This window comes from Chanodichthys erythropterus, chromosome 21, assembly GCF_024489055.1.
Source record: "Chanodichthys erythropterus isolate Z2021 chromosome 21, ASM2448905v1, whole genome shotgun sequence".
NCBI lineage: Eukaryota > Metazoa > Chordata > Actinopteri > Cypriniformes > Xenocyprididae > Chanodichthys > Chanodichthys erythropterus.
The window spans coordinates 6,612,879-6,757,057 of NC_090241.1; the positions used below are offsets into that span (position 1 = coordinate 6,612,879).

The window sequence follows — 144,179 nt, forward strand, 5'->3', positions numbered from 1 at the left end:
ACATATTTGTTTTTTCTTTAGTAACTTTAATTCACTGCATTATAATAATTTCCTGTTTTAGTGTCAATGTGTACACACACCTTGTAGTAAGATTTTGTCTAGTAAGGGTGTTGACATTTTTTTTACTAATGCAGGCAAATCTTAATGCTCCAGTTACGCGTCACTCCAAATGAGTTTTTGGATGAGTCTCAGGAGACGAACAGCCTGTGCTTCACTCCACTTTAATCTAGCACATTTTTCCCATTCCCTCCTCCTCTTCAGGACTAATTCCTGATATAGTGTTCCACTAAGGGTACAGTTTATTATCTTGACATAGTAGGAATTCAGAAGAGGCTTTGAAGCCAAACCAGGTATAAGTCTGCATATTGTTATTTCTTTCCTACATTTTATTGGTTTTCACATTGAAAATAAGGAATTGTTCAGGCAAAAATAAAAATTTGGTCATCATTTACGTACCCTCATGAGCAGTGTTTGCATTAGGCTACAAGTAACTTGAGTTACTTAATTAGACTACTTTTTCAAGTAACTAGTAAAGTAACGCATTATGTTTTCAATTTACAACAAAATATTTGTTAGTCTTCACATTTATTGAATGACAGCTCTCCTGTCTTCATGTTGAGAGAAATGAAGTGCAAAGGTATTGTCTGTGCTGTGTAAATATGATCGTTATTTTAGTTCTAGACTAAATGTGAACATGCATTTACTAATTTTTGCACAAAACATTCAGTATTCCTCAAAATAAAAAAAAAGTGAAATGCAAACTCAGAATGTTACACAAACCTTTAATAATAAACTATATTAAATTACACAAAAATACGTTATTTAATCTCACTTTATTAACCAATGTCTTTGCTGCTGACCTTCAATGATCTAATTCAACCAAACTAATATGCAAACATTACATTAGATTATATTTAGAAATAAGAGTGGTGAACTTCCTTCTGTAATCTAGAATGGCAGAACAGCTGAAAGGTTTGTTTAAATATGCATTTCCTTTCGATTTAGGCTTATTAATTTCACTTTTGGTGTGCAAGGCCCTTAACATTTGCCAAAAAAAAACTTTTTTTTGTTGTTAGTAAAAAACAAACAAGCAAACCCAACCCAGGTGAGAAAAAGTAACTCAAAAGTAATGTAACACATTACTTTGCATAAAAAAGTAACACAATTAGTAAACCCTTCTGTCATAGTGCACTGTATTTCATGCCTTCTAAAGGCAATATACAATACTATACAATATCTTCTATCTATCTGGTCACCAGTTACTTTCACTCTATGGAAAAGAGCAGCTTGGACATATCTCAAAATATCTAATTTTGTTGTCTGTGTAAGGAATAAATGACCTGAAGGGAATATATCTATATTTAGTTAAAAATGAATGTTTTATGCATCATATGCATCATGAACTGTGTTCACTATTTAGTGTCTCTGACTATACAAACTAACTGCGTGATTCTCCACAGTACAAAGTAAAAAACTATTAAACATATTTATGTTCCTGTTTTTACAGTGCGATACAACATGAGCAGGTGCAATACCTTGCATTCCTTAATTGGCGTTATTCTTTGCCGGAATGAGAGTCTGCAGCTACTCCGAAGTTTATTGTTGGTGAGTAAACAGTCAAAAGATATCCCAATGAATGCCTATTTGTCTTAACAATGATACTGCTGTTGCACCATATTTAGTCACTCAATCCAAGTCTTTCAGTGTTCCCTTCTAAACACAGAATACAGCCGAGATTCCAGGCAGACCCCATTGTCCTTATATGGCACAACAGAGACCTAGTATAGTCGTGCATCTCCCTCTCTACCCCTGCCTCTCACTTTCACTCTCACTATACCCCCCCATCCTCCCATCTGTCTCCAAGACACTCTCTCTACCTCCCTTCCTTCCTTTCACACATCCAGGGTAGCTTGATGCTGACCAGTGACAGAGGTGCTTCTTTCCCTACCATCTCTGCAGCAAGGCCTCAGAGCATACCAGCCATGGTCCTGTTCCCTGAAACATCACAGACATGATTTACTGGATGCAATTGGAGGTTGTCCTTATATAGGAAGTTCCATTAGATTGCAAGGAGCTCGTTGTGGGAATGGAGGGGACGGAATGTGATGTGCGTAACGATAAGGGTCCCAAAAAGGATCTCAGGGGATTCGCCTCGTCCAGATGTAGCATTAGCATGAAGTCTAGGCTAGGGAATCTCCCGTTTCTTGTTTCACTCCTTCTTTTTCTTTCCTCTGTTCTGTATTTTAGGTGTTCCTTGACAGCCGCTGGTCCCTATTTAATTTTCACTATATGGAAGAGAGCAGCGAGAACATACTGCAAAACATCTCACGTAGTTTTGGAATTATGCAAAATTAATGACATAATTTTTGGGTAAACCATCATTTTTAAATCTGTAATTTTTCAATACTCCTGATTCTGACACAAATGTTTGTGTACTGCAACTAAAGCAGCACGAAAATCCATCATAAAATATGAATCACTACATTTTAAAAACAAAGAGTGAGATAATTATAAACCATTTCAATTTTTATTGTGTGAAAATCATTTAAATACATTTTTCAACTGTCCCTCCATTGTTGCGTAATTTCAACCAAAACAAACAACTTTGTTCGTTATAAATTTTTCCCTCCAAGGAGACAACTGTATCAGTGAAATATTTAACCCTCTGGTCCTCTTCATTTAGGGGTCACACTTGGCTTCCTCAGGGTCAAAAATGGCTGAAGCCTTAAAGGTGCCCTAGAATTTTTTTTAAAGATGTAATATAAGTCTTAGGTGTCCCCTGGATGTGTCTGTGAAGATTCAGCTCAAAACACCCCATAGATTTTTTTTGATTAATTTGTTTTTTTAACTGCCTATTTTGGGGCATAATTAGAAATGAGCCGATTCAGGGTGTGTGGCCCTTTAAATCTCGTGCTCCACGCTCCAAGAGCTCGCGATTGCCTTAAACAACATAAAAAAAGTTCAAACAGCTAATATAACCCTCAAAATGGATCTTTACAAAGTGTTCGTCATGCAGCATGTCTAATCGCTTAAGTTTATTTGGATGTTTACATTGATTCTGAATGAATTTGAGGCTGTGCTCTGTGGCTAACGGCTAATGCTACACTGTTGGAGAGATTTATAAAGAATGAAGTTGTATTTATGAATTATACAGACTGCAAGTGTTTAAAAATGAAAATAGCAACGGCTCTTGTCTCCGTGAATACAGTAAGAAACGATGGTAACTTTAACCACATTTAACAGTACATTAGCAACATGCTAACGAAACATTTAGAAAGACAATTTACAAATATCACTAAAAATATCATGTTATCATGGATCATGTCAGTTATTATTGCTCCATCTGCCATTTTTTGCTATTGTCCTTGCTTGCTTACCTAGTCTGTTGATTCTGCACATCCAGATGTTCTGCCCTTGTCTAATGCCTTTCATAATGTTGGGAACATGGGCTGGCATATGCAAATATTGGGGGCGTACACCCCGACTGTTACGTAACAGTCGGTGTTATGTTGAGATTCACCTGTTCTTCGGAGGTCTTTTAAACAAATGAGATTTATACAAGAAGGAGGAAACAATGATGTTTGAGACTCACTGTATGTCATTTCCATGTACTGAACTCTTGTTATTTAACTATGTCGAGGTAAATTCAATTTTTGAATCTAGGGCACCTTTAAAATGTAACTTTTTTTTCCCCCCAGGAAAACCAATATATTTTTGTTTAATAATATTTTTTGATTATTATTTTGAGTTTTGAGGGTATTTTATGATACTATGCAATATTTATACAGTTTTTATTAGCTATTTTCCCCATTGAAAATAATACACATTTTTTTCTATTTTTTTTTATTATTATCATTATTTTAATTAAAGCAGTATTATTATGTAATAATAGAGACAAGACATTTAAAATCCAATTTTAAGGTAGATTAGTGCCATCTGGTGGGAGTAAAAGTAGAAAAACGTTTGTAATGCCATGTTGTAACCACTAAATTCCTATATAAAAAGTGGCTTATAAATTATCTAGTGGTTTTAGACATAAATACCTATTTTGGAATTATTTGGACCTATTTGGATTTATACTTAGACATTCCCAAAGACAACTTTTTGTCAAGGTTTAGAATTTTATTTTTATTTTTGTTTGAAATGTTAATTTGAAGGGTCAGTTTTTGCATTATTTTTACTACAGTCAAACACAGAGGTGGACATTTTGTTACACATTACAGCAAAATTCAATAAAAATGTAACAAAAATGAACAGATAGGCTTTATCACAGCTTAATAAATCTGGGTCTGACCTGATTTCAACCTCTTATTTGAGTCTTTTGGCTCAATTTTACCATATTGTTACAGCCACACCAGTTAATTTGTGTGTGTGTGTGTGTGTGTGTGTGTGTGTGTCTGCATGTGTGTAAGTGAGTGTGTCTGTTTTGTACTAATGATGTTTTAGAGTGTAAACTCTTCCTTGCTGTTCGTTTTTTTTTTATTTATTTTTTTTTTATGCTTTGTGGCTGGATTACTGTTTTTATTTCACACTTTTGCAAAAACTTGCTATGTGTTATAGTCTGGCTAGTTCATATACAGTATATGTGTGTGGGAAGGAGGGGGTTAGTGTATCTATTTTGCACTTTAGAGTGTCCCCTCTTCATTGCTGTGCACTTTTTTACTGCACAATTGTTGATTTGTTTCTCTGAGTTTTACTATTTTTTTGTATTTCCCATTCATTACCTATGCTATGGCTGTCAGTTTTGACTGCAAAGGAACCAAGTGTGACTATTTTTTTTTATTACCCTTTAACATATTCGAATTATGTCCATGATTTTTTTTTTTTTTTTTTTTTTTGTGTATTCAAAAAAACAAAAGTCAACAAGTTTCATCCCATTAGGATGAAGCAAAACATCAAACACAAGACTGAATTTTATGTGTTAATACATCTTAATAAATTATGTGTATTAAGTAAAAATAAAATCCAAGCTATGAAATTAGCCTTAGCAAGTCAAATGTGCGTCATTTTATTTAAAAAATAACATTAATTACCCTCACAGAATAATATTAAGTAGCCTAATTAAGTCATTTGAGATGTGGTGGAAATGATTTACAGCAAATTAATACAAGGCGTTTCTGCTTAAGCAAAACCTATTATGAAATGTAAATATGAGAGGAGCATTAGACCGTGCACTAATAAATTCCTGTTAACTTTCATTTCCCTCTTTCATTATAACTGCTTTCTGAAAACGTAGCACTTATTTTACCGGGACTCTTGTAACCTTTAAGTGTTCCACATTGTGTTGAAACGGGACATTTACATGGATGCGCCTGAAAAGACTGTCGTTCACCTGTCAAAACGCACTGACCAATAAGAGCGCGGGTCGATTATGCGGCTCCGCCCACTCCATCCGCATCTTCGTTTAAATGATGTCCTCAAGACTTTCTGTCTAATTTGGACTGTTCGTCTTTGGAGTACCTCACTGTTGCAGGACTCTCCAAACCCTAACTTTCCAAATCGCGCCATTCTTCATCAGCCTTGTGAGTATGCAGCGATATTACTTATACTTTATGAAATATGTCATTCTACTGTTTTAGTTTTGTATGCATCGCTTGGCTTTCAGATATGTAAATCATCTGGATGTATGGCAGTAGAATAAGTTGATTTACAGTGTCAAGTGTGCTAAAAAAATTACTTGAGCGCTGAGCTGTGTGAGAAAAACGGTAATCTTTCACTTAATCTCGAAACTGTCAACATTTAATTACTTTGAAAGGTGTGTTTGACAGTTGTTAATTCAGTTATGGTATGTTGCTATTAAACTGATATTTCAACCTCATTTACTCACCCTCATGTTATTCCAAACTTGACTGTATGACTAATTTTCTTCAGTGAAAAATAAAACGACATGAATGTCAGGATGTTAGTTCCTGACAGCCTCAGTCACCATTCACTTTCATTGCATCTGTTTTCCATACAATGAAAGTGAATGGTGACTGTCATTCTGTCTAACAAGTTCTTTCTCAAGCAAAGCACAGAAGTTCTATGGGGTCTGAAACAGCATAAGGATGAGTAAATGATGACAAAATTAAATATTTTTTGAATTAATTATCCTTTTGCTATGTTGCACACTGTGTTTCAACAACTCGTGCCTCTCTGACCTCTTCAAAACATCATCATAAAGTATCTCATGAGCTTTTAAGTGAGAAAACATGACTATCCGTACATTCTTTAATGCATAAGTTTGACTTCAGCAAAGTCTGTCATAGGAAATGGTTGTGGAAAGTGCGTAGAATGAGAGAAGCTGTGAGCTTGACAAACCAAAGAGTTTCCTGTTCTCCAAATATGGTTGTCAAATGCAGCTTTCTGCTGAACGTTGTGGTGAACAGCAGACAGTGTCAACTGACTGTCCTCTCGTTTCCCATTGAAGTGATGACATGCATAGACAGCTAACCATAGACAATAGTGTGATGAGGTCTAGACGAAGAAGAATCATGATCTTGTAACAAAGTGCTGGGGAAGTAGTCAGTGAATGCAGTGTTTACTGTTTCATCATTTATCCATTAATGTCTTGATCTGTAATTTAAACATTCTTAAGAGGGATTCTGAAAGAGTAATGAGTGTAATTATGAAAATTTAAAGAGATTACCATATTGAATAAAAGATAAATATAATCATTATTTACTCACCCCCATGTCTTTCCAAATGTGGATGTTTTCCATTTAAAGAGTAATTTGGCATCTTTTCTTAACAAAATTGTTTAATTTGCTTCAAACGGGATGCAAAAGCACCTTATATGTATCATAAATGTGCCCCCTAGATCTACATGCAGATGAATTTTAATTTATGGGTGAATTATTCCTAATGTGTGCCTGTATAAATCTAAACTATTGTAATACAATAGAAAAATGTCTGACAGCTTTTTTTAGAATATCTTTTATAATGCAGTTAAAAGGTGTGTGCATGTAGCAGAAGTTAGTTTTAATCCGGCTTGGTAGAACAAGGAAGTTTATCAGTTATATTGGTTAGATCGTTAGACCTAGCAAGATTTTACCAGTTTACTTGCAGCTCTCCTTCTATAGTAAATCAGTTTAACTGTGTTTTTGACTTTAGCACATTTGTGGTCTATCTTTAGGCTTCTTACCTGATTGTTACTCTAATGATTTAACACAATTCTGCATCACGTGACAGACTCTTGTTTATTTCTTAAAACCAGTAGCTGGACTACCGTCTAACAGTTTAATCCACTCATCAAAGAATTGATGTGTGTTTTGAAGAAAGAAGGTCTTTATGGTCATTAATGGCAACATGTTGTTTGATCTAGGAAGCATTATATTCAGTATATATTGTCATCGCAACAGCTTTAATGCTGGTGCTGTTGACCTTGTAGAAACATCCATCTCAATAGAAATGTTAATAAAAGACTGAAATTACACAGCTGCTCATGAGAAAACCATATGGGTGGAATGAAGAAAAAGAAAAAGATGAGGAGGAGTAGAGGAGAGGAGGAAACCTTTCACAGGACCAGAGGTCACAAAAATCCATCCGCACAACACATGGTCACATGATCTTCTGGGCATTAGGCCCATTTGAACACAGGCCAAGGACCCTGATTTGTGCTACCTTTAACTTCTGCCTTGCAAAAAAAAATATATATATATATATATTTTAAATAAAATAGCGTTAACTTATTTAAGTAGGATTTGTAGTATGTTTGCAGTGAAATGGCAAATCCATAAAATCAATAAGTCAATAAGTCTCGAGTACAGAATTGAAGGAGCTTCCCCCCCAAAAAAGGGCTGTGAATCTATGCACAGGACACAGGAAATTCCCTATTTTAATTAAATCTGCTTATCACAGAAAAACTTTGTTTGTTTGTCTCGATTACAGGGCATTTAAATGACCCTTTTCCCTCCGTTGTGTTTTCGTTGGGCGATTTTTGTTGTCATTTGTACAAAAGAATGTGAATTGAAAAACTGCTGGTAGAAAACTGAGCATTAGCATTTTTGAAACTCTCAATATTGCATATCTTTATATTTTCTCAGCATGTTAATGTCATCTTTTTTCTACATCACAGACTCTGAAGATTTCTTGCAAATTTGGTGCTGGTTGGTAGTAAGCAGCTCTTTCTGTTAGACACAATATTATAATTTAATACTTAATTCTGCAGTTTATTTTTCAAAAAGTTAATTTTTGTTAGAAAGTCAGTAAGTGGAAATTTTTTTTCCCTGTTTTTGTTGGGCTATTACACCATACAATGTAAATGTACAAACAATGGATGGTTATAAATGGAGGAGGAAACTGGTTCATATCTAAGGCGTAGCTTTGAAATTGTTTCCCAAAAACTGCTTTTAAAGCTCTGTGGTTGCATAAACTCCAAAGCTGCACCTGCTGTTTGCCAACTGTACTGTACTTGAAAATAATTGTGTAAACTTCCCTATATCAGCCACCCAAAGGAAAAGAAGGGTGGGGGAAAGTGGCAGGAAAATTAGACCCCCACCAGCCTCTGACTGTCCCTGCCTAATGTTATCATTTTGGAGTAAACTGCGAGTCCGGCTGGAGGCATACTATTCCCTATAAGGGCTTTGTTTGGGAGTTCACTTGCTTCTGCTGTTTAGGTCGACAGAGCGTCCACTGACTCAAAGGCAGCCTTATATGGTCATCACAGCACGGGACCACAGCTGAGCACCAAAAGAAACAAGAAAAACAGCATTTGCTGTGGAGATCATCACATGATTATATATGTTTGCTCAGTAGGATGTGTTTTGTACAGTTTTTGGTCAGACTGAGTGATGTTTGATCAATACTGATAACATTTTTTACATTTCCCAGGCATTTTTCTCATCCTTTTATCTAAATAGTGGTGTCCCCTGTGACCTGTGTAATGTTTGTTTAGGGTTGGTCTGATTGGTGAACTTAGGAAAAGCTACACTGTGGCAATAGTGAAATGCAACCACATCCAAAAAATCATCCATAAAGTGTATGTTTGTTGTTGCATATTCCATTGATAATTGGCCATTACACTCTCTAATCACATTCTATTATGAGTTATTACATAAATGACAGCCTATATTTTCAATTTAAAAATGGTGAAATTTAACAAAAAGTTGATTAATTTGTTGTTTAGGTACATCTTACCTAGCACTCTTTCACCAAAGCTTCATTCTGGAATTTGTGGATGGTTACTGTGAACAGCGAAGCCTGCCTGTTAGAATTTTTGTCAAATATTGTCATATATCAAATATTGGGGGTGACAATTTGCCCATCAAAAATGTAAAGCAAAAAATGTAACTTTTAGAAATTCAACTAAAACTGTGAAATATGGGGAAGGGGATGGGCAATTTGGTCATTTCTGATTGTTAGGGGGACCTCAATGTCTGTGGTGGTTACAGCCCTGTCTTTAGCATCTTGTATTTAATAAAAGTGCAATATTGTGTTTAAAAATGATTATTAATATTGCTGTTGGGTCATACAGGTCAGAGACTTTAATTTAGGGAAAAAGCAATGTGTTTAAAAATCTGTTTTCCTCTTCTTGTAGTTGTCTTAACCCAGCACCAAGATGACGAAAAAGGGCTTGAGTGAGGACGAGAAATACCTTTTCACGGACAAAGACTTCATTAACAGCCCCGTCGCACAGGCAGATTGGACAGCCAAAAAGCTGGTATGGGTCCCCTCTGAGAAACATGGCTTTGAGTCAGCCAGCATCAAAGAGGAACATGGCGAAGAGGTCCTGGTGGAGCTGGTGGACAACGGAAAGAAAATCACAGTCAACAAGGATGACATCCAGAAGATGAATCCACCCAAATTCAGCAAGGTAGAGGATATGGCGGAGCTCACCTGCCTGAATGAAGCCTCCGTTCTCCACAACATAAGGGAGAGATACTACTCCGGACTGATCTATGTGAGTATGCCATAGTGCTTTTAAATGATAAAAAAAAAAAAATTGCTTAGTAAATTATAATAAGCATGCACTCTATTTTATTAAGTTGAATTAAGGCCAATGACATGTGATACATTTTTAGTTGGCATCTGCTAATTTCTTCAAAATTACATTGAAATGCAATTCATACATACAGTGACTTCAGTTCACCTCTTATATGATGAGCATATTTTTAATTTCTGAGCTAAAAATATCGTGATACAACTGACAAGATATCATAAAAGCCTGAATAAACAGATGAAATACTTGAAAAGAAACCACAAAGTAAATAAATAATGAAGCAGTTTTAATAAAATACATTAATATATATATATTAATGTATTTGATCAAAACTGCTTCATTATTTATTATAAAAAAACAAGCAATCAAAAATAAAATTGTGTTGAGGTACTTTGTGGTTTCTTTTCAAGTATTTCATCTGTTCATTTTTTTTTCTTTACTTATTCTTATTCATTATCTTGGACTCTTTTATTTGCCATTGACCACCCGCTGACATTAATATTACAAAACATTGCATAACATTTTACTATCAGCCACTGTATAACTGGCTGATAGTAAAAGTTATTTATAAATAACTTTATTGTGGCCGAAACGATGCAAAATAATTTTTGCACTGACAACTATCTAGCTTAAAATGGCAGCGATGATTTGCAGTATCTAATGCACTAAAGAGGAACTATACGTTCCCCAAGAGTGAGGGGTCATATAACTTCCACAGGCCTCCAAACCATGTTTGCACTGAGTTTTGGAAACAAACCATTAGTTAACGACATTTTGCTCTGAGGATATCTTGGGGAAAGGAGTCTTCCATATGGAATATGCATCACCTAAGCTTTCAAATATTATGAGTAAAAATATACAGACTTAATCCTAACTTCCTTAGATTTATATTTTAAGACATTGTATGGCTCAGCACTGTGCCACCATGTCTCCTTGTTGTTCTTTACCTGATGGATTCATAACACTTCATATAGAGTGGAAAACTGAGACGTTATCTTTCTTCAGACATACTCTGGGCTGTTTTGCGTGGTGGTGAACCCCTATAAAATGCTGCCAATCTACTCTGAGAAGATCATTGAAATGTACAAAGGCAAAAAGCGCCACGAGGTCCCTCCCCATATCTACTCTATCACGGACAACGCCTACAGAAACATGATGCAAGGTAAGGTCTGCACTGCTGGACGTTCGCATATTAACCCATAGCCTCCTTTATAAGATCTGAATGTTTGGATTTCACAATAGCCATTGTCTTCAGAATTTCCAACACAAGTGAATCCCAAAGGCATTTTTATTTCACTAATTGGCAACAGGACAGAGTAGAATCTCTTTTTGAGATATCATTTGTGTTTGTTGAGATGGAGTGTGACAGCTCATGTTAGCTGGTCAGTCAGTGGTGAGAGGTGTTCACTCACACATGCACCAGCAGGTCACACATCTAACACCATTTTAAACACTATCAAACTCATTTAAACAGCTGCTGTTACCCACATTAGGTTGAAGCTCTATTACTGAGTGAAGTTAGGTGCTAAATGAAAAGAAGAAGAACCACAATATATTTTACACCCCAATCATGCAACTTTTAGCATGGTCAAAAGTGTTGCTAATGAAGTTGTTGATACATCAACTCAACATCATGTTAATGAACTGGAGTCAAATCGAGAAAAGATAAGTGCTTAAGATAAAACAAAACTTTTCTGCAAAGTTGGCAGTGGAACATCTCAGAAACTGTTATCTCACGAGAAACAGTGAAACTTGCAAAACAAATTGCTTTCAAAAGCAGAAGTAGAAAGGTGTGTTGTCACGCTGTTCCTCAAGAGTATTTCTGCTCAGTTCACTCATGTTTACATTAGACATGGGCTGAATCATGCTTAAACCCTGTAAATGTCCTTATTCATGCAGTTCATTGCTCATTTCCTGCTATGTGAAGACAGATGATCATTTATTGGTCACATAGCATAAAATTTGTCCACCTAAACACCACATGACAAAACTTCTTTAACATATTTTAAGGGCTTCCTGCAGTATATCTTGAACTGTTACATGACATGAGTAAAAATCCAGCATGATTAAGCATGAGTGCCAGTGTTCACATTCCTGCTCAGGGGCTTATACTGATCTTCCTTTGATGTCCAGCAGGGTTTCCATGCTCAACCGTGTGTGACATGGTGTAGACTTGTCGTAAATCAAAACTTTAGGAGCCCATATTGGATAAAATGGGAAGGAATATAAATGATTTAAAGTATAGTGTATGTATGGCAATGAATCTATTGGATTTGAATGTACAACTTTCTACTAGCTTGGATAAATCAATACCAGTGCATCTTGCTTTTTGTCAAACATTTTGGCTGAGGTGCAGTTTCCCCATCCGCGTGTTTAGATTTGGGTTTCTGCGTCCCGAATGCCTCGATTTGTGCCTTAATTAGGAAGAAACAAGGGAACAGACTTCATGTTGTATGTGGAAACCTGCCCAGCTTAAGTCATATCCAAAATCAGCTATAGTCATTCGTTGTGTTTACAACAGAAGAAGGTTCTATAGTACATGAGCAGAACAGGCGAGCTCACATTCAACTGATTAGCTGGTTGGGCGTCCGTCCAGCCTCCAGGATCATAGATAAGAACCAAACTCTGTTTGAATTTTAACTACAAATTCATTGGCACAGAATTGCTTAGAGAGGATCATATTTTGTTTGACTTGATCGAATACTTATTTGATAAATGATCTAATTATAGATGGCTTTTTATTTCTATTCGACCTTTCGAGGAATCAGTGGTGTACGGATAGGATTTAAAAACCTTAAATGGAGCCAAGATCATTTGAGAAGGTTTTCAGGTTCTAATTTTAGCAGCATGAAACAATGATTGTCCCATTGCTGAACTCAGTAAGAATTGTGTTGCATCTCACAAAAAAATAGTGGAGTCAGTTTTTCTTTCTCATCAAATCAATTTGCTGCACTGAAAATCAAAGATTATTAGATTATTCGCATTATTTGATGTTGTAATAACAGTGGTATTTGTACATACGTCATTTTGCATGGCAAGAACTTGATATGTCACTCACATGAGATCACGGCAATAGTCAACCACACCAATCCAATCAATTCCTGATGAACAAAAATCAAGTCCTGGCCTACATTTTTCCGCTTGTTCGAGAAGCCATTTTACCCATATATATATATATATATATGTCACAATAGGGCAGAAATGATTGTAACTTACATTTCATGCAAGTGTGGGTATCTGCAAGTAGTGGGTGTTCCACAGGCCTTCCGCCATGCCCATTATGACCTTCAGCTATCCCTGTCTCGTTTCATGCCAACTTTAAGAAAAATAATTTTGGTAACACTTTAGCATGGGGAATACATAGTCACTTTTTGCCTCAATAGGCTCCTTGTTTACTGCTTATTAATAATTAGTAAGGTAGTGGTATTGTATTTTTTAAGTTTTGGTATTGGGTAGCATTAAGGGGTGTAGCATATGGTCACGCAGAATAAAGCATTAATATGTGCTTTATAAGTACTAATAAACAGCCAATATGCAATCTAACAAATAACTAGTTTCCCATACTAATGTGTTACCAGAATTCATTTCTAGGCTTAAAAGCAGACTGTATGTATTTCATGATGTATAAAAATGACATGGTATACTCTCTTGCAGTTTCCATGAGCACCAACCTGACAGTTACCTTGGGCCGCTGTAATGTCTGTCTTTTCTTTCTACAGATCGAGAGGACCAGTCTATTCTTTGCACGTGAGTTCCTTCATTGTTTTATCACTTTTTCTTTCATTGTTTTATCACTTTTTAGTCTAACTGGCTCTGAAGCAGTACTTCTCAACCAGGACTTCCATGGTGGGCCGCAGGATGACTTAAACGTGTTTAAACTGATAAATCTAAATTAAAATTCTACAAAATGCAAATCAAGATGTAAACCACAATCATAATTCTCTCTCTCTCCTAAGCTCAATAATTTATAATGTTATTCTAATTGAAGAACATGCAGTTATTGAAATTTGGAATCACAAAATGAATAATTTTTAATTAATTCAATAGATAACACTTAATTTCAATAGTCCACTTTAGACATTCTAAGTAACTTATTAACTGCATATCAACTAGCAGTCATTAGAGTATTTGTAGACTGCTTAATATCTACTAACACTTTATTTTGATACTAACTTCACAAGTACGTGTCAACTTATTTTACTAACCCTAACTCTAACCTAACAGTCTACTGATACTCTAATGAGAGTAAGTTGACATGTAGTTTACTTATCATTGTAGAATGTCTAAACTGGACAATCAAAATAGTGTAAACCCATTTAATATATCCGTACTCCCATTTTCTGTTAATAAAAAAAGTACAAAAACAAGCAGCTTTGTCAAAATTACAGCAGCAATATCTTATACGAGGAAATACATCCTTACAAATAGAATTAGATATGGTAAAGTTGAACGTGATTGACTGAAGTTGTAAAGAGAAGGCCTGTTCTGAAGTGCGCTGAGAACCCAATGTTTGAATAACATCAGTGTCTTGTAAGATGCCTTCATTTCGAAGGTGCCTGTATCCTATGCTGCATTTGATATCCTACAATCCTGTGCAGGCACTTAAAGGCACAATATGTGAGATTTTTGGATTCAAATATCCAAAAACCTCTAGAACTGTGTTATATATTTTATTGACTTGTGTACTTACATTATCCCAAATGTTTCCAAAAATGTTTAAATCCAGAGAAATAAGCAATTTTAACCAGGACATGACATACCCGCGTTACCATTGGTTTCCGTTTTTATTTTGTAGAAACCATGGAAACTTTAATATATTATGTTTTATTAGACAGGTGAGCAAATGTTTGGATACATTCATTGACAGAAAAATAATTATTATATAGCTCATCACAGTAAGTGTTATTGTTTAAATCTTGTTTTCTTGATTTACAGCAAGTACCATGTTTTACCATGCCTAATATCGATCTAGCTTACTGTAGTGTGCAACAAGTGTCTCACAGCAGCCACTGAGTGAATGCACAGAGTAACATTATAACAACTTTCAACACACAAATGTTATCTAATATGATAAAACAGTGCTGCGTTATCCCACATACACTTGACCGGAAGACGCAGAAGCGCTTGTCTGCGGCATAAGCTGCCTTGTTCCGCTCCAACGGCTTTCAGCCGTACCCTGCTTCATACTACAGTAATGTTAATAAATCTTATTTGTTATATGTTTATTTTGTCAGCTATTTTTAAATTTAGTCTTAGTCTTTGTCTGTTTCAAATGTAACTTTTAGTTTTTATCATTTTTAATCAACCTTGTCCTTTTTTTGTTTAGTCAAGTTTTATTCAACTAAATGTCTGAGCATTTTAGTCTAGTTTTAGTCAATGGAAGCTTTCACATTTTCAGTGTGATAATAATAATTTTTTTTCCGAATGATTAAAAAAAAATTAGGGCTGTCAATCGATTAAAAATTTTAATCTAATTAATTACATACTCTGTGATTAATTAATCTAAATTAATCGCATACATAATTTTTGCTGTGAAAGTATTAAATATTTCAATTCAAATGAATCAATGTATAATCAGCATTAGTGACATTAATGTTCAAAAACTCTTTTATTATTATTTTCACTTTTCAAATAATGGCCATAACAATCAACAATATGACCTAATATGCTAAGGACATAAATTCAAATTCGATTTGATGATGTGTGCCGTAACTCCAAGGTAATTGTGATTGCTAACTGTCGTCCAGTGATTTACATGTTAAGTCAATGCAAAGACGCGAATAGACATTGAAGAATTGAGCGTTTCGGGCGTTTGACGCGTGAAACACATAAAGGAGTGGGAGAGCCCCTCTCATGACGCAAATTCGCATCTGTTGTGAAGTGAATTTCACGAGCGAATGAAGCGAGTAAACTCAAAATGTCCAAGCGTCCAACTACGCGTGAATAGCGCGTTTTATTCGCGCAAGTCGCGTCTGGTGTGAACAGTCGAATGGTGGCTAGAACGGCTCCAGGTTTAAAGGTCAATACGGAATGGATAAATCTGCGTTATTTTTTTTAACACGTTATTTTTTCTCATATATATATATATATATATATATATATATATATATATATATATATATATATATATATATATTGCTCAATTTTAATTACATTTCGGAAATTTATTTTTATATTTCATCAGAAGTTGCTCTTTTACCAATAAGCATAAATCAACAGAATATTCATATGCATGGTTTATTTTACCTCATCTACTGTACAGATTTATTAAAGGCTATCAATTATAAGATTAATAAACACAAAAGTCTTTACATATACATTGCCTTGTCTACATTATGAAAACTGGTAAAAACAAAAACTTACTCTCAAATATTATAACTGAGAAATTCCTAATAGTAATTCCAATAATTCCAAGTTGCATTAATGTTTCTCTATTAAAACAATGGCAAAAACAAAAAAAAGACTGTACATATTGGCACACAGAGGTTGCGTAACGTAAGTACAATCAGAAACCACAATCGCAAACAATACAGTCAAGATCCATGACAGAAAACTGACTGACTGAATGACACTTCCATTTAAGCAGAATACCTCAAATGGAGATCGCTGAACTTGTACAGTACCGTGGGTTTTTTCAGATCATGGTGCCTCTGAAGAGAGCGTGTGCCAGGCACATATCCGTTTAACAGAAAAGCTCTGATAGGGGGATTTGTGCTCTTGATATCTGGCAACCGCAAACATGAACGCTCGCCTAACAGAGTCTTGTACAGCAAAAAAAGTTTTTGTTCTTTTAACTACATTAACAATATTAACAATATTGCATGTTAATATAGTCACAGTTATCGTTTAATGGCCTTATCATCGTCTCATCTTAGTCAGGGGAAAAAACTTTGTTGACGAACATTATCATAGATTTCGTTAACGAAATTAACACTATTTAATACATTAGCTCATCCATGAATATAATTTCTGCCCGAGTCTCGTCTAGATTCTTTTCCACCGGCTGTAGACGTGAAGACAACACATCCCATGATTCCACGAAATCAAGCCATCGTCAAGCTACGACTTTGTTTTGAATAAGCAACCTCTAGCAGTGAAAATTACATAGTGTGCCTTTAATAAAAAGAATAAAAATGGTGTTTGAAATGGATTTTTTAACTTATAGCACTTTTTGTTAAGTCACTGACCGACTGAACAGGAAGGCAGATCTTTTAGCTTTCAGACACAGCTAAAAAATGTAATCTGACCGCAGTTAAAACTGTTTACATCCCTGAATAAAATCAACAGTTTTGCCAAATTAAGACTAATGTTAAATCTGGAACTCTTTTAAGCTTATAATATACAACAATTAAAAAAAGGAAACGACAGCTATCAAATATGAACATTATGATTAATAAGACTAAGAGTCTTTCTACTAGGATGTTTTTTTTTTTTTTAATGTCCTCAGTACTGGGAACAAGGCTGATGAACCCAAGGGTCATGTCTCTTCAGAGTCGACCTACTCACAGGAAATGCGCCCCCTGTCCTGATTCTAAATCCAGATCATCTTGCATGTTGACTACTTGTGTTTGTTTTGTTTTTTTGAGTCATTATTGGGCATTTGGTCTGTGTCTGTAGAGGCCCCACAACAAAACCAGGCCTGTCCTGAGAAAAAAAACATGCAAAAATAGCTGTTATTGTATTGAATAGACATAAGATGATGTTTACAGGCAATATCATTGTTTCACATCTTTGTGATAATAAAACAGCTGTGAAATACGAGGATGTTAAAATAAAATGTGTTGATGCAATGTGTCAGTGTGGGAGGTACCCTCAGATACTGTCTGCAAACTTCCTCTGAGTGTGGAATAGGAAATGGAAGCCATTTAAACTGCTCTTGGGCGCCTGTTGCTAGGGCACAGAATTCTCTAATTACATCAGGATGTTTCCGCATTACCAACTCTCCCATGGAGACACTTTTTTTTAAGCTGTCTCAAAGCAAAGTTTTTTTTATTTAATGAATCATTTGAAATGGGGATAACCACCCAAAGTTAAAACACATGGACTGTCAAACTGTTAAAAAAACATATGGATTGTTAAAAACCACTGATCTGAAGCCACTATAAAAAATCCACACGTGTTTGTTCTCCCATACCTTTTATCTCATGTGGTGTATGGGAATAGTCCAATACTTCACTCACCATTTGGTTACATTGTTGGCAACAATGACTGTGATCATCATGAATTTTATTATACTGTATCATAAATGGTCAAAAACTGAGGAACTACAAACATTACTGTATAAAGTGCTCCATAAAATGGCTTTACTGATCTGAGGGCATCCTGCTCCTGCCAGAGAACCAGCCCTTCGGCTGCACAGGGCCTGTGGATCCCAGACTCAGTTTTCCTAATAAGGAAATGTTAGCGTGTCAGCATGAAGGTTCAGTAATATCTCTCTTGTATCACAGAAGGCGATAGTGCACTGTAAGCTTTTGTAACAAAGTAGATTATAGATGATAAAAAATAAAAAATATATTTTGATATAAAATTATTATGTATTCTTAAACACTATTCATTTTGTTTACATACCATTGAAAAGTTTTGGGTCAGTAAGATTTTTTTTTTTTTTTTTTTTTAAAGAAAACGATACATTAAATTGATCAAAAGTGACAGTAAAGACTTTTAATTTGTTATATAAAAGCTGAGAGTCCTACAAAAAACAAAAAGAGTCCTACATGTTTCAATAAAAAAAAAAAAAAAATAAGCTGCACAAATGTTGTCAACCTTGATTGTAATGAGAAATGTTTCTTGAGCAGCAAATCAGCATGTTAGAATGATTTCTGAAGGATCATGTGACACTGAAGACTGGAGTAATGATGCTGAAAATTCAGCTTTGCATCACAGAAATAAATTACTTTTTAAAATATAGAAAATGTTCATTTAAATTGTAATATTATTTCACAATATTATTGTTTTTACAATAAATGCAAATAAATGCAGCCTTTGGTGAGGATGTAAAAGACTTCTTTCAAAAGCATTTTTAAAAATCTTACCGACCCCCAACTTTTGAATTTCAGTGAAATTGTCAATCGTTATTTTAAACTATTTTCTCCTGAAAAACAAAAATCTGCAAGGTCTATCCAAATACTATCCAAATCCAACGATGCGGCAAAACTACCAAAGTCACGTGAACTATTGAAATTTCGAAACATTTATGATGTAACGAAGCCTCGTTTACTAAAATCACATGACTTTGGCGTGCCGAACCACTGATTCGAAACAAAAGATTCTTAAAGCTTCGAAGCTTCATGAAGCAGTGTTTTGAAATCGGCCATCACTAGATATTGTAGAAAAGTTATTCTATTTTTCTGGCGCACAAAATGTATTCTCGTCGCTTCATAACATTAAGGTTGAACCACTGTAGTCACATGAACTATGTTTTTAGTAGCTTTCTGAAAGTGTTAATTATCTTGCTGGCAATGGAGGCCTCACTGAGCCATCGGATTTCATCAAAAACATCTTAATTTGGTCTTACGGGTGTGGAACGACATAAGGTTGAGTAATAAATGACAGAATTTTTTGGGTGAACTAACCCTTTAACACAGAACTAAATCCTCAAACCTATGCTTACCTGCCACACCTATTGTTTTGATGATCATTAGTATTACTCAATGAAAGAAAACACAGTTTTGTCATTCAGTGTTGTTTTTTTCCTAGTGGTGAATCAGGTGCTGGGAAGACAGAAAACACCAAGAAAGTCATCCAGTATTTGGCTGTAGTGGCCTCGTCCCACAAAGGCAAGAAAGACACAAGCACTGTAAGTATGGACGGTCTGAAAAACTCTTTTTCTCTTTGATAACCTCTGTCTTCTTCTCAAGCCAGTTCATATGGGTTCAGTTGTCATTTTTATGCTTGCCCTTGCTTTGACATTGTTCCTACAGATCAGAGTCTGACATTTTGAATCCTTTCATAATGACTTTAGTAATGATGTGCAAAGGACATATTGTGAACAAATAAGAACACTTTTTTTTTATATCATATCCCATTCATCACAAGATTATACTGGCTCTGATTTTGCCTGATACCAAAATATTATTTGCTGTTGAGCCATTTGTATCTCAAGGAAATCAAGACTTCTACAGATGCGAACCAGTGAATGCAACAGAGTTCACACTTATCTAATGACAATGTCCTTAATGAATTTCCTCAAATAGCAACATTCAGGACAACAGTTTGCCTATGTGAGTAAAAAGGATTGTGAAAAATTCTTTCTTGTGTGGGTTTGAGAGTTTGCATGCTTGAGTTTCTCACTGAGAATGATATTAGACAAGTCTTACATGGAGGGACCATCTAAATAAAACACCCGTACGGCTACTGTTCAAATGCAAAAGAGCCTGAGTGTTCGCATGATGTTTCAAAAAATGATCATAAAAAAGAAAATAAAGATTATGTCGTTAGATCACGTGTGTCCCATTCCCCCATCTGAGATGTGGTTAACTTTTTCTTTGTCAGAGCGAATGCCTGGCATTGAAATAGTCTGTCTGAGCACAGTGTGTGTGCATGCCAATTTATAGCCTTTTGAATTGACGATCTCATATCCTTTCTAGTTTCTCCTTGATCACCTATTAATCTACCACAGGTTCATGTGCATCATCTGTCAAGCTCATATGCGTGTGCATTAGGAATATAAAAATTGTAGAGGTCTGCATTTAATGTGTACGACACAGGAAACAAAAATATTATAGCTGTTTTTATGAAATTTTATGCGTAACAGCCATGCATATGAGCTTAAAAGAGATGCCCATAATAGTTATGTTCTTGGTTTTTAAAAAAAGTAGTTTCGTTACTCTTGAATGCACTACTTTGAAAATTACTAAACATTTCTTCTATATACTAGTTCTCTGAAAAGTTCAAGGTTGAAATTAATAGTTTTTTTCTTCTTTCAGTTAAACTTAAATAAGGTTAATTGCATGTGAGCAAGAGAAAACACCAGAGTATGTGAGTGGATGGATCGACAGCTATTTCCGATCAAATTCCACTCTGGGTTTTCCATTTTCTGCTTGTCGTTTACTCTCCACTCGATGGTGAGAGAAACCCCGCTCAGAGTTTATATGATTGTTCTATTACATGTATATATTTTCAGTATGTTTTTTCTTTTTTTACATCATGAACGTTGAAGATGATCCATTAGCATGATGATATAAGTATTCGAACTACTCATCTGGAAGAAGAATAGATTTTTAGTTTAATGTAAAAGGAACACTTAGTCCACAACTTTAAATTTCCCCACACTTTGTCATTAATTTTTACTAAACATTTTTGATTTTTGTCTTTCTGATAATATTTCACAATATGTTGACTACTTGTTAATATGTAATTGCATTATGAGTTATTAAAGTGTTATGTTAACGATGTATGCAAGGTCAGAATGATCTTGGCCCAGGAGAAAACACTGATGCACTGACTTTAACGCAGCTCCACTCCGCACCACTCACATACTCTGAACGGCACTCCATGGACCAATGAAACTGTCATCTGTTAGTTAACATGCCTCTCTCTGCCCTGAGACCAATGACAGAAACTGTCGAACTTAGCCAAATGCCTTATTAATGTTTATACAGTCTTCACTCTGTCCTCTTTCTTCCCAACAATCTCTCTGTCAACAGTCTCTCTGTCTCCATCATTCTCCTTCTCTAGTCTCTGACTTTTCTTTGTCAGTGTCTGAAGCTATCAGCGATCTTCTTTCCTTCTCAGCGGCAAGCTGCCTCTGGTAGATATCTTCTTTTTCTAAATGTTTTCTTTCTTTTTTTTCCTTGATGCTTAGTAAGAAAGTAATTGAGAGTCTATGTTGCGGCTGAAACTTTTTCTGCTTCATTTAAGTCTAAAAATGAAAATCTAAGGCCCTGTTTACACCTGGTATTAAAGGGACAGTTCACCCAAAAATAAAAATTCTGTCATCATTTACTCATCCTCAAGTTGTTCCAAACCTGTATAAATTTCTTTGTTCTGCTGAAAACAAAGGAAGATATTTGGAATAATGTTAAAAAATACTGTGGTAGTCAATGGGGGGGGGGGGGGGGGGGGGCGATATCTGCTTGATTCTTCCAAATATTTTCCTTTGTGTACAGCAGAAAAAAGAAATTACAGGTTTAGAACAACTTGAGGCGAAGTAAATGATAACAGAATTTTAATTTTTGGGTGAACTATCCCTTTAAGGTGTGTTTTTGTTTACACCGGTTTATAAAGGCACGCTACCGACTTAACACTAGAGGCTGCAGTCTTTGGTGACCTTGTTAGAGCACCTGCCTTTCATGCCGTCCCGCTGGTTGAAATCCGGCTCAGAGCGGGTCAAGTACAACCAGTTACGCAAGCCACGAAAGACCGCCTACTCTCTGCCTACTGACCTAATGTGTAAACATTATGGGAAGCACGCTAGCCACACGTGATTTAAACTTTGTTGGCTGAAGACCCAAGTTTGGTTTAAAGAGGAAAAATGTATCAAGCACAATGTTCTCTCACCATTCCTGATTTCTAACATGCATTCACAGTATTCGCTGTGTTTTGCGGTTGTCAGAGCAAAAACAAAAGCTGCTGCTCTCTGTATGTTTTTCCATCATCTCCAGTCACGCAAGCTTATTTCATCCATTAGATTGAAATATCTAAAAAAAAAGCCCATTCATTTACCGACCCATATACCCTCCCCTCGAAAAAGTCAGGACAGAAGTGGTCGAAAGTGGACAAAAGAGACGGATTAAAACACCATTTCTAAACAGGATTGTGTGATCCGATCAACCAAATGCATCTTAATAGGTGTAAACAGGGCCTTATTATGAGGTTAAATGACACCATTATCTTTGTGAAGCACAGGAGCATTATCCTCTCTAAGAACTTGGTGTTTTATCCCACAGATTAACTTTTATCTTAAGTGAACGCTTAAATATCTATAATTGAGATCCATTTCATGAACCCCATTAATATTTCCTCTCTCCCCATGCTTAATATTCCAGCCTGACCTCAACTGCTCCTCTTGATATCCTTGTATGAGGTGAACATGCTTGGCAGGCTTGAGATTTGGAAGCTAATATCACTCTTTTGATCTAAGGGGATTATGCCCATCTAAATTGACATGACCTAATTTTTTTTTTTGCACTGTTGAAGGTACTTGCATCTTAAGTATTGCTTCAGGCCTTTGAAGAAATCATTTGCACCTAAATGTATTAAACTTCACATTTTTTGCCTGCCAAACATTTATAGTTAAATGCTGCATTGTGTACTCTAAAGGAGAGCCTTTTCTTGAGTTCTTTTTTTTTTTTTTTATTCCAATCTTCTGGCATGTCCCCTTCTCCTTTTTTCCTCCTTGACTTGTTTTCTATGGAATGGTTCTCATTACATTCTAATCCTGGCACTGTAGGGTGAGCTGGAAAAGCAACTACTGCAGGCCAATCCAATTCTAGAGGCCTTCGGTAATGCCAAGACCATCAAGAATGACAACTCTTCTCGATTCGTAAGTTTGCAAATGATTTATGATAGCAGATGTAACTAGAATGACCAAGACTGTAACTAAAGTATGGTTTCAAAATCTTTTCTTCATAGGGCAAATTCATCCGCATTAACTTTGATGTGACAGGTTTCATAGTTGGAGCCAACATAGAGACCTGTATCCTTTAAGACATAATATATAGGCCATATACAGATTGCAGATCAATCGAACATCCTGAATTATTAAACAATTAAATTATTTCTCAATGTAAACAATTTAATCCTGGAGAGTTTCACCTTAATTTCCAAACTACTTCAGATCTTTTGGAGAAATCTCGTTGTATCAGACAAGCAAAAACAGAAAGAGCCTTCCACATCTTCTACTACATGGTAGCTGGAGCAAAGGACAAATTACGCGGTAGGTGGAGACATGTCAATATGTGAAAACATTGGATCTTTACCTAATGACTGACAGACTAAGATTTCTAAATGCAGAACTGTTGTGAAATGTTCTTACATCAATGGCATTCTTTCTGGGATATGACATGTGATTTTTATTCTCTATTGACAGAGGAGCTTTTGCTCGAAAACTTCAACAAGTACCGTTTCCTCTCAGCTGGCCACGTCCAGATTCCAGGCAACCAGGATGATGAGATGTATGAAGAAACAATGGAGGCCATGGACATCATGGGCTTCACTGTTGAAGAAAGAACAGGTATCAAATGCAATGAAATATACACATGGTGTCTTTTCTGCTTATTTTCACCAACATACTGTAAGAGCTCAAAATTAAGAGTTTTGGGGTCTTTGAAAAGATAATCAGTTCTGAGCAATGTTATTTCTTTTTGTCAGATGTTCTCAAAGTAGTCTCAACTGTGCTGCAGTTGGGTAACATTGAGTTCAAGAAAGAGAGGAACCAGGAACAGGCTACCATGCCGGACAACACAGGTCATTGGGAAAATGCCAAATGAAAGACATCTCAGGCTAATACAAAATCAGTATTACAGACTGAAATGACCATTGAAATGTGTCTCATTTTCAGCTGCCCAGAAAGTTTGCCATCTCCAAAGCATTAATGTGACGGACTTCACAAGAGCCATTCTGACACCACGTATTAAAGTGGGTCGTGAGGTTGTGCAAAAGGCCCAAACCAAAGAACAGGTGAAGAGAGAGTTTATAGTTGTTCTGCCATGTTGTGGAATTTTGCTCAGATCTGTAATGAAACTGAAAAATTGCACAATTGTCATTATGGAAGGAGAATACAGTATTACCAATAAGATGTTTTTTCCTTTACAGGCCGATTTTGCCATTGAAGCCTTAGCTAAAGCTATGTATGAACGTTTGTTCCGTTGGATCCTTCTAAGAGTTAACAAGGCACTGGACAAGACAAAACGTCAGGGTGCCTCTTTCCTGGGGATCTTGGACATTGCTGGCTTTGAGATCTTTGAGGTTTGGAAAAATTAAAAGGAAAGAATTAAATTTGGTAAACAACATCTGTGATGTGTTAGAGCAAATGGCATATACTGTATTTCTCCATAGGACAATTCCTTTGAGCAGCTCTGCATCAACTACACCAACGAGAAGCTTCAGCAGCTGTTCAACCACACCATGTTCATCCTGGAGCAGGAGGAGTACCAGCGTGAAGGCATCGAATGGAACTTCATCGACTTTGGGCTGGATTTGCAACCTTGCATTGAGCTTATTGAAAGGCCGGTAAGTTTGTGTGTGTTGATTTGCAGGAACTGAATGATTCTTATTTTCTGCAGTTTTAAATTGAACCAACTGCTTTCAGCAGAAATATTTAAGGTGACCAATGTCTTTTCATTTAATCCATTTGGCGTAATTGTTGTGATCACCATTCTTTTGGTGGAAGTCTTGCATCATATTCTTTAGGCTGAAGTGATGATGTCTTATTTTTACAGTATATACTGTCAGTCACTCACTTTTACTGAAACTCCTCCACAGAACAATCCTCCAGGCATCCTGGCTCTGTTGGATGAAGAGTGTTGGTTTCCAAAGGCAACAGATGTCTCCTTCGTGGAAAAACTTTGCAACACTCATGTTAATCATACTAAGTTTGCTAAACCTAAGCAACTGAAGGACAAGACAGAATTCTCTGTGCTTCACTATGCTGGACGGGTGAGTTCTGAAAGATATATTTATTGATTTACATGTGGACAATACTGTCATCCAGATAATAATAACCCAAATAATGTCCAGCTCAAATTTTGTGGACATTTTTACCTTAATTCTTGGTGAATTCTTCCCTCTGTATTGAATATCATGACCCAAACCTACTTTTTTACTAAATTAGGTGGACTACAATGCCATAGCATGGTTGACCAAGAACATGGATCCTTTAAATGACAATGTTACAGCACTGCTGAATAATTCCTCCAATCCGTTTGTGCAAGATCTGTGGAAGGATGGTCAGTACGAGTAAAACATGCTTCTTATATCTCATAAACTGTCTAAAAACTACACATACAGTTGATCAAAATTCTCACCTTTTTTGTTTTGGTTAATCAAAGCAGAATATCGCCAAGTATAGCTGAGATAAGAATAATGGCTGATATCTTCTATATTTTCTGTTTCTCAGCTGACCGTGTGGTTGGATTGGAAACCATTGCCAAGATGTCAGACAGCTTTGCACCTAGCGCCTCTAAGACCAAGAAGGGCATGTTCCGTACTGTGGGTCAGCTTTACAAAGAGTCTCTGGCTAAGCTAATGACCACACTGCACAACACACAGCCAAACTTTGTCCGTTGCATTATCCCCAACCATGAGAAACGGGTAAGTCACTGTTGCATACCATGATAAAATTGGTAGTACCAATGATGTTTGGGCATAGGGTACATTATCAGACTAGCTGTGTTAAAGTCCAAGTTAAAGGTATAGTTTTCACCTTCAGGCAGGAAAGCTGGATGCGCACCTGGTGCTTGAACAGTTGAGATGTAATGGTGTGCTAGAAGGTATTCGTATCTGCCGCCAAGGATTCCCCAACAGAATTGTCTTCCAAGAGTTCCGGCAGCGGTGGGTAGCTTCATTATTTTGCTTACCAGACTTATTGATTTTATATAACTGTGCAAGTGTAAAAACAGTATATAATACTCTAGAACAGTGCTTCTCAAACCTGTCTTGGGGAACCCCCACCACCTCTCCCTTTTCCAACACCCCTGACTCCACTTACCAGCTCATTAGCAGAGATTGCTTGTGACTTGTGCTGCATCCGAAATGGAATAGTTTACCTACTGTATAGTATGCGGAAACACAGTACACTAAAAGAGTAGTATGTCTGAATATAAACAGTAGTTGAAAAATCCGTGGATGACGCACTACTTCCTTACTACTTACGACTACTTGACTACTTACTATCCCGTGAGGCCACGGGATTTATGAATGGAAGAGAAGAGATGAAACTGACACTGGTAAGTCATGACAGTAACAACATGGCGGATATAGTATGTCCAAATTTCATTCATACTACCCAATTTTCATACTATATGAAGCATACTTTTTTAACGGTCATGAATTAAATTCAAATTACAATGTAGTACCTACTCAGACAGTATGCAATTTTGGACACATTGAATCGCCGTTAAATTGGGTGTGTCCGATGAAGGAGACATGCAAAATGTGTTTGAGACTCACTGCTCTAGAATCACATTGCAAGATTCACAAAATTCAAAAAGTGAAAAATACATCCTTACCTTGATTTGGATTCAAGTATTCAGATTTGCAGTCCAATACAAGTATGATTGTTGTTTATGTTGTGCAAAATATAGGGCATGGTACAGGTAATCGTATGTTATTTAATTCTCTATATTTACCTTGATGTACAGATACGAGATCTTGGCAGCGAATGCTATTCCAAAGGGTTTCATGGATGGCAAGCAGGCCTGCTGTCTGATGGTAAGATATTATACAATGAAATCTTGTTAAAGAGCATCATACAACAATAATAATGTAAAAGCTTTTTTTCTTATACCTGACCCTTTCTGTAGATCAAGCACCTGGACCTGGACCCAAACCTTTACCGTATTGGTCAAAGCAAAATCTTCTTCCGAACAGGAGTCCTGGCTCAGCTCGAAGAGGAGCGTGACCTAAAGATCACAGTCATAATCATTGCCTTCCAGGCACAGGCCAGGGGATTCCTAGCTAGAAAGTGAGTAGAGTTTACAAATATAGTATTTGTTGCTTTTAACCGTAATATGCAATTTGAGTTATTCTTATTTAAAACCATGTGTAGGGCCTTTGCTAAGAGACAGCAACAGCTGACAGCTATGAGGGTGATCCAGAGGAACTGTGCTGCTTATCTGAAACTCAGGAACTGGCAGTGGTGGAGACTCTTCACCAAGGTGAGACATTTCTTATCATCTGAATGTCTTGTCTATTGAATAATGTGACCACAAACATAGTTTATATTTCCTGTCACACAACTGGTTGAACATGGTGCTAACATGCTAACAATTTGGTTCTAGCAATTCCTTGTTGTCTCTGCTACATCTAAACTCATTTCTATCAATGCCCACAGGTAAAGCCTCTCCTGCAGGTGACACGCCAAGAGGAGGAGATGAGTCTGAAGGAGGAAGAGCTTAAAACGGCCAAAGAATCTGCACAAAAATTTGAAACGGAGCTAAAAGACATCTCACTGAAACACACGCAAGTATGCAGACATCATGACAATGTCCTCCTGCATTTAATGCCAATTCATTAAACACGGATTACAAACAATACAATCCTTCCATCTGCAGCTTATGGAAGAAAGGAACCAGCTCCAGGAGAAGTTGCAGGCTGAGACGGAGCTCTATGCAGAGGCAGAGGAAATGAGAGTACGGTTAGCTAGCAAGAAACAAGAACTTGAGGAGATATTGCATGAGATGGAGGCCAGGTTGGAGGAAGAGGAGGATCGTGGTGCAGCCCTACAACTGGAAAAGAAGAAAATGCACGACCAGATCAGAGTATGTAATCAATTATTGGTTTTCATTCATTTACAGGCAACCAGTACTTGTTCAAATTCTGTCCTTGGATATCTTTAAACTCTACCATTTAGTCCATGACTCTCTCTCTCTTATCTCTCAATGAATGTTCTAAGGATCTTGAGGAACATCTTGAAGAGGAAGAGGATGCTCGTCAGAAGCTGCAACTGGAGAAGGTTACATGTGATGCCAAGATCAAGAAGTTAGAGGATGATATCCTGGTGATGGAGGACCATAACAACAAATTGCAGAAGGTTTGATTTCAACAAACTTTTTTTATTCTTCTTACTTAAAGATGGCATATTTTGGTGGTGGTGGTGGTGGTGGTGCTAATTTAGGTGTACTCAATTTTAAGTACTCTGTTTGCAGGAGAGGAAGCTTCTAGAAGAAAGAATAGCAGATTTTAGCTCAAACCTAGCTGAAGAAGAAGAAAAATCCAAAAACCTGACAAAGCTGAAGAATAAGCATGAGTCAATGATCTCAGAACTGGAGGGTTTGTCCCATTATTCACTTTTGATACATAATGATAATGTTTGTCTGAAAATCAATTACATTAATGTCTGTTTACTAAATGACTCTCATAAGCGATAATGTTTGTTTTTGTAATCTGTAGTGCGCTTGAAAAAAGAGGAGAAGACTCGACAGGAGCTGGAAAAAGCCAAGAGGAAGTTAGAGGGTGAATCAAATGACCTTCAGGAGCAGATTGCTGAACTTCAAGCTCAGATTGCTGATCTGAAAGCCCAGCTTGCTAAGAAAGAGGAGGAGCTTCAGGCTGCATTGGCACGGTATACAGATATTAAGCAATTTAAAATGTCTATTAAGCTAATTTAGAGGTACTTTCATGTCATTATTTCACAAACCTATAGTAATTTTTGTATTCTCTCTGCATTTACATCAGACTGGAGGACGAGACAGCTCAGAAAAACAATGCACTGAAGAAGATCAGGGAGCTGGAGGGACACATCTCAGATCTTCAGGAGGACCTAGAGTCAGAGCGGGCCGCCCGGAATAAGGCTGAAAAGACCAAGAGAGACTTAGGAGAAGAGCTTGAAGCTCTCAAATCAGAGCTGGAGGACACATTAGACACCACAGCTACTCAGCAAGAGCTCAGGTGCCTGGATACGATGAATTGATGCACTGATTTCAATCTGAAGTGCAATGGATTGATTTAATATATTATGCATCAAGAGAAGGAGACACCATTGACCTGATCGTCAAGATGCATATTTTTTCAGGGCCAAACGTGAGCAGGAGGTGACTCTTTTGAAGAAAGCCATGGAGGAAGAGAGTCGTGTCCACGAGGCTCAGGTGCAAGAGATGAGACAGAAACATACCCAAGCTCTGGAGGAGCTTACAGAGCAGCTGGAGCAGTCCAAGAGGGTAGGCCACTATACAGTATCTTCTGTTGACATGTTTAACTTTCTGAAGAACTCCAAAGTGCTTATGTAAAATATATACAAAATGCTTTTTAGGTGAAGGTAAACCTGGAGAAAGCCAAACAAGCTCTGGAGAAGGAGACATCAGAACTCCACGTGGAGATCCGTTCTCTTGCTCAGGGCAAACAGGATGTTGAACACAAGAGGAAGAAGGTGGAAGGACAGCTTGCTGACCTGCAGTCTCGTTTCAATGACAGCGAGAGGCAGAAAGCTGAGCTTGGAGATCGGGTCTCTAAAATCACTGTGAGTGATGGTGAAGGATGTATAGATATGTTGCTGTTGGGAGAACCTACAACATTTTTGATAGATTAAAAGGTTTTGATCTTAGAGCAAACACAGTGTGTTTAACATGTGGTTCTTGCCCTGACAGGTGGAACTGGAGAGCGTTACCATCCTTCTTAATGAAGCTGAGGGGAAGAACATAAAGCTTAGCAAGGATGTGGCAAGCTTGAGTTCTCAAGTCCAAGATACACAGGTATGTGCTATGTTATGGAGTGTTTTTTATAGCTTCAAACCAAAGCTAACCATAATCAATGTGAAAAGGGTTTGAGTTGTTGGCTTACATGTATTTTGGATTGACATTTTTAGGAGTTGCTGGCTGAAGAGACAAGACAAAAACTCCAGTTCTCTACCAAACTACGACAAATGGAGGATGACCGTAATGCCCTACAGGAGCAGCTTGACGAGGAAGCAGAAGCTAAGAGGAACGTGGAGAGACAGGTTTCAACATTGAACATTCAGGTAAGGTTAGCGATAAGATAAATAATATGTGGTCTTGCTCCATTCACACCTCAATATTTACCTTTTGAATATCCTTTGTGTCCACAGCTCTCTGACTTCAAGAAGAAGCTGGAAGAGGTGTCAGGAAACGTAGAACTTTTAGAGGAGGGTAAGAAGCGGCTGCAGAGAGACCTGGAGGCATCCAATACTCAGTTTGAGGAGAAGGCAGCAGCCTATGACAAGCTTGAGAAGACTAAGAACAGACTGCAACAAGAGCTTGAGGACACACTGATGGATTTGGACAACCAGAGACAGCTGGTGTCCAATCTTGAGAAGAAACAGAAGAAGTTTGATCAGGTTTCTGATTATTTCTTAAAATATTACACAATATGTCGACTTAATCACTTAGTTCATGTTTTGCCATTGGGTGTGGGCATATCTTCACTTCTACCGTTTCCTTTTAGATGCTTGCTGAAGAGAAGAGCATCTCTAATAAGTATGCAGATGAGCGGGATCGCGCAGAGGCTGAGGCCAGAGAGAAGGAGACCAAGGCTCTGTCTTTAGCTAGAGCTCTCGAAGAAGCTCAAGAAGGCCGTGAGGAGCTCGAGAGAGCCAATAAAACCCTTCGTGCTGAAATGGAGGACCTGGTCAGCTCCAAAGATGATGTGGGCAAAAGCGTAAGTTCAAAGTGTAAACTAATAAACAAATCAATCATAAACAAACCTTAAGGTTAGAGAAGTTTCAATCAAACTCATTTTCATATTTTAGGTGCATGAGCTTGAGAAGTCAAAACGTGGTCTGGAGGCTCAGGTGGAAGAGATGAAGACTCAGTTGGAAGAGCTGGAGGATGAATTACAGGCTGCAGAGGATGCAAAACTGCGTCTAGAGGTCAACATGCAGGCTCTAAAGGCCCAGTTTGAGCGAGATCTTCAGGGCAGAGATGAGCAAGGGGAGGAGAAGAAGAGGCAGTTGATCAAACAGGTGCAGAACCTCTTCTTCGCTCAGACTGTGACAACCACATTCATGTGTATAAGGGTTTAAACAAACATCTTTAACAACAGGTGCGCGAGCTGGAAACTGAACTTGAAGATGAGCGCAAGCAAAGGACTGCAATAGCTGCTTCCAAGAAGAAACTGGAGGGAGACATAAAAGACCTTGAGGGCCAGATTGAGACATCTAACAAAGGTCGAGACGAGGCGATCAAGCAGCTCCGCAAACTCCAGGTAAAAACAAAATTTACTGAACTATAATTATAAATATAAGGCTTTTTAGTAATTATTTAGGTGTGCTTTACCTTTTACTTTGGTGTGTATAACTTAGGCTCAAATGAAGGACTTCCAAAGAGAGCTTGATGATGCTCGAGCTGCCAGGGAGGAAGTTTTATCCAGTGCTAAGGAGAACGAGAGGAAGGCCAAGACTTTGGAGGCTGAACTTCTACAGATGCAAGAGGTGAGGCTTCTGTGAATAACATACTGAACCAATTTGTCCAAAAAGTGGTGTGTATGGAGCTTTTTTATTCAAGCAAATGTATTACTTCCAAACTAGACAATTCTGGGTTATTTGAATAGGCTAACTTTTACAACCAAGGGCTCACGAAACCCCTATGGGCTCATGATGGAACTGCAGGGGGTTTGATTGTGATAGAAATGCAAATACAGAATTATTATATTTTGAAAATATACTAAAATAAAATTATATAGATATTGTAATTTGTATTTTAAAAAATAAGAGAATAAGAAAAATAACAATAGAAATATTAAATGGGAATATTTTGTGAAATTTAATTTATTGAAATGCTTGCATTACTTAAAAGGTAATTTAAAGTACATAATTAAGTTGCAGGGGTTCAGCTGAAGAGATTTGCATGATCGTCTCACCTTGATTATTGAAGAATTCTGTTAAATTCTATAAATGTAGGACTTGGCTGCAGCTGAAAGGGCTAAAAAGCAAGCTGAAGCTGAGAGAGATGAACTGGCTGATGAGTTGGCCAGCAACGCATCTGGAAAGTGAGTATGACAACATAAAATATAATAGCGATATTCTAATCCTGTGGAATTCATTATGATCCACTGATATATTGACTTCCGTTGGAGCATGTGGTTCACTGTTACAATTAATGGTGGACATACTTCAGTGTGACTGTTTGTATGGGAACAGAGTGTAGTTCTAGGTTTCAATTATGTGAAATATCTCACTTTTTAGACATACCAGCAATTTTATACTGAAACATTATGGCAAAAATGTGCTCTAAGCACATTCTGATTTAAACTAATATGTGGCTTGACTGAATCTCAAAGGTCTGCGCTGGCTGATGAGAAGAGACGGCTAGAAGCGAAGATCCAACAGCTGGAGGAAGAGCTGGAGGAGGAGCAGGGCAATATGGAGTTGCTTAATGACAGGCTGAGGAAGAGTGCCCAGCAGGTACATGTGTTATATTATGGAGAGAAAATTTTTATATTTTTTGACAAACTTTGAGAAACATATAAATCACATATTAAAGCAGAACTAAGTAACTTTTTTACCTTCATAAATAGTTTTCTAAGTCCTTACGATGGTTAATTGACTTGTAGTGGTGTGTTTGAGGCGAGCACTAACCGCCTCTGGCACGTCTACGCCAGAAAACAGCACTTTTCTTCACAATCTCGCCTCATGTTCACGTTCATGCAAAATGCTTTACGGTAATTCAAAAACAATGTATATATTATGACTTTGTAAGACAATTTCGAAAATTACCCACCTCGATTGAGATTTCTTGTACTGTATTTGCAAAACTACTGCGCCGGTGAGTGTTGTAGCCGCTGTAGTCCAGAGCTGCGCTTGGAGTATTTACAACAGTGTGATTCACTGAAGGAACCTGTAGGGGGAGCTTCGCAAATCTTACTGAGTTCCGCTTTAAATTCATATTTTAAAGTAATAGTGTAATGTTATAGCCATAAACACACTCATCAATGGAAATGCCATTATAGAGACAGAACTTTGTAATTTGTATGAAATCGATGTCATTTCCTCAGCTGTTTTCTACATCCTTCAGGTTGACCAGCTTACCAACGAGCTCCAGGCCGAACGCACCACATCCCAAAAGAACGAGAGCGCCAGACAGTTGATGGAGAGACAAAATAAAGAGCTGAAAGCTAAACTCCAGGAGATGGAGAACCAAGTTAAATCCAAATTTAAGTCCTCCATTTCTGCTCTTGAGGCCAAAGTGGCACAATTGGAGGAACAGCTTGAGCAGGAGAGCAGGCAAGTAGTTTATTCTAAAGCTATCCAAGGGGCGGCAAGGGTGAGAAAAGTTTTTCCACAAAAATATAAAGCAGCAAAACTGTTTTCAACATTAATAATGATAAGAAATGATTCTTGAGCAGCAAATCAGTATATTAGAATGATTTCTGAAGGATCATGTGACACTGAAGACTGGAGTAATGATTCTGAAAATTCAGCTTTGCATCACAGGAATAAATTACATTTTAAAATATTTTACAATAAAAAAACTTTTGAACGGTAGATCTGAGGAAAGGAAAATAACTTTAAAAGCTCATGATTATATATAACAGACGTCATCATCAGAGATAATATTATTTCATCTTGTTTGGTGCAGTTTGGTTGAAAACTGAATTTTTCTTTCTAATGCAGAGAAAAGCAGAACACCGCAAAGGCAGTTCGCCAGAAGGATAAAAAACTGAAGGATTTGATAACCCAAGTGGAGGATGAACGAAAACAAGCAGAACAATACAAAGATCAGGTTAGCTGCTATACTGCTCTTTTCCTTTACTTTTCCCATAAAATTTTGAAATCGTACCTACAGTCCGAGGGGAAATTATCTTATAACTGACAGTTATGCAATGTAGTGTGCGCTTGGCCTGAAAAGTATTTCTGTTTCACAGGCGGATAAGGCGAATGCTCGCGTCAAACAGCTGAAGAGGCAGTTGGAAGAGAGCGAGGAGGAGTCCCAGCGAATCACTGCGGCCCGCAGGAAGCTTCAGAGAGAGCTGGATGAGGCCACTGAGACCAATGATGCCATGAGCCGCGAGGTCACTACCCTCAAGAGCAAACTAAGGTACACAGAGTACTCCAAAGACATGGCGTCTACTGTCAAAGTGGTTAAAGGATTAGTTCACTTTCAAATTAAAATTTTACTGATAATTTTCTCACCCCCGTGTTATTCAAGATGTCCTTGTCCTTCTTTCTTCAGTCAAAAAGAAATGAAGGTTTTTGATGAAAACATTCCAGGACATTCCACTATATGGACATTTTTCTCCATATAGTGGACTTCAATGGCCTCCAGACGGTTGAAGGTCAAAATTACAGTTTTATTGCAGCTTCAAAGCGTTCTACATGATCCCAGACGAGAAATAAGGGTCTTATCTAGAGAAACCATTGGCCATTTTCTAAAAAAAATTTAAAATTATATACGTTTTAACCATAAATGCTCATCTTGAACTAGCTCTCTTCTTCACTATTTGAATTCCGGCAGTGTAGACGCTGCTAAGTGTATTACTGCCCTCCATAGGTCAAAGTTTGAACTATTTGTTATATACTTGCACTAGCATGTTGTATATGACTATTTAATTCAAATTTGACCTATGGAAGGCAGTTATACACTTAGCAGCGTCTACACTGCCGGCCCCTGTACTGTTCACACTGTATACTAATGAATGTACATGTAGTACTGCTAACAATTACATGATTACGTTTTCTGATGATACAGCTATTCTGGGTCTCATGTTGGATACATCAGACCTAGTTGCATATAAACAGGAGGTCCAGAATTTTGTCCAGTGGTGCGATAAGCATTCTCTCACCATTAACACTAAGAAAACTGTGGAGATGGTGTTTGATCCCAAATCCATTGGAGACCACTTACCAGTGGCCATTAATGACCAGCATATAGTTCAGGTTGACTCCTATAGATATCTGGGCATATATATTGATAACAAATTGACATGGAGTGCTCAGGTAGAAAACATCTGTTGTAGGGTTCAACAACGACTATATTTTTTTCGTAGATTAAGGGCCTTTGGCGTTAATCAGAAAGTGTTGCTTCTTTTCTATCATGCTGTAATTGAGAGCCTTTTGCGGTATGGCATTTCAGCCAGGTTTGGTAACCTTAGTGTAGAGCTGAAAGCCCAGATCACACGGCTAATACAGACAGCCATGAAAATTATGGGAGTTAGATCCTACATCCTACACTTCAGGCTGTCTATAATGAAATTATTATTAGACAAGCCCAAAAAATAATCTTAGATCCAAGTCATGTCCTCCACCCAGAGTACCAGCTTCTTCCCTCCGGAAGACGTTTTAGAGTCCCTCAGTGCAGGCTTAACCGTTTTAAGAACTCCTTTGTCCCCCTGTCTATTAAAGCTTTAAATGACAAGTCAGTGAGAGGTCTTCCCCTATAGTGCCCCTTTGTCAAGATGTTCATGTATATTTTATGAATTGTATTGATTAGAGGTGTGTCGTAAGATGAGCAGTGTGCAATTGGTTGGTTGATGATAGTTGTGAGTAAATCACAGATATTGTGTGCATATGTATGTATTGTAATGTTTGTATGTATGTATTAAGTTATTTATTTAAGCAGTCACTGGTTTGGCATGTGTCCAAGACAAATTTCCTTCGGGATAATAAAGTTTATCTAATCTAATTCAAATAGAGAAGAAGAAGAAGAGAGCTAGGTCAAGATGAGCATTTATGGTTAGAACGTATAAAATTTGTAATTTCTTTTAGAAAATGGCCGATGGTTTCTCTATAAAAGACCCTTATTTCTCATCTGGGATCGTGTAGATTGCTTTGAAGCTGCAATAAAACTATAATTTTGAACTTCAACCATTTGGGGTCCATTGAAGTCCACTATAAGGAGAATAATCCTGGAATGTTTTCACCAAAAACCTTAATTTCTTTTCGACTGAAGAAAGAAAGACATGAACATCTTGGATGACATGGGGGTGGGTAAATTATTAGGAAATTTTAATTTGAAAGTGAACTAATCCTTTAAGCACAGCAGAAAGTAGTGAAATCTTTGGGTAATGAATACACTTTTAGACAAAGCTTTGAGCAAATTCTCAGCGCTTGTTAGCACAGCCCAAATCCTTTCTTTTTATAAGCTGCAAACCGAAGATTGTCTATCTCTGTTGCAGAGGCAATCCTGAACCCACACAGTGACTATGCAGGTACCTCTGTGCTCAAAAGTTGACACAGAAGATGTAGCTACTCTTAACAAATCTTTCCTTTTACTTGTCACAAATATATTTCTTGCCTGCAAGAGCGAAATATGGTTTATTACATATCTTTTAACATTTTGCAGAGTGCACACATAAGACTGTAATATGGTATAAGTATTAAGGTTAGCTCACTGAAAAAATTCAATTCTGTTATCATTCAAATTATTCCAAACCCATAACTTCTTTTTTTTTTTTTTTAATATTGCAGTATTTATTATAAATTATTTATCCATGCACATCATTATTTTTTTAAAAACGAATGTGCCCATATAATCTTTAATCAAAATAACTTCCCCTCCCTCTTGGAATGACATCCTCTGATGATGTGTTTACTGGCACGATGGTGGGGCAAACTGTCACTCACGTGAGATCGACCAATGGCAAACCGCAACCATCCAATCAATTCCTGATGGATTAAAATTGAATTCCGCCCTCCTTTTTTTCTTGTTCGCGAATCTATTTCACTCAGATATATGTCACAATAGGGAAGAAAAGACTATCGCGACTTCTGTTTCATTCCAACAATAAACATACTTGTGTGACATGCTAAAACAAAACTTTTGTTTGGTTTTCACAAGTCAAGCAAGCACATTTGAGCGTTTATATTTGAATAAATAATATCTGTTCATTATATAAAGTGATCATCTCTGGATTAAACCGCTCAATTCATATAGATTACTTGACAGAATGATTAAATGACAGAAACACTTTATATGACCAGAACTATCCATTTTGTAATTATAAACCTATTATAAATTCGGTATAAATTATTTATCAATGCTTCCATTATTAATGGTCTGTCCTCTAAATCCTAATTTAATGCACTTAACAAATATCGCATCATTTCAAAGTAGCACATTTGACCATATTTCCCTCTTCCCTCTAAAAGCATAGTTCAGTTTTCAGAACTAACCTCATTTAGCCTGTTTACAGGTTTACTAATGAGGTTTTAACGCTGCCTTTAACCTCTAACAAACCTTAACTGATGTTTCATACCACTTTCCACGGTAAAGGATGCTTGTGGCTGTATTCTGGCGACTTGCCTGTACATTAGGACTCTGGTGTAGAAGTGTGTATTTCGCTGTGTATTTCAGATGCATATTTGTACAAGTGCAGCTGCGAGTATTCTATACCAATCATCAATGAAACAAAGTCAGACACTTAACTGTAGTAAAGGTAGACATGTTACTGTATTTTTTTCATATATGAACTGTTACTGAAGTTCTTAACATCTTTTAAATCAAGGCCTCTGTGATTGATATATTTTGTGTATTATTCTTTTAATGCTGTATTCCAGGATTTTCAAATAGTGAGAATATATAGGGTGGCTCAGCGGGTTGCACTAGGGTTGCATGATTAATCGCAATAAAATATGTATATATATATATTCGTCATTCATAAGGGAAACCTAAACTAGGACTGCAGATATACAAACCGTAAACAAAGCAGCACTTGCTTACCATTTTGAATACCAATCATGTTGATCACTTGCTTCATTCCAGTCGGCTAATGTTATTATGAAAATATTTGTGCATTCGAATGCTCAGGTAAGATGACGTACAATTATATCAGCCGTCTGTCTGTGCCATCTTGACTTCTTTGCTCGCTTTTATTTTCGTGCACCGACTCACCCATGGCACACGGCCCAAATAACCCTGACCCAGTGTTGCCAAGTCTGCGGTTTTCCCGTGAAACTGGGCTACTTTAAAGCCTGGGACACTATTCCGACAATCGGCCGTCAGGCAACATCGGACCATTTTTAAGTGTCGGCTGACTTCTTGGCCGATTCAACATGTAGAATCGGCGTCGGGTAAGAGAGAGAACTCTGATTGGCTGTTAGGTTTAGTGAATGAATCAAAGTGCATAATAATAGCAAAACAGTGAGCAAACAAGTCAAGGCAGTACAGACAGAAGGCTGTACAAATTTTACGTCATGTGTCTGAGTGTTCCTGACGGCATCCGACTAGCCACTGAAAAACTAAGCCAACCGACACTCAAAAACGGCCCGACATTGCCCGGGGGCCAACCTTCGGCTTGGTGCTTTAGTGCTATTATCAAATTCAGAACGGCTGGGTTTGCAGTAAATGCTGCTCCACATTATTTGATTTTTTTCCCAAAATCGTGCAGCCCTAGGTAACAGTCATCTCATAGAGAGAAGGTCCCTGGTTTGAGTCCCAGCTGAGTCCAGAAGCCTTTCCATGTGGAGTTAGCATGTACTCCTTATGTTGGCATGGGTGCACTTTAGGGTGCTCAAGTTTGGATAATTGGGTGGATTTAAATATATATAAAAATTATATTTTTAGCTGTAAGACAGTTGGGGTCACACTTCAGGATAGTTCACTGGAAGCTCTGCCAAAAAAAAAAAAGTTTCATCACATTGACTTCTTGTGGGCTTTGTAAACAGTTTGGGATTATGAAATGGGTCTCTTGATTCAAAATGGTTTGAGACTTAAAGAATTAGTTCACTTTCAAAAAAAATTTCCTGATAATTTACTCAAAACCATGTCACCCAAGATGTTCATGTCTTTCTTTCTTCAGTCGAAAAGAAATTAAGGTTTTTGATGAAAACATTCCAGGATTATTCTCCTTATAATGGACACTAAACGGTTGAAGGTCAAAATTACAGTTTCAGTGCAGCTACTAAGAGCTTTAAACAACACCAGACAAGGAATAAGGGTCTTATCTAGCGAAACGATCGGTCATTTTCGAAAAAAATACAACTGTATATGCTTTATATAAACAAATGATCGCCTTCCAAGTGCTTCCGCCAAAACCGCACTTTCGTATTCCTCAAAAAGCTTACGCTGTATGTCCTACACCTTCCCTATTCTACTTAAAGAATGAACGCAGCGCCAGTTCCATTTTTTCCGTAAGTTGAATAGGGAAGGCGTAGGACATACAGCGTAAGTTTTTTGAAGAATACGAAAGTGCGGTTTTGGTGGAAGCACTTGGAAGGCGATCATTTGTGTTTATAAAGCATATACTACATTTGCATTTTTTTTTTGAAAATGAGCGATGGTTTCGCTAGATGAGAACCTTAAGCTGCACTGAAACTGTAATTTTGACTTTCAACCGTTTGGAGGCCATTGAAGTCCATTATAAGGAGAATAATCCTGGAATGTTTTCATCAAAAACCTAGACATCTTGGATGACATGGGGGTGAGTAAATTATCAGGAACATTTTATTTGAAAGTGAACTAATCCTTTAACGTGCTAACGCAAATGTAGCAGGTACCAAGAAACCTACAGTGAAAATTATGCATTTTTATGCTAAGATTTGTTGTAACATTTCAGGCGAGGCAATGAACCATCATCCTTCAGCAGCACACCGAGGCGCTCAGGAGGTGGTGGCAGACGGGGAATGATTGACAGCTCTGATGCTGCCGAGGATGATGCGGACATGCAGAGTGACTACAACGGAACCAAATCTACTGAATAAATGCCTCTTACCATGCTGTCTAAACATGGTATTCTTATCCTCTTATCAAAGAACCACAATTTTCTTTTACAAAGGTCATTATTTAGATCATAATCATGTTTCGTTTGACTGCAACAAAGCACTGCTGTTTGACCAGGCATTTGGCCAGTCATGATTTAATAGTTTTTTTATTGTTATTATATTGTTATATCATTTACCACAACTCCCAGTTTTTAAATTGACCTCTGTGGCTGCAAATATGCTCATATTCCAGTATAGCACCATGAAGTTCTCTATTATTTTTTCAGGTTCTTTAATTATTCTTAAATGTCTGAATAAAACCTGGTGGTCAAGATCTAGTATTTACCCTCACTCAAATCTTGGGGTAAAAGACCATCTGTGTTTTTATGTCTCAAATTTGTATGTCTCAACTGCGGGTAAATGGCTGTTCACTTTTTTGTACTGCATAATTGTCCCTGAATATACAGCATTTTCTCACTTATTTGGTATATATATATCCCTGCAATACATACAGCTCAGACAAGTTAGCAACAAAATTAACTTTGACAGATTTTTTTTCCCAACTTTAAAATGGTACACTTTACACATCCTGGATTTAAACAATATGAAGGTGCGTGTTGTTCCAGAAGCGTAATTCTAAAATTTAACGTTTTGCAAAACGTTACCTCTTTAACATTTATCATATAGTCAAGGTACCTCAGAAAACTTTTGTAATTTTTTTATAGCATTTTATGTTCCCTCTGAATGTTTGCTTAAAGTATTACATGTAAAACAGAACTTTTTATCAGACAAATATTGTGGTTTTCATTCTCCTACAGATATTTCAATGTTTGAAATGACAAGGAAAGCAATCAAAATCCATCCTGTCATATAGATGTCTATTGACATACAATGCCTGTAAAAGAACTTTAAAAATTATATAAATATATATATAAAGTTTTATTTTTCCAATAATTTCACTTGGCACAATCTACAGTACATTGGGAATGACAAGTCAATGGATTTATTCACTTTTATCTACGTTTATCTATTAATTTGTGAAACCACATGCACATGAAATAAATTCTGAAAAAAGAAAATCTCTTTGTTTGTTTTTTTACATGCCAAAATGCAATAATTACCTAAAAAGGACACCATCAGGATTAAAGTACAATGTTCAAATGCCAAGCATGCCATTTATGACAAAATAAAACTGGATTAAAATCATTATTTGTAGTTCAAACAGGTGTTTCTCAAAACAATGGCAGCTATTATTAGAAAAACCTCAAAAGTAAAAAGGATCCAAATGGTCCACATTATTGGTAGAAAACTTTGGATAGCATTCTAACAGTACTCTGCAGTAAATAGTATGTATGCATATAGTATGTATGCATAGAACATACTACTATATGAAGCATTTATGACATAATGCCCAGAATTTCACTTGCTATTTAAAAAACAAATAGTAGGCAGTATACAATGTTCATACGTAGTAAGCTAGTATTCCAAAACAGCCTTGGTCTTTTTGTTTAAAAATTTGCTGCCGCCTCTTTAATTTCAATGCTTCTCTTGGCCGCAAGAGGGGAGAATTTCTTAACTCAGTTTCTTTGGTGTTCTTGTAAATCAACAAATTCATGATGCATGTTGCTCATTCTTCAGGTAAATGAATGCAGATGTTCAACAACTTACTTTTTTGTCATTACATTATAAAACACAACATCTAGAAGAAACAATTTCATTATTAACTACATATTTAGTTAACACAAACTAAGAATTTACAATACTTCTACAGCATTTATTAATCTTAGTTTATGTTAATTTCAACATTTACTAATAGATTATTAAAATCAAGAGATGTATTTGTTAACATTAGTTAATGCGCTGTGAACAAACATGAACAAAAAATGAACAGCTGGATTTGTATTAACTAACATTAACAAAGATTAATAAATACTGTAACAAATGTATTGCTCATTGTTAGTTCATGTTAGTTAATACATTAACTACTGTTAACAAATGAACCTTATTGTAAAGTGTTACCCATCTAGCTATGACCTTTACCTCTCTCATTTCCAGTAACCAGGCGCTCCTCCTTACGCAACAAACAGAACAGCAGATGTGTTAGTCTCTGCCGTCCAAAAATCAATATTAGTAGCTAAATTCAAATTATGGGGAAGACCTTTACTCACATCAGAGTACACATGTACTCTGACACACCACAAAAACATGTTTGTCATGGTGGAATACACCACCTAAATGACGTGAAAATGCAGAATGTGGAGTGTCCTGCCTTCTGTGTTTCAGTTTCATACGCTGCATTCAAATCAAGCACTTAGTACCAAGTAGTAATATTTAGTCTTAATAATGAGACCTGGAGCACTATGGATTATTACCATGTCTGGGATATTCACAGTCATTCAGAGCTCAGGTATGTAAACTATAAATATTCAATTTATTTACATTCAAATTTCCATGTTATACATTTGATAACACATTTCTTTACAAGCACTTTAACATTTTGATTTCAGTCAGACTAAAGCAATATTTTATCATTTTTTTCCTGTCCAGTCTGACTCGATAATGTAGTTCTGCTTTGCTCAGCATGTATCCACCTTATTTTTTAACATACTGTAAGAGCAGGCACGGCCATTTTAACTTGAATGTGCTTCTTAAAGAGTTAGTTCACCCAAAAATGAAAATTCTGTCATTTATTACTCCTCATGCCGTTCCACACCCGTAAGAACTTCGTTAATCTTTGGAACACAAATTAAGATATTTTTGTTGAAATCCGATGGCTCAGTGAGGCCTCCATAAGGAGCAATGACATTTCCTCTCTCAAGATCCATAAAGGTACTAAAAACATATTTAAGTCAGTTCATGTGAGTACAGTGGTTCAATATTAATATTATTGTAACGTTTGATCAGGCTCCAGTCCACCAGAGGGAGCCTTCTCCTGAATATTGAACTTTGTCACTTCCTGTTCCTGCCACATCAGTTCCTGTCTTGTCATTTCCTGTCACTCTATATTTAAGCTACCTGTTTGCACTGCCATTTTGCGAAGTATTGCCAGTTCACTGCCTTACTAAGCGTTCTTCCATGACTCGGTTATTGATTATTGTTATGACCCTTGCTTTTGCTCTTCTGACTCACGTTTTTGGATTACTGTTTTGGATTTGTCTGCCATTGGATTGTTTTGCCTGTGTTTCGACCAAAGCCTGTGACCTGATTACGAGTTGTGACTATTGTTTGGATTTTATGCTCAGATCCTCTAATAAAGACCCGCTTATGGAATCCACTCGGCCTAAATCCTCCTTACAGAATACTTCGCCCTGCGCGGATCCAGCGGAAGTCTCTCAACTCCTTTCAACCATTGAGTATCAAAAGGATCTGCTGAATGGTTTTCAACACCAGTTGTTGACGCTGCAAGCCACCAACGAGCATTTGACACAGTACATTCAGTCTCTCCCTGCCCCACGACCTGACCCGGTAAGATTCGCTTTACCTGATAAGTTTGATGGCTCTCCTGACAACTGCACTGGTTTCCTACGACAGTGTTCTATCTATTTTTCAAACCAACCTGAAACTTATCGCCAAGACCATACAAAGTGTTCTTTTATCATGACTTTGCTTACTGGGAAGGCATTAGAGTGGGCTACAGCTGTTTGGGATCACGACACACATATCCAGCAGTCATACAGTTACTTCACTCAATTGATTCGTGATGTCTTTCAATATCCTGCTGGAGGCATGGATGCAGCAACTCAGTTAACTCAGTTACGTCAAGGCAACAGATCAGCTTCTGACTATGCTATCCAATTTCGCACTCTAGCAGCACAAAGTGGGTTTAATGATGTTGCTTTGAAGCACATTTTTCGTTCAAGTCTGTCTGCTAAGCTACAAGCAGAATTACTATGCAAAGATGACTCCCTCGACTTCACCCAGTTTGTTACCCTTGCTATCAAGATTGACAATCTCTTACAAACACAACCAAGTCCCAAGTCTAACTTCACTTATCATGTGCCTACTACTACTGCTCTAATACCATGTCAGTCTAGTCCTACTGAAGCCATGCAAATAGGACGAACTCACTTACCGCCTGATGAACGGAGAAGAAGATTACTCAATCAGCTCTGCTTCTACTGTGGTGAATCAGGTCATCGCTGTTCCAACTGTCCTGTTAAACCTGCTGCCAATCCCTCTTCAAGTTATCGAGTGAGTCACATGTTCAATACTTTGCAAATCAGTCTATGCTTGTCACTTCCCATCATTTTGTCAATTGCTAATCAAGACCACCATTTCTCAGCGTTAATAGATTCTGGAGCAGCTGCAAATGTGATTCATCAAGATTTAGTGAAGCAGTTGAACATTCCCACAACCAGATGTGAGCCACCTATTGCTGTTATTGCCGTTGATGATGGTCCCATCGGTAAAGGTCATATCACTCATCAAACACTTCCCATAAAGCTCAGAGTTGGCCTGCTTCACACTGAAGAAATCACTCTCTATGTCATATCATCACCACGAAACCAAGTTATCCTAGGATATCCTTGGTTGTCTACGCACAACCCACAGTTTTCATGGAAGGAAAAGGAATTGATCAGTTGGTCACCTCATTGTCACACCCACTGTCTGGAACTGCCCACGAAACTTACAGTCTGCACTACCCATCTAGCCAAGAATCCCTTTTCTTTACCAAATAACGTCCCCAAAGAATATGCTGAATTAGCTGAGGTATTTAGTAAAGACAAGGCCACCAAGTTGCCACCTCATCGCACCTGGGACTGTGCCATCGACCTCCTTCCTAACACCTCTCCACCTAAGAGCCGTGTTTACCCACTGTCTATTCCTGAAACCAAGGCCATGGAAGAATACATTGAAGAGGCCTTATCTTATGGATTTATTAGACCATCCACCTCTCATGCAGCATCTGGGTTCTTTATTGTTGACAAGAAAGTTTGCGGTCTACGACCTTGTATAGACTATCGAGCACTCAACGCAATCACTGTTAAGAATCGCCATCCCTTGCCTCTTATTCCTTCTTCTCTGGAGCAATTACGAGAGGCCCGCTATTTCAGTAAATTGGACCTCAGATCTGCCTACAATCTCATCAGAATCCGTGAGGGTGATGAATGGAAGACGGCTTTTCTCACCAGCAGGGGGCACTACGAGTATTTGGTTATGCCATATGGGTTGGTCAATGCACCTTCAGTTTTCCAGTCCTTCGTTAATGAAGTTTTCAAAGATCTCTTGAATCAGTATGTGATTGTCTACATAGACGATATTCTGATCTATTCATGCTCCATGGAAGAACATATCTCTCATGTAAGAACTGTCTTGTCACGATTGCTCCAGAATGATCTTTTTGTGAAGGCTGAAAAGTGTGAGTTTCATGTTACATCAACCAAATTCCTGGGATACAATATTAGCCATTCAGGAGTTGAGATGGATGACACCAAAGTAAAAGCTGTCACGGATTGGCCCATACCCAGCACTGTCAAGGAGTTACAACGATTTTTAGGCTTTGCTAACTTCTACCGTAGATTCATCCGTGACTTCAGTACCATTGCTGCACCTGTCACCTCACTACTTAAAGGAAAACCCAAGAAGTTAGTATGGACGAAGGCAGCTACATCAGCATTCAACAGGCTCAAGTCCAGTTTCACCACAGCTCCAATTCTTAAGCATCCAGATCCTAAACTTCCCTTCATCGTAGAGGTTGATGCCTCCAACTGTGGAATTGGTGCTGTCCTCTCTCAGCGTCATGGAACACCAGGCAAGTTACACCCTTGTGCATTCTTCTCACGAAAGTTAACTCCGGCAGAAAGCAATTATGATATTGGTAACAAGGAATTATTATCTATCAAGGCCGCTCTTGAAGAATGGAGACACTGGCTTGAAGGTGCCCTTCATCCCTTTCAAGTCATTACAGACCACAAAAACTTAGAGTATATCAAGGATGCCAAGCGTTTTGAATCCTCGCCAGGCAAGATGGGCACTCTTTTTCACTCGTTTCAATTTCGCAGTCACATACCGTCCAGGGAGCAAAAATAGTAAGGCAGATGCATTGTCACGTATCCATGACTCTGATGATTCACAGGGGAGACCAGAAACTATCTTACCACCCTCCATCATCATCGCACCCATCCAGTGGGATATTATGGAAGAAATTCAACATGTCCAACACGAAGAGCCATCCCCTCCAGAGTGCCCAGCTGGAAAAATCTATGTTCCATCCAGTCTTCGCAACAGAATCATTCAATGGGTCCACACATCCCCTGCTTCTGGACATCCTGGAATTAATCGCACCACTGCTTTGGTCAGAAATTCGTTTTGGTGGCACACATTATCTGCAGATGTCAGTAATTATGTAAATGCTTGTCAGATCTGTGCTCAGTCACGAACACCTCGACAATTGCCTGCAGGACTTTTAGAACCACTACCCATTCCCCAACGACCCTGGTCACACCTGTCCATTGACTTTGTCACTGATCTGCCTAACTCTCAAGGATTCACCACCATCATGGTCTCCATCGACCGCTTTTCTAAGTCTTGTCGTCTCATTCCATTGAAAGGTATACCCACTGCCATGGAAACTGCCCAAGTTTTGTTCAATCAGGTATTTAGGATTTATGGACTACCCGATGATATTGTTACTGATCGAGGGCCACAGTTCAAATCACGTGTTTGGAGAGCTTTTTGTACACATTTAAACATCAATGTCAGTCTCACATCTGGCTATCATCCTCAAGCTAATGGACAAGTGGAGCGTCTTAATCAGGAGATTGGTAGATACCTGAGATCATACTGTAGCCAGGAACAGGAAAAATGGAGCATATTCCTCCCATGGGCAGAGTATGCCCAAAATTCCCTCACACATTCTTCAACTGGCCTTACCCCCTTCCAATGTGTCCTAGGATATCAGCCTCCTCTATTCCCCTGGTCTGGGGAGCCATCTGAAGTGCCTGCCGTGGATGATTGGATTAGAAGAAGTGAACAGGTTTGGGACAATGCTCATGTCCATCTCCAGCGGGCTATTCGATCTCAAAAGATCCAAGCTGATCGACACAGACGTCCTCATCCTCAGTACCAGCCAGGTCAAATGGTATGGCTTTCCACTCGTGACCTACGCCTGAAACTCCCTTCCAAGAAATTAAGTCCAAGGTATGTTGGCCCTTTTAAGATTATACGTCAAGTTAATCCTGTCACGTACCGTTTAGAGTTGCCTGCTAATTACCGCATCTCTCCTTCCTTTCATGTGTCCCTCCTGAAACCGGCCCACGGCCGATCGAGCCCCGAAGCGACTGACGAAGAACCTCCTCCACCGCTCGAGATCGAGGGAGCTCCTGCCTACCTAGTCCGGGAGATCCTAGATTCTCGCAGGAGGAGGGGTCAGATGCAATACCTCGTAGATTGGGAGGGATACGGCCCGGAGGAGAGATCGTGGGTAGCAACTAAGGACATCTTGGATTCATCACTTATCAGAGACTTTCATCAAGCTCACCCAGATCGTCCAGCACCCAGACCAAGGGGTCGTCCTAGAAGAAGAACACCTGGAGGTGTTCTTAGGGGGAGGGAATCTGTAACGTTTGATCAGGCTCCAGTCCACCAGAGGGAGCCTTCTCCTGAATATTGAACTTTGTCACTTCCTGTTCCTGCCACATCAGTTCCTGTCTTGTCATTTCCTGTCACTCTATATTTAAGCTACCTGTTTGCACTGCCATTTTGCGAAGTATTGCCAGTTCACTGCCTTACTAAGCGTTCTTCCATGACTCGGTTATTGATTATTGTTATGACCCTTGCTTTTGCTCTTCTGACTCACGTTTTTGGATTACTGTTTTGGATTTGTCTGCCATTGGATTGTTTTGCCTGTGTTTCGACCAAAGCCTGTGACCTGATTACGAGTTGTGACTATTGTTTGGATTTTATGCTCAGATCCTCTAATAAAGACCCGCTTATGGAATCCACTCGGCCTAAATCCTCCTTACAATTATAAAGTGATGAGAATATTTTTGGAGCGCCAAAAAAAAAACTTATTTAGTGATGGACGATTTCAAAACAATGCTTCATGAAGCATCGGAGCATAAATGAATCAGTGTATCGAATCTGCTGTTCGGAGCGCCAAAGTCACATGATTTCAGCCGTTGGCTGTTTGACACGCGATCTGAATCGTGATTTGATACACTGATTCATTTGTGCTCCAAATCTTCCTGAAGCAGTGTTTTGAAATTGGCCATCACTAAATTAAAGTCGTTATTTTGGGGGGGTTTTGGCGCACCAAAAATATTCTCGTCGCTTTATAATATTAATATTGAACCACTGTACTCACATGAACTGATTTAAATATGTTTTTAGTACCTTTATGGATCTTGAGAGAGGAAATGTCATTGCTGGCTATGGAGGCCTCACCGAGCCATCGGATTTCAACTAAAATAACTTAATTTGTGTTCAGAAGATTAATGATGGGTGTGGAACAATGGGTGTGGAACGGCATGAGCGTGAGTAATTAATGACAGAATTTTCATTTTTGGGTGAACTAACCCTTTAAAAATATATTATAATTTTAGTTACTGCAGTTTATCTGAGGAACATGGAGGACTTCATCAGTGCTGTTACACACTCAGAAGATTTAAACCCAAGACTAAGTCTACTGGCTTTAGTGACGAGTCTATGCAAGATTGCAGACCAAAGTGACAATATCACACATGACTTTCTGGGATCATCTGACAATAGAGATGAAATTCACTACAAAAACAACAGCATTACAGAGCAGCTCAATATAAACCACAGTCTCTCCAATTTCTTGAACCAAGCCATTCATCATTTCATAACAGATGCTCATGAAGAGAGGGGAGTTGTTCTTACTCCTGATGGCACGACGATTGCCCTTGCTCCCCTCCTTTTAGGTCTTGAATCCGGGTTAAGAGCTAATGAAGACAGTAACCAGCCTCATGGTTTCTACCTACTCCCACTGGCCAAGAACTTAGGCCTCTCATTTCTGCAGTTTTGGAACGCAACTCCACCTGAGCGTCTTGGGCCGGATGGTTGTTGGGACAATGTATCTGCTCCCATGATTTTTACTCTTTCAGGCGTGCCATCCTTGGCCACTGATGCTGAGGTCCAGGGTGGAATGGATGGAGCCATACTTGGGAAGCACCTTTCTGTTGTTAACTGCTCTGATATAAAACTAAGCACACTGCTGAGGAGCTACTACTCAGGGACTATGGAAGAGTTGGATCATGTCTCGGATACTCATCTGAGAGGTCGCTATCGCAGACATAATTTTAAAAAGATCACAAATTCATTTCTTCTTCAAGAGAAGGTAGCAGATGCACTACATAGTCATCCACAACAAGGGGACATCGGGGTAGAAAGTCTTATAGAAAAGGGAATTAAAGAGTTTGTGCTACGTTACATGGGTAAGTAAAGCTACATCCAGTAGACCAAATAAAGCCTGTTTAAACACTGGTGTTAAACCAACAATTGCCATGCTGACAAAAGTGTTACCCTCCTTCAGAGTGTCCTGCCATCATTCCTAGATGTATATGGGGAGCAGCGCCGCCCCAGGTTCCTCTCACCCCTCTGTCTCCACCCTTGCCATATCTGTATATTCACCACACAGAGATTCCCAGCAAACCCTGTCTAAACCTTCAGATGTGTTCTAAAAATATGAGGGCAATGCAACATTTCCACCAGAAGGGACGGGGTTGGTACGACTTAGGCTACAGGTACCATCTGCTTCAGTGTGATTTTGTCACAAATATATGCTCTATTCTGAAACCTAGTGCATTGCCTACAAAGGTGGCTCAAAATGGTTCTTAGTGAGAAAGCAATCCCAGAATGCATTGCAATGAAGAAAAAAACATTGAGAAATTATATTTTATACATAATAGGCCTAATATATTTTTAAAAAAATCAGAATATGCAAAGTAATCAATAATATATTTTAAATATTTTATCAATTGGTGGTTGTTACAGTGGCATAACACTCAATTTCACACTATATTTAAAACAGTAGGCAGGATACAGGATATATACTGTGTAATATGCAGTTAATACATTAATATTGAGTGTGTCTCACTCTGGCTGCATATGAAATTGCGTACTTTCCGAGTAAGTACTTCTTTTGAATAAGTAATTATTTTGCAACAATTAAAAAAAGTATGCTATGCTCTATATGAATGTGTGAGGTATGATAATCCAGACATACTACATTTGCTTGTTGTCCTTAAAATTTTTTATGAATACCATAAATCCAGACATACTACTCTTTTACATATCATTTTATGCCTACTGAATATTTGGATGCAATAATAAATCCAAAATGTCGGACAAGACGAATCCCATAATTCATTCTATACTGGAAAGTGTTAATCAGATATAGTTTAGTATACGGAAGAGGATTAGGGCCAAGCAATAAAAAAAAAAAAAAAAAAAACATCTCGAGATTAAAGTTGTTAAATTTTGAGAAAAAAGTCGAGATAAAATGTTGAGAATAAAATCATTAAATTATGAGAAAAAAGTCGTTAAATTTCAAGAAAAAAGTCGAGATAAAATGTTGAGAATAAAATCATTAAATTATGAGAAAAAAGTCGTTAAATTTCAAGAAAAAAGTCGAGATAAAATGTTGAGAATAAACTCATTAAATTATGAGAACAAATTCGTAATTTAACGAATTTGTTCTTGTAATTTAACTACTTTTTTCTCGTAATTTAATGAGTTTATTCTCAACATTTTATCTCAACCTTTTTATTGAAATTTAACGTCATTTTTCTCATAATTGAACAAATTTGTTCTCGTAATTTAACTTATTTTTTCTCGTAATTTAACGACTTTTTTCTTAACATTTTATCTCGACTTTTTTCTTGAAATTTAATGGCATTTTTCTCATAATTTAACGAAATTGTTCTCGTAATTTAACTTTTTTCTCGTAATTTAATGACTTTATTCTCAACATTTTATCTCGACTTTTTTCTTGAAATTTAACTATTTTTTTCTCGTAATTTAATGATTTTATTCTCAACATTTTATCTCAACCTTTTTCTCGAAATTTAACAGGTTTTTTCTCGAAATGTAACAATTTAATCTCGAGATGGTTTTATTTTTTTATTATTGCTTGGCCCTAATCCTCTTCCGTATTAGCACAATTGAATATATCAAATGGATAATTGTTTTTATTTTTATACAATAATCGTGTATTATGTAATGTTTTCATTTTATTCTGTGTGTGTCGGTAATAATAAACAATCAACATGCTAATGCCAAACTCTATAGGAATCAATTGTAAGTCAATGCTTTAATTGAGGAGTGCTTTTAGGATGTTGACAGAGTTACTGGCTATGCAGAGCATTTCAAAACAGTCCCTTATGAGGTTACATTTAAGTTCGGATGCTGCCTTAGAACCGCCCGTGCTAAGCGGTACTCGAACCCGGGTTCGCCGGCATGGGTATCGGGCACTCTAACAAGGAGGCTACAGACTACAGTCTCTAGTGTCGGCGCCTCTTGAGATCAGGGGAATGAGGTTTACATGCACAGCTCTTACCGGCCTACGTCCGTTACACCAGCACGTGGTTTTGGAACAGATATAATGCTTAAAAGTGGCACTTTGTTTGTGGTTTTTGTAAAAAACTATCAGAGCATATATATACAGAACCATATTCGTGCCTATTTTTTCTTTGAGTAGAATGAATGTATAAGATCACATTTTGAGTCATTTGTAAGTATTATGTGTATGTGTCTCTCCAAGCTTTGTGGTTGGGTCTGATGGCTACATCTATGAAGGTCGAGGTTGGACGTGGGTAGGAGCTCATACTAAAGGACGTAATCCTGTTGGGTATGGTGTTGCTTTTATTGGAAACTACAGCACTCATTTACCCTCCCATTATGACATGGAGCTTGTGCGCCATCATCTGGTCAATTGTGGAGTGAGTAACGGATTTCTGCAGGAGAATTACACCATTCTGGGACATAGACAAGTAGTAGCCACGTCCTGCCCTGGGGATTCCCTGTATTCTGAGATAACCACCTGGGAACACTACAAAGTATGTAGGATTCTGTACTATAGTAAATATAATTAATTTCAACATATAGTTTAATGTTGGAAATACTTGTCATGCTAACACAACAACCTTATTTTTCACAGGACACGGATCCTTTGTGGACATCTGCCGTCACTGACATGACTTAAAGTGCAAGCACAATAATGAAGCCCACTAATTAGTATGAAAAATACATATAATTTAAAATATAATGTATAAGTTACTGAAATGTTAATAAAACATTAGCATTATTTTGTACATTGGTTGGGAGTCTGTTACTCAAATCCTTGAAATGCTACTGTAATGTAAGTGTGAATTACGTGTGTGAATAAAGAGTATGAGCTCTAATGTTACAGGTTGATTTTTGTATGTCGCAGTTTAAACTGAAGGAAAGGCTGAAAAAAATTACTTAGTCTTTACCACGACAGGAAGTGGTTTTCATAGCAGGGCCCAGAGTGAGACAGGAAGTGCTGCTTGTTATGACAGGAAATTTAACCGTCACTGAACAAAACAAACAGGTATTTAGGTTAAACTGCCAATCCTGTTCATATTTAATAAAAAAAATCTAATCTTGATTATGTTACACTAGGATAATCATAAGAGTTTTTACCAGTTACCACCTTACCATTTCACAATTAAACACTATGTATACAATAAGAACAAAACCAGATCAATTTACAGATTATGCTTTCTTAGATTTTTATAAATAAGAAGGACATAGAATAGAACATTTCAGAAATGTTCCATTTGTTGGGTCAATCTGGGAAACATTATAATCTGTCTTTAACCTGTGAACCAAACCTGATTTCCCCACCCACAAACTGACTGGTTTCCTGAATGCTGGACGACAAGTATGCACTGAAAAAAAAGGGCTTATACCTACAAAAGCTGGGGACCACAAGGACTGCATCATTTAAAACTACGCACACCAATTTAACGAAGCCAAAAATTAATATATGTACCACATACTAGACAACTGTGAGTTTAAGAGTTAGCACTTAAACAAGACCTTAGTGAAATGACAGACTTTTGAAATTGATGATGCGCAAAACAATCTGAGGAAGTGGCCAATAGGTGAAGTGAGTGGATGATGAGATCCGGAGCACTCGAAATTGAGGAAGATACAACACATTTAAAAATCTCTAAAACTGGAAAGTGCTGAGGAAACTCACTTTGAGGTACTACACAAAAATACTTCGCATTCCATACAAAACATAAGAGTTCACAAAATTGGATAACAGAGAAGAAATCTAGATGGGTACGAACAAAGAAGCGAGTGCTGAGCAGTCAGAACCACAGATTGAAGAGGACATGGAACTGTCTCCTGAACAAAACAGTCCGGTTGATCAAGACCCACAACAACAAGAGGATGGCAAGCTACTCAACACCTACAAGTGGCACACGGGGGCCAAGACAGAGACGGCTGCACAGGGGGCTATCGAGAAGCTGGAGAAAGGGGCTTCAAATAAATGGAATAAAATGCAGAGTTGGCGCAAAGCTCTGAGTGAAGACGCGGGGGAAAAGTGTTCGACTGCACCTCGAGGGGCCGAAAGCCCCTCCAAAGCAGACAAGCCGGCAACTTCAAGGAAAAACCCTTTCCGCAGAGCTCTTTCAGAGCCACCAGGGTCCCTTCTATCTTCGGTCCTAAACTCCTCTTCGGCATCTGGGTCCTCCAGCGCACAGGCATCAGGGACCACGGTCCAGGACACAACGCAGAGGGGTAAAATAAGAAAGTACTTGCAAACGGTCTCACAGAAGTTCAAGAGACAGCGTCTACAGAGTACTCTCGTTGCAGAGCATGGTAAGAGCTTTATATTAAATGCTAAATGTTCTAAAAACAAGCTTAAATAAAGTTGAAACCATTATATGAAGGATTTTGTAGAGTTCTCAGAAAGACATCTATGTGTAAACGCACTTTCTAACCTTGTAAAGGATTGTACATGCAGATGCCACTAAATGGCGCTAAAGAATGAGAGTGCGATAACAGGATGTGCAAGATGGAGATAGAATGAAAGACTAAAATATAGGCTACAAGTTAACAAGCACAGAAGTTCTTGACAAGAAATTGTTTTTCACCTTTGTACCCAAAGTATAATAACCTAAACATGTAATTGGACTTACTTATGACTGCTATCGTTATTTGAACCAATTAAGCCCTTGCGATGTTGGAACTGATTTCATTGTGGCATGTTTTGTCTTTGAAGCTTCTAGGCCATTTAAATTGAAATGCTTCATGTTAACTCTTATATTTTATGAAAAGACAAAGAAAAGTGTGAGCCTGAGAATGTGGCCCAAGAACCTGTTCGGCTCTCCTGGGCCCCCCCACAAGATGTTCCTGTTTGGGATATTAGCAACTGTTTTCTTCAAGATGGACAGATCCTTATTCCACGTGAGGAGGAGGTAATGGACAACAGACATATTCGACAATGCCAACAGATGAGATATTATACTATACTAGCAAATGTACTGTATGCCCTTAAACTGACTTTGATGTGTCAGTCCAGTCTGTTTGGAAATGCTTTTCATTTTAGGTGAACTTGGTGCCAATCATTATCTTTTGATTTTATTCAGCCAATGATGAGGGTACGGAACCGGGCCAGCAGTTGTCTCTCCAGCGTCAGTCTCCAGAACATCAGTGGAAGTCACACGGGTCAGTTACACTCAAGTCAAACTTAAAAATGTCTTAATTTCATCGCATTAGATACAACATATCTTACCAAGTAGCATCAGCAAAAAGTGACATTCAACCTTTTCTCAGAACCTCACTTTTCTGATCAAATTTTAATTTTAACCAACTGGTCTCAAGGTCATTTTAGAGGATGTATAAAGTCCCCTCAAGTTCTTACAGGTGTCCTACACCTTGACATCTTATTTTAGAACAATATTTACTTTTTTTGTATCTATTGGTGTAATTTCAATCACTAAATCTTTCATATAACATGCATACCTTTCATATAACAAACTGAATTTTGTGACTTTTTTTGCCCAAAAAAAAAAAAAAACTTTAGAAAAAGTGTGCAGTGTGTTTTATATAAAAAAAAATATTTAAAAATAAATTCCAGTTGGTTTGATATTATGTCATCTAATACAATGACATCCGTACACACAAATGTGCACAAAAGTTGTATTACTGTATCTTGTGAAGATCATTGGGGGGGAAGTAACAGCCTAAAGTTCTCTGTGTCCTGACAATTTAAAAGCTGAAGATAACTTCAAGAGATGAGAGGTATCATCTGTCTCTATCTTGGCTGCCTGTCAGTGACTAAAGTGAAGCTAGATAAGTCACAGAGGAAATGGTTGACGTGGTTCAGCATGCGTATGCTTGTAAAATTGCTTCCTTTGAGTTTCTGAAGATAATATCACAACTGGGTGTACCATACCAGATGATGACTGAGACTGATGGGGTTTGCTGTCTAGCGCTCAACATAAGCATGCAAGACCCTCATATTAAATGTAAAAAAAAAGCCATAAAAGGGCATTTATGAGTCTTATGTTCTGAAAGGAAAACTGATTCTAAGCTACTCCAAAGCATGGGTTTTAGGCGTTGGATTGTATGTGGAGGGGCACTAGGTAAGAAAAAATATTTTAACTTGAATGAATCAAATTATTGCTGGAGAGTATAATGCATGTGAAATGCAATCAGCATTAAAAGAAATGTAAGGAGACTGCAGAATACAATTGAGTTTAAATTGATCTTCATTTTCAGTTAATTCAGCACATATTATGAGTACTGCTTTCAAATACAATAGTTTATTAAGCTTAAAGGGATATTTCACCTAAAAATGAAAATTCTATCATCATTTACTCAGTGTTCCAATGTTGTTCCAAATCTGTATAAATTTCTTTGTTGTGTTGAACACAAAGGAAGATATTTTGAAGAAAGTTTGTAACCAGATCACTTTGGGGCACCATTGACTTCAATAGTAGAAAAAGAAAAAACTACTATGGAAATCAACGGTGCCCCAAAACTGGTCAGTTCAACACATTCTTCAAAATATTTTCTTTTGTGTTCAACAGAACAAAGAAAATTATACAGATTTGGAACAACTTGAGGGTGAGTAAATGATGATAGAATTTTCATTCGGGATCGGGTGAACTATCCCTTTAACATCGTAAGCTGTTACTCTGAGCATGAAAAGAGTAGACAACATTACCTATTAAGCAGCAGGGTCTGACCTTCAGCACAGACCTTCAAGGATTTATATATATGTATACAAAATCTTGATCTGTATTTAGTGCGAAGAAGAAAAGCCTCCAGTGTTGTTTCTGTGCTTCCATAAATATCTGACGGCATTTAGATCTGGTAATTTAGAGGATCATCTACCTATCCATCTGTGATGGAACATTTAGCAGCTTAAGTCAAACCTGGTTCTGTTAAAGTCTTATATCCAATGGCTTCAGAGACCTCATATGACCTAAAGGCTCCTAAAAAGGACCATGCCATGATTGACATTGTGTGATAAAGGCATCCTTCCGCTTTTCGTAATTTATCACCAACTGTATGTGGGAAATACGCCGAGAGGTTTTGTGCTTTTAATACCAGGTTCTGTATCACAATTGGTCTTGGCAGACTTGCCATAAATAGGCTCTAGTTTAATTTCTGTTGGGAGTGGCTGCTAATTCTATACAATTTGTTGCAGTTTTTAAGGTTGCCCTTTTTCATTCAGTTAGTTACTTCATGTTGCTTTGAAAATTCATGTCAAAGTGCAAACTGTCAGACTTCTTTTACAGCAAACACAAAATGTTAATAGGCTGATTTGTTTTCACAGCTGCAGCTTTTGTAATTGTGATTTAAGCACCCCTAAGTCCGACCCCCATAATTGTGTAAGTCCAAAATTGGGACCACATCCGCTGCATGATACTGCTTGTCTGGTCTCCAGCTTTCATAAAGGCATGGATGATCAAGTAAAAGCTCATTTTTGACATAAAAAATTAAATACGCCCTAGATTTCGGTTCTGTTCCGTCTTAACAGAATTCAACTAACACAGTTACATTTTCTGTTAAACTGGAAATTATTGATCTTGTGCTCATAAGAAGGAAGGAAATGATATGCTTCCTGTCATGGTTTCAGAATCTGCGATTGCATTGAGATTATCTGTTTTTCTGCAGTATTTTATCCCACCAGACTGAAATAAACAGAAAACATACAGTACATGCACACACACATGTTAATTTTAGCTTCAATTATTAAGAATTGTATTAAAAAAGAACTGACCTCCAACTTCAGTGCTCATACTACAGACACAAGTGGAATATTAAAGTGATGATCTAATATTGAATGTTTTTTCTTTCTCTCATTAGAGCTAAATCCAGATCCTGTGGTTCCCCAAAGTGGTACCAAAATAAAAGGGCAAGATGGTGGTGTCAAAGTGAGTATACATGAGTCATACATTAGACATCTGTACAATCTGAAACTGTTGCTGAAGTAAATGCATGCATAAATATATTTATTTTTTCAATGACACTTCTTTTTTTATTCTCATGCTAGAACTTAATCAAGCGCCGCTTACAGGGCGACGATAAACGGAAAAGCAGCACACAGCTCAATACTGCAGGACTTAGTGTTGCTGCAAGGTGGAGAATCATTTACATAATACAGAAAAAGACTGATTTTACCAAAATTCTCTCTGTAGTAATGTCTAATATCAATGGGAACAAACATCATCTGATGGTTTGATATGCTATGCGGTTTACCAGTCTTTCACAATTTCTTTCTACCAAGGTACGGTTCCAGAGAATCTTTATCCATTCCAGTCAGCGCTGCAAAAAGTCTGGATCTGAGTGCAGATCAAACCACCATCATCAGGCCAGTCCACAGCTCTATTCTAGGGGAGAAGTACTGTTTTCAGGTAGGCCTGTTGCATATTTAAAGTGAACATTAAAGTCCAATCTTTATGTCAATACACAATCCAAACCAATTACTTATTTTCTGTGTATTTCCTTGTCCAACTCACAAAAGGTCATAAACTCAGAGAATAACCACTGCTTTGGGTGCAGTTCAGCTGCAGAAAGAGACCGCTGGATTGAAGACTTGCGTCGTGCTGCTCATCCAAATAAGGTATATTCTTCAACTTAAATGTCCTTCAAAACTGGTCATTATTATTAATTAATGCTAATGGTTTATACAGTCTTATAATGTCTTGTTCCTTTAGGACAACTGTGAGCGTACTGAGAACTCCCTGAGCCTTTGGGTTAATGAAGCAAAAGACCTTCCCCCAAAGAAGCGATATTATTGTGAGGTCCACCTTGATGGCACACTGTTTGCTCGTACTAGTACCCGGGCCGTGGGGAAGTCCGCCCCACGCTCCAGTCAAGCAGTTGAAGGAGGATCTGGCGCAGCTGGTGCGGGCCATGGTGGTGGTGCTGCAGGAGGTTGCCAGCTATTCTGGGGCGAATTTTTTGAACTTGAAAACTTGCCCCCTGTCACCCAGATCACCCTGCACCTCTTTAGAGATGAAGACTCCAAGAAGAAGCGCCATTCCAAGGATGACTCTATTCTGCATCCTATTGGAAGTGTGGCTCTTGCTTTAGCAGATATAAAAGGACGGGCCTATCAAGAGAAATGGTATCCCATCGTTCCCTACAAACCCCCAGGAACAAGTGCTGCAAAGGACCAAGTTGGACCGCAGGCTTCGATTCGAATCAAGGCCAGATTTAAGAACCTGAAAATTCTACCTATTGAGAGGTACAAGGAATTTGCAGAGTATGTCACATTGGATTATGTGGGTATGTGCAGCAGCCTGGAACCTCTTCTCAATGTACGGGAGAAAGAAGAACTGGCAGGAGCACTTGTTCATGTGCTCCAGAGCATTGGGAAAGCTAAGGTGAGTTGCAACAGCAGTAATTGTAGGATAAGGCAGATAAGCAAAATTCTGAATGGTTTTTGTTTGTGTAGGAGTTCTTGATTGATCTTGGTAGTGCAGAAGTTCAGCGCTTGGGAGAAAATGAAGCTTTGATTTTCAGAGAGAACACACTGGCTACAAAGGCTATTGATGAATATATGAAATTGGTGGGCCAGAAGTATCTCATAGACACACTTGGTAAGGAATAATCTACTGCATTCCTTGTAATAAAACTCTATGTGTCTTTTTATTTACCTCTATAATCTCCTGTGTACCAATCTTCACCCATAGGCGACTTTATATCCAGACTGTATAATGGAGGAGACAGCTGTGAGGTAGACTCTCTAAAATGCTCTGCCTCTGATCTACCAATCAACCAGAGACATCTAAAGGAGACATGTGGGGATGTTGTAAAGAGAATCACTGACATGCATGAGTAAGATAAACCTAAACGAACACACTCTAGAAAATATATTTGAAAGTGTGAACACAAAGATAACAAGTACAAAGTATTTTCTGTAGAGAACACATCTAAGATGACTGAACAACTGTAATATCCAATGCGTAACAGTAACTAGATTTACCATGTGACACTTAAATGGGTGTCAGAAGTCTTCCAAATGATAGTTATTTTTAAATAATCAATTCTTTCCTTTCTATGAACAGCTCATTCCCTGCAGAGCTGAATGAAATTTTTTCCAGTTGGGTATCAAATTGTGAGGAGCGAGGTCTAACGGACATCGGACACCGTCTCATATCAGCATCTCTGTTTCTTCGATTCTTATGCCCAGCGATCCTCAGTCCATCACTTTTTGGCCTCACCCAAGCCTATCCAGAGACAAACACCCTTCGCACTCTCACTTTGACAGCCAAGGTCATTCAAAACCTTGCAAACTTCACCTTGTAAGTCCCATCTCTAAAGCAAATGTATCACCACCTTCCAGTTAACTTATATCAGGTCTAGGATTTTTGTATATTGATTATATATCCAAAAGGAAATTAAGATTTTGTAAGCTTTGCTTCTTATATGATCAGCAAGAACCATTTTATCTCAATATCCACCAGGTTTGGTGAAAAGGAAGAGTACATGTTTTTTATGAATGAGTTCCTAGAACAACACTGGGAGCCAATGCGAGGATTCTTACAGAAAGTATCTGATCCAGACAGTGAATTGGCCATGGCTCGATTTGATGGCTATGTAGACCTGCCCCTTCGTCTAGCGGTCCTTCACAATCTCCTGGTCAATATTATCTCTGTAATGAAACAGGTAACAAAACATCAGGTCTCATCTAAGCCTTTGCTGCAAACTTTGATCAGAACACTTCTGACTTTAAGTTTTACATATCTTTAAACAATGTGCTCATGCTCAAAAACATATATATTTGTAGGACCAAATAGACAACCTACAACCCTTGCCTTCAATCCTGAACCAGATCACAGAATTCCTTGACCATGATGCTCAAATGATCCCTGTTAGCAGGTACGGTTATATTACAATAGGTGTGTCTCAATCAGCTCCCTAGTTCAGTAGTCAGGGCACTGATCAGGGAGATGGCAATTTTAAGACCTGTCTCAATCGCAGAATCCTTCCACTGTGTGCAATGAAAAGTCCCACAATGCACCACAAATCACTATGTTCCGTTAAAGGGTTAGTTCACCCAAAAATGAAAATTCTGCCATTTATTACTCACCCTCATGCCGTTCCACACCTGTAAGACCTTTGTTTATCTTTGGAACACAAATTAAGATATCTTTGTTGAAATCTGATGGCTCCGTGAGGCCTCTCTCAAGATCCATAAAGGTACTAAAAATATATTGAAATCAGTTCATGTGAATACAGTGGTTCAATATTAATATTATAAAGCGATGAGAATATTTTTGGTGCACCAGAAAAACAAAATAACGACTTATTTAGTGATGGCTGATTTCAAAACACTGCTTCAGTAAGCTTCGGAGCGCTATGAATCAGCGTATTGAATCATGATTCGGATCACGTGTCAAACTGCCAAACTGCTTGAATCACGTGACTTTGGCGCTCTACACAGCTGCTGATTCGATACACCGATTCATAATGCTCCAAAGCTTCCTGAAGCAGTGTTTTGAAATCGTAAAGGTCCTTACTGTCCCTACCAGTGTTCGAATTTGTGACCTTGATATACTGATTCACGACCGAGGGAGCTGATTGAGACTCACCCATAATAAACAAAATTCCCATAGGTCAGGGGTGTCCAAATCTGCTCCTGCAGAGTTTAATTACCTTAAGCACACCCTGAACCTGGCTAATCATGGTCTTCAGACTCACCAGAATCTTCCAGGCAAGTGTGTTGGAGATGGATGGAGTTAAACTTTGCAGGACGTTGGCCCTTCAGAAGCAGGATTGGACACCCCTGCCCAAAGGCCTAATATAGTTGTATCAAGCTTTAAAATCAATGTTTGTTCAAAGTATTTTTACTTACACACCTCTCACCTGTGTCTCCATTCTTGCTGAAACAGCAGTCATGGAACACCAAAGCCTGTATATTTACCTCCAAGGGATCTCCCCAAGTACAGTCCATTACAAAACTCCATGCAGCAGCTTCCCATAGACTCAAAACCCAACCAAGGCAAAGATCGTCAGCGGAAGCAGGTGCAGCGGGCTTTCAGTGTCCCCAACAGACCATCCCGGCAACAGAGGCAACTAATAAAGCGGCAGGCAAGCAATGAAGAGCTACCCACACAGTGCCCGGACCAATCTCCCAATTTGGAAATTACATCACCCAGCAATGTAATTAAGATTGGTTAAAATTTACCAGAAATTTTACATTTTGCCAATGATTTGATTTATTTGATGTGTATTTTCTGTTTGTGTGTAGTCCACGAATTCCAAAAGCAAAGCAGCAAAAGTACTCTGGATCAAAGACAAAGATGGCAATGAGCCCCATCAAATAACAGGACAAGAGCAAGAGGACACAAGCACATTAGATAGGGTCAGTCTACTCTGCATACTGTAGATAGAAGCAACAGGTTTGGACCATCAAGTGTATCTGAATGCATGATAGTATTCATTGTCATGGAAATCTTTGTGTAACCAGACTGGTCTAACAAAAAATGTTTAACCTCTATTTTGATGTAATTACTTAAGAGGAAATGTTGTAATAAAAAGCCACAGTATGTTAACTAAGTTTTGGTGTGTCATAGCATGCGCAAGAGTTGGCTGAGCTGCGATTGGGCGTGGAGCAGGTGACAGAGCGTGAGCTGGAGATGGCCAAGCGGTTAGAAGACTTCATAGTTATGACCCAAGACCAGAATACACAGCTACAGACAGAGGTTCAGGAACTTCGTAATCTTTTAGCCATCCGTGAGGAACAATTGGCCAGTGCAACATTCAGGTAATTCTTTTCTTTTTTTCTTTTTTTTTTTCTTTCAATTTTGGATTAAAAGAAGTCAAAATGTGTTCATTTGTAAATGCTGATAAGACAATTGAGATCATGTACTTGTTTGTGTAGACTGGGTGTCATAGAAGAGGAGAGGGAGGAAGACGAAAGAAAGCTAAATGTCGCTGTGGCTGCAGTTGAACGCATGAATGTTTTGGTAAGTAATCTGACATGTTGCATGTTTACAAATGCACAACATTAATTCAGGCTGCATTATAACCAAGTTAACACTTGTATTTGTGTGTCTGATAACAGGAGGAGCAGTTTGCTGGGCTGTTGAAAGATGTGCACCAACTCTATGCAGTTAATGCTGATGGCATAAGACAGACTTACATCAATACCTGATGCATCATAGAAAGTACTGGTGTGGTGCGCTAAATGATACCATTTTGCATTGCTAGTTGCTTTAGTCAGATTTCTTTTATTCATTGGTAACACTGCGCTTACATAGCTACCTACCTATAACAATTCAACCAAATCTAATTATCACTGCAATAATGAATTATAGTTAGCAAAACAATTAGCAAACTAAAATGGGACACCAATTAATGGATTTATTCATTTGTCCTGTTTTAGTTTAACATAAAGTATAGAACTGCATAAGACTTTTTTACCAACTGTTTTTACAAATAAAATTTTATGTGCATTAACCAAACCAAGCTGAATCATCATTGTTATTCTTTTAACTGTAAATGTAATGTAAAGGTTGTACTATTTAAACACATTTCAAGGGTTCCGCCAGTAGTGGGCACTTGTGCAATGTAAGCAATGACGTACATCCAAGTGAATGAGACGGAGGAAAGTCAGCAAGGGAAGGGATTAAAAATTGGACTTAAACGCAGCCCTGGGCTCCACAGCAGCTTTTATTGGCCAAGGACTGCCCAAGAGGACGTCTGATCGATGTAAAGCAACCAATCACAGTTCGTTTTCAGCGTCATGTTTAGGGGCGTGAAAATGTAAAGTCAGTGTCCCCACAGTAACAGACTGGCATGCAATTCATTCAAGAACATATGCAAGTTCACTGCAACAATGGTACTGTGAACTTAACATATTTTTGAAAATCCAGATAAGTTGTAAACACGACGGCTTTCTTCTTCCATTAGGGGGTTTGGCATCAAAACGGCATTGTCTCCCGGTGAAGTGTTGAAGAATGTGACGTACGCCTACTGGAAATCCTGGAAAATTCAACCAATCAGATGAAGACTTTGAAACTCCCAAAGTGTTTCCCATTTAGTGTGCCATATGCATCAGACATTCAGCCAATGGGCGACATCTGAGGATAGACTACATGCGCGCATTGGCTGGTCTAGCCTGTGTTGCTGATTTGAAATATGTTATTTAAATATAAGTTTGGCAATCAGTTTTTTAAGACCGCCTGGATCTCATTTTTTCCAAAAATATAATATCTTTATAAATCAACCACAGATTTAAAGTTAAAAAATGTGAAACAAAAATAGTAGTAAGATGTGGGTTTTCTCCTCTGGCATTGCCGCTCACTGGTTGATGTGAAATCAATTCTAGGATATTCGGCTGTCTCAACTACACACAAGTCACCACGATGCATCCTCGATAAAAAGGGGTGGAGAAAGAACACATCCAGGGATTTCAACTGTACTGGGCAAAACATCAACTTTTTGGAATTGGAATTGGAACAGACAGTGACGGATGACGTTTCACAAGTCCACAAGAACAAATGTAGACAACAACAAAAGGATGGTAGGGACTACAGCAGGTTGGTGACATCACAAACCCCAAAATTTACATAAACCCTGACCCAGGGAACACGCAATAAATGGGGTGAGGCCATGTTGGGCTGCTTTAGAGAAGAAGAAGAGTTGTTGTAGTAAAGTATTGTTGCCATGCTGTCATTTAACACCTGACTGCTTCACAAACGAGGGTTATTCAATGCTGGATTTGCACAAAAGATTAACATGACGGCACATGCTAGTCAATGAGTTGAATCAACTAAACAGCAACTATCCACTAATCATTCAGAAACATACACTTGCATTCAAGTTGTAACTTCTTCCTGAGTCTCTCCATCAGTGTCCGACTCCAGTTTGAACAATGTAAGTCTGAAAACCGTTACTGACAATCGTCATTTTGGCTGCGTGAGATTCTCCAGCTTTGTTGTTGTTGAGCAACTGAAGTGAGAGCTGTTAAAGCTCCGCCCTCTTCTGGAAAGGGGGCCGGGAGCAGCAGCTCATTTGCATTTAAAGGGACACACAAAAACGGCGTGTTTTTGCTCACAACCAAATACGGGCAAATTTAACAAGCTATAATAAATGATCTGTGGGGTATTTTGAGCTGAAACTTTACAGACACATTCTGGGGACACCAGAGACCTTTATTACATCCTGTGAAAAGGGGCATAATAGGTCCCCTTTAAATATAGTTTTAAAAAAATTGTATATAGGCCAACCAAATTGAATTTATTTATTTTTCCCAGTTACAACCTTCTTGTAGACTAAATACCACTTTATAAATTTTATCACTTCTATAGGCTATTTTTATTTACATACTTCTAATTATTTTATTAAGGCTAATATTTCAGGGGCTACCAATCAATGACAATGTTTAATCAAATTAATTTCATTATATGATATTCAGACTAAATCAATCACAAGTTAACCCAAAAATGAAGATTCTTTCATCATTTACTGAACAAGTTGTTCCAAACCTGTATGAATTTCTTTCTTCTGCTGAACAAAAAGACAACTTAAAGGGTTAGTTCACCCAAAAATGAAAATACTGTCATTTATTACTCACCCTCATGCCGTTCCACACCCGTAAGACATTTATTAATCTTCGGAATGCAAATTAAGATATTTTAGTTGAAATCCGATGGCTCCATGAGGCCTTCATAGGGAGTAATGTCACTTCCTCTGTCAAGATCCATAAAGGTACTAAAAACACATCTAAATCAGTTCATGTGAGTACAGTTGTTCAATATTAATATTATAAACCGACGAGAATATTTTTGGTGCGCCAAAAAAACAAAATAACGACTTATTTAGTGATAACCGATTTCTAAACACTGCTTCAGGAAGCATCGAAGCGTTATGAATCAATGTATCGAATCATGAATCGGATCACGGTTCAAACCCGCCAAACGGCTGAAATCACGTGACTTCGGCGTTCCGAACTGCAGATTCGATACACAGATTCACTGTGCTCCAATGCTTCCTGAAGCAGTGTTTTGAAACCGGCCATCACTAAATAAGTCTTTATTTTGTTTTTTTTGGCGCACCAAAAATATTCTCGTCGCTTTATAATATTAATATTAAACGACTGTACACACATGAACTGATTTAGATGTGTTTTTAGTACCTTTATGGATCTTGACAGAGGAAGTGACATTACTCCCTATGAAGGCCTCACGGAGCCATCGGATTTGAACTAAAATATCTAAATTTGTGTTCCGAAGATTAATGAAGGTCTTACGGGTATGGAACGGCATGAGGGTGAGTAATAAATGACAGAATTTTCATTTTTGGGTGAACTATCCCTTTAATGGGGAAAAAATACTATGGAATTCAATTAGGCCCATCAACTGTTTGGTTACTAACATTCTTTAAAATATCTTCTGTTGTTTTCAGCAGAAGAAAGAAATTCATACAGGTTTGGAACAACTTGAGGGAGAGTAAATAATGACAGAATTTTCATTTTTGAGTGAGCTATGCCTTTAATTTAATTTAAATGAAACAATATTTGCTAAGAAATCAAAGCCCCTTTAAGTAGCCTATATAAAGTAGCCTATTTGGAAAAATTAAACACTATAATTTGTTTTCCACCCAAAATAGCAATAATCCTTGTCACAAAATGTTCTGAGATTATTCTAAAAGACACGATTCGCTTGTTCTGAGATCACCTGCATCTTACCTGTACCTCCACAGACACGGTTTTTTAATGTGACATTCTTAATCTTCACATTTAACACAAGGATATAAAATGAATGTCAAACTACAGTACAAGACGTTCCATCTGTTCTTCCAGATTCTGTATACAAAACGCATGATAATTTAGTTCTGATAGCAACCAGTTCTATGATTCGCCCATGTATTTGTTTTCTAACTGAGGGATCGATTGATTTTGCCTAGATCGACTATGCTGTTGTGATTAAAGTGCCTGTCGTCCCTCGTTCCTGTAAGAGAAACCTCGCCACTTTAAAGGTAATTTTGAGCATTATGTGCTTCAGCGATTTGTTTTTAATATAGTGGGCTAAATGTAGCCAGGTGTTCTGTTGCTTTGCATTCTAGCAAAACTGTTTCGACTTGCAGTGCCTGATAAATAATCAGCTCGTGCTAACTGCATGTGCGCGTCTATTGTGTTAAATGGTTGAAACTGATGCATGACATGATTCGAGATGGAAAGTTTGTTTTTGGTTTATCATAAGCGTACAACAATAACGACTCCAGTCGTGATTAAAATAAATAATTCTGAGCAAATTTAGCCAGTTAATCTTAAAACAGAGTATTTGAGTAATTAAGTGCCTTGTCAGTGTAATATTAACATGTAAACATTACCAATAATCACCATGGTAGTTATAGTTCCCGCTAAAATGCAATATTTGGTACTGTAAAACCATAATAAATAAAATTAAATACTTGTTATCTTTCAAACAACGTTAGGAAATGTTTCAAAATATTTTTGTCATTTTGATTTATTTGGTATTTTTGTTACAGTAATGCTTAATACATGATATAAAGTTACTAATGTAATATTTATTGTAGTAATAGCTGTAGTTATTATTGCATTTTGGTTACAATTTTTATTAGATTCTCTAACTTGTTTTTTCTACATTTAGAATTTTGCAGCTATGAAAATTATTTCTGTCTTTGGTTTTTTTTTTTTTTTTTTTTTTTTTTTCTTGTCTATGAATAGATAAGTTGCATGGTCTAAATGTGCAAGCTGTTTTTCTCTCTTAAGTGCCAGGGAGAGATTCCAGCCATGGAGAAGACAGCACCAGACACGGCAAAGAAGACCAGCACGGCTACCTTTTCCAAAGAGTGTCTGGAACCAGACTTGAATAAAGACTTGGACGATTCTGATTGTAAGTACACCAAAGATACATCAATTTTGCCAAGATTTTTGCCATATTGCTGAAAGTCTGAGCCGGTCTGCAGATATTGGGGAGTAGTTGAAAGATTTTGCAGAAAATCATGTAGTATGTGATGATCACAGTATTGCCAAATCCTGCAGGGACTGTTTTATGTTGCAGTCAAGGAACCACTATAGATTCTTAAGGAAAAATGGACAAAACAGGCTGTCAAATAAGGGTTCATATTCCATACAGGTTTCATGACATTGTTTATCTCACGTTTTTACAGTAGGCGTCCATAGTTGTGAGTTTTGTGGGACCAATTTTGAATCCAGACGAGGTCTCTCCAGTCATGCCCGGTATCATCTCAGGCAGCTGGGAGTGGCTGTGTCTGACAGCAGTGGAGCTCCTATAGACCTCCTGTACCAGCTGATGAAAGAAAGAGGCGGAACTCTACCCAAGCTCGAGAAACAGGCCAGCCCTGTTAAAAAACACAAAACCCAGTCGCCCAAACTCAAAAGGGACGCTGGGCCAAAATTGAAGATTAAAATATCCAACCTTGTAAAGAAAAAATATGCTCTCTCCTCATCTTCCCCCTCTGCTGCCAAAGGATCAGCGGCATCTGGTCAATCTTCTTCACCTTTTGCTGTAGGGAAGCCTCGTAAAGCATCTTCAAAGAAGATCTCGGTGTCCACTCCATCTTCGGCCTTGTCTCCTCCCAAGGCTGTTGAACCCAGGCTCACTGATGGCAGCCTGTCTACCTCCCTCTCGCTGGCCTCAGCCAAGCCCCTCTGGGCTCCTCAGGAAACAGATGCTCCACTCAATTTAAGTAAGTAACAGTATTAAAAATGTTTTGGCATGTGCTTGGAAATGGTATCCATTTAAAAAAAAAACTTGGACTAGCGAATTTTACTACTATATAAAGCAAACTGATTAAACTGATGAAGCAATCCTTGCAGGCACATTCAAATCAATTTCGAAATGTGTTTTGTGTTTTTTCACCAGCAACCATGATGAATTCCACTGTGCGGGATGACGTCCATGTGTGTGAATTATGTGGAGCCTGGTACGAGACCCGTAAAGGTCTCTCCAGCCATGCGCGGGCCCACCTGCGGCAGTTTGGCGTGAATTTGGAGTCTAAAGGTGCTCCCATAGAGATGCTCCATAAAATTATTCAGAGCGAGGAGTTCCAGGAAAAGGCCAGTGCTGAGCAGCTGGAAGGGTCGGACTTTGAGGCTCACACTTCACCCTTCTCTGCTCCTTCCACCTCATCATCCATCAGCAAAAATCCCTCTCTTGTCCCTCTATCGTTTAAAGGACTGACATCCATTCGTCTAACACCTCCTCCAATCAAAAAGCCGATTTCTCCAGATGTTTCAGGGAACTTGCCTCTCAGCAACAAAGCAGAATTTAAATCTCCTCCTTCAGCCAAAAAGAAGAAGATTTCATTAGATGTTTCAGGGAACATGCCCCTCAGCAGCAGCCAAACAGAATTGAAATCACCTCCCTTAAAGAAAAAGAAGAAAAGTTCTCCAAATGTTTCAGGGATCTTGTCCCTCAGTGGTAAAGGAGAATTGAAATTATCTCCCCCAACCATAAAACAGAAGAATTCTACAGATGTTTCGGAGGCCTTACCTCTTACAGAGAAAACAGAATTTATATCATCTCCTGCAGCGAAGAAGCAGAAGATTTCTACAGATGTTGCAGAAGGATTGCCGCTTGACAGAAAAGCAGAATTGAAATCACCCTCTCGAGGTAAGAATTTAAATTATCTCTTAAATAATTTTTTATTTACTTTTGAGTAATGTTTGAATAACTTGACTATGTATAAACCTAGGCATGCGTGATAATATATAGCAAAACATGGTTATGAAATACCAGGATTTTTAAAAGTATGAAGCTCATGCCTGGAAAATAAATAAAATACTAAAGTCATGGAAAATTCTGTGTAAATATTAAATTCAGTTAAATATAACATGTTTCTATAGACTAGAAATTGCTATTTTTGAGTGCAATCTTAAAAAGTCTTTCCAGTCAAGAACAACTAGAAAGTCATTGAAATGCATTGGTCAAAAATTGTGGGAATCCTGATTTTGAAATTGTTGTACAATTTTTTTTTGTATACAGTACACATACAATACTGCTCAGAAGTTTGAGATAAGGATTTTTTCATACAAAATAGAAAGGATACATTAAATTGATCAAAATTGACATTAAAGGCTTTTACATTGTTACAACAAATTGCAAATAAATACTGTTCTTTTGAAATTTCTATTCATCCAATAATCCTAAAAAAATCAGTGTTTCCAAAAAAATATTAAGCAGCATAATTGATTTCTGAAGGATCATGTTAAATTCAGCTTGCCATCACAGGAATAAGTTACATTTTAAAATATACTTAAATAGCAAACAGTAAATTGTAATAATATTTTGCAGTATTACCATTTTTATATTTGCACAAATAAATGCAGCCTCATTAAAAAATCTTACCAACCCTAAACTTTTAAGTGGTAATATATTTGATATACAGTAAACCTTAAAGGGATAGTTCACCTAAAAGTGAAAATTGTGTCATTTATTTACTTGCCTTCATGTCATTCCAAACCTGTAAGACTTTTGTTCAACTTCGGAACACAAATTAGGATCTTTTTGATGAAATCGAAATGATTTCTGTCCCTCCATAGATAGCTATGCAGCTGACATTTTGACGCTTCAGAAAGTTCATAAAGAGATCGTAAAACTAATCCATATGAATTGAGCAGTTTTGTCCACATTTTCTGAAGAGACATGGTCGGTTTATATGATGAACAGATTAAATTTAGGCTTTTGATCACAAATAAACATTCATCAACTCACACATCAGTTGTGGTACACGGAAGCTTAAGCATGTTTGCTTGAACCAGTGAGGTTCATTCTTGTGTTATGCATCACTTTTGAGCTTCTGCATGAACTTTTTGAAGTGTCAGTTGCATAACTGTCTATGGAGGGACCGAAAGCTCTGATTTTATCAAAAATATCTTAATTTGGGTTCCAAAGATGAACGAAGGTCTTACAGGTTTGGAACGAAATGAGGGGGAGTAATTAATGACATAATTTAAATTTTTGGGTGAACTAACCCTTTAAGCTTCTTCACAGGGGGGCATTAAGGTAGGATTTTACATCCAATATCCAACAAACAAATTTTATTTTTTAAATTTGTGACCTCTGTCTTTAACTCTCAATTATACAGATACAGTTCTGTTACATACTTTCCTCTGATCATTTATGAGATGTCTTCTTTCTTCCACTCCAGGAGAGTCATCTAAACATGTCAGCTGTGAATTCTGTCACGAGAAGTTTAAGAAGAGTCAGAGCTTGGCCAGTCACGCCCGCTATCACCTGCGTCAGCTGGGCATCACAGAGTGGTCTGTAAACGGGTCTCCCATGGCCACTCTGCGAGAGGTGATGGCCCAAGGTGGTAGTTCTGCCGGATCTCTCAGTTTCCCTGAGCTGACCTCGCTGACCCCACTGGCATCCCCCTCTGCACCTTCCTCTGTTCCCTCCCTACTCTCATCCCCTGAGCCCGTTATCCAGTCTTCCTCTCCTCCTCCTGTTCCTCACAAAGTTCCAAAGGCCAAGAAAGGCTCCAGGACTGTGATCCCAAAACCAAAGGACGAACCTATGGAAGTTGATATCTCTATCATAGAGTCTCCAAAGCCACAAAGCGCACCCACCACCCCTTTAACACCTCCATCTGATTCCAACACAGTTAGATCACCTATGATCGGTGCGTAAAAATGACAGTGCATCCAGTTACTTCTTTTTTTCTTTTCTTTCTATACATTTAAACGTTCTGTAGACTTTTCAGCCTTATGGCGCAGTCACACTAGAATAAACTATACAATCAATTCCACTTTAATACAAACCTGCAGCTTTAAAGTTTGAATTCTTTTAATTCAACTAAGAGATTATGCCATGATGAATCGATCATCTATAGATCATCAGTTTTTCGGATACGAAACTAGAACTTTGAAGTGAAATTCAAATGATCTTGGATTTCCTGTCTGTTGTATTTGCATGTGTATAAATGGAAGTCACTGGAACGAATGGTGTAGTGTGTAGTTAATACCACCCCATTAGGTGTGCTATTAAAGGTTAAAAGTATACATTTAAGAAATTAATATATAATGACATAATTTTACAATTTACAGGGTTAATTTTATAGCTTAATGTTATGTTCAGTGTTTTAGCATAGATCGCAAGAAAACATAAATAACTTTCAGTAGACACTAGAAATGTTTTACTGTGAATCCCTTATTTTGTTCAGTTTATGATGACTTGTGTCTGCTTTCCTCAGATCCAAAGCATGAAAACCAGGAGCCTAAACAGTTTGTATGTTGCGACTACTGTGGCGAGATGTTTGACACTCGTAAAGCCCTGTCCTGTCATGCACGTGGTCACTTACGACAGCTGGGAGCAAGGTGGTCGCTGAAAGTGCCGCCCATAGAGGCCCTGTATGAGCTCATGAAAAGGGAGGGTGCTGGTCGGGCATCCAAAATCAAACCAGAACCTGCATCAGGGGCAGCAGTGCAGTGGAAAAAGACAGCATCCCCACCTCGCACGTTTACTCTATCACCTGTGGAAAAAGAGAAACCTGACTCAGACAACACGACTACTGGTACACTGAACCAAGATTTATTTGCAAGATTATATGTTAGTTACGGGTTATAATGTTGGTAACTAATGCTAATTAGATAGAATTAGATAGAAATGCAAAATAAGCATATTAAATTGAGAGATCATAACTGAATGAAACATGCCACAATATATATATATATATATATATATATATATATATATATATATATATATATATATATATATATATATATATATATATATATATATATATATATATATATATATATATATATATATATATATATATATATATTACAAACCTGATTCCAAAAAAGTTGGGACACTGTACAAATTGCGAATAAAAAAGGAATGCAATAATTTACAAATCTCATAAACTTATATTTTATTCACAATAGAATGTAGATAACATATCAAATGTTGAAAATGGGACATTTTGAAATGTCATGCCAAATATTGGCTCATTTTGGATTTCATGAGAGCTACACATTCCAAAAAAGTTGGGACAGGTATCAATAAGAGGCCGGAAAAGTTAAATGTACATACAAGTAACAGCTGGAGGACCAATTTGCAACTTATTAGGTCAATTGGCAACATGATTGGGTATAAAAGCCTCTCAGAGTGGCAGTGTCTCTCAGAAGTCAAGATGGGCAGAGGATCACCAATTCCCCCAATGCTGCAGTGAAAAATAGTGGAGCAATATCAGAAAGGAGTTTCTCAGAGAAAAATTGCAAAGAGTTTGAAGTTATCATCATCTACAGTGCATAATATCATCCAAAGATTCAGAGAATCTGGAACAATCTCTGTGCGTAAGGGTCAAGGCCGGAAAACCATACTGGATGCCCGTGATCTTCGGGCCCTTAGACAGCACTGCATCACATACAGGAATGCTACTGTAATGGAAATCACAACATGGGCTCAGGAATACTTCCAGAAAACGATGTCAGTGAACACAATCCACCGTGGCATTCGCCGTTGCCGGCTAAAACTCTGTAGGTCAAAAAAGAAGCCATATCTAAACATGATCCAGAAGCGCAGGCGTTTTCTCTGGGCCAAGGCTCATTTAAAATTGACTGTGGCAAAGTGGAAAACTGTTCTGTGGTCAGACAAATCAAAATTTGAAGTTCTTTTTGGAAAAGTGGGACGCCATGTCATCCGGACTAAAGAGGACAAGGACAACCCAAGTTGATATCAGCGCTCAGTTCAGAAGCCTGCATCTCTGATGGTATGGGGTTGCATGATTGCGTGTGGCATGGGCAGCTTACACATCTGGAAAGGCACCATCAATGCTGAAAGGTATATCCAAGTTCTAGAACAACATATGCTCCCATCCAGATGTCGTCTCTTTCAGGGAAGACCTTGCATTTTCAAACATGACAATGCCAGACCACATACTGCATCAATTACAACATCATGGCTGCATAGAAGAAGGATCCGGGTACTGAAATGGCCAGCCTGCAGTCCAGATCTTTCACCCATAGAAAACATTTGGCGCATCATAAAGAGGAAGATGCGACAAAGAAAACCTAAGACAGTTGAGCAACTAGAAGCCTGTATTAAACAAGAATGGGACAACATTCCTATTCCTAAATTTGAGCAACTTGTCTCCTCAGTCCCCAGACGTTTGCAGACTGTTATACAAAGAAGAGGGGATGCCACACAGTGGTAAACATGGCCTTGTCCCAACTTTTTTGAGATGTGTTGATGCCATGAAATTTAAAATCAACTTATTTTTCCCTTAATTTTTTTTCTCAGTTTAAACATTTTGCATTCTGTTTTCATTCACAATTTGTACAGTGTCCCAACTTTTTTAAAATCGGCTTGTATATATTAAGCTGCAAAGGCCAAACTGACCAAAGCTGACTCTGTCCTGACATTATTGTGGATGTTAGTGCAATATGTCTAACTTTCAAGTCTTTCATGTTCTCCACTCTCTTCCTTTTCTGCTGTAGGCTGTGATGCCACCTGTGAACTCTGTGGTTTTGATTTTGAGAATCGAAAGGCACTAGCCAGCCATGCAAGAGCCCACTTGAGGCAGCAGGGAGTGGATTGGAAGGTCATCGGCTCTCCTATTGAGACCCTGAAGGCCTGGATGAAGAGTGAGCCGGGGAAGGTAGCAGAGCTCCACAAAAGCTACATGAAGGGGGACTTGCCTTTTGTTAAGAAGGTGAGTCCAGGTTGAATTGTTGACTAACTAGAATGATATTTCTGATCTCTTTTAGGAAGGTGTTTTGATTTTACAAGTAAACCTCACTAATGTTTGTTAGATTTAAACTTAAAACATGAAAAAAGAGGTAAGATATATTCCCAAAAAACATCTTAATATCTGTCTTTTGTGGTATTTTTGTTACTACTTAAGATTTGCATGTACACAAAGTTGTCAGCAACTTGGGGCATCTTTAGCCAGGTTTAAAAAACGTTTGCGATTGTTTTCTAAATGCGATAAAAAACTATTGTGAAATGATGGCGTTTCCAGTAACCGATGTTATGCGACTGAAACTCTCGCAATAAGTCATTTTCCTCTCGCGACAAGTCATTTTACAAAAGGTACTTCCATCTGAGAGCTTTATTTTGGAGTGTAAAATTTGCCACAGCTTCTGGAAGCCCTTGTTCCTCATATATGCCTCCCTGGGTGCTTCTCAATACTCCATTGGATGCTTCCTCATTTCTTTGCTCCTCCATCCTCCAGCCTGTGACCTGGAAATCGATCAAAGAAAATCTCGAAGGCCTTTTTAATTCTATAAATGCACCGCAAGGAGGTGCGGATGTGCATACACATCTAATACTATTAGTTTCTATTATGTTAATTTTTAATTGTTAATAGATTAATACTATTAGTGTTATATATCAAACTTTAATAACATAAGGGTCCACAGATTTCCTTAGATTACCCAGTCCTTATTTTCTTTTCTTGCATCCTCATGTTGATTCTATGGGGGTGAAGCTGAGGCACGAGGAAAGAGATGCATAAATAAGAAAAGAAAAGCACCCCCTCTCTCATCTTCTGTACAAACATACCACGCTATCTTTGAAGAATGATGTAACTGTACGTCAGGTGACCTGTTAATGTGAAAAAAACTATATATATTCCATTTCGAATTGCCTGAAAAACTGCATGAGTTTTCACATCTTTCCAAAGAAATTCACGTCTTTCAATTTGCAATTACAATTTGCGCAATTTGAAGGGTAATAGAAATGCAGCTGTTGATAGTCACAAAATGTCTCTCTGTTATAGGTCCCCAAACGATCCTCCACTCCATACTCTTCCTCAGACTCTGAGTCTGTCCGTCTTGGTTCTCACAAAGGTTCATCAGCAGCTCGAGACTCTGCTGGTCAGCCGCAGGCATACCAGCTTTCCAAAGCAACAGCTAGAGATGGCAAAGCAGGAATGAGCCACTCCTCCTCATCACACAGGAAACGGCCTTCATCAGATGAGCTATCTTCAGATAGCCTGATCCAGTCTCCTACGGCTCGCAGCGAACTGAACGTTCGTTCTCCTCGAGGTAGGAGAAATATGTATTTCTTGCTTAAGCTAAGGCTCCAAATGATGTATTAATTGAGTTTTAGCCATTAAAGAAAATTATGCATTATCACTGCGCTTGTCTTAGGCTGTGAACGGCGTCCCCCAAAGCATTTATACCACTCTGAGAGTGGATCCAGGGAAACAGAACCTTCAAAGCCCTCTCGGGCTGGAAACATTCCATCCTTGGTGCCTAGACCACCAGAGACCAGCCTAGTAAAGCTAGTAGGGAAGGTGTACTCTCTCAAGTGCAGGTGAGTTGAAGCCACGAATCGGTTTGTTCTGTGAACGTGGTGGTTTTGCTGTCTGGGAGTGGAAAAGAGTTGTGTGCTGCTCACAAAAAAGCAGGTTCAAGGCTCATGACCTGATCCCATTCTCCCTCTCTCGCTCCACTTTCCTGTCTACACTCTACTGTGTTATATTAAAATGCCCCTATTATACGGTCTCCTGCAATAGGTTGCATGCATCTAAGTTTAAAAAAAACACTTTCTCGTAATATACATTGAAGCATCACCTGTTTCTCACTGTCTGAAACCATTCGAAAAAAGATTCGGTTTCTTAATCACTTCCCCTGTGCCCCCTTCTACACTAGAAGTCCTTTCTGAAAGTCTACTCTGCTCTGATTGGTCAGATGGCCCAGTCTGTTGTGATTTGGCTACTGCTTACAGCACATGTTGAAAACGAAACACCCATTACAACATCTGAATTTCAGCTTCAGAGGCTTCACTTGATACATAGTGATGCGAACAGTAACAATGACACTGATTTCATTGTATCAATTCCAGTCCGGCAATGAAACATTGGAAGAAGTAGCTGATCAACCTGGACCACCGTTGCAAGCATATTTAAGTGGTATAGGTTTTTAGCGGAGAGCCAATGAAGACCATAAACTGGCATTATGCAAATATTTTCCAGCCTGTGTAGGTTTGTGAATGAAGTAAGACTGAAATAACTTGTTTCATGCAGTTCAGAATTGGTTCTTTCTTTTGGGAGACAAAAACTCCCATTTATAGTGCATTTTAATCTTTGAAACTTTACAGACCTTCACAAAATGTATTCACCCCCATGTCATCCAAGATGTCTTTCTTTCTTCACTTGAAAAGAAATTAAGATTTGAGGAAATCATTCCAGTATTTTTCTCCATATAGAGGATTTCAAGAGTTACCTATGGGTTGAAAGTCCAAATTGCAGTTTTACTGCAGCTTCAAAGAACTCTACGCGATCCCAGACAAGGAATAAGGGTTCTTATCTAGCAAAACAATGTAATTTTCAAAAAAAAAGAAAAAAACACACACAAATGAGACGAGTTGCACTGCTCTGTGTTGTGCCACGCATTGCGTAATCACGTTGGAAAGGTCACGCGTGACGTAGGCTAAAGTACCATTCCAGTGTCTACAAAGCGAAAGTGCAAAGACTAAGTCAAACGACCAAAAAAAGGTAAAACAACGTAGTTTTTTTGCTCTTCCGCAAATGTTTTCCTCAAAAACCTTAATTTCTGAAGAAAGAAAGAGATGAACATCTTGGAAGATATGGGGTTGAATAAATTATCAGGAAATTTTAATTCTGAAGTGAATTAATCCTTTCTTTTGTTTGCAAATCTTTGTACTTTTAAAATGTTTACAGTAGTGATTGTACTTATGGTACGTGAAGATGTTGAATTCGACCTGCATAATGTCCCCCGCCCCCCAATAGTTGTGTCTTGTTAATCTTGATTAACAAGATTAACAAGATGTTTCTCTCTCCTTGTTGTTAAATGCCCATAAATACACTATTACAATAATAAGTTATCTTCTATAAATTATTATATAGGTTCTGTGACGAGGTTTTCCAAGGACCGCTGTCCATACAGGAGGATTGGGTCATGCACCTACAGCAACACATCCTGAAGCTTAAGAAGGATTCGGCCTCAACCTCATCACCTCAGCCTCCTCTCAATCGTACCGAAGCGCCACTGCTTATCGGCCCTCAGGCTGTCTAGATGCTCTTTCTGCTGTGGTCTTTCTTTTCATCATTTTGTAATTCTGCAATTACACTACACTGACTTTTTATTACAAATACCACTTTATTACCTGGTCTTTAACTGCCAACTGTGATGTGGATTTGATTTGATTTTGTTGACTTTTAGATGATCATTTTTGTAAGACACTACTGAAAAAGACTATAACCACAGTGTTTCTTACATGTCAAGTGTTTTCCAGGTGGGATGTTTTGAATGTATTGTACTTTTTTTTTTTTTTATTGTTATTACGTTTCACTGGTTTTATTGTATTTTGATAATGTGTTACCACATTTTAGCTGTTTTCTTGATTAACAAGATTTCAAAGCTGTTTTATGTGTTATGTTTTAAAGAATGTTTTATTGCTTTGTGAACAAAATTGTGTAGACCAGGGTTTGGTCTTTGAAATGAAGTTATTGTTCTTACCTTTTAATAGTACTTAAAATTTTGAAAGCAGCTTCTCACCTGTGTGAACAATCTGATTTTTCGATGCCAAAAATCCAATAAAAGGAATTTCTACAGATTTTCATTTATATGTATTAATGAAAATTGTTTGTTTTTTTTTTTTCTTCAAATTTAAGCAGACACCAGCACTACAGTGAAGCCAGGCCATGTCTAGTGATCTCAGCATTAAATGAGACTTTAATGTCTTTGTTAATATGTCATGTTTTTACTAATGCATTTTTGTGGATCAGTTTTTTTTTTCTATATCTTCAAGAGTACCAGTTAAATTAGTCAACAGTGTGATACTATTACATGTACTTGTGTATTTGTCTCTGTAAAGCACTGTGTCTGTGTCTGGTTGGAGTAAATGGTGTTTTATACTCCAACAGCAGCTATTAAATACCTTTCCAGAATGTATGTGGAAATTGCATATTTCCATATACATTATTTCTCGTGTGATATTTTCTTTTCACAATTTTCTTAGTCAGACTTTGCAAGATTTCAAGTCAGTTGAAACAGTCAATTACGAGCTGTAGATCTTGCAAAACAATTTGCATACAGTATTGAAGCTTTTTATACCTGCATTTGATTAATAACCAATTAATAAAAACACAATCTTTTTACTGCTTTGTGGGTCATTTATAGGCTACTATGCAGTACATTTTCATGTTCCTCATCCTAAGAAACAGTGTTCTATTGAATCCTCTACATATTAAATTCAGTATACATCTTTACTGTATCTCTTGTGTCTGAGACATTTCACTGTTTTTCACTCATGAGGACTGCTAATGCTATTTTCCTATGTAAATGAAACCCTCCTGTTTCAAGAGTTTCGTCTGCTTCCTGCAATGAGGAGTCTTTAAACCAGCAGTGCTGAGATGTTAATTACAGGACATATAGACTAGACCGACACCTTTATGAAACTGTTACATGAATAAAGGGACATTTCAAAGAGGAAGGTGAAATTTCCTGTTAGGAAAAAATGAATTATATCCTTTACAAATGCTAAAGCTCTTCAAAAAAACATATTTTATATATACATATAGACTTGCATATAAAATACAATTTATGGTCACTTGAGTGACAGCACATATTTTCTGAGTGCAATGAATCATAGAATCACCTTTTTGTTACATTTGTGCTATTATCAGATTAACCATTTACAAGAAAATTGTCATTTTTATGCTGCATATTCCTTTGCTACTAATAAGATATATTATTTTATTATGATTTCACTTTTTTAACTTTAGTGTGTAATGTTGCTGTTTGAGCATAAACAACAACTGCAAAGTTACAATGCTTTGTTACAGGTTGTTTATGTCTATGTCTAACCAAAATCACCAGTGACTTCTGATATGTAATGATTCCTGTAGACCTACAGTCAGATGTTTTTGTCTCAAAATCATTTTTTGTCAGTAAATCAACTAAACAGTTAACTTCACATTGTTTCTCTTAGCAGGATGAAAATAATCTGTTATTTAAAGGAACACTCCACTTTTTTTGAAAATAGGCTCATTTTCCAACTCCCCTAGAGTTAAACAGTTGAGTTTTACCATTTTCGAATCCATTCAGCCGATCTCCGGTTCTGGCGGTACCACTTTTAGCATAGCTTAGCATAGTTCATTGAATCTGATTAGACCGTTAGCATCGCGTTTAAAAATGACCAAAGAGTTTTTATAATTTTCCTATTTAAAACTTGACTCTTCTGTAGTTAAATCGTGTACTAAGACCGACAGAAAATGAAAAGTTGCGATTTTCTAGGCTGATATGGCTAGGAACTATACTCTCTTTCCGGCGTAATAATCAAGGAACTTTGCTGCCGTATCATGGCTGCAGTAGGCGCAATGATATTACGCAGCGTCTCTCACAAACGTCTCCATGGTTGCAAGGCACGTTTCCTGTGCAAGCAGGGGCTCACGGGCGCTGCGTAATATCATTGCACTGCTGCAGCCATGGAACGGCAGCAAAGTTCCTTGATTATTACGCCTGAATGTGAGTATAGTTCCTAGCCATATCGGCCTAGAAAATCACAACTTTTCATTTTCTGTCGGTCTTAGTACACGATTTAACTACAAAAGAGTCAAGTTTTAAATAGGAAAAATATCAAAACTCTTTGGTCATTTTTAAGCGCGATGCTAACGGTCTAATCAGATTCAATGAACTATGCTAAGCTATGCTAAAAGTGGTACCGACAGAACCGGAGATCGGCTGAATGGATTCGAAAACGGTAAAACTCAACTGTTTAACTCTAGGGGAGTTGGAAAATGAGCCTATTTTCAAAAAAAGTGGAGTGTTCCTTTAAACTGTGATTAAATTATATATAGAAAGCGATCAAAGAACGCTCCCTTGACAATCGCTGGAGCTGTCAATCAAACAGAGCGAGTGTTCTAGACTTTCGCCAAACCTCCCGTTAGATTCAACAAATCTCTTATTTACATTGCATTTGCACTGATAGTTATGAAGAAAGCATTCGTTTCTGTGCAGAAATCCAGTGATCACTGCATTCATGCACTCAATATCATTACTGTAACCTTTCATGCCACGATCTAAATATAATGCTATAATCAACACTTTTCAAGATTAATAAATCTTGAGAACTGTAATAGTAAAAACGTGCTAAAAAATTCCACATGTAATACTTAGATTTTTCCATAAGCCAACTGAACATTTTATTTCAGTTAAAATGGCATACTTTGACTGTTTATATGTAGTTTTTTTGTCCATATCCCTCCACTTTCTGTTCAGTCCCATTATGCTGTGACATTCCCCCCATTAAAATTGCGGTTTTATTTTTCTGACATCATATTTAATGACACTTTGGAGCTGAAGTTGGAAAATTTGATTTCTGGAAAGTTCAGCAGTAACCTTTTCAAATGAAATTATTTTTAAAAATCCTAAACTTATCCAACACAATAATACCAGAATGACCCAGGTGCTTACCAAGGCAAGAATGCAGTGTTCTTCTGATTTAGCATGAGCCCTGCATGTAAAGAGCTCAATGTACATGGAGGACTGAAGGTAGTGAGACACCAGACCCTTTAAAATAGCGCTGGAGACCTCAGCAAAGCATTTATGAGGATTAAAGACAATTTGAACAACAACACTCAAATGGATGTACTCAAGGAGAAATATGGTGGCCGACAAGCAGTCGAGCTGTGTCTGTACACCAAAAAATGGTAACTGGTTTTATTTCAGCCAAAACTATCATTTAACATCACTGAATCAACCTAAATACATTAATTCATACCAATAATTAATAGCTCTTCATTATAACAATTGCAGTTACCACTTTTTACTATGAAAGTCATGGTTGCGTTAATAGGTCCCCTTTAAGATATAGGTCTTGATTTACAATCTGCGATTTGAATATCTGCTCATAGACACAATCTGTGAATTGAATAAATGCTCATAGATTTAAAGGTGCCATCAAACGTTTTTTTACAAGATGTAATATAAGTCTAAGGTGTCCCCTGAATGTGTCTGTGAAGTTTCAGCTCAAAATACCCCATAGATTTTTTTAAATAAATTTTTTAACTGCCTATTTTGGGGCATCATTAGAAATGCACCGATTCAGGCTGCGGCCCCTTTAATTCCTCACGCTCGTGCTTGCCTTAAACAGTGCATAAACAAAGTTCACACAGCTAATATAACACTCAAAATGGATCATTACAAAGTGTTCATCATGCATGCTGCATGCATACATCAGATCATGTGAGTATAGTATTTATTTGGATGTTTACATTTGATTTTGAATGAGTTTGATAGTGCTCCGTGGCTAAAGCTAACAATACACACTGTTGGAGAGATTTATAAAGAATGTATCATTTATGAATTATACAGACTGCAAGTGTTTAAAAATGAAAATAGCGACGTCTCTTGTCTCCGTGAATACAGTAAGAAACAATGGTAACTTTAACCACATTTAACAGTACATTAGCAACATGCTAACGAAACATTTAGAAAGACAATTTACAAATATCACCAAAAATATCATGACATCATGGATCATGTCAGTTATTATTGCTCCATCTGCCATTTTTCGCTGTTTTCCTTGCTTGCTTACCTAGTCTGATGATTCAGCTGTGCACAGATCCAGACGTTAATACTGGCTGCCCTTGTGTAATGCCTTGAACATGGGCTGGCATATGCAAATATTGGGGACGTACATATTAATGATCCCGACTGTTACGTAACAGTCGGTGTTATGTTGAGATTCGCCTGTTCTTCGGAGGTCTTTTAAACAAATGAGATTTACACAAGAAGGAGAAAACAATGGAGTTTGAGACTCACTGTATGTCATTTCCATGTACTGAACTCTTGTTATTCAACTATGCCAAGATAAATTCGATGGCACCTTTAAAATTTGGAACCATCAGAATATTCTGTTTCTTGGAGTCAACTTAAAACATTGGATAAATGTATTTTCAGGGGGGGTTGTCCTTTTTGAAGTCCATTGTCATTGCGAAGAACAAGAACCCATGAGGCCTGAGAAAAGGGAGTCTGGTTAAAACTGTGAGATGGCAATATTGAGTTACAGTAGACAATCCAAGCCTTCTTCTCAGTTTAAATGAGGCCTGTAATCTTTGATAAATGATTTATACACTTCAAGGTTTGGCAGCTGAGAACAGTTTCTTACACGACTTGTGGCTTTGCAATCCGAGCTCTCACAGGAGCCGTTTCTCAGTGCAGATGAACTTATGCTAGAGGATACGGAGGCTGCCTCTCAATGTTTTACAAAAATATTCTAAAAAACCTTATTCAATGGATGTGCTTTGAATGTTAATCGTCCTATATTTCATTCTGCTTTTTGTCATGATAAAATAATAAACTGCAATGATAATTATTTTAGCTTTGGCAGTCAACACAAACCCACAGTGAAGAAATTACATTAGTAAGCGAACTGCAATAAGAAAATCTTAGCATTATTTTCAGGATTTACATAATTTAGATCTTCAGACAGTTCATTTTACAAAGCTAGGTATTTCATTCTCTGATGATGTATCTTCACAAGAGAAAATATCTTTGTTTTTCGCCATGCTGCTCTCTGCATCTTCGGTTTCCTCTACTAGTGGCACATTGATTCTGCATTTGGACTGGACTGTCATTTGACACGGCTGACGCGACTGCATCTATCTGAAGCAATATACTGCCAAAGCTCAGGTAAGATGATCTCAAGCTAAAGGATGACTGAACTTCTTGATGAATGACATAGCTCTTCCTAAAATGACTGTTGTATCGTGTATCTTGTTTTCATCACTGACAGGTTATGAATATTGTCAACATTCAGTTGATCTTCTCTCATTGTGTAACTAAAGACATCATGTTTCTCAAGGATATTTTCATTCTAGTGTGAGCATGTTTATCAAGATTATCTGAGGGTTTTTCACTACAGGTTGACAAGATTTGCATCTCAACATCATTATCAGAAATTGTTCTAAACATTCAGTCCCGTCAATCATCATTACGAGTGTATGTAAGCAGCAGTCACTGCGTCATCCCAGCGACAATACTTCCAGCATCCCTCCTCCTCCCCTATTTCTCTTATTCTCCCTCTGCGCAGTGCTGTTATAGGAGGTTTAGCTCGGAGCTCGAGTTGAGCCTCGAGTTGGTTCGAGCCTCCTTCGAGGACAGCAAGCCAAGTTTGTTTACCAATAACTATTAAGACTAAATGGGCAGGCGAACTCATGAATTACATTTCATTAAGGGGCAATATTTGGCAGATGGATGGATGGATGGCCTTTATGGGGGTGTATTTGTTTATAATGATAAAGTTATATAGAAATGTAAACTGAATCAATTTGATAAATGTATTGTGTGGCTGTTACTGTATATATATAGATTTTTAGTGTTCATTTTTAACACTTTTCATTATGCAGCTCACTAGGGCAAAGTACAAAAATAGTAAGGCACTGTATATACAAGATGATAGTTGATATTATCACATCCCATGAGATAACAGGATAAGCGGAAGGAAAGGTGAAATTAGGGGAGGAAGGAAGAGGAGGAAGTTACATAACAGTGTTAAAGGTGCCCTAGAATTAAAAATTGAATTTATCTTGGCATAGTTAAATAACAAGAGTTCAGTACATGGAAATGACATACAGTCAAACACCGTTGTTTCCTCCTTCTTCTATAAATCTCATTTGTTTAAAAGACCTCAGACGAACATGAGAATCTCAACATAACACTGACTGTTACGTAACAGTCGGGATCATTAATATGTACGCCCCCAATATTTGCATATGCCAGCCCATGTTCAAGGCATTAGACAAGGGCAGCCAGTATTAACGTCTGGATCTGTGCACAGCTGAATCATCAGACTAGGTAAGCAAGCAAGAACAACAGCGAAAAATGGCAGATGGAGCAATAATAACTGACATGATCTATGATTACATGATATTTTTAGTGATATTTGTAAATTGTCTTTCTAAATGTTTCGTTAGCATGTTGCTAATGTACTGTTAAATGTGGTTACCAGTTAAGTTAAGTTACCACCGTTTCTTACTGTATTCACGGAGACAAGACTGTCGTTATTTTAATTTTTAAACACTTGCAGTCTGTATAATTCATAAACAACTTTATTCTTCATAAATCTCTCCAATAGTGTGTAATGTTAGCTTTAGCCACAGAGCACTATCAAACTCATTCAGAATCAAATGTAAACATCCAAATAAGTACTATACTTACGCAATTAGACATGCTGCACGATGAACACTTTGTAAAGAACAATTTTGAGGGTTATATTAGCTGTGTGAACTTTGTTTATGCTGTTAAAGGCAAGCGCGAGCTCCGGGGGCGGGGAGCACGAGAATTTAAAGGGGCCGCAGCCTACATCAGCTCATATTTAATGATGCCCCAAAATAGGCAGTTAAAAAAAATAATAAAAAGAAATCTATGGGGTATTTTGAGCTGAAACTTCACAGACACATTCAGGGGACACATTAGACTTATATTACATATTTTAAAAATACGTTCTACGGCACCTTTAATGATGGGCTGTAGTGAATTCCATTGCTGTGTTATGAATATTTACAAGCCAACACTACGTGACTAGCTGAATTACAGCCCAGTTTGTTGGTAAATTTTCTGGTGTTTTTTTTTTTGTTTTGTTTTGTTTTGTTGTGTTTTGTGACAGGCCTTATGATAATCTAGTCTAGGTTTATTATAATTGACTAAAATTAAAACCATAAAAACAAATATATGTATTTCTTGTAAAATAAAATAAACATTAACTGAAATAAAATAATAAATAAAATAAACTTTCAGTTTCAGCTAGTTGCCAGGGGAATATTTTGCATTTTCATTTAAATTGAGGTATAAAATAACTAAAATGAAATAATAAAAAAAGCAATTAAAAACAATTAATAAAAACTACCATTTAAAAATAATAATAATAATAATAATATAAATTACAAAAAAAACACACAAGAAAATTACTTAAACTTAACTTAACTAAAATTGAAATGAAAACATTAACAAAATCTATAATAGTATATCAATGATATTAAAATAACACTGCTCTAGTCACTGAAAAGGAAAGTTATAACTGAAAAAGTTATAACAAATATTAGACCAATGCAAAATGATCTTGACATATGAAAAAGACACAGCAGTCTGCAATTACAGTGAATTTCAAATGTTCCTCAATATCCCCATCGGATGCGGGGGACTGATGGATCCAGGATGACGCATAAACAATAATGTTTATTCAGTGTGACATATGATTTACGGACAGTAATCAATGTATTCAGCCAAGTCTCCAGAAAAACTGACCCTGAAAATGGGAAGAATTTGCAAAACCTCAAAAGAGCTTTCAGGAGCCAAAATATTCAGATTATCTAAATATTGATGCAGGAGAAAATTATAACTAAACAAAGGCAAGAACTAAACATCAGTGTGTGAAATAAAAAATTTCATGAGTAATTTTTACCAGTGAGTGCAAATCATTTGAAACAGATCTAATATTTGTAAAGTTTCTTTAGTTTATATATATACCAATCAGGCATAACATTATGACCACCTTCCTAATATTGTGTTGGTCCCCCTTTTGCTGCGAAAACAGCCCTGACCCGATGAGGCATGGACTGTAAGTTGCGAGGTGGGGCCTCCATGGATCGGACTTGTTTGTTCAACACATCCCACAGATTGCGATCTGGAGAATTTGGAGGCCAAGTCAACACCTCAAACTCATTGTTGTGCTCCTCTAACCATTCATGAAAGGGTGTACATGGTCTGCAACAATGCTTAGGTAGATGGCACATGCCAAAGTAACATCCACATGGATGGCAGGACCCAAGGTTTCCCAGCAGAACATTGTTCAAAGCTTCACTGCCTCCGCCAGCTTGCCTTCTTCCCATAGTGCATCCTGGTGCCATGTGTTCCCCAGGTAAGTGACGCACACACATCCGGCCATCCATGTGATGTAAAAGAAAGCATGATTCATCAGACCAGGTCACCTTCTTCCATTGCTCCGTGGTCCAGTTCTGATGCTCACGTGTTGGCACTTTCGGTGGTGGACAGGGGTCAACATGGGCATCCTGACTGGTCTGCAGCTATGCAGCCCCATACACAACAAACTGAGATGCACTGTGTATTCTGACACCTTTCTATCAGAACCAGCATTAACTTCTTGAGCAATCTGAGCTACAGAAGCTCGTCTGTTGGATCGAACCACACGGGCCAGCCTTCACTCCCCACGTACATCAATGAGCCTTGGCCGCCCATGACCCTGTCACTGGTTCACAACTGTTCCTTCCTTGGACCACTTTTGATAGATACTGACCACTGCAGACCAGGAACACCCCACGAGAGCTGCAGTTTTGGAGATGCTCTGACCCAGTCGTCTAGCCATCACAATTTGGCCGTTCAAATCCTTACGCTTGCCCATTTTTCCTACACATCAACTCTGAGGACAAAATGTTCACTTGCTGCCTAATATATCCCTAGTTTTTTTGTAGATAAATCACATGTGGGGAAAAAGTAACAAAAATAATCTTAAAAAAAGTTGTTTTGAATTTGTCCTGAGGCATGTTCTATATACCGCCACCCTTTCCACGAAAGATGATCTGAGTTTCAAAAACGTTCTGTCACACTCCTTAAATGAAAAGAATGTTTCAGCACATAATTCATGTGAGCACACGTAACAATATGAGACTGAATATTAATAATAATATCCTGGACAGCGAGATCACTGTCTGAATATATTTCCAGAAGATTCCTTGTTTGATGTTTGGCCTCTCTGACGGTCCAGCCACCGCATTGACTTACAGATGGGCTATATTTAAAGCAGACTGATTCAATGACAATTCCAGGCAGAGGGTCTCAACACTTCACGAGAAAGAAAGAGAGAGTCTGATTACTAGTAGTAGCTACAGTTCATGTTAAAGTTAAAGTGTGTATCACAAGTAGGGCCATCAATAGCAGGGCAAAAGATGGAAACAATTCTAGGGATTCTAAACTTCTCAGTTTACTACAAAATTATTATTCTACTTCAAAATACTTTAAAACTCATTCACACAAGGAGGCTAAATCTAATTCTCTTTGGCATTCAGTGCATGCTTATGTTCAATCGCAAACAGCTACTTCTCTTTATCTATCCCCAGTGTCTGAATCATTCATTGGCTGGTTCTTCAATTAGTATTTACACTCCCTTTGCACTTACATTTAAAGGGACTTGATTGGGGAAATATAAGTGCATTTGCAGTATTTGTAAATTCCAGGTGCATCTTGGTCTTTTGAGTAATAGCTTCTTTTTTTATTGTGATGAACAAATGTAATCTGTGAGTGTTTGTGTTATGAATCATGAATCTCTAGACACCATAGAAAGACAATAACAATCCAGAGACAAAGGTCTGGAGACTTGTTTTGTTGTGTTTCTCACATAACCTTCTCTCTTTCTCCAGTTCTTTTTTCTCTCTTTTTGCTCACTGACTGATTCTCACACCATCTGACTCTTTTTCTTTCTGCAAATTCCATAGTGGGCTACAAAGTTATGAAACTCCTTTTATTTTTTTTAAACAAATAGTCAGTGAAAGAAGGTTAGCTTCCTGAAAATGTTAAAGGTGCCCTCGAATGAAAAATTGAATTTATCTTGTCATAGTCAAATAACAAGAGTTCAGCACATGGAAATGACATACAGTGAGTCTCAAACTCCATTGTTTCCTCCTTCTTATATAAATCTTATTTGTTTAAAAGACCTCCGAAGAACAGGCGAATCTCAACATAACATAGACTTTTATGTAACAGTCGGGGTGTACGCCCCCAATATTTGCATATGCCAGCCCATGTTCCCAACATTATGAAAGGCATTAGACAAGGGCAGCCAGTATTAACGTCTGGATCTGTGCACAGCTGAATCATCAGACTAGGTAAGCAAGCAAGGACAACAGCGAAAAATGGCAGATGGAGCAATAATAACTGACATGATCCATTATAACATGATATTTTTAGTGATATTTAGGGCCCAAGCGAAAATTCGCGCAGGGCCCTCTTGTTCTTCTAAGGATTATTATTATTATTTTTTTTTTTTTTTTTTTTTTTTTTTACGTCTTCCGGGGCTTTTTGGGGGCCTTAACATGCTCAAAAACTCTTGAAAATTGGCACACACATTGGAATCCGCGGCCATTAGGACGCCGGAGAGGCTGGTACCCGGGCGTGGCAGGGGGGCTCGACAGCGCCCCCTTGAAAAAAGTCTGAAAATTTGGTCCATATATTAAACATGCTTGCACGTATTAGTATGAAACTCGGTACACATATAGACCTCATCGGGCCGAACAACTTTCGCGCTCTAAGTTAATCGCCACGCCAACAGGAAGTCAGCTATTAAGGGTTGTTTGAAAAACGCATGCTCTGGAATTTGATATACTCCTCCTAGACGATTAATCCGATCGCCACCAAACTCGGTCAGCATGAAGTCAAGACACTGATGATTAAAAATTGCCAGGGGATTTTTGATATCTCGAACGGTTTGGCCGTGGCGAGGCAACGAATTTATGGCGAGAAAAAGGAAACAGGAAATGTGTTATAACGTCTTAATACATATATTGATCTTTATGAAACTTCACGAGTGTGTTCGTTATAGGAGTCTGATCACATGGATGTGACTATTGTGAGTCAAAGTTATAGCGCCACCAACTGGCAGCAGGAAGTGTATCACTTTTTGAAATGTTTTGAGATCACCCTCTTATTTTTACCTGATTTGCTTCAAACTTCATCAGTGTAATGTCAATACACAGCAGATGTAGACCTATGACAGGATTTTTGATATTTGAAATATTGTTGCCATGGCAACAGGTCAAACTGTAATAATATTCTTGAGTGTTTTTGAGGCTCTTAACATGCTTCAAATTGCATGAAACTCGACACACACATCAATATTGTCAACCAGTAGACATGGACAAAGCCATAGAAATGGGCGTGGTGGAGGGGCTCAGTAGCGCCACCTTTTGACAAAAGTGGGGGTTAGTTTTTCCTACAGTCACCAAACTCGGTACACATATTATTCTCATCAAGCCGGACAATTTTCTAATTTACATTCATTAGCTCCGACCAACAGGAAGTCAGCTATTTTGGTTTGAATGTTAATTTTTTGAAAAAACAGGCTATGAATTTTATACTACTACTCCTACAGGGTTTATCCAATTTACACCAAGCTTTTTTTAACTTGTTGCGAACACATTGAAGTTGTTTAATTGCAAACGGATTTTGGATATCTCAAACGGTTTGGCCGTGGCGAGGCAACGAATTTATGGCGAGAAAAGGGAAACAGGAAATGTGTTATAACTTCTGCATACATTGATTGATGTTTATGAAACTTCAGGAGTGTGTTGGTTGTAGTAGTCTGATCACATGGATGTAACTATTGTGATTCAAAGTTATAGCGCCACCAAATGGCAGCAAGAAGTGTATCACTTTTAAAATGCTTTGAGATCACCCTCTTATTTTTACCTGATTTGCTTCAAACTTCATCAGTGTAATGTCAATACACAGCAGATGTAGACCTATGACAGGATTTTTGATATTTGAAATATTGTTGCCATGGCAACAGGTCAAACTGTAATAATATTCTTGAGTGTTTTTGAGGCTCTTAACATGCTTCAAATTGCATGAAACTCGACACACACATCAATATTGTCAACCAGTAGACATGGACAAAGCCATAGAAATGGGCGTGGTGGAGGGGCTCAGTAGCGCCACCTTTTGACAAAAGTGGGGGTTAGTTTTTCCTACAGTCACCAAACTCGGTACACATATTATTCTCATCAAGCCGGACAATTTTCTAATTTACATTCATTAGCTCCGACCAACAGGAAGTCAGCTATTTTGGTTTGAATGTTAATTTTTTGAAAAAACAGGCTATGAATTTTATACTACTACTCCTACAAGGTTTATCCAATTTACACCAAGCTTTTTTTAACTTGTTGCTAACACATTGAAGTTGTTTAATTGCAAACGGATTTTGGATATCTCAAACGGTTTGGCCGTGGCGAGGCAACGAATTTATGGCAAGAAAAGGGAAACAAAGTGTTATAACTTCTGCATACATTAATTGATTTTGATGAAACTTTGGCTTAGTCTTCGTTGTACAAGGCTGATCACATGGATTTGACTATTGTGATTCAAAGTCATAGCGCCACCAACTGGAAGCAGAAAATGTGTCACTTTCAGCATACATTGAGATCACCCTCTTATTTTTACCTGATTTGCTTCAAAATTCATCAGAATAATGTTAAAACTTGGCACATGTAATCCTTTGAAAATGGGCAGGGAGGAGGGGCTCTATAACGGCACCTTGTAGTGCAGTAAATGTGGAGTGAATTTGACATAGTCCTTTGATGTTTAACCGTTTTAAGTGCCTATTGCCCGCTGTGCACAGTTGCCCTGAAGCCACCGGGGTGGCGGTGCCACCGGGCTTGGGCCCGCCATCGCTGCTCGCAGCTATATTTGTAAATTGTCTTTCTAAATGTTTCGTTAGCATGTTGCTAATGTACTGTTAAATGTGGTTAAAGTTACCATCGTTTCTTACTGTATTCACGGAGACAAGAGCCGTCGCTATTTTTCATTTTTAAACACTTGCAGTCTGTATAATGCATAAACACAACTTCATTCTTTATAAATCTCTCCAACAGTGTAGCATTAGCCGTTAGCCACGGAGCATAGCCTCAAATTCATTCAGAATCAAATGTAAACAATATAACAGTATACAATACTCACATAATCCGACGCATGCATGACGAACACTTTGTAAAGATCCATTTGATGGTTATATTAGCTGTGTAAACTTTGTTTATGCACTGTTCAAGGTAAGCGCGAGCTCCGAGGGCGTGGAGCAGGAGAATTAAAGGGCCAGTAGCCCTGAATCGGCTCATTTCTAATTATGCCCCAAAATAGGCAGTTCAAAAAATGAATTAAAAAAAATCTATGGGGTATTTTGAGCTGAAACTTCACAGACACATTCAGGGGACACCTTAGACTTATATTACATCTTTTTAAAAAAAGTTCTAGGGCACCTTTAAAGGATTAGTTCACTTTAAAATGAAAATCACCCCAAGATTTACTCACCCTCAAGCCATCCTGTATATGAGGATGTGTATATGACTTTCTTCTTTCTGATGAACATAATATTAAAGTGCCCCAATTATAGATTTTTGAAAATGACGTGTGTAACATAGCTCTAAGTGAATGAAAACATCCTGCAAAGTTTTAAATCTGAAAGTGCACCATATATTAAGTTATTGTCTCTCAAAAGTAAGAGTCGACTCTGAGTCAATTAAATGAGTCATTTGTAAAATTAATCTTAAGCTGTTTTGTTGTGACGTCACAACGAAACATTAGCATGCTGCTAATGGAGGTGCTGGAGGGGCTACACGCGCAGACACCAGGGAAAACTTGAAACCTGAACCTTGTACTGTGTGTTCCCGTCAATTTACTACGCAGGCCGGTTGTTATTGAAGGATGGGTCAGTACCCAGTTTATTTGGACCAGCTTCTTCCTCCTCCTAATCACAACCTGTAAGTACGATTAATACTTGTTGCCACGTTTGACAGACTGACTGTTTTGTAGGAAAGATATAAATATAATTCTCACAGAGAAAATAATTTTTGTTATGTCAGTGACGTCTCCGCGTACAAATTCCGAGCCAGAATCACCACATTCTCTGTAGCATGCACAACACGTATTTAGATGAGTGTGTTGTGTACACTCTGCGCAGCTTGTAGGTCTCCGGCTTGCAGCTAACAGCAATATATGTTCGCTCGAAATTGTCTAGAAATGTGTCAAATGATTGTTGTTGTTATTTCTGCGCTTATACCATGACTGTTTGGGTGTTTACCACCGAGATGACGTGTTTTTGTAGGCCAACCCGGAAGTTAGCGCCGCACAGGTTCCCTCGATTGAAAGCCTATGCATTTTTCCCATAGACTTTTGGAAAATCGCAAAAAATAAGCTCTGTTTTGTCTATCAAGATAATATTTACAAGTTAACACAACATTTATACATTTTGAAGCCTAAATAAAGTCTTCAGATATAAAAAGCTAACAGTAGGCTATAAATGGACTACAGCACACCATGGTCCCGGATCAACGTCACCACCACCAAGCTTCCTCAAACTTTATTTAAAAAAACAACTTTATTTTAAAACATGCTCGCTGATTATGATCAAAGTCCCTTCAAGTCATTTCACTCGGCGGCCATCTTTGAAACGCCTCTCGGGCATCCTGGGCATCATGCAGCTCCTATCTCTTTGAATGGGGAAACATCAAATTCTCCAAAGCTGTTGCCAAGCTTTCGATTCAATTTCATATTTGTAATCACCAATGAAATCTGACAACTGTCATATAATTTTTTTCCCAAATGCTCGAATCATGACAAAAAAAAATATTTTTCAGGCTGGATTAAGCTAATGCGCATGCGCAAACCTAAATGCGCGTCTCTTTGGAGGTGCGCGTCTGACTGTTTCTATAGAAACCGGAGCTTCTAATGGCCGCTGCAATGACGCAATGACTTTATCAGTCGGCGATTGGCTCTAATTTAGAAGGCGGGACTTATTCCGCCATATTGCGCGTTTCACTTTCTCCCATTCAAAACAATTCGAGTGACAAGTCTTGTGTTATTCTATAGTCTTTGTTATGATCTGCGCTGTGTATGAATACTTATCCACTTTTTCATGAGAAATGCTGTCCAAATGTCCTGTTTGTCATGATGACGTCTAAAGTCCCTGCAAAAGGAAGTAGTTTTAGCAACTTGTTAGCAGCCACCGTTTTAAGACAAAATAAAGGTTTAAAAAATCACAATGGGGTTATAACTGGTGTGTTCTATGTCATAAAAAGCTATAAAGTCGTTGAGTTATAAAGTAAAATATCTAGCTTCCGTCAGTTACGTTTTTTCTAAGTTGAATACGAAAGGTGGTCTGGCAGAAGCTAGATATTTTACTTTATAACTTGTTAAATTGGATATTTTTCTGAAAAACAAACACATTGCTTCACGTTAGAAGGCCTTTTTTAAGCCCCCGTAGCCGTATGGAGTACATTTATAATTGATGGATGTACTTTCTTGAGTTTCATACTCGTTGGTCCCACTCCATTATAAAGCTTTAGATGCGTCAGGATATTTATTAATATAACTCCAACTGTGTTCATCAGAAAGAAGAAAGTCATATACATCTAGGATGGCTTGAGGGTGAGTAAAGCTTGGGGTAATTTTCATTTTAAAGTGAATTAATCCTTTAAATGGCATCCTCAGGAGGAAGTTTGTCATGGATTGGAGACTGAAGGAACAGAGGTGAGGATCTAATTTCACATCTCTTTATTTTACACGATGATGATAACACAAGACTAAGAGAACACAATCGAATACGAAAAACAGAACAAAACAGCTTTTTATAAATGTATGTAAAGACAACAAAGAAATTGAAGAGTAGCTATTTGATGTTTAAAACAAACTACTTTTCATACTATATTAGTGTTAACATTTCTAATCATGTAATATTTAAAATTTACAAACATTATTTTTTACACCTAAACAAGGGAACTGCTACAAGCCTTGTTAATCAGCCATTTGCATTTTTTTTCTGCAATTTGTAATTCCAATAGATCTCAATCCCAGAGGAGACAAACACCATTTGTGTTTTAAGGAGAACAGATTGACCGTAACTGCAAACTCAACCAAGAATGCCAGTGTGTGCTTATTCTATGAAGAACTAAATGAGTTATGAGACAATCTTTCATCATCTCACTTTTTATTCAACATCCCACACTGATGTATGTCCATTCGTGATTAATAGCTTTGGACATGCTTTTCATTTCTCAGGAGTTTTCAAAGAGCACAAAGCCTCCGGAAAGATCAAATCCATTGAGAAATACATTGTGTGTGCCAGAGACATGAACTAATAGTGTTTTGGTCACAACATCAACCTTTTCCAGATGCAAAAGAGTGTAATCCTTAAGATTTTGTTGGCACATGCATTTATTTGATCTGTTCTCAATACATTATCTATTGAATCTTAAAGTTGAAATGTGTACATTTTTATGTTAAAATATTTTCTCTTAGTTCTTATCCAACAGAATCTTCACCACAGTTTTGGCCATTCACAAAGCTCAAACTTGTGTTTTTGTTATATATATATATATATATATATATATATATATATATATATATATATATATGATGTTTTTGTTTATGCTTACAGTTATCAAAATGCCTATACATTTATTTCCGTTAAACACATTGCAATCAAACCAGCAAACACAATAAGTAAAATTTTCGTAATTTTTCTTTTGCAAGTTTTTGCATGCATATTTTTAAGTACATTTCAAAAATGGAATTAAGTAACTCTACTTAACTAAGATAAGTAAAATTAACAAAGAAAATAAGTAACTTTAACTTGGCCAGTAAAAGGTTGAGTAATCTCTACTTAGTTGAAGTTTCTTTTACAAGACATTTTACTCAAACAATATAACACTAAATTAAACCATGCTTCTAAAGTGTATGCTTTACTTAGAAACATCTAAGTAAATAATACAATAGATTTTGTGCAGACACCATATCTACATATTAGAAGTAACGCAGCACCTGAACACAGAGATGTCAATACTTAGTACACAATACACAATGACGGTAACATTCAATGGATCGTTTTTGAGTGTGAATGTGCCATTTTGAGTAGAAAATGAACTCCAAATGTCACAAAATGGCAAGTTACTAAACGTAACCACAATAGCAATGATAAAACTGTAAATACAGCCAGAAAACAGTGAAAAATCAACATCATTAATTACTCAAGGCCCAGTGCATGATGGGAACACCAGTATCATAAAAGTTGAGAAAATGTTGATATTTACACTTTAATTTCTACAAGTTTAAATTGAGTATTAATATAGAATTTATATGTGAATTTTCAATTCTTGCCTGAACTAACTGGGCGGGTTCATCTGTTTGTCTGACCAATAAAAGATGGAGGGGAAACTTGTCTGAAAACAATCAATATTTGTACAATGTAATTTGTGCAAATTATCTACTACTTGACCCTTTTGAGTTCACATAATCAATGTTATGTATTTATTCATTCATTTTTAGAACCTTCTTTCTTTTAAATTTGTTCTCCTGGAACTCATTTACAGGTTTAAATTAGATTCTGAATCACTGATTTTCAATATGGCCTCAGACTTTTGAACGCTATGAGGGAGAATGTCTAGCATCTCATCAAAAGACTTACAGATCAGAATGAGAATGGTAGTTAAGGTTTTGTGTGGGATGTAATGTATTGAACTTTCATTTTACATTGATTCCTTTGTCAGAAATGAAGGGTTTTTGAGCTGTTCACACAAAATATTTCAATCTTCTGGATTGAATCTTCTTGTCATTTTCAGATCCAGACTGTTGAGAGCGCAGTTCAAAGGAAAAAGTATGTGTTAAACTTGGCAGAATGAGATATAGAGGAATTAAGCGGCAGCTGACTTTATGGATATGTAATCCATGTGAATGTGGACCCCGCTTTTGAAGAAGAAAATTAAAGCAGGAATTCATCCAGGTCAAGCAGGAAGAAAAACAACCCAGGCCATGGCAGCCTGTGGACACTATACCTCACAGCTTGAAATCTCACATATAAAGTCAATTAAAGAGTCAGCGGAGAGGTATATTATTGCCTGAGCAGTAAAAGTCTGAAGCTTCACTTTGCAAATACAGCTCTTAAAAACACTGGAAGAGAATTGTTAAAGGAATATTTAGGGTTCTGACTGAGCAAGTTAAGAATAAATCATTTTCTACTCGTCCCTCAAACAAAACATTACAATGGAATTGAATAAGGCCAATCTATAAACGTTAAGATACTCAAAGGTCTGCTTCACAAGATCTATACAAAATGAATGTTCACATGATTTTAGTATGAAAAAAAATCTTTCTGTGAGGTTATATCAAATTGTATAACTTCAATGGCACTACAGTGTGGTGCTAAAAACTCTAAAACCATAAAATAGCTGTAAAAAGTATGATATTACACTATATGAAAAGTATGCAAAATATGGCCATAATATGAAAGAAATGTCTGTATTGATTTTTCACAGGTGTTTCTCTGATCGCATTGTATTGTGTTAGGTTTGAAGGAAATCTCCATAATCTTAACAGAAAAGGTCAACTGTTAATTTTCTGATAGGTGGACATTATCTGTTTTTCTAAAAAAAAAAAAAAAAAATTCTTACGATGTATGTCTTAAAAGAAGAATTAATGGTTCATGCAAAGAGGGAGAAGTTTCCGCAAATATAATTTTTATAGCAGTATGCTTTAGATAACGGATTATATGCAGTCAGTTTCATTTGTAACTAAAGTTCATTAGGGGAAATATATATCCATATCCTGAAAGCTGACAATATTAAATGGTAACACTAGAGGTCCTGTAATGGCTATTTAGGGAGTCTATTTCCCAAATTACTAAAATCAGTTCATTCACAGTCTGGATTCTCGACAGCTGTAATTTGATATACCAGCCTCTGCAGCTGTGGAAGAACAAGGACCATAAAAGAAGGAATCCTTCTAAACTAATGTGTTTTTCCTTATTTGTAAGTTGCTTTGGAGAAATAAGACAGGGACAATAAAACATTTTACTGAACTGCAGCATCTTAACTTCAGTGGGTTGTTAACTTACAGTATTTTTGTGTAATGCAGTTAAAATTAGTTTGAGATCAAACAATAATTGGCTGAACCCCTGCTGTACCGCCACAGACCACCTAGGGTCATGGGCCCCTCTGAAGACCCCTGCTATAGAGAGGAGTCAGAACAATTATAGATTCATTTATTTACATAATACCACAGGGGGCTGAAATTTGACAAAGTTCCTTCCTTGGAATGACCATTGGTAAACACACTTCCACACACATAACCTTCCAGATGTTTCCTGCTTTCATGCAGGAAAGATGTTAAAGACAGCTGGAAAGGTCTCATCCATCCCAGCTATGTTTCAGGCATTTCAAAGCACAAGTCACAATAAAATAGGCATCAGAAGTGGATATTTCATTGCACTTTATGATGTAGAAAACATTGCAATCAAGCTAGGCATAAAATTATCTTTAAAAACATAGAAATTTAGGCTACTACAGTTTGTTCTTAAAGGCTCATTTTCTAATATTTTCAAGAGGAATGGAGTATTATCTGTAGAAATTATATATATATATATATATATTATTTATTTATTTTTTTTTTTTACACAAGACTTAATTTTAAACACTGGTCTCTAAATCTGATTGGTCAAACAGAGTTGTAAGTGTGCTAATATGACAGTCCAACCACACTGGGCTTTTTCATTGCACTCAGAAAATGAACTTTCATTGTGGTTAGTTTCATTTAAACTATCCTCGTTCACATTACTTAAAAACTCAACTTAAAGGGATTGTGTACTCAAAAATGTCTAACCCAATTATCCCATGATTTACTCACCCTCAAGCCATCCAAGGTGTTTATTTCTTTTAGACAAACACAATCAGAGATATATTTAAAATTATCTTTAGTCCTCCAAGGTTAATAATGGCAGTGAATGGGGGGGCCATGTTTTGAAGTAAAATATAATCCATACGACTCCTGTGGGTTAATAAAGGCCTTCTGAAGCGAAGCAATGCGTTTTTGTAAGAAAAATATCCATATTTAAAACTTTATAAATTCAAATAACTAGCTTCCGACGGACTACCGTACGCAGAATGCGTAAGTTGATTTGCCGCGGAAGAGTCTCCTCTGACCTGATGCACAACGCAATGACAAATGCGGAAGCGCAGAGGATAGAGCAAAACAAATCACCGCTCACGGAGTCTAAAACGATCATTTTAAAGAGAAATGTCAGAGGATTTCGATACAAGAGAAGAGGAGCTTAAATTTGTCGCACAGCCCTATTTGTTTGAACCGCGAGAGGCGTCTAAGCTTACAATGCTCCTACTTCCTGTGTCATACATCGCGTCAGAGGGTTACTCATTTGGCGCAAGTCGACTTGCACATTCTGTGTACAGTCATCTGCTGGAAGCTAGTTATTTGAATTTATAAAGTTTTAAAAATTGATATTTTTCTTACAAAAACACATCACTTCACTTCAGAAGGCCTTTATTAACCCACTGGAGTCGTATGGATTACTTTTTTAATGGATGGATGCTTTATTTTTGACTTAAAAAACGTGCCCCCCCCCCCATTCACAACCATTATAAACCTTGGAGGACTAAAGACATTTTTAAATATATCTCTGATTGTGTTCGTCTTAAAGAAGATAGTCATATACACCTAGAATGGCTTGAGGTTGAGAAAATCATGGGATAATTTTCATTTTTGGGTGAACTATCAATTTAATTTCTATCTAAACTCAAAAAATAAATTGTTGGATTTACTTAAAAAAGCAGTGTCAAGCGGGTTCCTCGCAACTTTTTTGAGTAATTTAGTTATTATTGATTAATTTGTACAAATAACAATTTAGTTGTATGAACAGAATAAATTCAGTATACTAAAATTAGTATTGTCAGCTTTACTTGAATTCATTTTGTTTGTACAACTAAATTGTTATTTGTATACATTACTCAATACAGTATGTTGTTTTTAGACACACTGTTTAATGGTGGGGATTTTTCAGAGTCTCTTTCTGCAGGTTACATCATTACATGTGAGTCACTGAATCATTCATTCAAACAAATCGTTCAAAGCACTGATTTGATCAGGAATGAAACACTCAACCCGATCTCATGCACTCTAAAAAATAAAACATTGGTTCAACAAAAAAATATATATATCTTAACGTTTTCCACTAGAATTTTTAACTTAAGCCAGTTGGGAGAATTACATTAATTCAAAGCAATATTTTGAGTTGATCCAACATAATGTTTTAAGTAAGGTGAAGACGTTTTGTTGCCACAATAAAAACACATTTCTAAGTAACATAAACTTAATAATTGTCAACATAAATGCAACTATTTAAGTTGATCCAACATAATGTTTTAAGTAAGGTGAAGACTTTTTTTGGACATGATAAAAACGCATTTCTAAGTAACAAGATCTTACCAAGCACCGATTGTCACCATGATGGTAACTCTCCAAAAACCCACATTAACTCTTCTAAATTAGCATAACAAACCCTAATTACTGCTAAATCTCCCTTACCATTAATCTTGTGCAAAAAACATTATATAACACTTAATTTTAGCATTTACTCTCCCTTTCAAGTGACATGTTTACACGTCATCAGATTGAATTTTACATTAACATAACTTAAAATTAAATACATTTTTGATCAACTGAAAATGTTAAACTATGACAAGTCATGATAGTATATCGAATCAATAGGCATAATTTGTGTGTCATCCAAGCTTAATAAAATAACAATTACAAGTAAAAAGTCTAACAGAATTTCAGAACTTGATTTTTTATTTCACAACAATATATATACTGTATTTAAGTAATGACTAAAGGTCCCTTGAATTAGTTTTTAGAGTGTGAGAAAACGTAACTATTTACGAAATGGCAATTTCATATGAATTCATACAAGGTGATTTGTAAGGAAACATGTGATTTTTTAAAAGAAGAAAAAAACAAGCATAAATGTGCACCTAATCATCAGTGGGGCGTAGCAGATCATACATTTTTTTACGAATTAGCCAAAATGTAAATAGTTACGAATTGTCATGAGAATGTGTTGCAACACCACTGCTGTCTGTTACAGCTTTGTGTGGAATTATTTTCATTGACGGAGCAAAAACAGGCAGAGTAACTGCCAATGTTGTGCCTAAAATGCAAGTTACTCAATATTAACTTCTTGTTTATTGAACTGTGTATAAAAGTAAAATCACACAAATATGCTGCCTCTTAACACGGGTAATCACAAACCGTGCTGATAAGCCACCATAACACACTCTTGCTCATGTGATATTGCTTTGGTAAAGTCTGTTCATAAGAAGGTTATTTAGTATCACATTTAATCTTGGTCCAGATAAAAATGACACTACTTGACTTTAAAAACAGAAATTATAGGAAATTATCTGTCGCTACAAGCCAAACAATCTTTGATTTTCCTTGCCTTCAATATATATGCAGTGGCTTTTTTCCCACAAGGGGAAATTCAATATTTAGCCATGATCATAACCTCCAGACTACAGGAAGTGGTTTTGATTAAGTCTCTGAAATCAGAGGTCAAGAGTTTGACCATGTTTAGCTATAAAAACATGCTAGTTCTGTGGATAAGAAACCTTGCAAGGTTGTTGTCTTTAGCTTAGTAGATACAGATTTTTTTTAGTGCTGTGCTCATTGACATAGTTTATGTGAACTCAACCTCATTAATTAATGATTATAAACCATCACTAATTAATTAGATGGCTTTAGAGAGAGAGAGTCCATTTGTGTTTAGCCTATACCTTGCCGATGCAGTGTCCATTCTAGAAATATAGTGGAAACACGGCTGTATTGAGGTCATTTGTCTGATTCATGCTGACTCCATGGATGTTCCCCAGTATATGAATCTTCTTACACATCACTCCCAATGTAATTATGGTCCTCTCACCACCCACCAACCATGTTCAATTTCCAGCCCATGACAGTCTTACAAATTACAGCAAAACTAATGGACCAAGAGTTATTATTGCAAGTTATTTATCACATACTCTAGAAACATTTTACTCTTACACTATCATCGTTGCTCAGCTATAGCATTTTATTACTGCAATTAATCACTTTTCACATTTAGAAAATGATTTTTAGTTCAAAAGACAAAGAGCCTTTCCGTAATCCTGTATACTTTCTTAAGCAAATAGGTTTCTTGTAAGAGCCATTTTGAAGAACTAACAAGCAGATAAAACATATGCCAGCGTGGAATGAAAAATAGCAAGCTTCGGTATTGCTAACTAAGCCATTTAGGGTCAACAGCAAACATTAAATCAGCTGAAGTGACAGAACATATTGTGAGAAAAGTCCATTAATTGATTTGAGTCTGGTACCATCTGGAAATGGAGCCAATACTGAATCAATATGTGTGCAATCAAGCAAATGTGCAGAGCAAAACAATTTTGCAGCTATTTCTGGTAGCTAAAAATGTAATTATGAGGAGATACGTGTCTGTTATTTGAGTTAGGTAACCTAGGTCTTTACAGTCTAACTTGCACTGCTTTGTTCACTGTGTATTTTGTAAGCAAATGGTTAAGTGTATGCTGAAAGCCTAATTTGATTTCAATGGATTTGCCATTGGTAAGATAAAGCCTTCGGTTGTCTCATGTGGCCTTCAGCAAGACCTTTATACGCAGGTTTTTGTCCTATTGGCCCCCAGTGCCCTGTGGCTGATGAATACGTGAGCTACAGAGAAAATAATGCAGACCAGAATGACTTTTTTTAAATGAACAATGTATGAAATTCATTTCCAGAGCCTGATGTTCAGATGAGTGCTTGATAAAAAAAATATATATGAATGGTCAGCTTCTGTTAATAACTCTGAGTCACTCATCGTTATACACTGGTTTTATTTCAAATTTAGGCGTGTGTCTGCATTCGCACAACTGCTGAATGGGATCACGGTGTTATTTTTCTCATTTCATAATACAAATCTAATTCTTTCATGTCTGACTCTATTTATTGCTCTGTCTGCAATCTCTAACCAACAATTTATCCTGACAGCTGCAGTAGATATTGGAAGAAAATGCTCTGTTCTGTTCTGAACATGATGTTCTTCTGGTGGCTTCCGGTTAAGTGAAGAAAGTGGTTTCGCTGCATAGTTTTTAATTACATGAAGACATAATACAGAGGCTTTTTAGATCCAAAAAGCAACAAATGCTACATTACTGTATTATAATGTGTGCATACTTTATAAATATATATAAATATGTAAGATTCATGCTAACTTTTAAACCCACCATCAAAGCAATAATCTTGTTCTAATCTTGTCCTGATGAAATGTGAAACCGATTCTAATAATGTTACTTGTGCTGCTACTTTCAACATTGTATAATAATGTTTTGACACTTAACAGTTCAAATCTTTTAGCTCTATTATTAAAGGATTATCTCACTTTGAAATGAAAATTACTCCAAGCTTTACTCACCCTCAAGCCATCCTAGGTGTACATGACTTTCTGCTTTCTGATGAACACAATCAGAGTTATATTAATAAATATCCTGACACATCTAAGCTTTATATGCTAGTGAATGGGGGCAGCGAGTATGAAGCTCAAAAAAGTGCATCCATCCATCATAAACGTACTCCACATGGCTCTGGGGGGGTAATAAAAGGCCTTCTGAAGCGCAGCGATGCGTTTGTGTAAGAAAAATATCCATATTTAACAAGTTATAATTCCGCCAGACCACCTTCCATATTCAACTTAGGAAGAAAGCGTATCTGACGTCGCATCCGTTAAGCTTTTTTGTAAGTTGAATATGGAAGGCGTAGGACGTAGCGTAAGCGTTTTGAACTGCAAGAGGCATTACGCTTTCTTCGCAAGTCGTGGTCTGGCGTAATCCAGCCTTTATTAACCCCCGGAGCCATGTGGAGTACGTTTTGCTTTGGATGGATGCCCTTTCTTGAGCTTTAGACTCATTGGTCCCATTCACTGTCATTATAAATCTCGGATGCATCAGGATATTTATTAATATCACTCTGATTGTGTTCAGAAGAAGAAGAAATTCATATACATCAAGGATGGCTTGAGGGTGAATAAAGCTTGGGGTAATTTTCATTTTAAAGTGAACTAATCCTTTAAAGTCAGCATGAAATGAAAAGTTGAAATAGTCTTTTCTTCCCATTTGTCATGTATATCTGAGTGAAACCCTTCTCAAACAAGAAACAAAGTAGGGCAGGAATTTTGTCTATTGAGAATTGATTGGATGAATTTTAGCAGTAGCCCTGTTGAAAAGATCAGCCTTGTTGTAGGCTATGGGAACCTGTGGTTTCTCTCATACTTCTTGACCCCTCCACACCACATAACATTGGCATTCTGTTTGGTGGGCCAGGCAATAGAAGGGGGGAGCGTTTTCAAAGCCTTGACATTTTTATGTGAATGTGGTGAACCACATTTGATTTGTGAAAGATTCATGGCTGGGTGGAATTTTGGGCTGCAGATCAAATGGTCGGTTTTGCATGTCTCTTGCTTTCAAACCAAAGATTCAGCCTGTGGTCATATAGAGGATAAAGGTTAACAGCAGGAATTATTTCTAGAAAACTTCCTGACCTATTTACACAAAAGTGATAGTTATTTCATGTGATTCAGGCTTTAGTTTGTAACATTTTGTGAATAAACTTGACAGAAACACAAATGTCTTTCTAGAAATGTAGATATCTAGAGCAGTTATATTTTCCTTTTGTTTCTTTAACATTTCTAAGTTACAAGACATTTGTGAAATGATGGCATAATCATGCTGATATGCAACTTTGCAGTTTCAAAAATCTCTAATCCATGCATATACACGTGCCATCATTGAATAGTTGGAGTTGTCAATCTTAAAATGTTTGCAAGAATCCATCTGGCACCTTGGTTTCTTTCACATCTGCCTCGTAGAGAAGACATGTAGTTTGCGCTCATCTGTAAACGCTTTGCTAATTGGTTAAGGAAATAGCTTTAGTTGTTTTCCTTACTGTGAATGTCACAGAGACAAATCAGTGGAAGACTCTGCCCTTTTAGAAATCATATTACCGAGACGCTTGATCGCTTTATTTAAATGAACGAACAAAAACAGATGTAACGTCAAACCTGTCTGTGTCTGCAGTAGCTCTACCCACATCTCATTCCTTGTGTCTTATTTCTGCTCCAATGGAATCTTATCCAAAATTCCTTGATCTAGAGCAAACAAATGAGCAATCAGCAAAAACCCAAAAGCAGAATGTAGCAAAACAAAATGAGCCTATTACAACGCAGACTACATGAAGCCAACTGATCAACAGAGACCACATTCCAATCCACAGAGATCCACTTCTGGATCAGCATGCCCATGAGCATGCCAGGATAAATACCTGTTTTTACTTCTTGTGCCAGAGGGAAAAAATATGCATCTGGGTTGATTTGTAATGTCTGGCAAGTAGTGAACAATGTTCCACCTCTTCGGAAAATTGGGAGCCACTGTCTTTTCCTGACTTGTGCCCTTTGAGTGCTCTGGGGATCTAAACCAAACCTGCACTCGGTTCAGTCTCAAAGTTTTGCAAAATATTTTCATTTCAGGCTGCAATTTTGTTTATTAAAGAAATTATCTTACCATTTGGCCTACACCCTCATTCCACAGTCTAATTTCATTAGAGTCAAACTTTATTCATCCTCAGCAAGTTGACCATATTAAAAACAATACAGTTTTATTCCAAGGTGTCTAACACTATAAATACAGCACTACTAGTATAGAACTCAAACTTAATAAATAAAAATTAAAGGTAGGGTAGGTCATTTTTAGAGAGGCTAGCAATAGATCTATAGTTTTGAAATCATAAGATCCCACCCTCTCTTCAGAGCGTCTCCAAAGCCACGCCTCCTCCAAAACACATGAACGTGAACAACAGGGAGCAGACAAAAGCATCAAGAGAGGCGGCGTTAAACTACTTGTCTCAAAACACATAACAGTGTGAGGATACTTTAAACCAGCATAACCTGCTGGCTAACCTGCCTTTAATATTAAAAGAATAGCTAACCTAAAAAAGAAAGTACTGGCAACATTTACTTTAATTATGGAAAAGCAGTTTGATCATGGAACTCATACAGGTTTAGAATGACATGAGGGCAAGTAAATAATAATTTTTATTTTGAACTCTTCCTATAATTTTTATTAAGTTTCAACAGTGTTAAACACGTGTTTATCAACTTTTCCTTTATATTTAAAAAAATATAGTTGAATAACAAGATTTCAGTACATGAAAATGACATACAGTGAGTCTCAAACTCCATTGTTTCTTCCTTCTTATGTAAATCTCATTTGTTTAAACGACCTCTAAAGAGCAGGCGAATCTCAACATAACACAGACTGTTACGTAACAGTCGGGATCATTAATATGTAAGCCCCCAATATTTGCATATGCCAGCCCATGATCGAGGCATTACACAAGGGCAGCGTATTAACGTCTGGATCTGTGCACAGCTGAATCATCAGACTAGGTAAGCAAGCAAGGACAACAGCGAAAAATGGCAGATGGAGCAATAATAACTGACATGATCCATGATAACATGATATTTTTAGTGATATTTGTAAATTGTCTTCCTAAATGTTTCGTTAGCATGTTGCTAATGTACTGTTAAATGTGGTTAAAGTTACCATCGTTTCTTACTGTATTCACAGAGACAAGACTGTCGCTATTTTCATTATTAAACACTTGCAATCTGTATAATTCATAAACACAACTTCATTCTTTATAAATCTCTCCAACAGTGTAGCATTAGCCCGTTAGCCATGGAGCACTATCAAACTCATTCAGAATCAAATACAAACATCCAAATACATACTATACTCACAGGAATCGATGTATGCATGATGAACACTTTGTAAAGATCCATTTTGAGGGTTATATTAGCTGTGTGAACTTTGTGTTTGCTGTTTAAGGCAGTTGAGAGCTCGTGGGGGCGGGGGAGCGGGAGATTTAAAGGGGCCGCACGCTTAATCGGTGCATATGTAATAATGGCTCAAAATAGGCAGTTAAAAAAAATAATTAAAAAAAAATCTATGGGGTATTTTGAGCTGAAACTTCACAGACACGTTCAGGGGACACCTTAGACTTATATTAAATCTTTTGAAAAGGGGTTCTAGGACACCTTTAAGACCTGCAATGCACTCTTAGCACTTATAAAACACATCTTTGAGCATTTCATCCTTAAGTTAAAGGCACAATATGTAATTTTTTTCCACTAGAGGTCACCTATTCAAAACAAAAATGTAGCTTGATGACGCAGAGATTGAGCATGAATCATGGGAGATGTCGTCTTCACCTCACAGCCGGTGGAAAAGAATCCGATGGGACAGAAATCATGTTCATGGGTGAGATTATTAATGTTACTGTAGTATAAAGCAGAGCAAGGCTGACTGATAATGAGAGATGAACACAACACGCCTCAAGAGCAGTGGAACTTTTATTATGCCACAGTCGCCGCTTCCGCTTCTTACGGTCAAGCGTATGTGGGGTAACACAGCGCTGTTTATAATATTAGATACATTTGAGTGTGTTGAAAATGATGTTATAACGTTACTCTGTGCATTCGCTCGATGGCTGCTATAAGACACTTGTTGCACACTGCACTTATCTAGATCGATATTAGAATATCATTAATAAATGCTGGATGGCTTGTGTTGCTAAATGCCATGCAATTAATTTTAAAAACATATTGTATGATGGAAAAAAATACTGTATTACTGTTACTAAAAATGCACCTGATTATGCTATGTTAGCCACGTGACAAAATGATGTTTTTCTCTAAGGCATGATGAAAACATGGTACTCACAGAAAATCGAGAAAACGAGATTCAAACAATAAGACTAGATGTGTAAATGATTAGTTTTCGGTCTTTAAATATAACCAAACAGTTGTTTCCTTGTCTAATAAAATGTACAAAGTGTCTATGGTGTTCCATGGTTTCATCAAAATAAAACTGGAAATCGAGGGTAACGCAGGTATGATGTCACTGATAGGTGACGCAATGACAAGGGGTGGGACACTAGTTAAAATTGCTTATTTCTCTGGATTTAAACATTCTTAAAAACATCTGGGATAATGTAAGTCAACAAAATATATTTTAATCCAAAAATCGTACATATTGTGCCATTAATGCATTCTTCTCTTGTAGATCTTGATTGACTCTTTGGTGCCCTTTTCAAGTCATATTCTGCCCTCAATTTGTAGGTTCAGTTATCCGCAGATTGACATGGGAAGTGCGGAAGCACCAGTGTTTTTTTTTTTTTTTTAAACAAATAAAGCTTTGGTCGCTGACAGAGCTTTCAGGCTTGGTCTTGGAGACTGAAATCAAACAGAATCCAAATGGCTACATTCACAAGATTAATAAGTGAATGGGAGAATAGTGCTATACTGTCTCCGCTGTAGCTATAAGTGCCTCGACTCCTGGTTTACATTTCTGAACACAACGTTTAAAATGACAAAGAAAAAAAATGGCACTCTTCATCTGTCCATTTTAAGGTTCCAGTGTCAAAAGTTAATAATGAGGTTGTCACAAGGAAAACCCCTGTCTGAAGACATAATGAGAGAGACTTGGTGGTTCAAAACTTGAGGTCATTGATGTGGCTGATATATGATCCTATTTTATGTTTTATGTTTTTTGACAGAAACAATTTTGTGCCTCATTACTAAATGGAGCAAATTGTCATAATAGAACCTTCAATTAAACACCCTTTTATGGGCTTCTCAGCTAAATTTGAACAGTAAAATGATTATGAGACACAAAACAATTCATAACATGTCCAAAATGTAAAGGGTATCACACAGATATTTTGCATTTAAAGCAGGCAACAACTTGCCCATCCTGACATTTATGAAAAATACCCTTGTTCTGAGAACCGATCAGTCCAAATCTTTACATATTATTCTATATTATACCATGTTACACATTATATAGTCTTGCATTAGTCTATTTCTGTGTTGTTCTACTGTGGTGGTTTTGTTTACACAACAATGGCAAAAAAAAAAAAAGAGAGATATGCTGCAATTTTAGTTTGGAGGAAAGAATGCACAAAACAAAATATTGAAGATGAAGTTAACTTTGTGTTGAACTAACAAACAAGACCACTACAAGAGGAAGCACACAACTTCAAACCCTTGTATTTGCATGAGAAATAGCCTGTGCAACAACCAGCCCCATTCATTTTTTTATGTGTCAATGACGTGACGCTTCATTTTTTTGTCCAAAGGCCTTAATAATAATAAAAAACAAAGATATGACATCCAATTTAAGGTAATACAGCTAGATCTCTTTTATTGAATCCAAAAGTTTATATATATATATATATACACAGTGGCATGAAAAAGTATGTTAACCCCTTGCAGAATCTGTGAAAATGAGAATTATTTTAATAAAATAAGAGGGATAATAAAAAATGCATGTTATTTTTTGTTTAGTACTGTCCTGAGTAAGATATTTTACATAAAAGATGTTTGCACTTATTTCATAAGACAAAACAATAGCTGAATTTATTAAAATAACCCCATTCATAGGTATGTGAACCATTGATTCTCAATACTGTGTGTGGTTACCTGATGATCAACTGTTTTTATGTTTTGTGATGGTTGTTCATGAGTCTCTTGTTTGTCCTGAGCAATTAAACTGAGCTCTGTTCTTCAGAAAAATCCTCCAGCTCCTGCAGATTCATCAGTTTTCAAGCATTTTTGCATATTTTAACCCTTTTTGAGATTCATCTTTTCACACTGAGGACAAATGAGGGACTCAAACTCAACTATTAAAAAAGGTTCAAACATTCACTGATGCTCCAGAAGGAAACACGATGCATTAAGAGTCAGGGGGTGAAAACTTTTGAATTCAAATATCAAGGTAAATTGTACTTAATTTTTCTGCCGGGAAACATGCAAGTATCTTCTGTTGGTTCCGAAGGGCAGTACTAAATGAAAAACAATGATATTTAAACAAAATAAGAAAAAATGTGACATCTTCATCCTGTTCAAAAGTTTTCAAACCCCGACTCTTAATGCATCGTGTTTCCTTCTGGAGAATCAGTGAATGTTTGAACCTTTTTTAAATAGTTGAGTTTGAGTCCCTCATTTGTCCTCAGTGTGAAAAGATGAATCTCAAAATCCTACAGTCACTGCTGGAAAGGGTTCAAATATGCAAAAATGCTGGAAAACTGATGAATCTGCAGGAGCTGGAGGATTTTTCTGAAGAACAGAGCTCAGTTTAACTGCTCAGGACAAACAAGAGACTCATGAACAACCATCACAAAACACAAAAACAGTCGTGGATCATCAGGTAACCACACACAGTATTGAGAATCAATGGTTCACATACTTATGAATGGGGTTATTTTAATAAATTCAGCTATTGTTTTGTCTTATGAACTAAATGCAAACATCTTTTATGTAAAATATCTTACTCAGGACAGTACTAAACAAAAAATAACATGCATTTTTTTTATTATCCCTCTTATTTTATTAAAATAATTCTCATTTTCGCAGATTCTGCAAGGGGTTAACATACTTTTTCATGCCACTGTATATATATATATATATATATATATATATATATATATATATATATATATATATATATATATATATATATATATTGCTACATATAAAGTTATTTTAAAGATTTATTTTAAAGGTATTTTAAAGATTAAAATGTCAAAAGGTCATTTGGTTTAACCGTCCAAAGACCAAAACAGCCATTTCATCTGTTTTTTTGTTTATTTGTTTGCTTTTTTATGATTCATTTCTTAATTTTAAACGTTTTGCAAACAATAAGTCACAAGAATGATGAAATTGGCAGAGAGTTACATTACAAAACAAGAAAAGAAAAAAAATATATAATAAATAATAATAACAATAATAATAATAAATAAAAATAAATAAAAATATATGCATAATTTGTGATGAGAATGAGATGTATATAAATGTACACAAGCAGGCGTACAGAGCCATTTCATTTGTGATTAAAATATCTTAAAATATAATAAATGTATATATTTTTTATTCTAGCATGATTTTATAACATCATATATCAACATAGTGCAAAATAGTATTAAAATTATGTGTAGAAGTAGTTGCTATGTTATGAGAAAGAATGTCCGGAAAAATGAATTTCATTGATGTCATTCAGAGTAACCAATATAAAGGGACCATTTTGGATCAAGTCATGCTGTCAATATCATGTGACAGGATGTGACATCATTCAAACACTTGCAAAGGACCACATGGTCATGAAGTAAAGTAATTAACTCTCTTTTAACTATTTGAAAAATTCATGTTTTCACTTACTCATACACATGTCCTGAAACATCAGACCATTCGGTACAACTGCTATAAAATATGGAAAATGTTGTAATATTGTAAAAACTTGTACTAAATACAAAATGGTTGATTGTCCTTTTGCTAGCTAGCCAGCAAGTTAGCAAGTTAAAAGGACAATCAGCCTGTTAGTGTTGTTTGAAAATACCATCATTCGGTATAACCAAAAGTTTCATGTGGTAAACCTGAAATTTTGGTTAAACCGAATGACTTTTTTTTGGTCTCTCATTTTCTTGTAAAAAAATACAAAAACAGTGTTAATTGATTATAAAAACCACAATCTCATAACACTTAATAAAACGTACAAATTAATTTGATCTCCATTATGTTTTTTTACACTTCTAAAAACGTATTCGTCAGTGACCCATATAAAATTCTTCTGCATGTCTTTGAGAGTTTTGATTTAATTAAATCATATTTCTTCAATGTATATTAAAGTGATTCAAGGCATATTAGCTGTTCAGTCTTCAAGAAGAAATCATTGCTATACACACCCATGTCACTTCTGTGGTCAACATCAAGTTTTCTCTTGCCTTCTTTAATATCACCATGTAAAAATATTGCTGTAAGTTAAAATCCAAACCACAAGTGTGGAGCTACTCTAGTTTGCCAGATTGAAAAACTTAAGCAAACACAGACACCTGTCTTCAATCTACAAAAATCTGGTTTAGTGGAACATTTGATAATATGTTCAAGGTCAGACCTAAGAGAGAAAAATGAAATCGCCCATGCTGAATCAGGTAAGCTATAAATGTATTTATCATTATTAATAGGCTAATGTTTTTTGAATTATTCATTCATGTATAAATAGGCCTATATCTGAAATTATACAAAAAATAAAGTGTTTGTAATGTATGACTTGAATTTTTTTTTTTCTCTTGAACCCATATTCTTAAAAATAAAAAAAAACACCGTCATCTTTCTCTCAAACACATGCACCTTTCAAGCGGTAAGAGTGATTCACACTCACCTTAGAGCAGTAAGCTTCGTCAGGGAGGGTCTTATAGGCTATAATCACCCGCATGTTTCCGTCAGAAACACACTGTACTGAAACGGCTGATCCGAGCGCGCGCGTCTGCTGTTGGAATGTACCGCCGTGAAACTACGAATATATCCATTTGCACTGCGTCATTTAAAACTACATAATTATCCTCTTATGGGCAACTATTTTTTTTAACCTACTGTCTTTACTTTTTTCTGCTGCTGAAGATGACCAGGCGCTCGTATGGAATATATGGACATGACGATGCACCCTTTTTCTTCTACGTTCACCGGTTACTCGTTTAACTTTTGTAGGCTAATCTTAGTTAAACATATTTTAATTTTTTAACTGTAATTTATATTTTTTATTTAGCCTAGGTAAAAGTAACATTCACTTTGTATATAAAATGATATATTTATTTTGTTTACAAAACAGAATACAAATTTAGTTTTTTAACATTTACGCACGCACCATCTTCGTGGTTTCTGACATTTTAATCCCAATGGATATTCGTTAATGACGGTAAGCAGTTGCATCGGTCTTCATTGAGTTGTACAGAGATGCTGTGTCATTGGAAACCAAAGGAACTTTGTTGCAACATGCAACTTGTTTATATCTTTTTCTGGGTTATTAATGCATCCGTGCAACCAACTAAATATGACTCACTATTAAATGACTCACTGTTGCATTCCTTCCTCGGTGGCGATGTTGACTTCAGGACGAAAGAATAACACTGAGAGGTCAAACGCAGGCGAATGAACCTTGAGGAATGTTTTTTTTAAACGATTTGGCTACAGGAGCCTGTCAGAACATGCCTGTTTCTCTCAGCTCAGCTGCAGCATTTGGTGTGGCCATGAATAGGTTTCCCCTAATTTACCTTAAATTCTTCTTCTTTTTTTTTTTTTTTAGTTTACAATATGAAAGTATTGAAGTTTGATAGATGCAAACTCCTCACCTCCTGCACCATAGATGCAAACTCCTCACCTTTCAGTGACAACTCAACTTTTTGAGATCAAAATAGGTCACCCATGGGATTTGCATAGATCCAATGAGAAAATGTTTTTATGGGATGGGATGGGGGGTGTCTTATAAGGGTAATTGTGAACTTACAAGGGTAAATAATGAACTGGTTGTTTCAATAAGTACTGTACAGAGTTTCCTTTACTCTTTACTTTAAAAACTATGTCTATAAAGGGTAATATTTTATGTATTTGAGGTCTGAGATGTGGGAATGGAGAAGAGAGAGAGGGAAATCATTTCCCAGTTTAGCTCAGTTTTGCTGTCTAATCCACTTCATATTTTATAAAATGAGATTTTGACCAAATTTTGCAACAATATGTTATTTATTTCGTGAAAATTGCAGTTTTGGACATATAAGGTAATAAAAAAAATTAAAAATCCCTTAGAATAACTAAACATGAGCATGTAAAGCAAATATCTTTTTAAAAAATTCCTTGCGGAACATGCCCCCGCCCCACGCAATGTTCTCACCTTTTTTCCCCCTTACCTGTTTGCATCCCTGAGTTTGGGTGGGGAATATTAAAGTGCTCACACTGCTTTTTAAAATGAAACCCATTAAACTGGCAGCTGTGGTTGCCACAAATTCACCATAAAAATACTGTGACAATGCTTCTGATATTACAAGATGGCATATTGGTATATTTTACAACTTACTATTATTAACTGTATCATCAAGTCAAATGACTTCCATTCTACTTAAACGATCAAGATTTTTACGCTAAAATGGTATTTTACCCTGATATACTGAAAACCACTGGAAGCCACATGATGAATCAGAGTTCATCACAAGAGGTTTGTCCATAAAACAGAAAATGTATAAAACAAATCACTCTAAAGAAAAACTAAGACAGAATATAATCATGTGTTGTGTCACGTAAGGACTTCTGTTTTGCTAGAACGTTATGAAAATGTTCCCTGTTAGCTGAGTAACACACTACGCTCTAATTTAAATTTTTAATCAATGCTGCTTTTCAAATGATCTGTTTCTAAGATATATTTCTCCACTCTTACAACAGCTCTAAATGAAGATGGGAGCCCCGCAGCTTAACACTCCACTGAGTTAGCCATGCATCACGGCAATTCCTCAGGCGAATCAACGCCACTCAACCCATTTTCCAATCACAGTCAATGGGAAGGACAGGCGACCTCTCCATCACTTGCCGATCCCGAGAATGTCACCTCGGAGAGACCGATCCTGAGTGGCCCCATAGCTGCGATGCTGTCGATGACCCTGGGGATCCTGTCTAACATCGTGGCTTTACTCATCCTGGCCAACGCATATGCCCGTCTACGTCGACGATCCAAAGCTTTTCTCCTGTTCGCCGGCTCTCTGGTGGCCACAGACTTTGTGGGACACGTCATACCTGGTTCAATAGTCATGAGGCTGTATCTTTCTGGAGGTGTACCCTCTGAAGAATACAACAGGGCGGACCCATTATGCCAGTTTCTAGGGGGCAGCATGGTGTTTTTTGGACTGTGTCCGCTCTTTCTTGGTTGTGCCATGGCAGCTGAGAGGTGTTTGGGTGTGACAAAGCCGCTGCTCCATGCTTCACTGGTTACGACCGCGAGGACTAAACTCTCACTTTCTGTTATCTGGTTAGCAGCTCTTTGTGTTGCCCTTCTGCCCTGCTTTCAGCTGGGTTCATACACCTACCAGTACCCTGGAACCTGGTGTTTCATTAAAGTGCTGGAGGATACAGAGAAGGCAGACGTGGCTTTTGTTATGTTGTTCTCAGGACTGGGGTTGACATCCCTTGCTGTTGCTTTGGTCTGTAACACCATAAGTGGACTGACTCTGGTGTTAGCGAGGATACGAAAGAAACCCTGCAACCGTCGATCAGCTAAATCCCATGATATTGAGATGGTGGTGCAACTTGTGGGCATAATGGTCACATCTTGTATCTGCTGGAGCCCTCTTTTGGTAAGTATGAGCAATGGCAATAATTCAACTGCACCAGGAACACTTTAGGCAAGGGTTCTCAACTCTGGCCCTCAAACACACCTGTAACCTTATATTAGCTTGTTCAGGTGTGTTTCATCAAGGTTGGAGCTAAACTCAACAAGAAGGTAGACATTTAAGGGCAGAGTTGAGAACCCCTGCCTTAAAGGAGTAGTTCACTTTCAAATGAAAATGACCCCAAGCTTTACTCGCCCTCAAGCCATCCTAGGTGTATATGACTTTCTGCTTTCTGATTAACACAATCAGAGATATATTAATAAATATCCTGACACATCCGAGCTTTATAATGGCAGTGAGCGGGACCAACGAGTATGAGCTGAAGAAAGTGTCTCCATCCACATCCATCCATCATAAACATACTCCACAAGGAACCGGGGGGTTAATAAAGGCCTTCTGAAGTGAAGCGATGCATGTGTGTAAAAACAATATCTATATTTAACAAGTTATAAAGTAAAATATCTAGCTTCTGCCAGACCGCCTTCCGTATTCAAATTATGGAAAAAAATGGGACTGGCATTGTGTCAGTTAAGCTTTTTCCGTGAGAATAGGGAAGGCGTAGGACGTTGCCTAAGCTTTTTGAACTGCGAGAGTTTTTTTCTTCGTAAGTAAAATACAAAAGGCGGTCTGGCGAAAGCTAGATATTTTTCTTCATAACTTGTTAAATATGGATATTTTTCTTACACAAATGCATCTCTTCGCCTCAGAAGGCCTTTATTAACCCCCCAGGTCCGTGTGGAATATGTTTATGATGGCTGGATGAGGATGGAGACACTTTCTTCAGCTCATACTCATTGATCCCACTCACTGCCATTATAAAGCTTGGATGTGTCAGGATATTGATTAATATTTCTCAGATTGTGTTCATCAGAAAGAAGAAAGTCATATACACGTAGGATGGCTTGAGGGTGAGTAAAGCTTGGGCTAATTTTCATATGAAAGTGAACTAATCCTTTAAAGTGTGCCTTGTGCAGTTGAATTATTGCAATCGCTCATTTCTAGCAACCCTTGCTTTATGATAAAATGAGATAAATAGAAATATAATTTAGACATGAAAAGTTTGAGCAAATGTATGGAAGCTCATTTATGCATAAGAGTAAAAAAAAAAGAAAAAAAAAAAGGTAATTGCAGTTTTATATCCCACTTTATATCTTGCAGTACACTGTAAACACTAATAAATGATTTGAGGAAACTCATCTGAGTAATGGTGCCTAACAAAAACTCATTTTATCAAGTTCACCTAATGTGGAATTCACAGGAAAATGTGTTTCTTGTAATTTTGACTTTATATCTCACAATGTGACTTTATTTCTTATTTTAAAGTTTATCTTATGATTACTTTTTAATTTTGTTTCTCTGAGGCATAAACAGGTTTTCGTTTCTAAATGGCCACATGTACAACAACAAGAATGTTTTTTTTTTGTTTTTTTTTATAACGCATATTTAAAACTCAAGCTACACATAAAAAGTTTTTTTTCTTCAATTTTCTAATCAGTCATTATTCAGTTTAAGGACCAGGAAAGCATTGATGAAGGCATGCAAAACATAGGTTGTTTCTGCACCTTAAAAACAGTTGTTCTGTCCCAAAGGACATAATATAATGCACTCATGCATTATGTACTTAACTGTCTAGTGTATGAAATTTCTAAGGTTATTTTTGGAGTCTGATAGCCCCTCCCCGCGACAGTTGAGTGCATGAAGTGTCCAACATTCCGCACTTCATTTTCAGTTAAGAGTATTTGGTGCACATTTTTCTTTTTGGAATTTTCAGTATAAAACACGCTATTTATACACTACTAAAAATAGAATAGTATGCATACACAAACTGGGATACACCTAAATTATGGATTTCTTGTACCTTAATATTTTGTGATAATCATAATCCTTATGGTGTTTTGTCTTTGACTCTTAACTCTAGATTGTTGGCCTTATTACAGTGAAACAGTCGTACGAGGGCTCTGTTGGAAATGACCTTGCCACCTATAAGACCCTGATGATAATGGGGGTGCGAATAGCTTCCTGGAACCAGATACTGGACCCATGGGTCTACATTCTTCTCCGTCGTTCCATCCTCCAAAAGATTTACCTCATCACCAAACGTCAAACAGATTTTAAGGAAAGCACTTTTCGCTGCTGGGAGATCCATTCCTTCCCCAGCTCAGAGAAGAATCCTGTCAGTAGAGTCTGAGTCTAATTTTACTGTCTGTACATCAGTAAATACCATTGAGGATCTCAGTGGCCCCCTTTTATTTCAGCATGTGGCACACATATTAAAAATGTATTTATTTAAGCAAATTTGCACAAAGATAAATAGATGAACATTCATTTTACTCCCTAAGGCTATAGATCACTAATAATAAGGATTTGGTTGGACATATTCATGTCAGTGTAACAGAGAACTATAATTATTTGGTGTCTTGGGCCTTCAGTTAGTAATTGAAGCATTAATTCAGCCAGTTTTTTTTAGCTTTAGGTCTGGGATAGTGTTTTTTCATTTGTCACCAGATGTTCCCCATGACGACAGCCCTGGGCATGAAACCCGACATGACAGGGACAAGACATATATTAAAGGATTAATCCACCTTTAAATAAAGTTTTACTGATAATTTACTCACCCCCATGTCATCCAAGATGTCCATGTCTTTCTTTCTTCAGTCGAAAAGAAATTAAAGTTTTTGATGAAAACATTCCAGGATTTTTTCCATATAGTAGACTTCAATGGGCACCAAACAGTTGAAGGTCAAAATTAGTTTCACTGCAGCTTCAAAGTGTTCTACACGATCCCAGATGAGAAATAAGGGTCTTATCGAGTGAAACCATCGCTCATTTTCTGAAAAAAATTTAAAATTATATAGTTTTAACCATAAATGCTCATCTTGAACCAGCTCTCCTCTTCTTCTTCTTCTTCTTCTTCTTCTCTATTTGAATTCCAGCAGTGTAGAAACTGCTAAGTGTATTACTTCCCTCATCAGGTCAAAGTTTGAACCAACTGTTATATACTATTGAACTAGCATATTGCATATAAAAATTAGTTAAAAACTTTGACCTGTGGAGGGCAGTAATACGCTTAGCAGTGTCTACACTGCCGGAATTCTAATAGAGAAGAAGAAGAGAGCTAGTTCAAGATGAGCATTTATGGTTAAAATGTATAAAAATTTTTTTTTTTTTTAGAAAATGAGTGATTGTTTCTCTTGATAAGACCATTATTTTGTCGTCTGGGATTGTGTAGAACAATTTGAAGCTGCAGTGAAACTAATTTTGACTTTCAACTGTTTGGTGCCCATTGAAGTCCACTATATGGAAAAAAAATCCTGGAATGTTTTCATCAAAAACCTTAATTTCTTTTCTACTGAAGAAAGAAAGACATGGACACCTTGGATGACATGGGGGTGAGTAAATTATCAGGAAAAGTTTATTTAAAAGTGGACTAATCCTTTAAAGTATATGTTTTGCTGAAAAGAAATGTTCAATTTGTTCAAATGTTCAATAACTTTATGTTCAATAAAGTTAACCCATCAAGATTTCATACAGCATGATCATCAATAATATAACTGTGAGGAAAACCCATATTTCTGAGACTGAGTTCCCCTTATCTTTATCTTACTGTGCAAAAATGCTCATGTGAATAAGTATTGGTTATGTTATTGTATAATTTATTTCTTGTGTTATCCCTCCAATTTTCTGGAGGCTTGTTGTTATTTTACATTGAAATGCATTTTACATATTATAACAAAACAAATTACTGTGTGTGAATTCCATTTCTGTTGCTACTTATTAAACAATTTTTTTATTTAAAAAAAAAATACTTTGTAACTAATTTGCCGCATGAAGCACGTTAAACCAATCTGCAGGCTGAAACTTAAAGGATTAGTTCGCTTTCAAATTACATTTTCCTGATAATTTACTCACCCCTATGTTATCCAAGATGTCCATGTCCTTCTCTCTTCAGTCGAAAAGAAATTAAGGTTTTTGATGAAAACATTCCAGGATTTTTCTCCATATAGTGGACTTCAATGGACTCCAAACGGTTGAAGGTCAAAATTACAGTTTCACTGCAGCTTCAAAGTGTTCTACACGATCCCAGATGAGAAATAAGGGTCTTATCTAGAGAAACCATCACTCATTTTCTAAAAAAAAATTAAAATGATAGAAGTTTTAACCATAAATGCTCATCTTGAACTAGCTCTCTTCTTCTTCTCTATTAGAATTCCTGCAGTGTAGACGTATAGACGTAGTTAAAATGTATAAAATTAAATTCTTTTTAGAAAATGAGAGATGGTTTCTCTAGATAAGACCCTTATTCCTTGTCTGGGATCGTTTAAAGCCCGTTGAAGCTACAATGAAACTGTAATTTTGACCTTCAACCGTTTGGAGTCCATTGAAGTCCACTATAAGGAGAAAAATCCTGGAATGTTTTCATCAAAAACCTTAATTTCTTCTCGACTGAAGAAAGAAAGATATGAATGATCTTGATGACATGGGGGTGAGTAAATTATCAGGAAACTGTAATTTGAAAGCGAACTAATACTTTAATAAAATAAATGAATTAACAAATATATAAATATTCGAAAAGACAGAATAATAATGCCCAGTACTGTCACTGATTAGGCATTTCTTTTAATTAACTAGTTATTCAACATTGATTAAATATGTAATTCTCAGTGTTGGGGAAAGTTACTTTTAAAAGTAATGCATTACAATATTGCGTTACTCCCTAAAAAAAGTAACTGGGTTACTTTTTATGGAAAGTAATGCATTATGTTACTTTTGTGTAAGCTGTCACAGAACATGCCATTAAATTGTTTGATATAGGCTTTTCAGCCAACTTTAAACAATTATGAAGCACAAAACTTTTAAACAACTCAAAACAGCAAAAATGTAAAAGGGAACATAAACACAACAAACTATGGCACGGTGATTGGAAAATTTAAATAAACATGTGACAACCTACCCAAACCTTTATTCTTATTTAGCCTATTGCCTGGTTTCACTTAAGCAAGTCCCAAACTAAAATGCATGTTTGAGCTGTTTTAAAGGGACAGTTCACCTAAAAATTAAAATCATAATTTACTCACCCTCAAGTTGTTCTAAATCTAAATCTGTACAAGTTTCTTCTGAGAAGATATTTTGAACAAACAGTTGATGGACCCCATTGATGACAACATTTTAATTTTGGGGTGAACTATCCCTTTAACTGCACTGAACAGTCAGTTGCTTAGCAGTGGAGAGTTTGAGTTTGAGAGTTACCCAGACGACTGTAGTGCATCCTCAGACAACACAGAGGACCACTTGAATAACATCAAACTCTTGTTTCTCTCACTCTCATATGATACTAAATGCAGTTCCACATACTTCCTCTAGGCGTGGAGGATTTTGACAGCGCATGCGCTAGAGGGTCAGAGCGTGGCCCGGAAGTTGAACAGTTTAGCTTCCATTGAATAAACTGAGCGAATGGTGAGTACAACAAATCTGTTTAGATTTGTAGATAAATACAAGGACACGCAATATTAAAGTCTACGTGATCTTAAAGACGTGTACGAGTTTTTACTAACACTAGCAGCTGTGCAGGTAAATATGAATGGTTGCTTCATGTCATTCGTTTAACCAAATGACTCGTTCGCGCGCATGCTAGTGTGCTTCGCCGATAACGAATGTTTTGTTAAGACGCGATAGATGTTTTTATTATGAATAAATGTTTTATTATTGTCATTTGTTGTGTTATGAAGTTTTAGTTTTAATGAGAAATACGCCTAGAATGTGAAACCTTTTTAAATCACCAAAGAGAAGTAACGTATGTATGTTCACTGGCTAATTAACGCGCGCGTGTTGTTGTTGGTTTGTCTGTTTGTGAACGTTGTGTGCAGGTCATTGTTTGAAGGATATGGCTCAAATGGGACATTTTCAGAGGCGGAGGGAAGGACCTTTTCCACCTCGACCACCACCTGCCTGGGGTGAGAATCAGGCCTACGAGGAGCTGCTTTACTGGGATAATCTCATGCAGGAGGGTTACCGCCTCCACCCGCAGGACTACGACAGGTAAATCAACTAGTCTTTTCTTACAACTAAACATACATACAAAAATATAATGTTCAGTTGGAATTATGGCAAACCTGTAAGTACAAATACATTTTATAATTGTGATTTTTTTTACAGGCTTTAAAAAATCAAAATCTTAATTAAGTTTTTGTATTTTATACTTTTTTTTTTTTTTTTTTAAAGGTGCCCTAGAATCAAAAATTGAATTTACTTCGGCATAGTTGAATAACAAGAGTTTTAGTGATATTTGTGAATTGTCTTTCTAAATGTTTTGTTAGCATGTTGCTAATGTACTGTTAAATGTGGTTCAAGTAACCATCGTTTATTACTGTATTCGCGGAGACGAGCCGTCGTTATTTTCATTTTTAAACACTTGCGGTCTGTATAATTCATAAAAACAACTTCATTCTTTGTAAATCTCTCCAACAGTGTAGCGTTAGCCCAGAGAATATAGCCTCAAACTCATTCAGAATCAAATGTAAACATCCAAATAAATACTATACTCACATGATCCGATGCATGCATGCAGCATGAATTATGAACATTTTGTAAAGATCCATTTGAGGGTTATATTAGCTGTGTGAACTTTGTTTATGCACTGTATAACTGCACTTATAGTCGAGAGCTCGGGAGGGCAGGGAGCGAGAGATTTAAAGGGGCCGCGCTGCCTGAATTGGCGCATAGTTAATGATGCCCCAAAATAGGCAGTTTAAAAAAATTAATTAAAAAAATTTGAGCTGAAACTTCACAGACACATTCAGGGGACATCTTAGACTTATATTACATCTTTTGAAAAAATGTTCTACGGCACCTTTAAAAAGTTAGTATAATTTTGTAATTAACTTTTCTTAAACATTTAATTTGGTAGAATTGGCGTAATTCATTTTTGTGCAGTTTCTGTTGTACAATTTTGTTTTTCAAATTTTGTCCAGCTTTCACACATATCTGGGAAAATCATGGGGAAAACATGGAACCTTCTCTAAATCCAGTTCTTTTGAGTGGCATCTTGACTTACAGTGGATGAACTGATTGAATGTATGTATGTACATAAAGATGCGATAAAAGTAAATTCTTGTTGCAGGTATGAAGAGTTGCGTTATTGGTATGACTGCTTGTGTTATGAAGAAGACCTCCGGCAGTACAATGATTACATTGTTGAATACAGAAAGTGGGAAGTGGAGAATATGCACTCAGGCGAGGTATATCACACTAATATATATGAAATTTATAATGCAAATTCATTCTTGGTTGCAAAATATTTATTAGTATATTTATTACTCTCTGAAAGACTAGTACATTTGTTTTCAACATTGTTTGCATAAAATAATAGTAGACTATAATGAGAAACATGAATAAATGAAGTGCAACAGCAAAATTTGTGTCAATAATTCAACACTTGTGTTACTCAGCAGCTTCCACCAATGAGGCCACCGCCTCAGCGAACATTTGTGAACGAGGATCGCTATATAAAGGCCAAGCACACAACTGTGTACCCATCAGCAGAGCAGCTGGATGCAGTGCAGAGCATGGTGTCTCATATGGAGTGTGCCCTGAAGTCTGTCTCTGATTGGTTGAATGAAAAAGAGAGTAGTGCCGCTGATACTGAAAGGTATGGTAGTCAGAGAAGTCATCTGCCCTGATGCATTTAGACTTAGGACAAAAATTGAGCACGTCACTACATTTTATTTTAAAAGGGATAATTCACCCAGAAATTAGAATTTCACTCACCTTCATGCCATCCCGATGTGTCTTTCTTTCTTCAGATAAATACAAAGAAAGATTTTTGGGAATATAATCCATCTCTGTGAGTCCATATAATGCCATTCAAAGGCTTTTGCTTATTTGAGACTTGAAAAACCACACACAGCAATCGTGACTGTAATGCATAAGACCCCAGTAGATGAATCCATGTCTTCTGAAGCAAAATGATAGGTGTGTAAGAAAAATTTGAAGTGGCGGCCTCTGCACAAGCTTTACGACACACTTACATCACACATACACCTCTTGCAAACTCGTATGACCGTAGACCGAAATAATTGATTTATGATTAAAAACGGTAGTATTTTTGGTACACACACCTGTCGTTTCACTTCAGAAGACATTGATTCATCCGCTGGGGTTATGTGGATTACTGTCAAAATCGCTGTTTTTTTTTATCTGAAGAAATAAAGTCATATACATTGGGGATTGTATGAGGGTGACTAAATGAGACAATTTTTACTTTGGGGTGAGCTATCCTTTTAAAGGAACACTCCACTTTTTTTGAAAATAGGCTCATTTTCCAACTCCCTTAGAGTTAAACAGTTGAGTTTTACCGTTTTCGAATCCATTCAGCCGATCTCCGGTTCTGGCGGTACCACTTTTAGCATAGCTTAGCATAGTTCATTGAATCTGATTAGACCGTTAGCATCGCGTTTAAAAATGACCAAAGAGTTTTTATAATTTTCCTATTTAAAACTTGACTCTTCTGTAGTTAAATCGTGTACTAAGACCGACAGAAAATGAAAAGTTGCGATTTTCTAGGCTGAAATGGCTAGGAACTATACAAACAAAGTGGAGTGTTCCTTTAAGCTATTGCAAGGTACTTGATATTACAGTTTGGTTAGAAGTTCAGACTCATGTTTGCAGTCCATGCTGTTTTCCCACCAGTGGTTCAACTCAAAGTAAACTGCGTGGTGTTTTGAGAGTGGGCCTGGTGGCTAAAGGACTTCTACTGAAAGATGACTTGGAGTTAGAGTTGGTGTTGCTCACCAGGGATATGCCCACCAGTTCTCTGCTCAGGCTGATCTCTGGAAAACTCTCGGAATTCATAAAGGTTTTTCTCACACTTTATTATTCCATATACATTCTATCACACATATATATATATATATATATATATATATATATATATATATATATGTATATATATATATATATATATATATATATATCATTTTCAGTTTAATGAATATCTACAAATAGATCTGCTTGTGTTTCAGTAGACACATTAAGAGGAAAAAATGGCATCTTTCTGCAGAATGCCTTCAAATGTAGGAAAAAGCTCGAGAGCTAACAACACTACACTAGTATTGATATTTGAAAGCATTATACAATTGGATAATGTTTTCAGTAAAAGTGCACTACCATTCAAAAGTTTGTCATCAATAAAATACTTTTATTCAGCAAAGACGCATTCATTTAACCAAAAGTGACTGTAAATACAATTATAATGTTTTAAGATTTCTATTTCAAATAAATGCTGTTTTGAACTTTCTATTCATTAAAGAATGCTAAAAAATGTATCAGGGTTTCAACAAAAAACTTATACAGCACTACTGTTTTTCTGATGTTAGTAGAAATAAGAAATTTCATTATGTCTTCTGAAGGAACATAACACTGAAGACTGGTGTAATGGTAGCTGACAATTCAGCTTTGCTGTCACAAAATAAATTACATTTTAAAATATAATGAAAATAGAAATGTTATTTTAAATTGAAAAAAAAAAATCGCAATATTGCTGTTTTTATTCTATTAAATAAATGCAGCCTTGGTCAGAGACTTCTTTTAAAGTCTACAAACTTTTGAATAGTGTATGTAAAGAACCGTTCAAGTTCTGATTCCATGCAAGGCGGGTTGTTAACAGCCAATATTTATGAAAAAGTAAATTGACATGCACTTTCTCCTCTCACTTTCCTCAATGAAAGGATGTTACTGAGGAGAAATACGTCATCACTCCATCTATCCAAGAAGCTGCTATTATTGTTACTAGCACGAACGAGCCCATGCTGAAACTGAGCATCCATCTGACCTCACCTGTGGTCAGGGAGCAGGTTGAAAAAGAGGCATCTGGAGGTATGATCTCACACTCTTGTTTTTGGGCCAAAAAGACCTTCAGTACCATCAGAAGAGTGAAAATAAAGTTCCTGCAGTACACTCCTGCTGCACTAAATTGTTGGATAAGTGGTGATTCCTTCTGAGCCAAATACTGGATGCTTTCAGCATTTTAAATGTTACAAGTATTGTCTTCGTTATTGTTCAGCATTTTACTGTTGAACATTGAAACTTCCGAACGTCTCTAAAGCGTTACGAAGGGTTTGCATTGCAGCAAAAATGAGTCAGTAGGCTCATAGTCTAAGATATGCTTGTTTTATTAAATTATATTCTAAAGTGGGTAAGAGTTTGTATTTAGACAATTTCAGATAATTACAGCTAGCTTCATTTTATGTAACAACAAGTTTTGTGCTTAATAAGGAGTAATCTGTTTGTCTAGAGCAGGTTTCAGGTGTGTTTTGCTGCAGTATTTACCCTGTTCACAACTGAATTCACCTAAATCAAAGTATTGCTTTTGTTGCCTGTGGTTGCAAATTGACTTTCTCAACCAAGCCTTCTAGTTTGTCAATTTTAGGGGCGCTGGACTTTTGACCAACTGGAAACTCTCTGTCTCAAAAGGGGGCGCAGTTGGCCTACAGAAGAAGAGGGTGAAATGTCTGTAGAAGTAGAGTAATATAAAGATTGTCATTGACCATTGTTCAAACTGCCAGGGGTGCATACTAGGCTTTGTGTTAGATTACTTCCTGAACAGTTCCCCCTCTTCCTCTTGCCTGTGGGCACGGGGACACTGCGTCTAACCCCTGGCCAGATGACAGAACCCCCCTTGGTCAAACTGTACCTTGTCTTCTTACTCCATTCGTCACTAGAACCGTGCGCGGAAAGCTCTCCGCAGGACGCTCTGGACAGGCAGAAATGCCTGGCTTCTCTGGCGTCTCTCCGCCAGGCCAAGTGGTTCCAGGTTTGCATCCCGTCTTTATTTGTCTAAAAGTCGACTTATAAATTAATCTGACATTTGACCTGGGGAAAATACATATTTGCACATTGAGCTTCTCTGAGAAATACTTTTAAAGACTGTTTGAATATTGAAACGTCCATAAATGCTTTAAACTGAATTGCGTATAACCTGTTTCCGTTTAAATGTCAGATGTATCTTACCCAGGTTGCAATTTGTTCGTTCTTGGTCAGAAACTATAATTTGGCCAGATTGATCTGCTTAATACAAAACATCCTCTAAAAAGTATCTAAAAGTGATAAATGATAAAGCGTTAACAGGTTTGTTCTTCGTTGGCTTAACAGGCTAAAGTGTCCGTCATTGAGTCGTGTGTCATCGTGATTCGGATCTTGCGGGACTTGTGTACCCGTGTTTCAACGTGGGCCCCGCTCAAAGGCTGGGTGAGTCAACTTCAAACAACAAAAAAGAAATCTTTGCAGCTAGACGTTGATGAGTGCTTTTATAAATAAATATACTGGTCACATTTCTAAGCGTGTCTCTTTATTCCTATATTTGTCTGCAGATTCTTGAGCTGTTGTGTCAGAAGGCCATTTCAACCAGCGAGAGGCTGCTGGGACCTGGAGAGGCATTTCGGAGAGTTCTAGAGTGTCTTGCGTCAGGGATACTAATGGAGGGTAAAGACTGAAACAAAGCATTGAGTGGGTGTGCATATTTTTTTGTGTTTTGAGGCATCTACTGAGCACAACCGTTCTTTACAGATGGTCCAGGCATTTCTGATCCCTGTGAGCGAGACAGCACTGATGCTGGCGCCCATCTTACACTGCAACAGCGAGAAGACATTACCCAGAGTGCACAGGTTACTTGCAATCCTACACTATAGCTTGACTTTATTTTACATTGTTCTAGTCTATAAACTTTGCAAATAAAAAATGCCATTATTTACTTGGCCCAGTGTCATTTCAAACCTATGTCTTCACCCCTGCTGCAGCTCCAAAAATGTTTTCAAATATTCAGAACAATGACGTCCAACCTAGCGAGACTTGTTGACTTATCATTTGTAAATCAGATCAAGCTCTTGTTAACACTGGTGAATGAACTTTCCATGTGAACATTTGTCCTTTTTGTTGATGGGGGGGGAATACTGTGACAGAGTAAATGGCTGTGACCTGTGGAAGCTTGTTTTTGCCACAGAATTAAAAAAAAAAAAAAAATAGACTTTGAGACTTTGAGACTTTTTTTTCTCACAATTGTGGGTTTACATCTTGAATTCTGACCTGCATAACTTACTTTAGTTTCTCGGTTGATGCTGTCATCCAGGGGTAGTGCTGGTGTTTAAATGCTTTAAAAACTTTGGCTTTCTGCACTAAATGAACTCTTTCCCTGCCATTGATGGAATTTTCCTGTTTTCCATGTTTTCCCTATTATATGTCAGTGGGTGCTATTACGTGTCTTCAAAAATAGTAGAGAATCAAAACATTTCATTTCATTTTTATGAAAATTATCTATGGCTGCATTTACACTGGCACAAAAAATCCGTACAAACACAATCCACACGAGATCGTTTTTTCGCTTGTATTATGAAGCAGACGTGCTTGTATGCACTCGCACTAAAAATTTGCAGCTTTATTATTGAGGGGGGAACTGAATTTCAACCTTTGCCGGTTAATTTAAAAGAGTGCCGTGTTGTTTCTTATAAGCCAAAAGCTTCACTGTAGCTCTCTCTCGCGCGCTCTCTCCCTAGCTCGCTCGAATTCATTCAGAAAAGTGAAATTGTAAAACTAATAACTGTAGATAAAATATCAAACACAAATTACCTTTTTTTTCCGGTCTATATCCATTCAGTAAGATTTTGCGCTGCAATACATCCATGACACTGACAGTTATCCATTCTGACAGGTAATTATGGCCACTCGGCATGAAATATATAAATCATTTTAATAGCACGGCCATTCAAAACCCGAGGGTCTACTTTGTGCATGGAAAAACTATCAATGACAATCATTTTGGGGCAGGAATAATGTAAACGCAGAAATCAGATACCAGTCGCATCTAAAGTGAATGTAAACACACTGGCTAAAAAATTGGTTGTGGTCAAAAGATCGGATCTTTATATTAAGACTTGCAGTGTAAATGCAGCCAAAAACGCTGGTGTTTCTTTTTTGCCCTAAAAAAAAGAATAAAACAATTTTTTGGGAATGAATAAATCCAAATTATTTTGAGAGTTACACATCTGAGTTGTTAAACCCCAAACTTTGAACAGTAGTAATGTGGAATACGTCTCACATAAACAAAACTATGAGAAAGAATTTCATGATTTGTCTTAACTGTGCAGTTTCAGCAAGAGAAATGATTCAGACTATCACAGCAAAAAAAAAAACTAAAAACTAAAATTTAATTAAAATAATGCATGGCTACTAAGAAATATGAAAGGCCATTAATTTTCTCATTTCAACTGCCATTGATTAGTGTGGCAAAGTTTTAGGCTGTGAATGTAATGCTTTAAGACTTGGTGATTAGTTTCTTTCATCTTTCAGCCAGTGAGTTAAAGGTTCTCTTCACTGTGTTGAACTTAGTGTTTGTGAGAGAATGACTAATTAAAACAAGAACAGCTTTGGTCTGGTCAGGAATCGGTGTCCCCCTCGTACCCTGCAGCCGATTTAAGAGCCAGAGGCGCACTCTTCCCTGTGCAAAACAGTGGAAACAAACTTCCATATTGGCCTGATAAGATGGTTTATAAAGCTGCTACATTTACAAGATTTCTAAACTTTGAGAAAACTCGTTTGATTCTTTCACATTAAATTTGTTGCTTTCCTCCCACCCCTAGTTCGCCTTAAGGCTGTCAGCTTTTGGGCAGCTTTACAAAGTTCTTGGGATGGACCGCCTCAACTCCAAAGCCGCTAGAATTCTCAGCGAACATAGAGGTACCAAGACAACCTTTTCCGGTGTCCTAAACGGACTGTTAGAAATGGTTTTGCCTGTTTTCCTCTCTTAGAATTAAATGCGGTGTTTGCTTGTGTACCTGTGAAGCTTCTGTATGTAAATAAACCCCTATTAGGACTGCATAACCTATTCAGGCATAGTTCATTGTCATTTTCTAGGGTGAGTCAAGTTGCTGAACAGTGAATAGGCATTGATGGGTAAAATGTATTAAATTTGTCATGCTTCTTTCAATTCATTTCAATTGCAGGGGCTGATTTCCCAGCAAAGAGACCAAGGGAACTTTATGATGCTGGGGATCTTGAAATAAGACCAAAATTTCCAAGAAAAGGTATGCATCTCAATTTCAGTTTCTTTCCTGGCATCCCCTTCGGTTACCCTGCACTAATTTTATATTTATAGCTCATCTCATCTTTTAGTGAAATACGACCTATATACCTGTGCTTTCTCCTGGCAGAAAAGAGTGAACCAGCAAATGCCCTAATGAAGTTGAACCAGCTTCGGCCTGGGACCCTCTACAGATTGGCGTCACAGACTGGGCCTGAACATGAACCTCAATTCACAATGGCTGTAGAGGTGGATGGGATAACGTATGAGGCTACAGGCCCTTCCAAACGCAGCGCCAAGCTTCATGTTGCCCAGAAAGTGAGTCTGCTGATAGTCTCTCACATTTGTAGCTACGTACAGGGTGCTAAATAAACTTTGTGTTGTAGATGACACATGTAACTAACATAGGGAGTGTTTTCAAAGATTGTTGTCTTTAATATGAGTGTGAAACATAAACTTTGTGTAAATTTCAATTGTGTCCTATGCCATGTTCACAACACACAGGTACTGCAGGCATTAGGTGTGCCCTTGCCGTCAGAAACCAAACCTGCTGAAGAAAGTAAGAGCCAGTCTGTTTCCACACCTGCAGCCTCTGGTTCCGATGAAACCACTCCTTCAGGGTCTGATGACGGCGCTGAGGTTAGCATCCAAAGAACCTCCTTGAGCAGCTTTGGGATTTGATGCGTTTATAGACTGTGGGAGTTTGGTTTGGCATGGAGTGATTGGTTCCACTTCATCTTGCAGGGTGGCCCCATCCTCACCAAACATGGCAAGAATCCAGTCATGGAGCTCAACGAGAAGCGGAGAAGTCTGAAATATGAACTTGTCTCTGTCAAGGGACGCTTCAATGACAAGACCTTCACCATTGAGGTTAGACATGATGACTAAAGCTAGTGATGATGGTTTGCAAAGACATATTGGGTGGTACCTAGTGGGAAAGCAATGGTACTGTACATGGTGACTGAGGCAGCAAAAGTGATCTGTTCTATGTTTTGGAGTGTATTATACACTTTGCTGTCAGTGAGTGTTTTTTGGAAGAAAAATGCCTTTCAGTAAGGAAGAATTAAATTGATAAAGGAACAAAGTCCTTGCAATGATTTCAAATAAATGCTGTTATTTTGATTTTTCTACTCAAAGAATTACACACACACCAGCATGACGATACCAGCATTTCCCCCTAGCATTTTGAGCACATTCTTAAACACCTCTGATTGGCCATTGCATTTACACGCTCAACCGATATGTCTGTGATTTAGCTACAATGATCAACGCTTCAAAAACATATTGTAAATAGACATCAATGACGCTCTTAAACCGAGTGCTTGCACAGATACACACGGGAGCGTTTGAAAGCAGGCGTCCATCAGCAGATATATTAGGGATATATTAGAAGGATCTTGTGACGCTGAAGACTGGAGTCATGATGCTGAAAATTCAGCTGTGTCATCACAGGAATAAATTACACTTTAAAATAGAAAATAGAAGTTATATTAAATTGTAATAATATTTAAAATGACTTTTTGCTGTATTTTTGATCAAATAAGTTCAGCCTGGGTGAGCATAAGAGACATCTGAACTCAAACTTTTGAACAGTATAATATTGCAAAAACTTGAATGTTACATTTTGTCATGTTTATATGCCCTGCATGCCTGTGACAGGGGTGAATAGAGGCTATAAATGTCTAAAAGTTTTAAATCTCAGATGCAGTTTATGCAACCCAAAATCACACAAAAAAAATCCAACATAAATACTGTAAAGAGAATATCAAAAATATTAGCAGAATCTTCAAGGTTAGATCGACACAAATCACTCGTCATTTGTTTAATAATTCGTCATTAAAACGCTTTTTTCCCTTTTCTCTAGGAGCCCAGTCAGTCAAAGTCAACATGAGCAACTCAACAGTACATGTCATATGAATAAATTGTTTCAATAATGTCCATGTTTCAAGCGTCTTTTTTTAAAAATACTATATTCTTAAAGGTACACTTAAATTGTGTGTAGCTGGAACTTGTTTTGTTTGACATGACGGAAGTACACAAGGACGAATGACGGAAGCCTGAGATTTCCTGCCAAACTCGACAGCTCTGTTTATAAATCACTAATTACAGTGACTCAGTAATTCAAGAACACTGCTTCCCGTTTTTATTCACCATATGAAGCTGGAGATGTGCCAAGTTGAGAAGTGATTATGAGGCATGTCATAATTTCCCTGGTATGCCATAAATTTAAAATACTTTTTATAAAATATACATTTATGTTTGCATTCACTTGTGGAAAACAATGTGCACTGCAAGCTACAACACCTGTATCCTCTCTGTATATTTATATTCTTGTAATTTAACCCCCAGTTCAGACTAGGCAACTGTGCGATCATTCTGCAATATATTATTTTTAAAAAAAGTTCCTTCTGTTGCCCTAAATCCCATTTCTCATGATGAACTCCTTGAATAAGCATGAGGAAATACTGCTTAAATCTACTCCTTTGACACATTTTCCTGCTGCCCTCGCTTTAAAAACAACTTGCAGTTCAGATTTTTATCTTACATGCATGTGTTTTTCCTCTATTTCAGGTAGAGGTTGATGGACAGAAATTCCAGGGCTCTGGATCAAATAAGAAATTGGCCAAAGCTAACGCAGCACTTGCGGCTTTAGAACAGCTCTTTCCAGAAGGTTCTCCTGCAGACCCACTCAAGAAAAAGAGATTCCCACCTATGGTAAGGACAACATTATTTTGTGGAGCTTCTTTCTTGTCCAGTATTGTTTTGTTCCTTGGTCTACAGTCTTTTGCAAATGTTTTATTTATCTTTAGGGCTATGGTATGGCTGGAGTACCTTACAATGCAGGCAATCGAGGTAGAGGAAGAGGCAGAGGTAGAGGCAGAGGATTCAACACTGGCAATTTTGCAGGTACACTAACATCATTAAAGGCTTCATTCTCCTCTTGCTTGTTAGTTTCTAAAAACAAAAAATAGCATCTACCTGCTGAGGCATCGCCTCTACAAGATCCCTGAAGGTGTCCTGTGGTATCTCGCACCGAGAGATTCTGACCAAGTCGCCTTGCTATAATAATTTGACCCTTGTCAAAGTCCCTCGGATCTTCATTCCTGCCCATTTCTCCTGCATCCAACACGTTGATTACGAGAACTGATTGTTTGCTTACCATCTAATCTACACAGACCTTAAAGGATTAGTTCATTTCAGAATTAAAATTTCCTGATAATATACTCACCCCATGACATCCAAGATGTTTTTTTTTTGTTTTTTTTTTGTTTTCAGTGAAAAAGAAATTAAGGTTTTTGAAGAAAACCATATAGTGGACTTCAATAGTTACCAACGGGTCCAAATTGCAGCTTCAAAGGGCTCTACACGATCCCAGCCGAGATATAAGGGTCTTATCTAGTGGCGCAAAATGATGGGGGGAAAAATTCTATACTTTTCAACCACAAATGCTCATCTTGTTCTGTGCACCACGCATTAAGGAATCACGTTGGAAAGTTCACGCTTGACGTAGCCTCAAGTACCAAGTGTTTACAAGAGCGAACATGCAAAGACGGTCAAAACAGCCTTGTCAAAAAAAAAAAAAGTAAAACAATGATGTCAGATGATTTTGAAGTTGGAGGAGTTTTTTGCCCTAACACAGTACTTAAGCCTACGTCATGCGTGATTTTTCCACCGTAATTATGTAATGCATGACGCATCTCAGAGCTAGTGCAAGATGAGCATTTGTGGTTAAAAAGTATCAATTTTTATTTTTAGAAAATGACTGGCTCATTTTGCTAGATAAGACACTTATTCCTCGTCTGGGATCGTGTAGAGCCCTTTGAAGCTGCAATGAAACTGCAATTTGGACCTTCAACCCGTTGGTAGCAGTTGACGTCCGCTATATGGAAAAAAAAATCCTGGAATGTTTTTAATTTCTTTTCGACTGAAAGAAAGACAAACATCTGGGATGACATGGGGGTGAGTATATTATCAGGAAATGTTAATTCTGAAGTAAACTTATCCTTTAATATGTGGCCTTGTTAGGAAGTAATCAATGATATTTACTTCACATGTGACTGGTTACAATGTTTTGCTCATCAGTGCTTAGAGGAACAGACAATATGTAATATTCCTATAATGTCTACTTAACTTATAGTCTCTAACCGTTTGTCTCTTCAGGCCCCACCACTACTGCTGGACTGACCCCAGCCATGTCCGTTTCCAACTCCAGCACACCTATGACTTTCCAAGAAGACCCGTCCGCAAACGCTACCATCAGCGCGGCCACCTACCAGGCTGTTCCTCCACCAGTGACTGGCTATTATAATCAGTACTCTCAGTCCTATTCACAATTCAAAAAACCCCAGGGTCAGGTCCAGAATCAGAATCAAAACCAGAGCAAAACAACAAATCAACAAGCTCCTCTTGTTGGACCAGACTACGGCTATGGATATCAAGGGGCTGGCATGGGTATGGGAGGACCACCTGATTTCAATTATGCAGGTGAGTTTGAGTGCTGACACGCCATGTAATAATTGGTTTAAGCCAGAACAATCTGAAACTCTGATTTCTTTATAGCATACAGTGGACCACCTGGTACAGCAACATTCGGGCCACCTGGAACAACAAATCAGAGCTATAGCTTCACCCAGAGCGCCTACCCCAACCTGGGCGGCTACAGCAGTGGAGCCAGTACAACAGACTACACATACAGATAAATGTACCATGTTTGGTCTCCCAGCTCGAGGATGTACAGATCCTTATACAACTGAAAAGTAATTTCTGTAATTCTATAGCCTATGGTGTCCTCCTGAGATAAAACATTGACTCTCTAAACCTTTTGAGATTTTATACTGTTTGTGTTACTTTTGCCATTTGAACTGCACCTTGGTAACAGATTTAGCATGGATTTGATTCACCACTAGTTTCAGGAAATAATACATCAGGTTGGTGGAAGTTCTGTCTGTGCCTGAATGGTTGGTGTGACTCAGATGGGGAATTAAGTGTCACATAATCCTGTTTTTCCCCAAAGGTATATTTATGGTCATTCTCTTATTTTGCTTCTAAAATTTTAGCCCTTTTTTTTATATATATTTTTGGACAATAGAATGAACATACTTTGTTGTTTACTTCCCTGAAACCACTCAAGCTGTTCCTTGTTTGGAGTTTTAAGAGATTTGATTTGCGTTACTCAGTTTAATCTCGGTATCGTCTTTTATGTAGAATGTAGCTATTCACTGTTAAATAGGCAAGTGCTGGAAGTTTTGTTCTCTGAGGTGGATGTTGTATGTCATATTTGACCTGTGCAGAAATAAACTTTCTTTTCTATTTTTAATAGCTTTCTTGATTCATTTGACAGAAATTTTGAATCAAGTTCATAGTGCTTAAGTCTTGTATACTTGTTTTAGCGAGTAAAAGGCCTTTTAGTATTATATAAATGCTGTGCCTGTGCTGTGAAATCTTAAGTAAACATAACTTTTTATATTTTTAGTAATTTTAAGACGAACACTTTCTGGACTGAAGCAATTTAGGTGTATATGATTATCCATACATAATTTTGTTTGTGTTAAAATGTATCAAATGTGATGCATCAGGCTTTTAAGAACTTTGATTTGTACATCTCTCAATTGTCATTGTATTGCATTTTATGTTTTGATCCCCATTACTTTTTTGGCCATATAAATATTCGATGACATTCTAGAGAATTCTTTGCTTTCAACTTTGTGGCACCACTTCCAGCCTTTTCTATTCCAGCATAACAATGATCATGTGCACAAAACAAAATCCAAATGACTGGCCTGCACAGAACCTGAACACCTCTGGGTTGAATTGGAACGCTGACTGCGTCACCAAACATATATGCCTGATTCTTTACTTTTGACAAATGGCATAGCCTCAAAGTTGATGGGTTCTAAAAATCACAAAACTGATTTCATGGGTTTTGTGTAAATACTTTGATATGATTTAACAGTTTAGGGTCTGTGGTTGTTTCAGACATCTGAATGGGGTCGGAACAGAAAAACAGAACGGAAGTAATGTCAAGGTGGAAACCTTAGTCTAGGAGTGTTTGAAACAGATGCACTTGTCACATGCGCCTGTGGTCATTGAATCAGTAGGAGCATGTTTTTCCTGCATGGTTAAGTCACATGCATACACACACCCATATGGGAGCTGATATATAGTGAATGAGAGGAGACTGAGCATCTAGTGGAGGAATCACTCACACAAGGATACTTCAAGGACTAAACCACACATTGTGAGTCTTCTTTATCTGCTCTGGATAATCATAATTTCACAGTTTACAGCAATTAATTTTTAATTTTAATTACCACAAGTCTATTTCTCAGTTATAGTTTAGTCAGGAGACTTTTAGGTTACAGTTCCCCTTTTTCTGTTTGATTTATACCATTGAAATGATAATTAAAGTAAAATGCTATTTCCTATTTCAAATAATTGGGAAATTGTATATATGTGTATGTATGCATGTCTGTGTATTCAGAATACTAGCATACTACAGATATGGTAAAAACAGTAAAGAGTAGTGTGGTATTTTATTAGTATCTTTAACATCCATGGAACCTTTCCATTGCACAAATGGTTCTTTAGATTTCAAATGTTCTTCACACAAAGAAAAAAGAATTCTTTTAAGAACTGTTATCTTCACTGAAAGGTTCTTTGTGGAACTCAAAATGGTTCTTCTAATGCATCGCTGCGAAAACCCCATTTTGCAACCTTAAATTTAAGAATGTTGTATGCTATTTAAAATTCAGCTTCAGGGTTTCTACGATCCCATTGGTGAAGTTGATCAATGGGGTAAAAGAAAACAGCTGTAATTGAAATCAGGGTGTGGCTTATAGATGATCAGAATGATTTAAATATAGAGGTAATGCTGTAAGATGGCTATGAGGTGTAGAGAGAGGACTTTCAAAGAGCAAAAGCTGCTGGTGTAGGTGGTTTCTCTATCATGGGATTGCTTGTGTTTTGTGCTTCAATGTAGTTTCAGTTTGTGTGTGAGCATTGGGTAGATAACTATTTTAATGTAGTTGTTTCTGTCTTTCCATACAGATGGCGTCACCACTAATGCTGGTGTTTTTAACTGCTCTCCCTGGGGTCCTCTGCTACTCCTCATTTATTGACCTGGAAGCTAAAGGAAGTGAGTTGGCATTGATATATGTTAAATCCTGAAAAAAAGTGTTTTGTCCTGAATTTTAGTATTAAGGGTTATGGATATTTGTAGCCTCTTGAGTGTTTACATCCCTGCCCTTTTATTGCCTTAATCAGGTAACAAGTCATCCATCAGGTTCCTGGTTTTGGGAGACTGGGGTGGACTGCCATATCCTCCCTACGTTACCCCCATAGAAAAGGCCACTGCCCGCATGATGGCCAAAACCGCTTCCCAGATGGGCGCAGACTTCGTTTTAGCACTTGGCGACAACTTCTACTATAAGGGTGTCAGCGACGTCAATGACCCTAGATTCCAGGTTTGGCTTTGGGAGTTTAGATCCTTTGAATCTTGTAAATGTAAACACAATTTTTTGTTTTACATTGAGAGCTTGAAGCTTCTCATGGACCATGTTTACTGTTGAAATGTTAAATGTTAACTTCTCACAAGTGACTGTGATTTAGAAGGTACAAATCGGTCTAGTCCTTTCCACCTAATGTAGGCCACGGTCCCATTATGCTCTTTGTAGGTCACATTTGAAGACATCTACACTCAGGATTCTCTTAATATTCCATGGTATGTCATTGCTGGCAATCACGACCATGCGGGAAACGTCCTTGCTCAAATTGAGTACAGCCAAAAGTCAAAGAGATGGTACGTAAGCCAAAGTATCTAGGCCTCCATGTCTAAATGAATTTGGTTTCCTGGCTCCTAAGCCAATTTGCAATGTTATTTCTACTGTTAATGCAGCGGTGCTTGGTGTGTTGACTTGGCAGACACCCAGTTCTTGTCCAAACAGGCAGTTTTAACATTAATTCTGTCTCACAGGAACTTCCCCTACTACTATTATGAGATGAACTTCCGCATTCCTCGAACGGACCGCACTTTGACAATCATCATGTTGGACACCGTGTTGCTGTGTGGCAACTCTGACGACTTCCTTGACCAGCAGCCCCGAGCTCCCCGAAGTGGTGTTCAGGCCAACAGACAACTGCTGTGGCTTCAGGAACGCTTGGCAAAATCTAAAGCCGACTATCTCCTGGTAGCTGGCCATTATCCGGTGTGGTCCATATCAGAGCATGGGCCAACTGACTGTCTGCTGAAGAGCTTGAGACCACTGCTTAAGAAGTACAAGGCCACCGCTTACCTGTGTGGCCATGATCACAATCTACAAGTGGGTACTTGAAGCCTCTTGATCAAGTTTGGTTTAAGACTACTCTGACTTTTTGCCTCTTTGCTGTTTCAGTACCTCAAGGAGTCTGGAATCGGTTATGTAGTTAGTGGAGCTGGTAACTTCATGGATCCCGATGTTCGGCATCGCAACCAGGTTCCTCAAGGCTACCTCAAGTTCTTCAACGGTGATGCTGGCACCTTAGGTGGCTTTGCCCATGTGGAGGTCAACAAGAAACAGCTGACTGTTACTTTTATCCAGGCTAGAGGAACCTCTCTTTACAGGGCTGTTCTTAAAAGGCGTGACGCTGTTTCCGAAGAGGCTGACTACGTTTGAATTTTTTTTTTTTTATATACAGTTTTAATGACTTTGGGCTTTTGACCCAGTTTTTTTTTTAAGAATTATGCTATAAATTAGAAAAGTGCTCAAGATTGAAAATGCACTATTGAATCCTTAAGTATTTATAGATTAGTTTTAAATGGTTTAACCAATAAATGTTTGTCTTGAGAACCAGTGTTTTAAAGTGATTATTAAACGACTTATTTAATCTACCAGTACTTTTTGTGGACCCTTTTTGTCTGCTTCCCAGATTAATTGAAGTATTGTCTTCTCAAATGTCTGCATGGATCATGTCAACACTAATTGTTCATGCCACTTTATTTTGAAAGCTTCTTGTGTCTGTAATGGTGTTTATTACTCATTTTTGATGTTGGCACTTCCTAAATTAAAAAAAAAATGGTGTTCATGAACTGTGACTAAAGTTTCTAAAATTGGGCAACTAGTAATGCAGTGGCCAGTCATGGGGCTTGAACTGCAGCATGGGGCTTGACCTGCAGCTGTCAGCTGACCCCCCCCCCCCCCCCCATTTTTTTTTTTTTTTTTTTAGACCCTTTTAATGCATAATCAAATGGCTTCGTCTAAAACCGGTTTCTCCCACAAAGTTGGGCACCTGCTAGCCCTATCTGACTAGGTTCTACCTAGAACCTCAGAATCCAGTATTTGTTGCAGCATGAACCTGACAGAATCTGAGCTGAATGGAAGTTGACTACTACAACCTTTAAGTTTTTGGGCTGTGCTGAGTAGACTTTACAAAGTGCTCAACTTTTGCTTGTCAATACCAAAAATTTATGCACTTCTTGATGGAAATGTGGTTTTTTTTTTTGTTTGTTTTTCAAGAGGTGCATCAATCTTTGGTCAAGATCTTGTATTGACAATGCAAGAGTCAAGCACTCTATAAAGTCTACTCCAGCACATCCCAAATACTTTCAATGAAATTTAAGGTCAGGACTCAGAGGTGCCAATTCATGTGTGAAAATGATTCTTTATGCTCCCTTCCAACCATTCTTTCACTATTTGAGCCTGTTGAATTTTGCTAGAAACATACTGCAATAATGATCCACTCATAGACTCTTTAAGAATTGTCGTTTGGATTTAGAAAGGCAAATTTTTTTTTTTTTTTTTTTTACAGGGTAATGGTGCTTAAAAAAGAATGGTGTGAATGTAAGCTTCATGATTTAATCCGAAGAATCCCAGCCATCACATAATATCCTTGGCAGTCAGGACTCAGGATGCAGGCCCTAATCCTTTCTGCACATGCCGTGTCTGTCCTCAATTCAATCTGGTCTAATCTAAATGATTCCCTCAGCCCTGATTTAACAGTTAGCAAACCCCTTACAATGTGCAGCCCCCTTTTAATGTAGCTTTTATCATTATGTAAAGCCTTGGGTTGGAAAGGAAGACCTTTTGTATGTGTAAGGGTCTATTTTCGCTCCTACAATGTATAGCCAGACCAAAAAAAAAAAAAGATATTTATACATAATTTTGTGTAACTAAGCATTCATGATGCCTTTATTGGCTTACTTTCCATAATAATGTACTAATTGATAAGTTCTTCAAAATTGTTTATAGCTTGTTGTTCTTCATTGCACTAAACTGCCATTAATAATTTCTAGAAGGAACTCAATTTGCAGTTTTATGTGGCTCTTTAGTATTAGTGTAATGCTAAGCCTTCTCTAACCACCTGCAGGGTGATTTCTTGCTTGTGGCATTAAAGCATGAACTATTACCGGTGTCTAATAGGTTTAATTGTTCTATTTACAGTGCCTAAACCATCATATTGTTTTAGAATGATCTCCAACCCTCAATTACCATGTTACATTTGGTCCCTATATTATTTCACTGCCAAGAAAAGGTTTTGCAGAGATCATTTGTTTCAGTTAATAAACTTTAAGTTTGATTAACAACAGGAAAATAAAATACAATTATATTTTGAATGAAATCAAATATATGAGCATATTCAACAACACTGTAAGTTTGATAAATGCAGTCTGATAATAATAACAGTCAGCAACAGTTATCTAAACAGGTGAACAGCTGAGGTCACAGCACTCAAATGTAATTTAAGTCCAAAGATTAACAAGTAGAGCGTGTTTATACAGAAAACATTTGTAAATGTGTATAAAATAACTTGAATACTACAAGAGAGGAAACCATAACATAGACAACATTTTTAAAAATCCAACACTATCAATATTAGAGGGTGTGATTTGCTAAATCTGTCACTGCTTCCCGCTCAGGTTTAACTCACAGGACAAAAAGGGGAGTGTAATCCGATAACATCCTTACTAAACACTTTAACTCTTGCTCTTGACCATCTATTTAGTTAAGCTGATCCTCTAATGGTGTAATGCTTAGCATTATATTCAGAACATTAAACAAGACTGAAATGGGAGCAACACACATGAAAAAGTGTGTGTTATGTAAATATACACACACCCAGGGTTAGAAAATTAATAATTTGCAACACCTGTCAATGGCCGGTGGGGAAAAAAAAAAGTTTGATCACGGCACCTGTTAGTGGGTGGGATATATTAGGCAGCAAGTGAACATTTTATCCTCAAGTTGTTGTGTTAGAAACGGGAAAAATGGGCAAGCGTAAGGTTTTGAGTGGCCAGATTGTGATGGCTAGACGACTGGGTCAGAGCATCTCCAAAACTGCAGCTCTTGTGGGGTGTTCCCAGTCTGCAGTGGTCAGTATCTATCAAAAGTGGTCCAAGGAAGGAACAGTGGTGACAGGGTCATGGGCGGCCAAGGCTCATTGATGCACATGGGGAACGAAGGCTGGCCCGTGTGGTCCGATCCAACAGACGAGCTACTGTAGCTCAAATTGCTCAAGAGCTGGTTCTGATAGAAAGGTGTCTGAATACACAGTGCATCACAGTTTTTTTGTGTATGGGGCTGCATAGCTGCAGACCAGTCAGGGTGCCCATGCTGACCCCTGTCCACCGCCAAAAGCGCCAACACGTGAGCATCAGAACTGGACAACGGAGCAATGGAAGATGGTGGCCTGGTCTGATGAATCACATTTTCTTTTACATCACGTGGATGTCCGGGTGCGTGCGCATCGCTTACCTGGGGAACACATGGCACCAGGATGCACTTTGGGAAGAAAGCAAGCCGGCAGAGGCAGTGTGATGCTTTGGGCAATGTTCTGCTGGGAAACCTTGGGTCCTGCCATCCATGTGGATGTTACTTTGACACGCACCACCTACCTAAGCATTGTTGCAGACCATGTACACCCTTTCATGGAAACGGTATTCCCTGGTGGCTGTGGCCTCTTTCAGCAGGGTAACTCGCCCAGCCACAAAGCAAAACTGGTACAGGAATGGTTTGAGGAGCACTACAACAAGTTTGAGGTGTTGACTTGGCCTCCAAATTCCCCAGATCTCAATCCAATCGAGCATCTGTGGGATGTGCTGAACAAACATGTCCGATCCATGGAGGTTCCACCTCGGAACTTACAGTCCATGCCTCGATGGGTCAGGGCTGTTTTGGCAGCAAAAGGGGGACCAAAACAATATTAGGAAGGTGGTCATAATGTTATGCTTGATTGGGTGCTTTGCAAGTGTTCATTTTGGAGCCTAAACACACTCCTACAATACATAGGCTACATTGAAGACAAAAATAACAAAAAAGAGCCTTTGGTTAATACACTTGAAAATAGTGTATTAACGCGTTGGATTCGGAATCCAATCCAGTTTCACTGGCCAGTTTTAGTATTACTTGTTACCAAATACTTCTGTGAAAATCCATAAACTGCAGAATGCTGGTTATCCTGCATTGAACTGAATCCAACAGTTCAAACATGTTCTGTGGATGCATTTTGGCTTCAGGAGGAAGGCTGCTCCTGAATTGGCACAATCCTACAGACGTGATCGTGCAGACTCTTGCCCTGTCCCTATATTACCGGGCAAACTCCTCCAGGTAATGCGAATCCTTGGACTGACAGCTCTCCGCTTATTGAGGTTGTTTAGGGTCAACAGCACTTATTTTAAGGACAGGCTAATCATCCACACAAGACGAGGCCCAGCTTTTGCAGTCAAATAGAAAAGTATAGGATACTGTGGTAAATACATTACCAACAACACCCTCACTGGCTGTTGAACAAAGAAATTTGTTGATTTTATCTGTTTAAAGTGAGGGATTTAAGCTTATTTCAATAGTCCACTTAAGATATTCTACTATAAGTAACTTTGCAACTACATGTCAACCATCACTCAGAGTATCAAAGTTAGAATGTCTAAAGTGGACTATTGAAATAAAGTGTTACCTTCATCCAAAAATGAAAATCTTTTGTTTTATGGAAAAGGGTTGTTCTAAAATACTAATTTTTCAGTGAACTATTATTTTAAGAGTGAAGCAGTGTTGGACTACAGTCTAGTGTGAGCCATTGTTCTGTAGTTCAAACTTTATCAGTCCCATCTCTCCTCTCATGGAATGATATGTGTGAGAAAGTGGAGCTACGTCCTGTAATTCTGGGTGAAGGAAAGATGTAGGCCTCTTGTGGGGCCTTGGTGGGGCTCTTGTTTTCCCCTTGCTGAGTTTGGGCACAGGGGCTGTTGAGCACACTGTGAGAGACAGGAGAGGGGAAGAAATGAGGAATAAATGGGATGGCAGCCAAAAGAGGGCTGTTCTGGGGGCTGTGCTGTGGAGAAAGGGGGATGACCACATCGTCCTGATCCCAAACATGGAAGGCGTTGGGGTGGGAGTGTGTGAGGCCTGGTGGCATGTGCGTGGGACCATCTTCACCTGCCTCACTGCCGTCCTTCAAGATCTCATCGTCTGGACCCAAAGCCCAATCTGAAAACACACGGAAAATGGACAAGAGCAAGTATGTATGTGTGGATCTCAAGAAAAATGTCAAAAGAAAAAAAAAAAGAAAGTGAAGCCTATTTTAGAGCATATTTTTTTTCCATATTCTCATTAATGTAATGCATGAAGATGTTTTTCTCATTGCTGTAATACAGTATTTTTTTAATTACAAGAAACAAAAAATTGTATAAATGTTATGTATACATTACATATTATTCTATTAATTTTCTATTTACATTATGCAAAGATTCTTTTATCTATCTATCTATCTATCTATCTATCTATCTATCTATCTATCTATCTATCTATCTATCTATCTATCTGTGGGGACTTTCTTTAAATGACCCTACAATGTTCTAATTGAAGACGTTATTTCATACTGATCTAAAGTCTGTGTTTCTCTCATGATTGTAGTTTGATGAATTTACATTTATATTTACACCAACTAAACAACCATTTTAGACGGTATGCTTAAATGGAAGTATGAAATTACATATAAATCACAATTCTGCTAGCATGCTAATGTCAACTAAAAAAAAAAAAAATCCCCTTTTTCTGCATGAGCTGGAGATAAGCAGGCCTTGGTTATAGATGCTAAAATAGCACACTTAATATAATGTAATTCATTGCATTATACTATAACTAAAATCATATGGCATCTGCAAAAAATAATGATGCAAAGCATTTTCTCAGAACTAAATCATTTGCCATAATGATGGTCTAAATACAGTTTAGCTGAATTTTGAACAATATTTATTGTATAATTTATGTAATCTTTTGAAATTAATTAATAAATAATATAAATTAAAATATTTTTATACTGTATCACCATCACTACTGGACAACCACATTACTTGACCAGCACAATCTGCTAACTTGGTCGAACACTTGTAACAGCGAGCTTTAATGCAATGTTTACCTAAGATGTCATGAGCGAGGTCTTTAATTAAATGTCCCACAATGGCATAAGCGACAGCGACCACCACCACCGCGGCCATCATCAGGTAGAGCAGGGCTTTGGGAAGCTGGATGAGATCTCTGGCTGGAGGTTTGTAGTCCGTGTACAGCGGAGACTCATAGACCGCGTACTGGTAAGCCTGATTCCCAGAGACGGATGCGTTCAATCTGTTCATATTCACAGAGTTCACTATCGAACACCGCTTGTAATTTCACAAAAAGATTAAAGTCATCTATTCCACTTCCAAAACGTGTCTTGTTTGTCCTCCAGGTAGTTTATCCCAAGTTACCGGAAACTATCTGTCGGTGAGTAGACTCGGCGCATAATGTTATTTGAAATTATTCAGTTAGCTTGTTCCTCCAAAGTTTAATTAATGTCGTAAAACAAAGCGGTTCACTCATTCAAGGACGCGATTTTAAAACCAGCTATCTCCTGCGCATTTTTCTGATTAAATGGACAGATGGACTGACTGTGATGTAAGTGTTGGAGGTTTGAAGATCTCACACCATCGTCCGGTCATGATCTTTTCTCGGACAGCGAGACGATTGGTGGATTCGACGCGTCATCACTTAAATCCCATCAAGGCGCGCGCACGGGTCAATCAAGGTCAACAAGAAGAAGGTCAACATCATCTGCTCTGCTCTAGATAGATTATAGACACAGACAGAGAGACACATAGAAGAATAAAAACATTCTCGTGCATTTCTAATTGTACTTTTTTAATAATGATCTGGTAAATACTATATATAACCTAATGTACAATTAGTTATTTAAACGTGTTATTGAGGAAATTCAGCCTTTTTTTTTTTATGCTGAGAGCCTGGGTGGTAGGCATACACTTTCATGTTTTCTAATGAGCCTGATTTAGAATTATTATTAAAGGTGCTGAGGATGTTTTGTTTTATGCATTTTTGCAATATTACTTGAAACTGTCTTTACTAACTGATAAAAGACTATTTATTAGGTGCACTGAAAGGAATAATATTAATATACATCATCTGTGCACGAGGTAGGGCCTTAAAAACATCAGCCAATCATTTACGCGATCATTATGTAAACGATTGGCCCTCTGGCTTGTCAATCACTGCCATGACGTTCCTTGTGAGAGACGAGTGAGGCTGCGCGCTCCAGTAACTTTCCACACTCCACAGGAGACAGGAGTAACAACTGCAGATTATGAGTTACCTGCAGTGAGTCCGACATAATGAATCCACTAACACGACACAGCGAATGCCGG

The 144,179-nt window shown here is 37.4% G+C and overlaps 8 protein-coding genes across 17 annotated transcripts in view; 7 read left to right on the forward strand and 1 right to left on the reverse strand.

The window, feature by feature from the left end:
- Nucleotides 1–5,368: 5,368 nt before the first annotated feature.
- Nucleotides 5,369–41,236, forward strand: myh11a (myosin, heavy chain 11a, smooth muscle). Of its 3 annotated transcripts, XM_067374060.1 has the most exons (43): nt 5,369–5,522; nt 9,518–9,880; nt 10,925–11,081; nt 13,639–13,666; nt 19,616–19,715; nt 20,113–20,139; nt 23,310–23,402; nt 23,492–23,555; nt 23,697–23,795; nt 23,949–24,092; nt 24,230–24,325; nt 24,420–24,538; nt 24,674–24,826; nt 24,917–25,090; nt 25,343–25,516; nt 25,692–25,806; nt 25,977–26,170; nt 26,289–26,410; nt 27,220–27,289; nt 27,382–27,542; nt 27,627–27,735; nt 27,912–28,043; nt 28,132–28,338; nt 28,473–28,610; nt 28,726–28,849; nt 28,970–29,141; nt 29,255–29,467; nt 29,592–29,736; nt 29,829–30,035; nt 30,163–30,267; nt 30,381–30,533; nt 30,621–30,869; nt 30,977–31,189; nt 31,281–31,493; nt 31,574–31,735; nt 31,833–31,961; nt 32,430–32,518; nt 32,810–32,933; nt 33,544–33,752; nt 34,143–34,251; nt 34,394–34,566; nt 36,644–36,676; nt 40,022–40,139. In XM_067374060.1, exons 2-42 carry the CDS (start codon nt 9,539–9,541, stop codon nt 36,666–36,668), a joined length of 5,832 nt encoding a protein of 1,943 aa, XP_067230161.1. In that variant the 5' UTR covers nt 5,369–5,522; nt 9,518–9,538; the 3' UTR covers nt 36,669–36,676; nt 40,022–40,139. The 3 variants fall into 3 exon arrangements, with proteins under 3 accessions (XP_067230161.1, XP_067230158.1, XP_067230159.1); XM_067374057.1 differs by lacking the exon at nt 36,644–36,676 and having other exon boundaries at nt 40,022–41,236; XM_067374058.1 differs by lacking the exons at nt 20,113–20,139; nt 36,644–36,676 and having other exon boundaries at nt 40,022–41,236.
- A 1,025-nt stretch (nt 41,237–42,261) lies between these two features.
- On the forward strand, nt 42,262–52,530 carry pglyrp2 (peptidoglycan recognition protein 2). Of its 3 annotated transcripts, none has more exons than XM_067373267.1 (5): nt 42,262–42,573; nt 48,710–49,561; nt 49,660–49,870; nt 51,889–52,183; nt 52,285–52,530. In XM_067373267.1, exons 1-5 carry the CDS (start codon nt 42,510–42,512, stop codon nt 52,327–52,329), a joined length of 1,467 nt encoding a protein of 488 aa, XP_067229368.1. In that variant the 5' UTR covers nt 42,262–42,509; the 3' UTR covers nt 52,330–52,530. The 3 variants fall into 3 exon arrangements, with proteins under 3 accessions (XP_067229368.1, XP_067229369.1, XP_067229370.1); XM_067373268.1 differs by having other exon boundaries at nt 48,977–49,561; XM_067373269.1 differs by having other exon boundaries at nt 49,232–49,561.
- A 477-nt stretch (nt 52,531–53,007) lies between these two features.
- Nucleotides 53,008–63,086, forward strand: rasal3 (RAS protein activator like 3). 3 transcript variants are annotated; one of them, XM_067374110.1, is made up of 18 exons: nt 53,008–53,981; nt 54,441–54,580; nt 54,752–54,830; nt 57,483–57,550; nt 57,670–57,755; nt 57,904–58,030; nt 58,141–58,239; nt 58,334–59,005; nt 59,077–59,221; nt 59,315–59,459; nt 59,690–59,926; nt 60,089–60,290; nt 60,412–60,503; nt 61,517–61,787; nt 61,876–61,989; nt 62,201–62,391; nt 62,509–62,593; nt 62,692–63,086. In XM_067374110.1, the coding sequence occupies exons 1-18, from the start codon at nt 53,435–53,437 to the stop codon at nt 62,779–62,781; spliced, it is 3,390 nt and encodes a 1,129-aa protein (XP_067230211.1). In that variant the 5' UTR covers nt 53,008–53,434; the 3' UTR covers nt 62,782–63,086. The 3 variants fall into 3 exon arrangements, with proteins under 3 accessions (XP_067230211.1, XP_067230212.1, XP_067230213.1); XM_067374111.1 differs by having other exon boundaries at nt 61,520–61,787; XM_067374112.1 differs by lacking the exons at nt 53,008–53,981; nt 54,441–54,580; nt 54,752–54,830 and adding an exon at nt 55,550–55,750.
- Nucleotides 63,087–66,537: 3,451 nt separating this feature from the next.
- Nucleotides 66,538–78,680, forward strand: wiza (WIZ zinc finger a). The gene is made up of 10 exons (XM_067373271.1): nt 66,538–66,608; nt 67,366–67,489; nt 67,767–68,306; nt 68,483–69,232; nt 70,770–71,243; nt 71,814–72,134; nt 74,068–74,282; nt 75,351–75,618; nt 75,724–75,889; nt 77,445–78,680. Exons 2-10 carry the CDS (start codon nt 67,387–67,389, stop codon nt 77,611–77,613), a joined length of 3,006 nt encoding a protein of 1,001 aa, XP_067229372.1. The 5' UTR covers nt 66,538–66,608; nt 67,366–67,386; the 3' UTR covers nt 77,614–78,680.
- Nucleotides 78,681–111,489: 32,809 nt separating this feature from the next.
- ptger1a (prostaglandin E receptor 1a (subtype EP1)) lies at nt 111,490–116,901 on the forward strand. The gene is made up of 3 exons (XM_067374519.1): nt 111,490–111,998; nt 113,513–114,417; nt 116,372–116,901. Exons 2-3 carry the CDS (start codon nt 113,563–113,565, stop codon nt 116,639–116,641), a joined length of 1,125 nt encoding a protein of 374 aa, XP_067230620.1. The 5' UTR covers nt 111,490–111,998; nt 113,513–113,562; the 3' UTR covers nt 116,642–116,901.
- A 2,922-nt stretch (nt 116,902–119,823) lies between these two features.
- Nucleotides 119,824–134,183, forward strand: ilf3a (interleukin enhancer binding factor 3a). Of its 3 annotated transcripts, none has more exons than XM_067373287.1 (19): nt 119,824–119,907; nt 120,318–120,489; nt 121,571–121,688; nt 121,899–122,098; nt 123,139–123,304; nt 124,176–124,323; nt 125,169–125,260; nt 125,599–125,694; nt 125,817–125,928; nt 126,013–126,110; nt 128,079–128,175; nt 128,442–128,522; nt 128,649–128,836; nt 129,023–129,157; nt 129,263–129,388; nt 131,090–131,233; nt 131,329–131,425; nt 132,680–133,003; nt 133,079–134,183. In XM_067373287.1, the coding sequence occupies exons 2-19, from the start codon at nt 120,335–120,337 to the stop codon at nt 133,216–133,218; spliced, it is 2,517 nt and encodes an 838-aa protein (XP_067229388.1). In that variant the 5' UTR covers nt 119,824–119,907; nt 120,318–120,334; the 3' UTR covers nt 133,219–134,183. The 3 variants fall into 3 exon arrangements, with proteins under 3 accessions (XP_067229388.1, XP_067229387.1, XP_067229389.1); XM_067373286.1 differs by having other exon boundaries at nt 119,869–120,021; XM_067373288.1 differs by having other exon boundaries at nt 119,869–120,021; nt 121,902–122,098.
- A 508-nt stretch (nt 134,184–134,691) lies between these two features.
- acp5a (acid phosphatase 5a, tartrate resistant) lies at nt 134,692–137,335 on the forward strand. Of its 2 annotated transcripts, none has more exons than XM_067374245.1 (6): nt 134,692–134,756; nt 135,566–135,653; nt 135,782–135,981; nt 136,192–136,316; nt 136,491–136,836; nt 136,909–137,335. In XM_067374245.1, the coding sequence occupies exons 2-6, from the start codon at nt 135,566–135,568 to the stop codon at nt 137,167–137,169; spliced, it is 1,020 nt and encodes a 339-aa protein (XP_067230346.1). In that variant the 5' UTR covers nt 134,692–134,756; the 3' UTR covers nt 137,170–137,335. The 2 variants fall into 2 exon arrangements, with proteins under 2 accessions (XP_067230346.1, XP_067230347.1); XM_067374246.1 differs by lacking the exon at nt 134,692–134,756 and adding an exon at nt 135,425–135,446.
- Nucleotides 137,336–139,202: 1,867 nt separating this feature from the next.
- The window catches only part of LOC137011063 (uncharacterized), a 5,616-nt gene continuing 639 nt past the window's right edge, over nt 139,203–144,179 (reverse strand). The window contains exons 1-2 of the mRNA XM_067373636.1: nt 142,904–144,179; nt 139,203–141,972 (exon numbers count right to left, since the gene is read on the reverse strand). The exon at nt 142,904–144,179 is cut by the window's right edge and continues 639 nt beyond it. Of these exons, the coding sequence (XP_067229737.1) occupies nt 141,575–141,972; nt 142,904–143,117 (612 nt within the window). The 5' untranslated portion in view covers nt 143,118–144,179 and the 3' untranslated portion in view covers nt 139,203–141,574. The remainder of the gene's footprint in view (nt 141,973–142,903) is intronic.

Coding starts and splice junctions, on each gene's coding strand:
- ilf3a (XM_067373287.1), top strand. CDS start 120,335: ATGGCTCAAATGGGACATTTTCAGAGGCGGAGGGAAGGACCTTTTCCA. Junction 128,176..128,441: donor AATTCTCAGCGAACATAGAG/GTACCAAGACAA, acceptor TTTCAATTGCAG/GGGCTGATTTCCCAGCAAAG. Junction 131,426..132,679: donor CAACACTGGCAATTTTGCAG/GTACACTAACAT, acceptor TTGTCTCTTCAG/GCCCCACCACTACTGCTGGA.
- rasal3 (XM_067374110.1), top strand. CDS start 53,435: ATGGGTACGAACAAAGAAGCGAGTGCTGAGCAGTCAGAACCACAGATT. Junction 57,551..57,669: donor GGCAAGATGGTGGTGTCAAA/GTGAGTATACAT, acceptor TTCTCATGCTAG/AACTTAATCAAGCGCCGCTT. Junction 62,392..62,508: donor TTGGCCAGTGCAACATTCAG/GTAATTCTTTTC, acceptor TTGTTTGTGTAG/ACTGGGTGTCATAGAAGAGG.
- ptger1a (XM_067374519.1), top strand. CDS start 113,563: ATGCATCACGGCAATTCCTCAGGCGAATCAACGCCACTCAACCCATTT. Junction 114,418..116,371: donor TCTGCTGGAGCCCTCTTTTG/GTAAGTATGAGC, acceptor TCTTAACTCTAG/ATTGTTGGCCTTATTACAGT.
- acp5a (XM_067374245.1), top strand. CDS start 135,566: ATGGCGTCACCACTAATGCTGGTGTTTTTAACTGCTCTCCCTGGGGTC. Junction 135,654..135,781: donor TGACCTGGAAGCTAAAGGAA/GTGAGTTGGCAT, acceptor TGCCTTAATCAG/GTAACAAGTCATCCATCAGG. Junction 136,837..136,908: donor GCCATGATCACAATCTACAA/GTGGGTACTTGA, acceptor TTGCTGTTTCAG/TACCTCAAGGAGTCTGGAAT.
- wiza (XM_067373271.1), top strand. CDS start 67,387: ATGGAGAAGACAGCACCAGACACGGCAAAGAAGACCAGCACGGCTACC. Junction 67,490..67,766: donor AGACTTGGACGATTCTGATT/GTAAGTACACCA, acceptor ACGTTTTTACAG/TAGGCGTCCATAGTTGTGAG. Junction 71,244..71,813: donor AGTTAGATCACCTATGATCG/GTGCGTAAAAAT, acceptor TGCTTTCCTCAG/ATCCAAAGCATGAAAACCAG.
- pglyrp2 (XM_067373267.1), top strand. CDS start 42,510: ATGAGACCTGGAGCACTATGGATTATTACCATGTCTGGGATATTCACA. Junction 42,574..48,709: donor CACAGTCATTCAGAGCTCAG/GTATGTAAACTA, acceptor TTATAATTTTAG/TTACTGCAGTTTATCTGAGG. Junction 49,871..51,888: donor TGGTACGACTTAGGCTACAG/GTACCATCTGCT, acceptor TGTCTCTCCAAG/CTTTGTGGTTGGGTCTGATG.
- myh11a (XM_067374057.1), top strand. CDS start 9,539: ATGACGAAAAAGGGCTTGAGTGAGGACGAGAAATACCTTTTCACGGAC. Junction 11,082..13,638: donor CTACAGAAACATGATGCAAG/GTAAGGTCTGCA, acceptor TTCTTTCTACAG/ATCGAGAGGACCAGTCTATT. Junction 27,290..27,381: donor AGCAGGCCTGCTGTCTGATG/GTAAGATATTAT, acceptor CCCTTTCTGTAG/ATCAAGCACCTGGACCTGGA.